Source organism: Dermacentor andersoni, chromosome 9 (assembly GCF_023375885.2).
Source record: "Dermacentor andersoni chromosome 9, qqDerAnde1_hic_scaffold, whole genome shotgun sequence".
Lineage (NCBI taxonomy): Eukaryota > Metazoa > Arthropoda > Arachnida > Ixodida > Ixodidae > Dermacentor > Dermacentor andersoni.
The window spans coordinates 62,104,359-62,213,819 of record NC_092822.1 but is presented as its reverse complement, the minus strand read 5'-3'; the positions used below and the strand labels follow the sequence as shown (position 1 = coordinate 62,213,819).

The 109,461-nt window shown below is 42.9% G+C and overlaps 1 protein-coding gene across 1 annotated transcript; it reads left to right on the top strand.

Annotated features, from left to right (window-relative positions):
- The first annotated feature begins 15,103 nt into the window (after positions 1-15,103).
- On the top strand, positions 15,104-104,916 carry LOC126528565 (uncharacterized). Its single transcript, XM_072284542.1, has 10 exons — positions 15,104-15,642; positions 23,225-23,702; positions 24,327-24,333; positions 36,658-37,034; positions 45,504-45,606; positions 50,060-50,117; positions 51,950-52,348; positions 76,558-76,844; positions 96,089-96,372; positions 103,036-104,916. Exons 1-9 carry the CDS (start codon positions 15,420-15,422, stop codon positions 96,368-96,370), a joined length of 2,214 nt encoding a protein of 737 aa, XP_072140643.1. The 5' UTR covers positions 15,104-15,419; the 3' UTR covers positions 96,371-96,372; positions 103,036-104,916.
- Positions 104,917-109,461: the final 4,545 nt, after the last annotated feature.

Genomic DNA, 109,461 nt, shown 5'->3' with positions numbered 1-109,461 from the left:
CTGTAATGTCATTGCAGATTCCTGAATACGATGGATCAAAAGCAAGCTCGTAAGGCTTGAACTCTTCCCTCTTCCAGCAGAAATCGCACTCGTCGGATTTCTTCTTACGCAGATTTCTTGGTAGTAGGGGCTCTTCATCACTGTCATCGCTCGACGAGTCACTTAGGTGGGCTGGTTCCTCATTGTCACTATCAAAGGAGTCCTATTTCATAAGCAGTTCTTGAATTTCTTCATCTGTCAAAGTGCGGACGCACGAGGCATGCTGCCTCGCCATGGCTGCTGTGCCGAGACTAAAACAAAGAGAAGCGCTGTAGAAACATGTGCTCCATCTGTTGGAAAATTCACCCTACAAGTTCTATAATATTTATGTGGCCGGCCTCTCCATAAATGGCGCGACATGGTTACATTGCTTCCTTTTTTTTTTTTTTTTTTTTTTTTTTACACAAGTATTATCGGGCACGGCAAGGAGTGAGTTAAAAAGCGAAAACGAGTATATCGGGAGAGGCAGGGGTTGTGCATGCGTGGTCGTCCCGAATTATCTCGGGAGTGGCAGTGAAAGGGTTAATGAAGCATTCGAATAGGTTGTACCTGGTGTTGCAGTCCTGTGCATTACAAGTTCACCTTGTTCTTTTGAATTTTCTGATGAATAATGTAATCAGGGAAGTCCTAATTAAAATCACTTTGGACAGTAGTAACCCTTGGTACTTTTGCCCAGACTGCAAAGTCAGCGACAGCAGTTTGTTCTGGTTTGAGGACCATATTTCTGGAGTGTTGAGCAAAGTATTTACTAAAGGTCATATTAGGTTACTGTAAAATGCCTTCAACCGTCCTCACCTGTCACACGTTTAATCCACGTAATGAGAGTTGGCCAGTGTTTTGAGGAGAAGGCATTGTGATGGAGGCTGTTGGCAGACAGAAATTTGTGTTCAAAAAAAAAAAAAATACGTATTCTAACCTTATGAAGTAGGTTTTGCATGATTGACTAAATTTTATTACTAGATATATATGATATACTTTATTGGCATGTGTAGCGTTGTGTGCTTAGCCCGAATATGTTTATGGGTACAAAGGGGAAACGTTTGTGTGAATGTGTTATTGTTTGATCTGGCATTGACAGTGATCTCTGTGCTGTTACAGATGTGTCTATCGGTCGAGTGTTCAAGATGTCTGCTTCGGACTTTGCCAGAAATCCATCTTACTAGCTTCTTAGAAGGCATCCCCTTGCTTGCACTGTTACATGACATAGCGGTTTGATTCATTATGGATTTAATGTTTGGGTCGTGATGTGACTGTGTTTACTGAATGCTGCATCTGCTTCGTTGGTTTCCAACTAGTGAAACTGCAAATTTGCTGACTGGCTTATATGACTGTTTGGAATCATGAAAAAGAAGCACAGGTTTACTGCAATGTCTGAAGTTGTAATCATTGTAGTAAGTACAAAAAGGCAATGCAGTGTATAGTACTAGTAGAGACCATAGTTTCATCAACGTAACACTTCGAATGGAATTGTGCCTGTATTCACAGACCTGTCCAATGAAGTGCACTTCTATGTGAATGTATGACTGAGAGAAACTAAATTCTAGGTAAGTTATCTTCAGCACTCTGTGGTAGCATTTTGCTTTCTCAGAGTAGTACAGTTAAAATTGACATGAAAAAAGTGCACAGTGTTTACAACTAAAACACATATGCACACAGACATAACCCCATTTGTTAGTCTCTCAATGTTGATTTCAAGTACATTTGGCTTTTATGTTCCTTACATTCTTGTACTACTGCAGGCACATTACTTTATTATGTGGTTTATCCTGTAAACCGTTATCTATGTTTGTCTTTGTTATTTATGCTGTAATTTCAAATCAGTGCATTCATAAAATTAACATCAACCAATTAGCTTCATTTATTTCTATGTTTGCAGTGCCAAATACAAAGAAACAATGTTTTCCTTGATGCACAGAAATGTGGCCGCATTCTTTTCCACCATCAAATGAGGTGCCATTCCCACCTCTATGAATGTTTGTTCCTGCCACATCTGTCATATTCTTTCATGTTCATTTCTTTTTATATGTTCCTTCTCTGTATCAGTTGTACCTCTAGCTTGCTATGCAGCATGGTTTAAATACTGTGATGCCTAAAAAGTGGTAGCCTCTTTTGACATTCAAGTCCATGACTAAAGCACAGGTCCTGGTTGGCATAGGCATGTGCAGTGCTCTTGTTGATGTGCACCCAGGCCTACTTTCAAGCTTGGGTTGGGCTTCTTGGATGTCAGTCGGGCCCGCAATAGGCCTGGCATGCTATTTGCAGCTCCGGGAAGCCGGAGACTAAAATTATGCAGACACCACCGACGATGGTTGTCAATGTAAGTGAATAGCCAGAAGCAAAAGGCGTATGAACGACGAAGCGACTGTCGCAGCCCCCCTCGTTTGCCGCACATACCCTATACTTCAGGCCCAGGCCGCATATGGGCCTGGCTATAAATCACTTGGCCCAGCTCGAACCAGAAAAAAAATAAAAATAAACCGTGCAGTGTTCTAAATGATCATCAAATATGTTTACAGTGCACTAATGGAACGAAAGAATCCTTAGCTTTATACACAGAAATGTGCCTGTATTCACTTCCACCTACAAATTTGGTGACATTCTAAACTGTAAAAATGCTGTTTGTTCTTTTTCTTATATTTTCATTTTGTTTCCTATTAATTTCCTTCGTTCGTATTCATATTTTATTTCAAATGTTTCATGTGTTCAAATATCAGTTGATGCTTTTGTTGTGCTGCATTGTATAACTTTGCAATAAGAGTATGTAACACTTAGTTAAGTAGGTGAGGGCATATTGCTGTGATACACATACAAAGTAATTCAATCATTTAAGCATAATATAAAAATTGCATGCCATATCTGACCGCCATGTATTGTGAGCAGAGGTTCATATGCAATAGGGATGGTTATGAATAGGAAGTTGTGTTAGACGTGTACAGAATCGGTACGCTGTTGTCACGACAGTAATACAGTATGTGGGCTGGGTAGTATGTACAAGGTAATCACGAATATTGGCTTAAGTGTGGCAGTCCCTCTTGACTGCTAGATGTACCACTCCAGCTCCATCAAGTATGTGACACATTGTTCATCTTGCCTTCCCTTGCTCCCTGTGACAATGCAGATTCCTTGCCAGCAGGGTACCCGGCGCAGTATCGCTCACTTGGGCAACTGGAGCAGCACCGGTCACTTCTGGATGTGTATGGCTCGATGCTTTCCTGCCGTCTGTGCAGTTACAAGACCGAAAACAAGTCCAGCATGAAACAACACCTGCACATACACACAGGCGAGCGCCCCTTCAAGTGCCACCTCTGCCCAAACTCATTTGCTCAAAACTGGCACTTGAAAGCGCATGCGCGCTGCCACACAGGCAAGCGTCCCTACTAGTGCCACCTGTGCTCAGAAGCATTCACTCAGAGTACCCACATGACACGGCATCCTTGCAATCACATTGGAGAGCGTCACTTTTGCTGCGTGCACTGCAATGCATTCTTCTTGCGGAATAATCACCTCACCAGGCACTTGTCCTGTTACATAGGGAAGAAGACTTAGAGGTCGGCAGCTTTCAGGGTTTTTTTTTTGTTGTTGTTGATCAAGTGATTGATTTTCATGGAATTAAGTGATCAAGTATTTCTGGCTCCCTGAAGTTTCTTGTAAGATTACCTAAAAGGAAGTTTAATGCAAATTTTTAATTAATGTAACTTCACACCTATGCCTGAATATTGAAGGCTTGGTTTACTTTGAAGGTGGATTGCCTAAAATGTACTCAGGACTGTGTAAATAAGTTTCTTGAAACCGCAGATGATGTAAGAGGTAGTGAAAGAAAAAAACAAGTGTACAAGTAAGACCAGGACACAGTACCATGTCCTAAATTTCTTGTCCTCTGTATGTAAATTTATCCATACATCGATGGCACAGTTTGCGCTTGACATAATTGTACATCCTAGTTCAAGTGCCAATGTTCTTATAACAACTATTATTTATTAATACTGGGTTATTCCACACGAAATCAACCATCGTGTTTTTCGACCGTCGCAGATATAGTGGCAAAAATTGACACATTTATGAAGTTAGAAACTCATTCGCCACATTTATATTTCTGATCAAAATTTTTCTAGCATTCTGGTTTACAATTGTTGTTGTCCAGCTGAAGTAGAAGGCACTAATGAACATTATTATTATTTTTTTTCAAAGGCATGTTGTATGATCGAAACATTCAGAAAGTGATCTTGGCTTCTAGCGCGAAGTGAACACGGACACATAAAGGAGCAGACAGGACGAGCGCTCGTCCTGTCTGCTCCTTTCTGTGTCCGTGTTCACTTCGCGCTAGAAGCCAAGATCATGTTACCGTACCCACTCGCCCAACTGTCTATCCTTTTGCATTCAGAAAGTGTTTGCCACGACAATGAAACGGTGTGACTGACAAAATGTCGAACTTTTCAAGTATTTCAAGTTTGCCTGTATTCACACGTGTTGTGCTACCATCGGCCCACTTGTACTGCAAACCACACATGAGCATGCCTAACTGTGTGTGTGTCGATTGTTCTATGCGGACATGCCAGGCAGACTGTTGTGTCGGATTTCGGAACCGACTTCTTTTTCGAAGTAGTCGTCCTCATTTCTCGACCGCTGTCAAAGTGTGCGCATCTGTCGCATGCAGCTGAGCACTCAGACACCTCGTAGCCGGTGCATCCCTTCGTTCTCAGCCCCTTCGGTCCTTGTTGGCAGTGACTGCCAACACTACACACATGCTGCTAGTTTACAAAGTGGCTTTCAGCTTGCAGAACACTAAGAATCCATTTCTAAGTACGTGTAACCATACCAGCATGATTGAAATTGGTTCAACACAGTCCCCTGCATCGTACAGCAACGGGCCTTGCACGCCACTGCTGCAGTGGTCTTTCCATGAAGTGCGAATATGGTTTGTGCCTGTGTGTGTGTGTGTGTGGTACGCCTGTGTACTGAGATTTAGGTGCACGTTAAGGAACCTCTCAGGTGGTCCAGCTTTTTAGTCCCCACTATGGCGTGCCTCATAATCAGATCGTGATTCTGGCATGGACAACCCCACATTTTTTTTTTTTTTTAACTCAAACTGTAATGTAAAGATCCACACAAGTGAAGGTTGGGGTATTTTGGCCACTTGTGGAATCTTAAAAGACCGCTTGCTTGTAGCCCTTGTCTACAAGTAGGCAAACCCAGCGGCGCAGCATCTCCAATTGAGCATCCCACGCCCGGTGCTCCTCGGTGAAAAGATCAAGTGACATACACACTTTCTTGTGGTGCATGTATTGGAATGGGAAGCTGTTCATGTTCTAGAAGCAGTGGTGATCTGCTCTTGCCCATATGCAGTTTGCATGAGCCATCCATATGCGTCACGAGCAAAACTGAGGAGCATCCGGCTCATTTTATTCACTATGGCGTGTACAGCCCTTCAGATTCAATCTCTTGTTTACCAGCATATGCCAAAGCTGTGCCGTTTCAATATCAAATGGGTCAGCATTGAATATTTCCGAAGACTCGAGAAGTGGATTGCTTCTCCGTTAGGAATGAACTCTTGCAGATTCACCATGCGACATTCTACATATTGAATGTGCTGCGGTGGAGGGCAGTTGGATGTACACGTAATACATCGCTATCGTTTTGCATTGGGATATTCAAAAGGGTTTTACAACTGTTACAACTGTATAAATACATGTAATTATTTAATGTATCCGGGATTGACTGTACATACATACTGCAGCCCAGCTGTGGCTATGGCTGAAGTAGGGAAAACATTGTGTATCGGTTGTATTGTGCACTGTGGTTAACCTTACCAAAAGTCATATATCTCCCAAGCATATATAGGCCATCCATTGTAAGGGGTGACACGTGTTATTGGTGCATGTGCTCAGGGTTTAACCTTACAATAAAACCCAGAAGGCTAATTCACCTTACAAGGGCATTAATACTGTCAGTGATACTATCAAGGTCTTTTCCTGAGCGACCCTGTAAGTTTACTTTGTCATCATACAGCTTTATTGTGACATGACCTAATGTATATGATTCCACAAAACACTGCTTCAATTCATACACAACACAGGCCTCACAGCACACATATAATACACATGTATGCATAAAGAATTATGCCTTAAGGGCAAGTATTTATCGCAATAAAAAAAAAAAAATTATGTATATGCGTACTTTCTACATTTGGTCAACGCATGATGGGTTGATGGGCTTGCAGTTGTGAAAAAGGCATATGTGCTCTGCCTGATGGGACCCAAGCATTCGAATACACACACTCAGAGCATGTAGCAACAGAAAGAACATAACGCACTACCGTTACATGCACAACACAGTTTTATGCAAAGTAAACAACCGAAAAAGGTACAAGCTTTTACAAGCTTAAAGGAAAATTTGTACAAATAAGGAACCCTAGGATCATAAAAAATTCTGTATACGCAACATATTGATTATTAGGATAGGAAAAGCGGTAAGCTTTAACATTCTTTTTTAAAGAGTTCAGGGACACACATTTCTGAATAATTTCTATGGCCTGTGTATGTCTGTTAAAAAGACCGGTGGTGGTGGTGGCGTGGTGGTTGGGATATTGTGGTGACTACACAGAATATTAATGTGCCCAAAGTAACACACGTGCAAGAAACACTGAAATATGTTTGTTGTTTTCGCTTGCAATAGTGATACCATGAAGTGCAAAGTTTTTTTTTAACAGAAATACTGGTTATTTAGGATTTTTATGAAGGGAGAGAAGTCAAGATTTATTATGGTAGATATGGCCTGATGTAATTATTCTGTTCAATGTCCTTCAGCATCGTGGTTATTGTTACATGATTGTGCTGGCATGTTAGCAATGCATAGCTTTACACTTATCTTGCATATCATGGTGTTTAGAGAAAGCAATTCAATCAACTTAAGGGGTTGCAGCCACTGCACAAGGATTGGACATTTCTGGATCTATCAAAAATCTGTTATTTGGGTTCGAGCATAATGCCTTCTTGCATTGTATAGTATGTCCCGTTTGTGAACTTCGTTCATAGAATGGCATTTGTTTTTTTCACTGACTCTATAAGTGATGTCCATTATCATTGCTTTAGTAACAATAGCCCTACCTAGAATCATTCTTTCTATTTTTTTAATGTTTGAGAGGTCAGTATTGTTTACATCACTGTATCGAACATGTTTCATACACTTAAAAAAATTTGTTGCTGGGCTAGTTGGTTCATGGTTAACAACTGAATACTGGTAAGCACAATTCCAAGACGGGAGAGAAGGTAGACACAGAAGCACCAGGACAAGCGTTAACTCGCAACTAAATTTTATTCTTTATTCCATTCTTGGAATTGCGCTTACCAGTATTCATTTGTTTCACATACTGTTGTTCTTTGAGGATTAAAAGGACGTCTTGTTGGGCGAGTTGGTCACAACTCAGTTGTAAGTGGCGCTCTGTCCCGTCTCCTTCCTTGTGTCGTGTGTGTTTTCGTGCCTAGTACCCAAGACGGATTCTTTGAGGATGCCATGAATGTATGGTTCTTATGATGAGCTTGTAGCAACACTTAAGTTGCTTCATTCCAGCCTCTACTGTCTTGTAAATACTTAAAGTGGTACCAGAAATGGGCATCTCTAGTTTGGTTCTATGCCATACACTGACTGTACTGCCTTTAAGTGCATTTTAGATTTGGGTTCCTAAAGAATGACAAGCAGCTGTACATTCTGAATAAAAATAATGTTATTATGCTCTATATCTGAGGTCTTAAGAGATCCTTGTTGACATTTGCATAAGCCTCTATATCATCTGTGTAATTCGTTGTGGTCATTTCACTGCATATGAAGAATTTCTTCAACGCTGTTTCTTGTTTCTTGACACTGAATCCAGAAAGAAAAAAAAACACACACACACAGTAAGTACATATTGTACGGACATCTGTATTTTTCCTCTTTTCTTACATGCACATTGCATACTGAAGGAAACCTTCTTTTGATGATTATACTAAAGCAAAAGCTAAAGAATATTGTGCCTTCAGGCAAGCAAAATGTCATTCTGCTGCTGTCACTCACAACTGCATATAAAATGCATGGCTACACAGCTTATTTCGTCTGAAGAAAGTGCTACAAATTTGATCTTGATTGAACAAAAAGTACTATTATTACATTATAAACTCATTTTTATTGACTTTTACAGAGAGGGCTTAAATTGGTTGAAATATGGTTGAAACATTAAGAAAGATGAGCCATAATCTGGTTGTCGGCATTTACTCCTTTTCGGTAACCTATCCAGGCAGTGAAATTTGAGTTTCACCTCTCATTTCTAAATAGTGTTAGTGATCCAGGTGGATGCTCCAGTCCAGGCCATATGAGATATTGCCTTGTGATTTGACTTCTAACTCCACAATTATGTGTGCAATTTATCAGTCCAGATGTCCAGAAGACCAAGCTAAATCTAACCGAAAATTGACTGAACAACCTGGCAAGCTATTCATAGGAAGTGACAAATATGAATCAACCTATATTAGACAATACTGTTCAGTCTGGTCTAGAATTTCTCTTTTTCCTCACATGATTCTACAGACGCTGTTTCCAGATCCATTAATCTGAATAGAATATAGATTCAGCGGTAGCGCACAGTCAACTTTCGGAGCCAAGTGACCGATCAAAGCCTTGTAACATCACTGTCACTGTGTTAGCAAAGATCATCAACTAGACAAACAGTTCGTCGCAACACAACATGTAGCCGCCGTACTAATTACAACGCCGCACCAGTCAACCGTAGAGTAGCAGACGAACAGGTTATAAAAGCGACACTAGCGACACCAACGTCCAATGGTTTAACGAGAGTGGGCGCAAGTGGCTCCCATAGAAACCGGATATCTGTGCAGGTCTGTAGTTCCAGTAGGTCGTGGTCTGCGGCGGCTGCTGTGAATCGCGCGCGTCCCCCACGCGCTGGCTCAGGTCTGGCTCTCGCGATATCCAGCAGAGATTAGCGAGTTGCGCCATACCTGGCCATACTCCATACTTCGCTCTATTTGCATCGTGCCGCACAAGACAGATTGTCCACGCCAGCAGAAATTAGGGTATCTTAATCGTCGGTGAATTTTTTGTACGCCGAGGACATGATCTCCAAAGTTAGCTACGAAGTACAAGTAAGGAAAGAAAAGAAAGAGAAAGACGGAGTTCAACTTCAAGAATTAAGCGCTCAGCACCGCTACTTTTCGACAACATCGAGAACGTTGAGCGACGACGGAGCCCCGAACAGCGGCTGCGTTTCATCGGCGGTTCGGCATGACACTGCTATGCTGCAGCTAGAATATTTGCAGCGCGTTCACAAAGAACCCGAATAAGAACTTCAAGCCCCAGCTTCAACTCCTGCAATTGGGTGAAAGTCGGACCTTTTGATTCGCGCTAACTACGCTGCTGCCTGAACAAACGAGCTTGCTACGAGCTTCATCATTGCGAGTTTGGACTCCGAATACATTGCTGGTATGTGTGAAGTGTACGATGTGTGGTGCTAGCGTCACAGTGCGAAAAGGTGAGCGGGATTATGGACTAGTTGTGAAGTAGTTTGTCGAGTGCGGAAATTGCCGTGATGCTGTGAAGGGGTGGCGTTCACTGCGTGTAAGCGGCGAACCGAAAGCCTCGCCGTTCGTCGCCAACATTCTCGCTGTGCGGGCAATGCAGAGAACTGGCAATCGCCAAACCGCCCTGAACGATATTTTCGTGGTGATGAACGCCTCGCACCGAGGCATGCACAGCAAAACATAGTAGAGGCATCTAAAAAAGAATTCACCGACGACTACGATACTCCCTAATTATCGTTACGGTCCAGCATAGAATAAAGAACCAACTTGGTCCGCTCTGCTGCCAGTGAAGCGGCCGAGAGCGCTAACAGGATGGATGGGTGGATGGATGTTATGAGCGTCCCCTTTGGAACGGGGCGGTGGGTTGTGCCACCAAGCTCTTGCTACTATGCTGCCTAATATCCTACCTAGGTTAACCAATGAAAAAAAAAAAAAAAAACTGAACTACCACGTCCAAACTTTCTGATCTCCACTGGATGGATGGATGGATGGATGGATGGATGTTATGAGCGTCCCCTTTGGAACGGGACGGTGGGTTGCGCCACCAAGCTCTTGCTACTATGCTGCCTAATATCCTACCTAGGTTAACCAATTTACCTAGGTTAACCAACCACTTTGTACGGTTACTACAGCCGCCTCGCGGAGGACGCTTGCAACATGGCCGAGGCTTTGCCGCCGTGCTGCTGTTAAAACTCGAGCAGATGACGACCGCACGTTGTGATCTATGCGTAAGCACACAAAATTAAATTAATGCCATTTCCCCGTTCCCTAAGCTTGCCACAGTACGTTTCGCTCAGTAATGTCACGAATGTATCATTGCTGCATGCCACAGTGCTTGTCTAGTCAGAAAAAAGACCCAGGCGTGCCTGTCCACGAAATACCTTCTACTTTGTCGCCGACTGTCTGGTATTTGTCTATCTTTTAAAGTTTCTTCCACCGTTTTCACAAGGGCTTCCTTACGTTTTGGTCCTAGTTCCTTAATCAGTTTAACGGGAACCTCGTCTAGTGCTGTGGCAGTACGCTTAGGAATTTTCTCTTCAGCTTTCTTCCAGTTGAAATTTGTCAGCACCAGCTCCTTTTCCATTTGGTTCTCTTTCATTCTCTTTTTTTTCAAGTGCAACCTCGTCATTGCCTTGGAAAGATTCGGCTGTTATTTTTCGGCTGTAATTTAATGCTGCGTCCCTTTCCAGTTTGTTTCCATCTTCGTCCAGGATATGTTGTTGTTGCCTAATAAGTTTGTGGTTCCAAAATATTCTAGGTGCGGCTTCCTTTTTCTCGTATTTCTGACAACTAACGTTCACTTTCACCTTTTATCTTTGCTTGAACCGGCATTTGAACCATAGATTTTTTCTCCTAGTATATGTCCCATTATCTGGCTACTTCATCCTGAGGCAACTGCACTTTTTTTTGCCTGCCTGTGCTCTCGGGATGCTTTCTGTTGTTCGGGGATCGCTTCTCATATCTCCCTGTTCCACCAGTTTTTCGTTTTTTTTCCTTTCCAACAAGCATGTTGCTTCTCTTTCTGTATTTCTGTCATTATTACACTTTAAAGCTCACTATATTCTCACTCTTTGCTTGCCCATTTGCCAAGTTTTTCCTCGACTCTTGTGACTACATTTGTTATTTGCTCAGCGTTCAAATTTGGATTGGTCATTTTGTGCTCCTTGCTCTTTCCTAACTAATATCCCATTTTCAGAATGGTGTGTTTATGGTCACTCCCTGTATACCCTTCTTCGTCAATGACCATTTCTCTCAACTTATCATGAATGCCTTCTGTCATCAGACAGTAATCAGTGGTCGATTGCTGGTTTCCCACGTGGTCTGCCCGTCACAGTCAGGCCTTCTATTCATCATAACGAGGTTATATTGCTCACAAAGATCTAGCATTGACTTCCCATTGTCGATATGGCTATCCAGATCCTGTATGTGGGCATTCATGTCACCTAATGGGATAATTTCGGCACCATTTCCGACACCCTTAATATTGGCACTTAGACATTCCACTAACTCGTGATTCTTCTCTCTGCAATTATTTCCGGTTCACAAATACGTTATGCCGAGCCAAATTTTTTTCCACTCATTGTACATGATAACCAAAGATGCTCTTGACATTTTGAATTTATTCTTTTCCATTTGGCTCCCTGATAGATGAGCATTCTGACTCCCCCTCCCTTTCTTTCTGATTTAGTTCTGTTGCACCCTTCCCAAACATAATTCTCCATCACTGGCGGCTCTTCCGAGTCTCTCGTGATGTTCCGGCAAGGAAGAAGAAGGCTGAAGAGACAAGAACAGGAAGGGAAAGAAGAGAAGAAAGTGGTCAAAATGGGTCCCTGTAAATGAGTGTATTCTAACTCGTACTTTATATTTGGCACAGCTGGCCATGTGGCTTGAAGTAACATTGGTAAAAAGAGCTTATGGGCAGGCGACCGTGAAGACCTACCAGCTTGATGGTGAAGACTCAGTGCTTCTTCAGGAATCAGCGACTTCATCGGAAATGCTTCGCATCATTACTGAGAACAGTCAACTGAGTGAAGCGGCCCTCGTAGAGAAAGGTTCAGTACACATTGATGCTTCTGTGTCTGAATTTGAGATTGTTTCCGGGACATTCAGGGATTCAAGAACGAGACTGCGCACACGAATAGTGCCTTGTTGCAAGCACTGTTGCAGCAGCAGACCATGCAGTATGAGCGATGGCGACTGATTCTCGAAGCAGTTTGTGACTCACTAAAAGCACAGAAACCACGTTGAGAGGAGATTGAGCTTGATTGTTTCGATGGGGCATCCAATGCGGCCACGTTGTGGCTCAGATTTTATGAATACGCATGTGAGCAAAAGTACTAGACGTCATTGGACAACAAAGTGTGTAACATGCATTGTTTTTTATCTTGCAATGGCAGAAAATGGTGTGGCATGCGAATCGCAAGCCAATGCCGTGATCCATGGCACAAATGGAAATATAGTTTTCTTTCTGCTTTTGGGCGAAATCCGGTCGACAGATTGGAAGAGGCAATCTCTTTTAGACGCAGAGAAGGGACAGCCATGGTTTACTTTTTTTTTAGAAGAGACAATTACTCTACATTGCCGACCCTAGTCCACAGGACTCTGCAATCCTTCCATTGATAATTCAAAGAGAGGTTCGTGTACACCGTCTAACCTCCATGAATGACTTGCTTGCCTTATGTGTCCAGCCATAGTATGATTGATGGTCCCATCAAAAGGCATAGTACTTTATCGCTTACCATTGGTGCACGTGGCGAAGCGGTATATTTGAGTACCGAGTCCGACCATTGTGAAAACATGAAAAATATACCTTTTGAAATCAAACCTTTTATTGGTAAAATGATGCTAAATGGAAAAAGTGTGGACTTCATGGTAGATACTGGAGCATCCGTAAGCCTTGTAAATCAGGAACTTGTCCAACAGAGCAAGGTACACGAAGGAAGGATAGTTAGTGTTCAAAGCTATGATGGAAAAACTAGAAGGTTGCAGCACTGTACAGAAGTAGAAGTTGGATTTGGTGGACGTCACTTGAAAGTAGATGCCCTCGTCATGCAGAGTGTTGACTTCATGTTTATCTAGACCTGATAGGAAGCGATTGAAGATGAATATTTCTTGGAAAGACGAAGTGACCATTGACGGATCATTTAGCCTAATTTGTGTGGAATTGAAAATTCACATCGAGAGTTAGAAGTGCTGATGAGGTGCTAACAAATTTTCCTGAACATATTTGTGTTGAGACACCTGCGAAAGTTGTGGGATCGTTCCCCACCTGTGGCAAGTTGTTTTTTCATCCACTCTCATTTCCATTAACTTATTGTTTCATTATTTCATTTATTAAGCACAAGTAAGTTCCCCTATGTTGTCCTTGGTGTCAGTGTTTGTTGGCTTCTTATGATATGACTAATAAAAATCGGGTCCCTCGGTTAACCCCTTTCTTCACGTTGACTTCAACAAGCCTTTCGAACTGTGCGTGGATGCTTTACAATATGGTACAGGGGCCGTTCTATATCCATGGGACACAAAGGAACAGCAAGGACGGCAACTCAAAGTGATTGGCTATTATTCTACGTTCTCAAAAGCTCAAGAACCTTATATGACCACAGAAAGAGAGGCTCTGACTGTTGTGATGGCACTCCGGTATTTCAGAAGCTACATAGAGGTCTCCATTTCCGGCTTTTCACTGACAACTGAGCATTAATCTACCTTTTGGGGTTAACACAGCCTAAAGGCAGGGTAGCACATTGGATCAGTGAAATACAACAGTTCATTTTTGATTTAAGCTATCGACCTAGTGATAAGCTCCCTGATGCAGATGCTCTTTCCAGGCTCCACATCACAGAAGTGAACACATCTGCTCATGGACACATTTACAGTTTTTGGAAGGCACCGAAGACTTGCGATATTGGCAAATTCTGTGTGCCAGGAAGTTTGGTGAAAAAGGTTTTGAAGCTGTACCATGACAGCCCAGAATCAGGAGAGCATGATGGATGCTGGAAAACTTAGTGGAAGATAAAAAGTCGATTCACGTGGAAAAATGTGAAGGAAGGTATCAAGAAATACATGCAAACCTGTCACCAGTGCCAGATTAACAAGGCCACATATCTTCTAAGATGGAATCAAATGGCCATCGCTAATGACTCCCAAGTACCATTTGAAGTGATTCGTCTCGATTTTGCCGAAATAAAAAGGGGAGGCGAGGGAGCCAGTAAGACTCAAGCGTTCCTTGTTGCAATAGATGAATGCACATGCATGGCTGCTGCAAAGTCAGGAAAGGAAGACACCTATTCTCTTTTTACTTTACTGGAACGAAGTATGTCCAAGAACACCAAGGTGGTGGTGTCTGACAGCAGGCCAGCTTTCCGCAGTAAGAAGCTTCAAGAATGGGCCAGTGAAAGAGGAATTGCCCTTAGATTTGCTGCACCCTACTGTCGTGAAAGAAACAACCTAGCTGAGAGGCTCCTTTGGGACTTGAAAACATTCATTGAAATTTACCATGATTTCCATGCTGGATGTAAGTGTGCCTTGAAAGGGGCAGTCAGGCACCATAACCATGCTCATACCATGGGATTAGGATGCACGCTTAACTTTGCTGCATCAGGCGAAACAACTTGGCTGCCAGCAGACTACAACCTTGGAATCGGAAAAGTAGATATACAGGAAAAGCGCTAGACGGAATAGGTGCTTATATGCTACAGACCAACTATGGAGACACTATGATCTGCTACATAGCTCCAAGATGCCTGTCATAGAGCCTGGCGATATTTTAGTCTGAAACAGTTTAGATGAACCGAAGTCAAGATTTTCTGCTGCCTACGCAGTGATAAAGACCATCAAGCAAATAGGAATTCTGAAATCCCTACACTATTCAGGACCAGAAGGAAAAACTGAAGTAGCAACAATGGGAAATGTACCTATATAAAACCGAAGTCCAGGAAGACGTGATATTCTGGCAAAGAGGAAGAGAACTGAAGAGACAAGAACAGAAAGGTAAGAAGAGAAGAAAGCGGTCAAGGTGGATCCCTGTAAATAAAGGAGTGTATTTTAACTTGTACTTTATATCTCTAAGGTGTGTCTCTTTAACCGTGTACACCCCTATTTGTTCTCTATTTAACTGCTCCTCAATCTCTACCCACTTTTACTTTCTTCTGCTGCTCTGCATTTATGTTGTTTATTGCATGTTGAGCTCACTCTCGTGCTTTCCTCCTTTCTCGCCTCTGCCATGATGCAGCGGTGTCGAGCACCATCTGGAGGTGTTGCAAGGAACCGTGTGCGCCACTTTATGGCCTTCGAGATTTGCTGCAAATCTGGGAGGCCATGGCCACTATGAATGGTAGAAATGCTAGAAAAGGTGTCTGTGGGTTTTGTTTTTACGTTACAAAATTATGTTTTCTCATATATAAAAAAACTGACCAACCTTCCACTATTGTGAAGAGAAGTGCAGGCGAAGCTTGGGACCTGCGGCGCTTCGTTGTCTTATGCCTTGGCTTCACGCTCCCTCACAGCGAGGTCAGCACGTTGATGACAAGCTCTTTCTTGAGTGAGTTCCCAGCGACGTTCATGAAATGCTGCCTGTTCTTCGACCAAACGCACGGCGCACGACCCGCTCCCACTACAGTTCCTACAACGCAGCCTGCTCTTCAACAGAACAAACCAAATGCGGCCTCCCCATGTGACTACCCAGCCTAAACTGGCAGGAAATGGCAGACGCGTGGTGACCGAGCATGCGATCACGCCCTTTCCCTCTTTTAGAGGAAGGGGACGCCTGTGATTGGCTCGCGCCTTGCGCTGCATCTACTTCATGCATATAAAACCACGCCTTAAGGGGCGCGTATGATGAACCGACAGTGGCTGAATTGGTTAGCGTGGTGGTCTCACACCTCGGAGGTTGATGGTTCGAATCTGCAGCCCAACAAGCAATCTTTGTTTTTGCGCGGCTTGAGTTTTTTTCATACTGCAACACTAACGCTGACAAGAGCGAGGCAATATAAGCTTCACTTGAATTACAATCTGACACTATCATGTCTGTAGGTTGTAAGTCATACTTTATGACTTTTCTACATATTTTACCTTGAGAAATTCAATTAGTTCAGCAATTTTCTTGCGCCATGTGGAGGGCCTGTGTGGTTGGGTATGCATGGTTTGGTATTCTTTTTGTCGAAGTGACGTCCAATGCGGGACAAATTTGGCAGCATGCTACACTCCTGTAACATGCAAAGGGAAAGCCTGCTGCACTTGCAGCAATGCTCTCACATCATCGCATTGCTGCTTTTGTAGTTCAGCTTTGGCACAATTTCAAGGCTTAGCTGCCGCTTTGTGCACTTGTATAGCAAGGCCTTTATATACCTTATTTGTCCACGAAGTAGCTAGACGTGCGCTTGTAATGCGTTACTGGTCCACTTTGTCGAGTGGAAAACAAAGCATTGACTTGGGGAACGCCATGTGATAGCCAGTAAGCTTGCACTCTGCATCCAATCCAATCCTCTCTGATGCCAATATGCTGCACAGCGCACACCAAATTTCGCAGCACGTCCTCCGACTTGCGGGGTTATCAAATCGGTCCGCACTTACATCTTTCAGCAAATTTAACCTTCGCCTATGCGAAATGCTTTCATGGCTTGTGCTGCGCAGATGGACATAAAGGCATGGTTGAAATGAATGGCATGGTCAAGAACATCTCACCTGGAGGCAGCCATCTTAGAAAGTATGAGGCAAGTGAGGTGCCTCAATGCACAAGCGAAAGGGAGCGCCCATCAACCACCCTTGCTAGTGAAAGATGGCAGTGACGCTTCACTTAGGCAGCTCGTAAGCAAACAGTGTTTCTCGCTTCCCTAGCCTGCTTGCAGCTAAGTGGACTGAGCTTGCACATTTGTACTTCTGCTCTGCTCAGCTGCTAAGCAGAGAGTCAGAATAATGCGAAATTTGAGCGCAGCTCTGTATGTGTTTTCATTTTGGTATATATTGGCTGGCGCAGACAATCTGACTCACACGGCATGTTGCAAATGGAGTGAAGTGTGGCGGACGGCCCGGCTAATGGTGAGAGGCAGCGCATGGGTGACATGTGGGCGCGATTCACATCAGCCGCCACAGACAGACCTCCGGTCATGCAGCAATTTTTTTCCAAATATATTATCGGTGATGCACTCACTGCATGCCTTATCGTTAGCATCATCGGTGAACAGACAATGAATGGATTGATAAGGCTGAACTCTTTAAATCGGATGGCCGCTCATGCCGCCTAGCTATTACTAGTAGTATATGTTGTACTTGGTGGGGGATGAACTTTCACTCTTTCTTTGATTTTAGCCACCATTCAGATAACCTCCGTTCAGTTTTTTCTACCCACTTAGTCCACTGTCCCTAAACCTCAATGCTTTGAAAAACTCATCCTAGTTGCTTTGAACTTAGGGCGTAGACATTTACAAAACATTGTAAGGTGTTCAGCCATTTCATCCTCCTCTCCACATGCACTGCATAACAGGTCTATCCCTTGGTATTTGACTCAGTACGTCTTAGTCCGCAAAACTACCGTCCTGGCTTCAAACAACAAAAAGCTTCCTCTGGAATTATTGTAGATGTTTTCTTTCGCTATCTTCTGCTTGAAAGTTCTGTATGTCCCAGTGCTGATTTCATCTGCATCCCTATTTTGTTTGCACTCCTCTGTTTATTTAACCTCTTTTTAACCGATGATTTTTGGTTTGCCCCCCTCTCCACTGCTGTCCATATATTTGTTTGACAATTTTCTGCTTCACTTCCTCCAATTTCCTTCATCCCCAACACACTTCCTCCTGTCAGGGGGGCATGTTACGTTATGGCAGTGTTGCAAATGATGCGAACTGCAATGCATTGCCAACAACTTCCTGTCGTTTAAACACATATACCTCATCACTTGCTAGTCTACGGGTATGTCCAACTGACTTATCCAGCTAATGCGTGCTAGTCTGCCACCATCTCGTAGCCATCATTGACGCAGAGCCTGTTTTGTGCAGGATTACAATTCTCCTGTTTTTGCCATAACCTCCTCCTCCACTTTCCTCCTCATGCTCCCTTGACTATCACTGTCTTTCATCCCCTGCAGTGCTCCTCGTTCGCTCTTTCATTCTTCACTGTGCTGCTTGTTTGCTAAGTTACGCCGAGGGCACCAACGCAGGAACAGGCTCCTAAGAGCCTGCACTCTAAAACAAAGCCCGCACCCGTGGCGACCAAAGCTGCCGAAAAGTTGATCGGGACATGTGCCTGATCAGTATGTGATTTATACGGTCAATGAAAGGTAAAAAATGCAGATAACATTGCCGTGTCATGCAACGGCTCGTGGATGACACACGACAACTCATCCCGTATAGGTGTCGACATGGTGATGGAGCTGTTGACAGGCATCGTCCTCGATATTGTGACGCTCAAAACATCTTGTGCTGGCTGCGAACAGGCACCAAAAGATGATGGCCTGACCTACCAGGCTTGCAAGAAGGATCATGTGGCAGAAGAACACTATTAAGAGAGCCACTGAAATGGAACTTGAAGCTTCAGTGATTCTTTTTCGAAGGGCGCTGTAAAGGCGTAAGATGTGGTACAGGACTTTACTTTCGGATGATGACAGCCGCACCTTCAAAGCAGAAGTGCTCTGGAACTGGCAGCCTTGGAGGCAAGGGTAAGCTGACTGGCAACCTAATTACTGAGCTCAGTAACTATTACCATTGGGCCTTGAAATCGCACAAGGGTGATGCATAGGGTGGCCATGGCCACGTACCACCACATTAGTTCGAATGATGTGGTGTCAAATCACTGTCTCTGTCCAGAAGGCACAGAATATTGGTGTCGACAAAATACCACAAAGCCCAAAGGGAAGCCTGCTCTGAAGCACCACCATAATCTGCCACCCCATGTACATGAGTCGCTTCTTCAGGTGTATAAGTGCTTGTTTGATGAAGCACTTGTTGAGCGATGCCAACGAGGAAAGACTCAAAACAACAGAGTCTCTACTCTATGACAGGGGCGCTTGCACTGAAGGAGCAGCATGCATTACTGTTCACTGTGCAAGCAGCTGTGGCTGAAGATGTAATGAATTTTAATGCCGGGAATGAAAAAGCCTCAGCAGCCATACTCAAAGAACTGTGTCTGAACGCTGGCCACACCAAGCGCATGGTGGAGAAAGACCGGCAAAAACAGATGGCAGTTGAAAACATTTTAATATTGCGTAGTGTTATGTATTAAGAATAAGGTTATTTTATTATTTTTATTTCATGTTCTCTCAAAATCTTGTTTTAGTAAGTGTGTGTGTGAGTTCTTATAATTTGCAGAAGTGATATCTCGGCCTTCAGGACACATGAAGCCATTATTTTTGGAGTGGCATGTACCTACATGCGTTTAACTTGAAAGACTAGGAGCAGAATTTTTATATTTCGGCTTTGAAAATTTTCAATTTGGTCACTAATTGCACCATATGATAGTCATTTCTACGCATTGAACTTCAATGTGCTATAAAATTGCTAACACCTGCCATATAATAAAAGTACTCCAACATTTGTTTTCCTTACAGTTTGTAGTATCCAGCCATACGTCAAAATTAACTTTATGGCTGGTAGTGGCCTTGCTGTGGTACAGATAAACAATACATAAATAATTTTAGTTATCTCTGAAACTATTCGCGATATGCAAAATCTAATCAAATTTTTGAAATAAGCATGAGAACCTCAAGGTGAGGATTTTCATTAAACGTCATTTAAAAATAAAAAAATTCGAAAATTCATGTTCCCCCTTAGGGGCCACGTGTGCCAACTTCCAAGTAAAGTTTAGTGCGCATGGTAAAAAAATGCAGCACAGGCATATGAGTAATAGACTACTATAGTCTGGTCGACTGGAGACGGACAGCAGATGTGACACATGCATTCATGTCGTTGGTGTGGGAATAAAGCATGCTATGGTATTGCTGTAATTGTTGCAGACTGCAGTGCAATGCCAGAAACTTCGTGCCGTTAAAATGTGTACCTCGTCACTTTCTAGCCTACAGGCATGTCCAATAGACTGGTGTTTTCGGCCAAGTGACAGCGACAGCTGTATACATATGGATGTATTGTGGATCGCATTACGTTATTCAGTAACAAAAAAAAAAAAAGCTTCATGCATTACAACTTGCCGAGGTGTCTTTGTTGTTGTGGAGTTTTGTACAATTTAGAACGTCAAAGGAAATCGTAATTGAAATAAATGTGGGCAACAGTGACATTGATGAGCATTTATGACCTGGCTGCAAGCTAGGTAACAGTTGATTCTTGTTCATGAGCCATTTTTCTCTGAAGGTGTGAGAGATGGATTTAGTAGATGTCATGTTCAGTTGCAGCAAAACTGGCTCCACCAGTACTCACCAGTCGCACTTTCGATGCACTGAGTGCTGGCAGAAGCACTGAGACATTGGTTGTTTAAAATAGGAGTCAGTGAGATTAAGACTGAGTGCTTAGTGAACTTGATGTCCAAAACATTGATTCTTTCGTACTGAAAAAAGTTATTTGTTTTATTCAGTAGGTTTGGCATAGTGAATAATTGTTTGTAATAGATATATGAGATTATAATACGTATCTTGTGAAGGAAAGCATCGTGCCCCAACCTAAACACGTCTGTCAATACAAAGAAAAAATACTTTATATGGGTGTAACTGTTAGTGTTTATGCTGGCTCTGACAGTAATCCTCGTGTTTTTACAGATGTTTCCATGCCGCCTGAAAAAAACATCGTACCAGTTGTATTGCTCGGGCTTCGACTGTAAACCAGCTCATCAGATTCTTGAACTGCATCCATTTTTTTTTTCTTTGCTACGTGACAAAGCCGTTTGATCTACAATTGATTACCCTTTTGATGGTGATATGACTCTTTGCTGATTGCCGTCTATGCTTCTCTTGTCTTGAACGAGTCTAATGGCAAATTCACTTGCTGCGCCATCATTTTACTGAAATAATGAAAAAAAAAAGGTTTTATTGCACTGACTGCCGTGTAATCATCCGGGTAAAATAAAGATACACTGCAATGTACAAATAGAGAATGTAATATAGTGTGGAATATTGACTGTTTTCATACATTCATATGTGCATTACTATGTGTGTGTGTTTGTGTGTGTATGTATGTGAGTGAGGGGGGGGGGGCAGGCTAGAGAGGATTTGTCTCATATTGCTATTGCTTAAGCAATGAAACAGAATAATGGAAAGTGTTTACAATGCACTATTAGAGTGAAAGAATCCCTTGTTTAGTGCTCAGAGATGTGACTGTTCTACCACCTGCAAAAATGGTGTCAGTGTAATCACAGTGCTGTGTTTATTCTTTCCTTTTTTTAGTTTCAGCTATTTATCATTTTATTTCATATTTATTTTGTCTATAGTAATATTTCATTTCATATGCTCTATGTTCGAAACCGTACACGGCTGATCTCGTGAAAGAGTGCAGAATAGGGCAGCTAGGTTTATTCTTAATAATTATAGTAGAAAATTAAGTATAACAAAGTAAAATTAAGTTATCTTGGCAAGCACTAAAAGAGCGGCCAAAAAATATCAGATTGAATTTTTTTTTCGCTCTGTTTATTATTCTAAAACAGGGATTGAGAGAGAAAGCTATATTAAGTAGCCTACTTATTTGCGATGAGACGATACCCTGTACTGAAAGTCAGCGAGTTTCCTTTCAGTATTCTTTTTTTGTTCGATTTATAAGAGAATGGTATGCTCTTTTGCCTGACATTGTGAACATTGAAAACAATGATGCATTTTATCGTGCTTTATGTATGTGATCGCTCGTTCCTTCCTTTACAATGTAGCCTGCCTGCGGTAATGCCTGCATGAGTGATGCAGGTGAATAAATAAATAAATAAATAAATACAAACTAAATAAATATATCTGTTCTAACATCAGCCGATGCTTTTGTTGTGCTGCATTGTACAAATCCTTCTCTAATACAGTGCTACATATGAAAGCAGTTTGACTATTTAACCCTTTATTGAGCGTTGCCTACAAGCAACATACCATAAAACTATTTTTCTTGCCGAGTTTTGGTATTAAGTACAAGCTTCCTAGCTAAATGGCCCTGGCCAATACTGAATAACATGCAGCAAGCATCATTTGTTAGTTTAGAGCCAGGAGCACAGGTCGAGAAAGAAGTTTCGGACATGAGTAACTTTCTCTTAAAAGGTATGCTCAGAGAGACACACTGATGCAAGATTTCCAGCTGCAGTGATGTCGCGCACATGGTATGTAGCAAATAAAACGTACATCTATGGTTCACACATAAATAGAACTGTCCATGCAAATTCCAAATGTAGCCATTGGCTTGGGGTGATGCCCACTTTCAGTTTTCTGCCCTATATATAGTTTCCCACTTGCTGCTGAGAAAGCTTCTGCAAATTATTTTTCTTATAATTAGTTATGCTTATTCCTAATGTGTTTAGCACGTATAGATAGAAAATAAAAAAAAATTCTGGTATTTATATGTGCCGTCAATAAAGGGTTAGCCGTAATATCAAAATTGTAGGCCAAATACAGCCTCTATATTGGAAGTAGATGTTTGCATCTACCAAGACTAGTTATTTATTTTTGTAGTGGTTAACGATGCTTTTTTTAATGCTCGGAAGTGGAGCTGTATTCTCCTCTACCAGCAATTGTGGTGTCAGTTTAACCTCTATAAATGCTGTGTTTATTCTTTTATTCTTTTTTTAGTAATAATACTTTAATTCATGTAGATATTTGATCTCATAGGCTTCGTTTGTTCAAATATATGTTGGTGCTCTTGTAGTGCTGTGTTATGATGCGAAAAAAACGTGTAATATCTTGCTTTATAAGTGAGTGCATAAGTGATTGTTGAGGCATCATATCAAAATTGGTTGCCAAACCCCACCTTTGTGTTGCAAGCTATAATCTGTGTATTAAAAATAATTGTGTACAGACATGTATACAGAGATAGGAAATGGTGTGAGATGTATACTGTACCAGTGCACTGTTGCCATGAGAGTAATATATGGGTTGCAAGGCCAAGGTTAGTAAGTCTTTTGCCTTCAAGTGTGGCAACACTTCTTAACGGCCAGATGTACTTTAGTTCCACGAAATATATGACACATTGCTACAGTGACTTCCTGTGCTTCGTGTGACGTTGCAGGTTCCTTGCTATTGGAATCCCGTGAGCAGTACCTTTCACTCGTGTCTGTTTGTGGCCAGCTGCATTCCTGCCTGCAGTGCACTTACAAGACTAAGCACAAGAAGCACATGACCCAGCACCTGCGCATACACACAGGCGAGCGGCCCTTCAAGTGCCATCTTTGCTCGGAGGCATTCACTCAGAAGTGGCATCTGAAAGAGCATGTGCGCACCCACGCGGGCGAGCGTCCCTACCAGTGCCACCTGTGCTCAGAAACATTCACTCAGTGTAACAGCTTGAAACGCCATGTGCGCGCCCACACGGGAGAGCGCCCCTACCAGTGCCACCTGTGCCCAGAAGCATTCACTCAGAATAACAGCCTGACACGCCACATGCGTACCCACACTGGAGAGCGTGCTTTTCCCTGCATCCACTGTGGTGCATCCTTTTCACGGAAAGACAACCTCTTACGCCACATGTCCTGTCATTCAGAGGAGAAGCCCTAAAGGCCAGGGGCTTCAAGTTTTGTTGTTGATCAACCGACTGATCCAATTAATTTTTTTTTGGCAAGAATTGATTTATAAACTGCATTGAGAGCAACGTGGCTGTTTGGGCTTGTTGGTAAAACATCTTGATTTATTGCAGCACAGATATAGACGACGGAAAATGAGGTGCCAGACGTGTTTTAACTTCCAACAAAAAGATTTATTTTCGGCGACCCGTGTTTATAGCCGTCACTCATCACATTGCACATGCATATTTCACACACTTAGGAAAGTTAACTCTTTGACAAATGTACAGATGGTGTGCTGACACACTCAGAGCCAAGTCGTGAGATCATTCCAGCCTCAATTATCTTACATGTTAGTAGATCAGCGCTTATGCTGACAACAGTACATTGAGCAGAAAATGGGTCACAGCCACACAAACTGCAATGACATGCAAGCCAATCGTTACCGATTCTTTTCTTGACATTGTATGAGACATTGTACGAGTGTTCTCTCAGCTGCTCATTGATAAGCATCCCGTTTACCCTATGTACTGTGTACCACAAGAAAGTGGGATACAATAAACCATGTTGCTAACACAGATGACAAACATATTTTTGTGCTTTTTGTTGCAGATGTGGGGCACACTGCAACATTTACTTTGATTACACAACTTAATAAGCCTCTGAGCTGCAGAGACGATAACTTTAACTTTGGAATGATCTGCAGTTTTCTTGATATTGTGAGACAGCGTATGAATGTAGGATGTAACAGCCACTTTTTATGTCTCTCAGATGCAGTGACCACTTGACAACCACTCGGCACACACACTTTACTAAGCAGAGATTCCGCAACTGAACACTGTACATGCAAAGAATAGCCTGCTAGTGTCAACTGCTTGGATTGGTAAAGAAAACTAGCTTACAACTGATGAGGATATGATCTATTGAGTGAAATTAGAAAACTAAGATTAACGATCCCTCTCTTGACAAGTTTTGAACGTGCGGAAGTGTGCAAAAGAACTGGCTTATTGCTACGAAGTTTGTAACACCAACACGTATGCTCTGGGTGAAAACTTAGCTCAACGTCAAGAAACTTAAGAGTGCTATTAGTGGGTATTTCATACGTCAATTCAAGGGGCTTGAAGCAGTCCCTAATGACCCAAGAATATTAAGGACCTGCATCTGCACCGTATCTGAAGCCTTGTCAAGAAAAATAACATAGTCGTCAACGTACCTAAAGATTTCTTGACAAGGTTTCAGATGTGATGCAGACGGGGGGCTTAATGTTCTCGGGTCACTTAAGGACTGCTTCGAACCTTAAAACTACTCATAATATAAGAATTCAGCAAGGAAAATGGAAACATACAATTGAGACAGGACACAGTAGTATGTGCCAAATTTCTTGTCTTTCGCACATGTTTAACAGCACATGGTTGGTGGCATTCTCATGTGACATAATTGTGTTTCCTAGTTCAAATGCTTATGTTTTAGTAACAACCACTTATGTATTAGTACTACCTGGCTGCCATGGCACACACTGTTTTAATACAGACTAAACTACTGTGCCAGCTGAAATGTTCTCAAGCTGTTCACAAGCTGAAGTACATACCTAGGCAGAGTTTGTTCTCAAGCTTTAAGTGTCCAGTGTCATACTTGTCTTTGAGCATCGGCAAACCCCATAACACTGGTCGCCATTCACACACCAAGGGAACAGTAAGAGAAAGTGAGTGCCACAACTTTTGAGAAGCCATCGGTGAGGTTTAGTTATGTCATGTCTGGAAACCGAGTAAAGCTTGTATGCTGTATTGAAATGGTGTAGTGGGTGTTGCCTCTGGCCGGAATCAGCTGCTGAGGTATCCAGACATGCGGACTGGTAAATTGTGCATGTACACTCGTGTCACATGTCTGGCATGGATTGATGACAGTACGATATTTCTCACAGGCCAACTGAAGATTACCCATAGGTTCTCGTGACGTAACATATCACAGCTGTCGGGCTGGAACTGTGAATTGCACAGTACTGTGAGATTAGCACTACACTGTGGCAGTTCTGTTATTGTTCTGAAAGTAAATTACGTAAATATTCTTTTGCTATGCCATATACCATAGAACCTCGTCAAGGAAAGAAATTTAACAAAAGCACCTAGAGCCAATTTCATTCATTTACTGTGAAATTCAGCTAAAATCATGTGCTGGCTGGCTCCTATATGCCTAGGTAACATGCTAGGCTTATCACACAGACCTGCTCCAAAAACAGAAAATTCCTGCATTACCCATCTCTCAATAAATGTCAACACCAATGTGATTAGCATTAAAGTAGTGTAGCGGCAAACTGTATTGCCACTGACAATATGCGTCATGTTTGAGGCATGAATGCAGCCAGGCTCTCTTGCACATCCCTCTATGAAAAAATTCACAATCTAGTGGTGCCGCAGCGAAGTTTGTGCATGACGCATGTCTGAATATATATAATGCGGGTTTGATTCTGCCCAGCATCAGAGAATTTCTAAAGAGAGAGAGGGAGAGAGTGAACTTTAATGAGAACCAGCAGTTTAGTCGGCTGGGCCTAGGCCTTCCACAATGCGACGTTGAGGTTTTGCCTCTTCGCCGCTTCATAGGCCTGCTGGTTAGCCCAGAGTTGGTCGTTGAGATGGAAGCTGTGCAGGGTGGCATGCCATCTGGACGAGAGGGTCACAGGATTAAGGCCTGGGTATTTGTGTTTGCACTCCCATAGCATGTGGGGGGAGTGTTGCTGATTGAGTTTTACAGATCTTGCACGTGTGGCTTGGGTTGATGTCGGGGTATATGATGTGATAACATGTATTGGTCTGTAACAGGGGAAGGGTGGTTGCCTGTGCTCTGTTTAACTTGCGGTGAGGGGTGGGGAAGGTTCTTCTTTTGAGGTAGAAGTACTTCGCAAGGTCGTCGTATCTTGTAAGGCGGTCGCGTCCTGCGGGTGCACCTGCACCACCTCTGGCACGTTTGACTAGTCCTCATGCTACGGAGTGTGTAACCTCATTGAGGTTGGTGAGGTGCAGGTGGACATCGCCAGCGTGTGCTGGGATCCAGACAAGGGTGATTTGATTTTCAGACGAATGCGGGGCTTGTTGTAAAGGTTTTTTTTTTTTGCATTGACGAGTACCACATGTACCCACTCACACATACCCAATACACATACACATACCCAAGTTGGCATCAAAGAAGTTCTTGAGAGAGCAGCAGATACCCAGTGTCACATAACCAAAGACCCAAGTTGTTCTAATGGTTGGTTTTGAGCTCAGATTTTTCAGCACAGCAACACGGTGCTCAGCCCATTAACCCCAATGACTCAAGTTGGCTAGAAAATGGTTAGAGACAATCATAGCCACTGAAAAGAAAGTAACGTATCTTAAGATGCTAATCGAATTTAAAGGTCGAGCAGTAGCTAGGAAAAAGTTGGTGCTTTGTGTGGCACCTAAAGTTTCTGCTGGTGTTAAGGTTTTGGAATGTCTAAAGCATGTGCCAACTGGACTTTACACAGGTGCAGCCAGTGGTGTTGCAGCTTCAGAGTTGTCTGAGCAATCGAGCAATTTCAATGACTGCAAGTGCCTGCCCACCAAGCCTCTAGAGCTGCATGCAGAAATTTAGTGAAGGAGACAGCCAAGACCATAGCCAGAATAGCAACAGCTAGCAGGGCGTGTCCTGACCGACAGCATGCGACCACAGGCATTCTCACCATAGCCTGCCGAGCAGGAGTCTCCACAGTTGCAGCCATCGTCACCACCACAGTCCTTTATTTCCATGTTGCCAGCATTGTGGCAGTTGGATTGTGTTTCGTTAAAAGCTAATGTCAGCGAGTCTGGGCAGCGTGCACTATTTGCTCATTACTACACCACATTCTCAAATCTGTTTCATGCAGCAAGCTTTGTATTTGGAAATTTTTAAAAAGAAGTATGTTGGCTCAAATGCAAGTAAGTGTAGCAAGGGTGAGAACTTGGACAAGTTAATCATTTACACCAGAAGTAAGCACGATGCACATGACAGAGGTGTGATGTTCTGCATTCTATATTGTCTTCCTTTGTTTTACTTTTTATTCATTCATATTGATTTATGCGTGCATTCACTCACATGCACACACACACACTCTCTCTCTCTCTCCAGCCTGCTGGGGATATGGCAGAAGTAAAGAAAACGTTCACATATCAAATTTTTTGTGAACTGTGCTTATTCTTGCCACATGCCCTCATTCTCAACTATACACCAGGTGATTCCGCGAAAAATATTGGAAATTTTTTTAAATTGCTTGTTGCAGATAGTAGCAAAATTCTAGTCCTTGAGCTAGTCTACTCAAAGAGGGGGGACATCACTTGCACGAGCAATCAAAATGCATCAAACTACCCGGTTACAATTAAAACTACTGGTTACAATTTGTAAATTACAATATGTGCTGTAAGATTTCCATTCCTTTATTGTTTATTGTTATTAGGTGCATACAAGAGCGTGAACATAATAAAATATGAATACAGAACAGCATTTCCACAAATATTGCATGCTAGAGTAAATATACAAGGCATGAGTTTGTGTAAGAAAACTAAGAAATAGATGTACTTTATAGATAATTAGTTGAAAACATAGAGAACTTTTGGTAATTAACCAGCTATACATTTCAATTTCTTGTGCAAATAATGTCTGCCTGTTTGAGCTATCCAGCTCAAGGGGTAGAATTGGATAGAAGGGCCACAGGTGATTTCTTAAAATTGGTAATAAAGGTCTTTGCAGAAACACCCAGTGTATGGGCCAGCCACTGTTGGAGGTAACACATGATTTCATTGCAGCATGTGCTCGGAGCTTGCATTTAGAATCCATGCCTGATTAGCTACCCTTCTTTAATGTTCTTTTTCTTTTTGCCTAACGTGTCTTGTCAACCTCTTGTTTTCGGTGGTGTAGAATAAATGTTGTAGTTATGTAGGCTTCATTGCTATGGAGGTGTTTGATTTTTTTATTAAGTTTGATTTGGTGTTTACTTCTTTCAAACGAAAGGGGACACCAAGGCAAAAGGTGGCAGGCCTGACTCAGCCTCGGCTCCCTGTTAGAGACACCAGCACACACGTTAGTGCATATACAACAACAAAATACACGTGTAAATCAAATACACGACTTGATATAAAATAACAGAAAATACATTGGTTTGTTATGATTTGCTGTGCTTAGATTAATGCAGGATTGTTTGCCTGGTAGTGAATTCACACTTGCACAATTCAAATTGTTCTGGCCACCACTGAGACGAGTCCACAGTGGGGAAAAGAAACGATGAAGGCGATTGTTAACGAAACGTATATAATTCAAACAAAGCATAACACAGACAAACCAACTAAGCGAGATGCTGTAACTAACAAAAACACTCATGCAGCTCTAGATGTTCTCACATAACTAAACAATTGGTTATTTAAAACATTAAGGTTGGTGACCGCCCACAATTAGTTGACACGCATTGCAGTGTAGCTGCAGGGCGTCGGTCACGCGAGCATCGGTCGCTGCTTGCTTCTTTAGGATCAGCCACAGCTTGGCCAAGGAGTCACAGGAGGGGAGTGGTAGAAAGTTCTTGCCTTCTGACCCGCCGTGGTTGTTTACTGGCTATGGTGTTGGGCTGCCAAGCGCGAGGTCACGAGATTGAATCCCGGCCACAGTGACCACACTTCAATGGGGGCTATATGCAAAAACACCCGTGTACTTAGATTTATGTGCACGTTCAAAGAACCCCAGGTGGTCCAAATTTCCTGAGTCCCCCACTACAGCGTGCCTCATAATCAGAAAGTGGTTTAGCATGTAGAACCCCATAATTTTGTCTTTTTTTTTGCCTCCCACACTATGTCACAAGAATCTGCGAACACCACAGGCTGGAGGTAGGACCACGTCCTGACCGCCACTGAGGTCTTGAAGCTCGGGCCCGCCGCCTGCCAGCTTCGCTTCTCTGCCCAGTGCTCCTGACGTCTTGAGGTTCGGGCCCACAGCTTGACAGCCTCGCTTCTTCCACGCCACACACCAGGCTTCTTCTTGACAGAAAAAACCTCTCATTTTCTTTCTTCTCTTCTTCTCCTCCCTCTTCTAGAACTTGTGTGCCTTCGTGTTTGACTGTTGACCGAGGTGCCGTGTCCTGCGGGCTCGTGCCGAATCCCACTATTCTTTCTGCACCTTTAGAGTCACTGGCTGGCCGCCGTACCAGACACGCACACATTAGTCTTTACACATGACATGGTTATGTAGATAGAAAACAACTATGACGTTACATCAACACATAACTGAATAATTATGCATAGAGAATATTACAAATCAAGAACTTGTCCTACAGCAACACCCACAGTGAGTACAACTACAGTAGAATCTCATTTATAGGTTCCCGTTACATACGTTTTCCCGGCACCAACACTTGCAATTGAGAACACAAAGAAAGACCCAATGGAGCTGCGCTCATTTTTTACCGGCTCATACGTTCCCGGAACACATGATTTTTTGGCACCAACGTTCAGTACGTTGGGTCGGCAAACTGCGATTATATAATACGTTTTACAGCTGATAGATCCCATGTAAACAAGAAAATGCGCGAGGCGCGCGATCGAGTACTGCCACGGCAGCTTCATCGCAATTCTCACCCGCCCATCTTGCATGAAAACGCTAGCGCGCACCAGCAAATCTCAGGATTTGCCGCACGTGGCATTTAGAGCTATCACCGCCAATCCTATTGCCATAAGCATCTTCACCTATCTGTTTCACAGCACGTGGTGCCGTCGGAAGCATAGCGCATGTCAACAGGTGATGACCAAAATGCACTGTCATTCCCTGCTGCAGACTGCGATCATATATGTTTTCCGGCCACTAGATCCCATGTGAACAAGAAGAGGTGCGAGGCACGCACAATCGAGGACAGTGTATAGCCACCTGTCTTATGATGGCGCACCCAGTTTCTTATTCCGGTAGCAGCAGATCTCCACCCGGGTGGTCACACGCAGCATTCATGGCTGTCGCTGCGAAACCTATTGCGATAAGCATTTTCACCTGTCTGTTTTACAGCGCATGGTGCGTAGTGCCATTGGTAGTGTACTAAATGCTTTTAGTATATATGCGATAATCCAAATGCATTGATGCATTCCCTGCTGCAGGCGGTGCGATGTGGGCATCACGTTTCACTTTGGCAGCACCCGGCATCGCCCATCAGCTCCATTTCATTTTAGTTTCCCATCGCCCTCTTAAATCACCATGCAAAAGGAAGACAACAAAAATGTGTTTTGGGCTGCCGGAGCAACACCTGGTCGACACGCGTTAGCGTCTCGCGCCGCAATGATCCATGCGACGCTTCGCATTACGGAAGATAGTAACAATAGTTGAGCCTGTCAAATTTTTTTGTGACTTCAGATTGTACATTTTCCCGGTTAGTATGCTTTTCCTCGCGTTTTTGTTTTCCAAAACATATTTACGAGGTTCTACTGTATAGAGGATATTCATTCATATATTTCTTTATACAGGGCATCCCAGCTAATTTTAGCCAGAGTTAAAAATATGCAAATGCCACATAGCTGGACAGAGCAAAGGTAGTATTTGCCACCTCTTGGAGATGCTCAAACTATTTTTTTTTTCGTCCTGCGTAATTACATAATTAGTCCTAATTGATCACCTTCTCAAATATTATAATTAGATGAAAAGTGTCAGTAAGAAGTAGAGTGACATGAAAAACTCTAGATACAGCTTTCCAAAAATGGTGAGATAAATCATTGCAGGGTTGCTGGTAGTAGCTGGTAGTAGTGAAACAAGAAAAATATTGAGATCCAACGTACATGTTGGAATATATGTGAAGCAAAGCTTAACTGTTAATTAAATGCTTTACAATTAATGGTGAAGGATACAATTTTGTTACTTTCATCCTATGCAACATGTAATCGCATCAAATGTTTGCTTGAAATGTAGGCTTTCACTACAAAACAGAAAACAAAGCTCGCATTGCCCATTTTTTTCAGCATTGTTTCAAGTACTTGCTGTTTCATTTCTTATAATTTGCGATCCTTTGTTTAGTAGGCAGAGAAGAGCAACCACACTCTAACTGGCACTTGTTTCGAAATAATTAGTTTGGAATATTCAAATATACCGAATAGTTCCTTTTGGAATATGAATGGTTAGTGTGTACTGTTTGATTTGTATTCGGAACTTCAAATATTCACCCACCCTTTGTTTCTGTAAAATTTATTGTAATCTCTACAAATAACAGTTGAAAAAGAATCATATAAGCAGGTGAGGGGCATTAATACACATGCCTCTGCTGTCTTTTGAACATACCTTCTTGTTTCATGAACTGCCCCATCTTGTAGGATACGTTTACACCAGTGAGGTCATGCTGAAAGTTCCCAACTGCCTTCAAAGTTTCCAGGTAGCCTGTTCAAGGTACTTCAGTGCTTTTCAAAGCCACCCCAAAGTGTTTTTGCAGCTCATCTTCAGACACCACTGCTCCAATGCAGTTTGTAGCGAAAACTGGAATTTTTAATCTTTCGATTGAGGTTATAAACAAGCGACCACTTATTGCTTTCACATGGCTTGGCCACTGTAAGAGCTCCGCATACTCTTCCGCATACTCTTTCGCACTGTAAGAGCTCCGCATAAACCTCTTCTGCAAGCTCATTTAATGGCTTCGAGACACATATTTGACTGCCCCAAATGCTACTCCAAAATGTGCCAGTCATTAATATCACTTGATATCGAATTTTAAGGTGTCAGAGAAAGTGATGCTTAAGGTGTCAGAAGAAAGAGAAGGTCAGACAAATTGAAGGCGAACTGCAAATAAATGGCATAGCTTAAAAAATATAGCAATGCACAGAGGATATTTTATTTGAAGAAAGTGTTAAATATTTAGTTTTGGGGGGGGGGGGGGGGCTGAGTAAAAAGCACAATTTATACATTATACACTAACTTTCATACGCCTCTACTGAGTGGGCTTAAGTTGGATGAAATAGTAAGAGAAATGAGCCAGAATCTAGGCGTCAGCAGTGGCTTCATTTTGATAGCCTGTCTGTACAGTGACATTTGAGTTGCGCTTCTGGTTTATGAAAAGCGTTAGGGTCCTGATGCTCCAGTCGAAGCCACATTCTGGGATTTTACGTGCCAAAGGCCCGATTTCATTATGAGGCACGCAACATTAATTACTGCCTAAGGATACGACCTTCAAGTGCACAATTATGTATCCAATTTCTTGATTCAGACATCCTGAAGGCCAACAAGCTAAAAAAACTAAAGCAAAAGGAGGAGCTGCTGGTCAGAAGTGACACACCTGGATGAACTTATATCAAAAAGGACTGTCCAGTCTGGTTTAAACCTTCCTTTACACCCCACGTGATGTTTTAGGCAGTGTTTCCAAATCTACTGATCACTTGTGGCATTTTAACATAATGATGCTTCTGATATTTTAAGATATTTGTCTTAGAAAAAATCTTTTTGTTTCTGGTCACCTTATAATCCCCCCCACCAACGTTGAGCAGCTTGCACATTCGCAACAGCAAGTACAGTCGCACTTAATATGAGCTGCAACACGGTTTCTCTGGTCAAACCTGCTCCAGGACTGCACAATGGTGGCAAAATGCAAAAGGTTGGTTTAATAAATACCAGTAGTTGGCAGGGTGTTCAGTTTTCTCATTTTTCCTTGCGACAGTGCCACAGTGCCCTCTTCGAGCCCCTGCAAACACGAGCACTGTGTTGCAGCTAATATTGAATGCAACAGTACTGCTGGGCTGTTGGGCCAGCTTCGCAATTATAGTTAATGTGTGCTTGAAATGTGGTGAACTCATGATGTCAGGCTGGACACGAGAGGAGCATCCAAACCGGTTCATCTACCCATGCCCTTCCATTGCAGCATATTTGCAGCTTCTATACTCCTGTGAGAAATTAATACGTACAGGGGGGTTTGTTTTTGGGCTTTTTTGTGAAACCACACGAACAGTTTGGAAACTTATGTGTCCCATAGGAAGAGATGGAGTTGGGTTTAAAGGTGTTCTCATCCAGGAACCATCTTGGCTGCAAAGCATAGCCTGTTCTCCCTAGAAAAAAAAAATATTGCAGTTAGCAAAGTGCATTCAGCGAGAAGACATTTGTGTTGCCTCCTAGCAAGGTTTGCCAGAGTTGTCATTCTAAGAGTGGAGCTTGATTTGCTGAAGAATATGCTCACATCTGTTGATGGATGTGTTTTGCCCACACACGCAGAGAAAGCATTATGGAAAAGACTTGTGCAGGATAAAAAAAAAATTAGTAGTAGTAGTAGCAGTAGTAAACTTTTCAAAAAAAGTGTGCTATGCCTTCGGCCACATCAGTCGGCCCATTGATCGCCAACACAGCCAGGTACTTCATCCGTAGAAACTGGGAATGTTGAAATAGTGACATTTTCTAATGGAATCGAGTATGAACACTGAGAAAAACTGCAACTGAATATTAAATTGAGTATAATATGTTTCCTCATTTCTAAGGCAACGTGAAATAAGTTTGTGCCAGGTCTGCTCAATAAAAAAGTTAGGTACACTCTATTGGGGATGCAGATGTGATGGGATACGTGGTGCATCTTGTGCATGCTGCTGAGAGTGTACGGGCCACTAGGGTACAAAAATGACATTATAAATCCAGAATTCATACAGAATTATTCGTGCGTTACAAAGCTTACATGCTTAACATCACATGCAACTATGTAGTGGAGGTTCTTCGATTTAATTTTGCAATCATGCTTGCTCCCTATCCATAGTGGGCTCATCATAGTCAAAGGTGTTAAGTGCGGATTGGCATCCCTGTCTTGCTGCCTGCATCTCTACATTCCATTTCTGGACATGTCCTACGTTCCTACATGTCAAACACAGAGAAGCTAGCTATGCAACCGTCATATTTTGCAACAAATTGCATATTTGTAAGCCTTATTGTTCCTAATGTGCATTGGCTTGAGTTCAGTATATTATACCTACTAAGGCAGAGTGAGCTCTCTCAAACGCAGCCACTCCTGCACGTATCGGCACCTTTCACACCATGGAATGAGAGGCTAAATTTATCTCCAATTGCATCATGCAGGGCTTGATTATCTGTGCACACGTGACTATCCGTGACTATCTGTGTAACTATCTGTGTATAAATTAACGTCACATAAACTTTTAGCAATGGGGATTTAAAAATGGGGACCATTTTTCTATTGAGTGTGACAGCTGGATTTAACAGATGTCATGCTCAGTGACTGTAAAAGAGCCTTCACCAATACTCTCCAATCACACTTTCAATGCACTGAGGAACATGGGGACATTTGTTTGAAAGAAGGGCCAATTTGATCGAGACATAGGGTGTAGAAACATTAGTGCTCAAAACAATGCTGCTTTCTTATAGCAAAAATAGTATTTTAGTCTTATGAAGTTGCTTTGGAATGAGCCAGTGGATAAATGTTTGTAATAGATATATGAGGTCATAATATAAGTGTAGCACCCTGCTCCCAACCTAAATTTGTTTGTCGACTCGGAAAAAGTTTGTGTGGGTGTGTTAGTGTTTGTGCTGGTTTTAACAGTGACCGTTTCATTACAGATGTATCCATGCCTCCTACAAAACACGCAGGAAGTTCTGTTGTTCGGACTTTACAAGTAATCCATCTAACCAGCTTCTTCTCAGAAAGCAACCGTTTGTTGGTTCTGTTACATGAAGCGGTACTTTGATCTAGGATGGATTTACCATTGTGATGTTGATGTGACTGTTTACTGATTGTAATGTATGCTTCTCTAGTCTGGAACAAGGCTAATGCAAGTTCACCTGCTGCTTCATAATTGAATTGAAATCATCAAGAAAATGAAGTTTTATTGCATTGAGTGATAAGTAATTATAATGATAAAAAAGAGACTGCAATATACTATTAGAGAATGTAATTTATAGTACACGGAATGTTGCCTATCTTCAGAGATCTGTTCAAAAATTTGTACATGTGTGGTTGTGTCAGTGACAGAAGCACTGATTGGTGAATAATTTATCTTCATTACTCAGTAGTTTCATTTTGCTTTTCCTGAAGCAATGGAAAAATTATTTGAAAAATTATTACAATGCACAAATAAAGAGACAATCTTTTGTTTAATGCACAGAAATGTGGCTGTATATTTCTCTGCCAGCAAATGTGGTGCCCTCCTAACCTCTGTAAATGCTGTGTTTATTCTTTTCTTCTTTTTCACTATCATACATATTTCAGTTTCTTGCTTATTACTTTTTTTCATATTCGTATTTCATTTCACATATGCTACATGTGTTCTAATATCAATTCATAAATTTGTTGCGCTAATCTTTCTATGTAAAGAAAAAAAAAGTAATAGTTTGATGGGTGAGTACATAAAGAAGTGTTATGCATACAAAGTAATTTAACTATCAATGCCTAATATCAAAATTGCATGGCGATTTCAACCGATGTGTACTGGCAGTGGGAGTTTGTACGTATGAAGGATAGTTAAGTATATAGGGATAGAAACTTGTGTGAGGCATGCAATGGGTCAGTGCATTGTTGCCATAACAGTAATATTTGTTTTCAGTAGTCCAAGGATACCGTGTAGCCTCCTCTAAGGACAGCACGTTTTTTTCTCCAATTTTGGCAAGGTGTGGCCCTTGCATGGGATCGAACCTTTTGGTTAAAATTGTGCCGGCACTGCCTTGACTTGTGCACACCCAGGATCCACGGATGTACTATTGCATCAGAGGTAAACACACAGCTCTCGCCATCTAGAAGCCACACACGGAAGTACGCTGTGCACAAAAATGCGCTTATGCACGTGCATGGCATCAGGACTCGAAACACAATTGCTTCTGGGTTGGACTTTCTTTTATTTTTTTCAAATTTCGGGTTGCCAAGTTGCGGGTGCGGCCTTTACACAGGTGCGGCCTTTACATGGGTCTATACAGTAGATCACATATTTCGTGTACAAATGTGGCAACCCTTTTTAATTGTCGGGTATAGCACTCCGGTTTCATAGAGTGTGACGCATTGTTTGCACCACTTTTCTGTAACCGCTGTGGCTTTGCAGGTTCCTTCACATTGCGGTCTCTGGAGCAATACCAGTCACTTGTGTCTATACGAGGCCAACTGCATTCTTGTCGGCTGTGCACCTACGCGACTGAGCACAAGAAGCACATGAAGTCACACCTGCGCACGCACACAGGCGAGCGCCCCTACCAGTGCCATCTGTGCCCTGACGCGTTCACTGACAGTTCAACATTGAAGCGGCATGTACGCTGCCACACAGGAGAGCGTCCCTTTTCCTGCGTACACTGTGGCACATCCTTTTCACGGAAGGACCACCTTACAAGCCACATGTCCCGCCACACAGGCAAGAAGCCCTAAAGGTTAGGGGTGTGCGGTTCTCTTGTGAATGAACAGATTGATTGATTTTTTCATGGCAGTATGTGATTTCTAAACTGCATCAAGAGGTTTCTGGGTTCCTGAACCTTAGAGTTTCTTGTACTGTTATGTAGAAGGCTGTATGCTGTCTATGAAAATTTATTCGAGCAAACAAGTAGTTTCTTCGCATGCACATTGCTATTCAGAGAGTGTAAATGATCACTGTACAAGCTGTAAAGTATGGCTTCCTAAGTGATGTAGCCTGCTCCACTACACAAGTTATGTTTTATGTCTATACTATCCCTGCGTGGGGGCGTGAAAATTTACCATACTTTTGCTCCAATGTTATGATTAATTTGGCACAGTTGATGTTTTGAAAGTATTTGAAAAAAGATTCGCAGTTACTAATAGTGATTATTTGATTCGAAGAATGAATCGAATGAGCCACTATTTGATTCGCTATTTGAATGTTTTGAATATTCGCACGCCCCTACAAATTTGCAGTCCTTTCTGTGCATTTATCGATACATTTGTGGCATATTTTGCATTTGCCATAATTGTGCTTCCTAGTTAAAGTGTTTATGTTTTAATAAGTTTTTCCTTATTGATACAACAAGACTACAATGTTACACTCTGTGGAGGCGGCGCAAAATAATTGCTGCCACAGCTGCAGTTTATTGATCGATGCTGGCCCATGGTGCTAGCTGATGGTTCCCGGGAGCGGTAGTTGGACGCCACCGCTTCAGACGGGCACGCTTAGCATTATCCTAATCTCACGCAACATATTCAGGAGCCGTCGCCTTCATCACCGGTGCTAGCTGAAGGTTTCAGTCATGTAGCAACAGTTCTTAACATCCATTAGGGAGATTCTAACACGCCCCCAAATTAAACGCGCGCCTGCTTTCTGTTTGACCAGTGTAGACAACTAAAGTAGAAATGACATTAAAGCTCCTAAACGAAGTAGAAATATAGCGCGCACCCGTGTGATTGGTAAAAAAAGTCAGTACCTTTCCACCCTGTGAAGAACGATCACCAGCGAAGAGTATATGTGGGCCCCTTAATGGCAAACTGCACCTCCGCCGTGAGTGCTTAACGCCTGCTTCAGCTCCACCGTGAGTCGTCCCGGTATTACACTATCTTCGGTATCGGCCCGCGTATGGGGAGTGCTTCTCGCCAGCTTCACCTCCGCCGCGGGTTGGCCTGGCATTGCACTATCTTCGGGATCGGCCAACGTGTGGGGAGTTTTGTGTCTACACACGCTCACGATCGTGGAGGAACTTGCCCTTAACAGCTTCGCTGTAATTCGCTGTAAAATTCGTTACGTCCTTGCGTTTCTTAATTAGTTGATGACTAGGACGAACGCGGGAGCAGTGGCACTAACGCGTTCGCACAGCAGCGCCGAGGGGCGCCAACGAGCCAGCTGTGGAAGGCGATGAAGCTGGAGCCAACCTTGATGATGATAGTTTTGTGTTTGTTAACACACTGACACGATTCTGGGGTAAGTAGCCCTTAACAGCTTCGATGTAAAAAAATGGGCCAGCGTGTAATTTGTGTTACACAATGGCGGCCGGTTTGCTAAAGCCATCTTCACCCCAATGCAGTGATGTTGTGTGTTAAAGCGTACAAATGCTGTTGTAGTTTTGAATTTGAGTGCACCATGCAGGGCAATTTTCGACCCAATTTTCTTTATGGGGGGGGGGGGGGGAGAAGGCACGCGACAGAATCAGGTAAATACCATAACTGGAATCTAATGCAATTGCATCCTGCATACTATCTTGACAGAACTACATTTTCTGCTGCTGCATTGCGGTGTACATTTTATCCGTTTATCCCTATGATTACAACTCAGTCACTGCACTAAAACCACCTTTTTTGTTCTTTTGATTGGATTGCCTAACAGGGCAGCTAGAAAACACGCCATTTCACTTATTTCAGACCAGCATTGAAGCAAAGGTAACACTCGGTAAACAGTCACATCACTGTCAAAATGGTAAATCAATGGTAAATCGGCGGTAAACAGGACAAAAGAGCTGTCGTACGTGTAACAAATAAAACAGTTGCGTGCTTTCAGAGAACAGGCTTGTGAGCTCGGTTCCGATTATTGCAAACCCGCGAGGCCCACAACCTTATGGCTGCTCTGTCCCAGATAAGCATTTATGTTCCATAGATAGAACATGATATGCTTTAGACATTGCAAATATCCTATAATATCCCAGTGAACCACCAATATCCTATCAATATCCAGGTATGATTCGTTCACATCTCGTCATAACATCAAGGCCGTCCTGTTAACGTCTATTTTTTAAAGTATCCGACATCTTATTGACGTTCAGACTCTTTATGAACATCACATATGCTGATATCGTAGAGATGTACGTACTACGTCATATCCGTTGGCTGCATTCTAAGTTTTCTTGACGATTTATTTGAGATGCCCTAATTGGTTGGTGGATGCAATTAAAGTATAGTAGTTAAGATTTTGTGGCGATTAGATCTTTTAAAACGCTAAATTCCCCGGGCTTTATTGCGCATATCAAATGTCATTCACATTGAAAGTGATCCTTGAATTTTGGAGAAGTAAAAGGTGGAAGCATAGGCTTGGGTTAGACATCTGTGAAGGCTTGTCGAAAATCTTTGGATAATTACTGTTGCTAAAACGTAATTGTCCATGGCTATGGCGTTGTGCTGCTGATCACATGAGGTGTATGCTGTAATAACATGACAAAATACTTTATTCAGACAACGTAGCTATCTAATAACCATGTAATTACCGATGTCGCGTGAAAGAAAAAAGAATGGCTGTGGCTTAGCTAAGGTTAATCCCAGGATGCGAAGCATACTAGCCTTTATTTTAGTTGTTGAACCACTGTTTAGCCTGGTGAACTGCTGTTGCTTGGCTATATTTGGTTCGGCTAGGCGAAGAAACAACTCATGCGTTACTCTGCTTCGCCTTCAAGAGTCGAACGCGACAGCGTTCCCGTCGACCCGCCAAGGGGTGTAAGACAATGGGCTACGGCGCAGCGACTACGCGCCCCGCATTGGACGCGGTGAGCGTCGAGCAACGCAGCGTTCGGCGCGGCAACGAAGCTCGTTTCTAAGGCAACACCGCATTCACTAGAGGCACTTTTGTACCGCTTTGAAGCATCGTACTCGTGGCTCAGTGGTAGCATCTCCGTGTCACACTCCGGAGACCCTGGTTCGATTCCCACCCAGCCCATTTTGCAAGAGTTGAGCCAAAGCCACCTAGAAACAAGCGCAGATGCATGCTTATATACCGCCGCGACGCCGCGAGCGACGGCGCCAGTTGGAGCCCCGTTTCTCCTCTGTCGTGACGTCACGGTGTCACGTGGTATTGAAGGCGACACCGCCGCGCCTGAGGAGCTGGGTTGCTCTAGTAATATGCTTCGCATAAAATAAACATGAACAGATATCTCACTCGATGACTGCCGACACTCGGTGTCACAAAAACGGTGGCGCGATGAAGAGCAGGAACTGAGGGTAGCAAACTGCTTCTTCTGTCTCTGCCTTCAGCGAGTCTCCGAAACGTGAGATTACGTGCGTGACCTCCAACACTAGGCGCGTGCGGAGACACCATCCATCCTGGCTTGCCCAAAGTTTGAATCCGCCAGAGCTTAGATTACCTCCAACGAGGGCGGTTCACGGCCGTGCTTGGATTACGTCGACTTTGTCTTCTTTAGCATTCACACTTGGTTGACTCGATCTCCCTCACCCCACAAGCTTGTGAGGAGATAGCACAGGCTATCGTGCCATGATATTGGCGCTAATTACCCCCATACCGCTAATTTTACCTGTGGCTTCTTCTGGATACAGCCGAAGTCACTTTCTAGGCATCATTGCCTCGCGCTATCTCTGCGTAATCCAAGCGAATTCTCTCCAGTTCTCAAAAGTGGGCCATACGGTGGCTTCGCCTCAACATGTCTATATATACGGCGGTGCACGCTTTACAGGGAGTATAGTGCAATGTACATTTTCGACAGCCGCACATGTGTACGGGCAGCACTCTCATACTGGCAGCCCAAAAATTGAAAAAAAGAAAGAACTAATTCCAGCCGAGAAACATCGCGTTCGGTGCCGCGCGCGCGCATCAGAGAATTTTCGCGCGCCGCTACACGATGGCGAGGGCGGTGCTTTAACCTGACGTCCGGGCTTAAGGTTGCCGCGGACGCCGAGGAGCGCGAGAAGCGAGCAGCGGGCCGCAGTTTATATGGTCAATAGAAGATAAACAACGCAGATATAATTGCCGTGTCGTACGGAGGCTCGTGGATGACGTGCGGCCACTCGTCCCATATCGGCGTCGGCACTGTGACTGAGTTGTTGGCACTCTTAGTCCTCGATCTTGTGGTGCTCTGCAATTTTTGTGCCGGGTGCGAATGGGCACCTGAAGGTGACGACCCGAACTACGAGGATTGGAAGAAGGATGACGTGTGCCAGTTGCAATTACGCTGGATGGAAGTTGAAGCAGCACTGATCCTTTTTCGAAGGGCACTACAAAAGCATAAGATGAGGTACACAACTCCACTTTCGGAAGGTTACAGCTGAACCTCCCTTGCCCTACGAGAAGCCAGAGTGTATGGATATGTAACTGTAGGAAAAGAAGATTGTGTTAATCATGTTCACGAGAGAATGGGCACTGTGCAGCACACCCCCACTGAATCAAAGCGGAAGTGCTGTGGAACTGGCAGCCTTGGAGGCAAGGGTAAGCTGACTGGTGAGCTAATTAGAAAGCTGAGTAATTATTACTGTTAATTGGCAATAATGAAAGGCCTTGAAATCGCGTGAAAGGAACGCAAAGGCCACGCCTGGGGCAATGATGGCCATGTACCACCATATTACTTTGAATGACGCGATATGTCAAATCACTCTAGAGCAGATGACATAGTTTGTGAATTAGCAAGTAGGAGCTTGCTACATTGTTTCTCTTCTGGTTGTCATGGCTATAATGACTTGAAAAGAAACAAGTTGGCAGTCAACATCTTACTTCTCCCATTGTCATAAATTGCCCTTATATGCAAATAAGCTTGTAGGTAAAATTTCGGCATTGCCGCTCAGTATGATGCAAAACTGTAGACTGCTGCTTTCCTGATGCTCACACCCCTCTATCTGGTAAACATGCAAACATTTCATGGTGAGGCACATAGTTCAAGAGGACCTGTTATCATTATGGTGACCGATGAGCTTCCTATGGCTTGGCATGGGCAGCTTGCAGACCAATAATCTCTCTTTTGTCCATCTTCCTGAAAAGAGAAATGATGAAACTATGACAAACATGCAAGCAAAATGGTGAAACAAAAGTTAGTCAAATAAATGCACTAATCATGGTTATAGGTGAAGTGTTCAGAAACATGCCCTGTGAGGATTCTGGCGCAGTGGTGACACATTCACTGTTGCCTTCTACGTCCAGAGATAATAGAGTCAAAAGGGGTGATCAAATATGAGCAGCATCTTGGAGGCTGGAGGCAAAATAAGAAAGAGCCTCAATTACTATGGTGGAAGCGTGGGTGAGTTTGTGATTCATGTATGACTAAGAACAGTCCACAAAACGCAGGACAGAAAAGCACACAAACACACACAACACTGTTTTGAGTGTGCATTTCTTTCAATGGTGTCCTTGTGTGGGCTGTGCTAGCTGAGTGGAGCCTCGATTAGATGAAATCTTTGCTAGCTACTAGCTTATAAAAACCACGGCATTTTTGTTATCTACTAAAGGCAAGCAGTCCAACTATCACCGGAATCACACTTGCACTAATGTGCAGTGAATTTATCGCAGCGTATAATTTATGTAGAAACATCAAAAACTATTTATTTATGCTGTACTCCGTCTTGGGAATTTTAGCAACGTGGCAGAATAACAAGAGCTTTGTTTGAATTTTCTGTGACAACCTTATAATTATTATTTTCCACTTTTAAGAAATGACTACCGGAATCTGTTTTATCCGCGCCTCGCACGCAAATAAATTCAAAGTTTAAAATGCGAAGCAGTGCTTTTTTACTCAGCGGTGCACACACCCTGCAAGGTTAATCCATTTTCGTGGGTAGTTTTCAGACAGACTGTGCCAGGTTCCAGTGGCAGATTTTCACGCTAGCTAGCAAATTTTTAAAAGCAACACGTCATTACACGACCAGACGTAGCAGATCGCTAACGACGAAAGCCGTGCATGCAGCCGTAGCACTGAAACGCCGCAGCTGATAAAATTCACCGTCTTTAAATACGTTCGCTTGGCGGCGGCTATCGAATGTTGGACGCATAAACTGACCGAGATATTATTGTTATCTAATTAAAACGAATCTGCGTGATACTGCTTAAAAAAAAAACAAAAAGAACGACCACCCCGTTCGCAAAGATTACCGCCCACATGGAGCGCCCATGTTACCGCCGTACAATTTGAATCGATGAACGTCACGTATTGCAATCAATGTCAGTGGGCTGCTGCATATGAAACGTAGGTGAGGTCTCAAAAAACTTTATTCAAGTAATAAAACAATTAACAAAAGTCCACTAGAAACAGTCGCCTACTTTTTTCAAACAAAATGACATGTTAACTATGTTTGTTCGTTATTAAATGTACATTTATAGATAGAATAGGATATGGATGGATGGATGGATGTTATGAGCGTCCCCTTTGGAACGGGGCGGTGGCTTGCGCCACCAAGCTCTTGCTACTATGCTGCTTAATATCCTACCTAGGTTAACCAATGAAAAAACAAAAAACCCCACTATGAACTACCACGTCCAAATTTTCTGATACCCTATTGCGAACTGTGCTTTTGTACGTCTCCGTCTTTTGTCGTTTCCCTACTTTTCTTCCACCAATCCTCCAATCGCCTCTTACTGATGTCTATTGCGGACCTGTTTGCTTTACCACTGCTCCCGCTGAACCCAAGGGCTTCAAGGAGACCAGTGCCTAAATCGACCGCTGGATAGACGTCTTCACATTCTAATAAAATATGCTCCGTCGTTTCCCTAGCTTTACCGCAGCATGCACATGCTTCTTCTTCCTTCTTATATCTCGCTTTATAGGTGCGTGTTCTAAGGCATCCCGATCTCGCTTCGAAAAGTAATGAGCTTCCCTTTGAGTTATCATAAATGGTTTCTTTCCTAATTTCGTTTTTTCTCCTTAAGTAGTTACTCATGGCAGGTTTCTTTTCCATTGCCGCCACCCATGAGATTAATTCAGCCTCTCTGACTTTCCGCTTGACCTTCTTTGTTGCTGTGTTGCCCACCCCACAGGCCGCATACTTGCTGGTAAGCTTCCTAGTTCTTTTCCTCCACTGTGAATCAATGTTTTGCCTGTACAGATACCTGAACACTCTCCCAGCCCATTTACTTTCCTCCATATTCCTCAGCCGTTCTTCATACTCAATTTTACTGCGAGCTTCCCTCACTTCAAAACTAGTCCAGCCCATATCCCCTTGCACAGCTTCATTTGTAGTCTTCCCGTGCGCGCCCAATGCGAGGCGACCCACTGATCTTTGGTTCCCGTCGAGTCCTGATTGTACCCCTGATTTAAAGCAAACAACCGCATTTCCAAAAGTAAGTCCTGGAACCATTACCCCTTTCCACATACCTCGGAGGACCTCGTACCTATTGTATCCCCATAGCGCTCTGTGCTTCATTATGGCTGCATTTCTCTTCCCCTTGACTGTTATGTTTTTTTCCTGTGTTTCCATATATCCGTTGCCTTCGTTTATCCATATACCAAGGTATTTATATTCTGTTACCCGAGGTATTTCTTGGCCCTGTATCTCCACTGTCTGTTCACTGTTTTCATTGAATACAATAACACCTGATTTTCTAACACTAAATTTCAAACCTAAATTATTGCCTTCCTGTCCACAGATATTTAGCCGCGTTGAGCGCCCCTAGCAGAAAAAATACAAATTAATGTATGCGACCATATTACAGTAGCATATAGGTGTTCTGTACAGTAGCTCCACTTGCGCGCTTCATGCTGGAACGCTGGAATGCGCCGCGTGGCGCCGCGGTAGATTTTTCGCGCTCTGTGGCGATAACTTGAACTTTGAACCAACGTTGGTTCTTTATTCATGCACTGGCTCTCGCGTTCTCCAGCCGCGCGTGCCGCGCGAGACAAGCATGAGACGTGAAATGAAAACACGTGTGGAGCTACGCTCGAAATTTGCGTTATCGTAATCGTCGGTGATATTTATGTACGCCGACGACATGACCTCATGACGACATGAAAGAAAAGGAAGAGAAAGACGTGGAGTTTTTTTCTTGAAGAAGCACTCAGCACTGCTAATTTCCAACGACATCGAGAACGTCTCGCTCACAGAGTCGACATGGTCGAGCGGTCGAGCGACGACGAAGCCTCCAACTACGGATTACGCCTAGCGCCCGTTAGCGCTCTCAACCGCGGCCGCGTCAGATTTGGAGCGCATTCACGAAGAACAAACTTAAAGCGCCAGCTTCAACTTCTGTAACTGAGTGGAAATCGTACCTTTTGGATGCGTTTACGTCGCTGCTGCTCGGAACAAACGAGCTTGCTACGAGCTTCATCATTGCGAGTTTGGACTCCGAATACGTTGCTGGTATGTGTGAAGTGTACGATGTGTGGTGCTAGCGTCACAGTGCGAAAAGGTGAGCGGAATTATGGACTTGCTGTGAAGTAGGCTGTCGAGTGCGCAAACTGCGGCGATGTTGTGGAGAGGTGGAGTTCACCGCGAGTAAGCAGTGAAACAAAAGTCAAGCCGTCCGTCGTGAACATTCTCGCTGTGCGGACAATGCAGAGCACTGGCAATCGCCAAGCCACCCTAAACGATATTTTCGCGGCAATGAACGTCTCTCACGAAGGCATGCACAGCAAAACCTGCAGTGTGTGTGTGTGTTTGTGTGTGTGAAAACTTTTATTGTAATGAGGTCCGGAGGCTCGACTTCTTAAGCCAAGGCAGGCCGCTCCCACGTTGGCACTGTCAGGCCAAGCCTTTCAGCGACATCATGGGCCCTCTGGACTGCCCATAGTTGGTCCTGAAACAATGGGCTTTGAATCCTTTTCTCCCACCGTGTCCATTCTTCAACGAGGTTGGGGAGAGTCGCGGGACACCCCGCCAGCATATGTCTGATTCCAATGATGCCATTACATTCGTTGCAGTCCATCTTAATCTCCCTCTCTGGATATATTTTATTAATGGTGTACGGTGTGGGATATGTACCCGTTTGCAATAAGCGCAGTGAGACTGCCTGAGCCCTGTTCAGTTTTGAATGTGGCAATGGGAATTGTCTGCATCCTAAATAGTAATGTTTGGTAACGTCATTGTATGTTATTAAATGATCTCTATTTTCCCTGGCTTGATGGTGAACGGCTCGGTTGTGACCGTCACGGTTAGCAAGTCCTCGTGCCGTCATGAGCAACCTCATTGAGATTTACCCGAGTCTCGTCCACTTTCCCCACATGCGCAGGAAACCATCGGATTTCAGTTCTCATAATCCCACTGTTTTCAAAAAGTTTAGGTGCAACTCCAGCTACGTAGCCTTTAGCAAAACACTTTACAGTGGATTTTGAATCACTGTAAATGCAGGCCCACTTATTACTCCTGATGGCTAGAGCGATTGCCGCTAGTTCCGCCACCATGGTGTCCTTGGTAAAAATAGTGAGAGCGTCTTGCACCTTCCCTCCATAATTTGATACAATGGCTGTATATGCTTCTTTACCTTTCACCCAGGCAACATCAACTATAGCTGCCAGTTGGTTCTGCTGCTCTATTTCCTGCAAGAGTGCTTTAGCTCTTGCCTTTCTCCTTTCGACATTATATTCTGGATGCATGTTTCTGGGGAGAGGGTTGGTTCTGATCTTGTTCCTAACTTCAGTCCTTAATTCTACTTCAGCCTCTGTTGGGCTCCTTGATGTATTCAGTTCTGCACCTATTGTCTGTAATATGTTCCTGCCAGCTCGTGACTTTGTCAATCTTTCGTGTTGCGCTAGCTGTTGGGCCTCCACGATTTCTTCCATCGTGTTGTGCACCCCTAGGCTCATGAGTTTGTCTGTTGCAGTGTTACTGGGTGTCCCTAGGGCTACTTTAACGAGCTTCCTGAGCATCACATTAAGTTTGTTAAGTTCTGCCTGCTTCCATTTCAATAATCCAGCCACATAGGTGAGGTGACAGAGAGCAAAGGCATGTATTAGCCTCAAAGCGCTGTCTTCTCCTAAGCCTCTGTGTCTATTGGTAATTCTCAATAACCTAATGACTTCATCTGTATTATTCGAGATATGTTGTATTGTTCTATAGTTAGCATTGTTTCCGTCTATGTGATACTCAGGAATCTTGATTTTTTCAACTAGCCTGATTGCGGATCCTTCATGAGTGTATAAGCATACTCTTGGCTCATCTTCCGGAATGTAACCTCTTGGTTTGCGACCTTTTCTGTGATGTTTAATGACTAAGAGTTCTGATTTGGCTGCCGAGCATTTCAACACCATGTCTTTCAGTGTGTTCTCTACAACATATAAACTTTCCCGTAATCTGGTCTCTGTCTGTCCTACATTACCCTTGGCACTCCATATGGTTATGTCGTCGGCATATATCACATAATGTATACCCTCAATTTTCTCCAGATTTCTTGCAACCTTGGACATTGCTAAGTTGAATAGCATGGGTGAGAGCACAGCCCCTTGCGGAGTGCCCCTATTTCCCAAATTCTTAGCATGAGTTGTGCAGTTCTATTTCTAAGAAAGTCCTTAATCATCTTCAAAAGTCTCTTACCTAAACCCATCTCCGATAGAACGTAAAGTATTGCCTTATGCTTTATATGATCAAAAGCTTTTTCCACATCCAATCCCAAAAGAGCTTTCATATGCGCTGGGCTGGCCTGTATAAGTTGGTGTTTGATCAGCAGCATAGCATCCTGAGTTGACAGCCCGGGACGAAAGCCGATCAAGTTGTATGGGAGGTTGTTGTTCTGCTCAACGTATTTCGTGAGTCGATTTAAGATGACATGTTCCATAGCTTTGCCTAGACATGACATTAAGGAAATAGGACGGAGGTTGTCCAGAGCGAGTTGTTTGCCTGGCTTTGGTATGAGGATAGTATTGGCCACCCTCCATTCCTCTAAGTATACCCCTTTTCTCCAACATTCATTGAAGTGTTCAGTTAGATAAGAAATTGATTCATCTTCTAGATTTCTTAATATCTTGTTAGTTATTCCGTCAGGTCCAGCCGCTGATCTACCATTAAGACTGTGAAGAGCTGCCCTCGCTTCACTCTCATTGAAGTCCCGGTCAATTTCTTCACATATGCCTCCCGTATTTTCTGGGCTCTCGTTTCCTTCGTTTGGTTGTTTAAGCGGGAGATATTTGGCTGCGAGACTATCCATGATATCCCTCTCTGTTTTATTTTGGCCTTCCTGATGAACCAACTTAGCTGTAGGTGTTCTCTTGCTTGTCCTTGTTTCATTCTCGTTGAGCAAGTGCTTGAGGAGGTTCCAGCTACCTCCATGTTTGAGTCTACCATCAGCCAAATTACAGATCTCATCCCACTGTTGCTTCACGAGGGTCTTCGAATAATCATCAATTTCTCTGTTTAATTGCGCTATTTTTTTCCGTAGCCTTCTGTTAAGTCTCTGCGTTTTCCATCTCTGTAGTATAGCCTGTTTGGCCTCATTCAGATGCGCCATCCTGCTGTCCATAGCTTCAACATTTTCCTCTGTCCTGATTTCTTTAGTGGCCTCTTTGACGTCCTCTCTGAGCTGGATGACCCATGTCTGAAGGAGCTCCTGCTCGGCATCTAGAGGCCCCACTTTCCTTCTGTTCACCCTGATTTTTCTGAACTGATCCCAATCAGTGAATTTGAAGATTCTAGTTTCCTGTCTCGGTATGCATATGGTTATGTGTATGACGTAATAATCACTGCCGAGATCCAAGTTTGAATTTTCCCAATTGGCTCCTCTTGAATTGTTTACAAAAGTAAGAAACGTAAGTACGAAAAGTAATTTATTTCTCTCTGGAACTATTGGCCATATCCAAAATCTCATTACATTTTTGAAACCAGCATGAGAAACTTGGTTCAAAAGAATTTTCATTAAATTTCATCTAAAAATAAGCTGTTTTTAAAAAACCATGCCCCCACATAAGGAAATACGTGAAACAAGCACTGACTCCAAGTGAAATTTATTGCTCAAGGGCAAAATATCTAGCACAGCTGTATGAGTGCTAGACTACTACAATATGGTCGACTGGAGACCAACGGCAAATGCGGCACATGCATTCACTTTGGAGTTGCAGCAATGAAGCACGCTGTGGCAGTGTTGCAATGGACGCAAACTGCATTGCATTGCCAGGAACTTCATGCCATTTAAACATGTGTGCCTCATCACTTGATAGCCTACAGACAATTCCAAAAGACAGGTTTTCATCCAAGTGTCAAAGACAGCTGTAGACATTTGGACGTTTTGTGGATTGCGTTACGTTATTTTAATAACCAGGAAAAGCTTCATTCATTATAACAAGCCAAGGTGTCTTTGTTGTTCTGAAGTTTTGTACAATTTAGAAAGTGAAGGAAATTGTAATTGAAATAGAGTTGGGACAATTGGTACATTGATGAGCATTCATGTCCTGGCTGCAAGCTAGGTAACAGTTTATTCTTGTTCAAAAGCCATTTTTCTCGGAAGGTGTGAAAGATGAATTTCATAGATGTCATGTTCAGTTACAGAAAAAGAGGTGTCACCATTACTTGCCAATCACACTTTTGATGCACTGAGTGAGTGCTGGCAAGACCATTGGGATCAAGACAGTGCTCAGTGAACTTGATGTTCAAAACATTATTTCATACTGAAAAAAGTTTTGTCGAGTAGCTTCGGCATGAGTCAGTGAATCATTGTTTGTAATGTATATACGAAATTGTAATATATTGTGAAGCAATACCTCTACCTAAATACATCTGTCTCATTTTCCCTTTATTAACATCTGTCAGTACAAAGAAAAGAAACTTTATGTGAGCATAACTGTTAGTGTTTATGTTGGCTCTGAAAGTAATCTTCATGCTTTTGCAGATGTTTCCATGCTGCCTGAAAAAAACATCGAACAAGTTGTATTCCTTGGGCTTCGACTGTAAACCAGCTCGCCAGATTCTCAAACAGCTTCATTTTTTTTTTTTTGCTGTGCGACACAGCAGTTTGATCTACAATTGATTTACCATTGTGATGGTGATATGCTTATTTACTGATTGCCACCTATGCTTCTCTTGTCTGGAGCTAGTCTAATGGCAAATTCACTTGCCTGCCTTGTCATTTTACTAAAGTCGTAAAAAAGAAAAAGTTTTATTGCACTGACTGACATGTAATCATCAGGCAAAAAAAAAAAAGAAAAGCGTAACGTACAAGTAAAGAGTTTAATATATAGTGTGGCATATTGGCTGTTTTCATATATGTGTGCAATGCGTGTGTGGGGGGGGGGAGTCATGTCGTTTCATATAGCAGTTGCTGAGGCAATGAAAAAGGATCATGTATGCAATTCACTACTACAGCGACAGAATCTCTTGTTTAATGCTCAAAGATGCAGCTGTTCCACCACCTGCAAATATGGTGTCAATGTGATCAACACTGTTAGCTACAAATATTTATCGTTTTATTTTATATTGCTTTCCTTCATTTATAATGCTATTTCACTTTATATGCTGTATGTGTTATAACATCAGTCAACTCTTGTGATGCGTTGTATAAATCCTTCTGTAGCACAGTGTTTGGTATAAAAGTAATTTACCTATTTAACCGTTTATTTCGTATTGACTACACGCGAAGTGCCAGAAAAACATTGTTTTTCTTGCAGAGTTTTGGTATTAAGTACAAAGTTTCTAGCTAAGTGTCTTCGGCCAACAGTGAATAATGGGCAGCAAGCATCACTTGTTGGTTTAAAGCAGGAGCGCAGGCCGAGAAAGAAGTTTCGCTCGTAACTCACTTTCTCTTGAAAGTATGCTCAGAGACACACTGATGCAAGATCTCCAGCTGCGGTGGTGTTGCACACATGGTGTACAGCAAATAAAATGTGCTCATATGGTTCATATGTAAAGAGAACTGTCTATAAATTCCAAATGCAGCCATAGGTTTGGGGTCAAGCCCGCTTCCAGTTTTCTGATTTCTGTTTCGCCCTGCTTTTGAAAAAAGTTTGTTCGAAATTTTTTTCTTTGAATTGACTATGCTTATTCTCAAAGTGTTTTGCACATTTAGATAGCAAGTAAACATCTTTTTCCGGTATTTATATGTGCTGTCAATAAAGGGTTAGTTGTCATATCAAACTTGCTGGCCAAATCCAGCCTCCATATATTGGGAGTAGAAGTTTGCGTCTGCCAAGGCTAGTTATTTTTGTAGGGAGAACAGTGCTTTCTTTTTTATATGCTCGGAAGTGGAGCTGCATTAACCTCTACCAGCAGTTGTTGTGTCAATTTAACCGTTATAAATGCTGTGTTGAGTCTTTCCTTCTTTTTTTTAGTTTCACATGCTTTTCATTTTATATTTATTTAATTCATGTTAATATTTATCTCATATGCTTCACGTGTTCAAATATGTATTGATGCTCCTATCGTTCTGTATTGTGACGTGAAATAACATGTAATACTTAGTTTTATAGGTGAGTGCATAAGTGACTATTTAGGCATCATATCGAAATTGGTTGCCAAATACCACCTCTGTGTTTGAAGCTGTAATGCATGTATTAAGAATAATTGTGTACAGAGATGTATACAGGAATAGGAAATTGTGTGAGACCTGTTCTGCATCAGTGCACTGTTGCCTTGAGAGTAATGCTTGAGTTGCCAGGCCAACGTTATCAAGTGTTTTGCCTTCAAGTGTGGCAACCTTTTTTGATAACTGGATGTAGCACTTTAGTTCCATGAAGTACATGACACATTGCTACATTGGCTTCCTTTGCTCCCTGTGACTTCGCAGTTTCCTTGCCATCACCATCCCCAGAGCAGTACCTTTCACTCGTGTCCGTGTGCGACCAGCTGCATTCCTGCCGGCAGTGCACTTACAAGACTGAGCAGAAGAAGCACATGATCCAACACCTGCGCACCCACATGCCAGAGCGCCCCTACCAGTGCCATCTGTGCTCGGAAGCGTTCACTCAGCGTAACAGTCTGACATGCCATGTGCGTGCCCACACAGGAGAGCGCCCCTACCAGTGCCACCTGTGCCCAGAAACATTCACTCAGAATCACAGCCTGACACGTCATCTGCGCACCCACACTGGAGAGCGTGCCTTTGCCTGCATCCACTGCGGTGCATCCTTCTCGCGGAGAGACAACCTCTATCGCCACCTATTCTGTCACTCGGAGGTGAAGCCCTAAAGGTCAGGGGCTTTAAGTTTTGTTGTAGGTCAACTGATTGATTTGTATATATATTTTTCTATGCCAGGAAATGATTTATAAACTGTATTGAAAAATTTCTGGCTTTCTCAACCACAGGGTTTTTGTAATATTGCCTAAAGTAATGTTCACCATGCCTTATGTGAGAATTTCTTACAACGTTCTTTAATGTTACTTCACCTGTCCCAACATATCTAAATTTTATTTTCAGTGTGGATTGGCCTAAAATGTGTTTGTGACTGTGTAAATACATTTGTTGAAGTTACTCATAAGGTAAAAATTGAGGAATGAAAGCAGAAACATAACAATTGATACAGGGCACAGTAGTATGTGTCAAATTTCTCGTCTCCCACACAAATTTAACAACGCATCAATGGTGAAGTTCATATTTGACATAATTGTGCTTCCTAGTCCAAATTTTTATGTTTTAGTAACAACTATCTATTTGTTATTACAATCTCACTAACATAGTACGCACTGTTTTATTACAGACTAAACTATTGTGCCAGCTGAAATGTTCCCGAGCTGGTCACAAGCTGAAATGCATGCCTCGGCAGAGTTGGTTCTCAAGCTTTAAACGTCCAGTGTCATACTTGTGGTTCAGCATTAGCAAACCCTGTCACTCTGTTCAGCATTCGCACAGCAAGGCATCGACATGAGAAAGTGAGCGCTGCAATTTTTGAGAAGCCATCGTTGATGTTTAGTGATGTCATGTCTGGAAACCGAGTAAAGCTTGTATGCTGTATTGAAATGTGGTGGGTGGTGCCTCTGGCCGGAATCAGCCGCTGAGATATCTAGACATGCGGACTGGAAAAACGTTGTGCACATACACTCGTCTCACATGTCTTGCATGAATTGATGACAGTATGATATTTCTCGCAGGTTTACTGAAGATTATCCATAGGTTCTCATGATGTAACATATAACAGCTATTGGGCCTGAACTGCTTATTACACAGTACTTTGAAATTAACACTGCACTCTGGCTCCTCTATTATTGTTTTGAAAGTAAATAACATATATTTTTCTCTGTGCCATATACCACAGAACCTCGTGAAAGAAAGAAATTTCACGAATGCACCTAGAGCCAAATTCATTCATATAGTGTGACATTCAGCTAAAATTATGTGCTGGCTAGCTTCTATATGCCTAGGTAACATGTTATGCTTATCACGCAGACCTGCTCAGAAAATAGAAAATTCCAGCATCACCCATCGTGCAGTGAATGTCGGCACTAATGCGATTAGCATTAAAGTAGTGTAGCGAGAAACTGTATTGCCACTGCCATAATGCGTCATGTTTGAGACATGAATGCTGCCAGGTCCTCTTCTCACGCATTCCTCTGTACCCTCTGCACAACCTAGCAGTGCAACTGCGAACTTTATGCATGACATGTGTATGAATATATGTGGTGCAGGTTTCATTCTGCCCAACACCAGATAATTTGCAGAGGATTTTAACGCGATAGTGTTAACCCTTTGAGGGTCGAATTATTTTGAAAAAAACTTTCCCAGGTGGTCAAATTACTTTATTGCGGATCTTGAATGTACAAAATGTATATAGTCGGGAAAAAATAGTAAAAAAGAAATTAGGAACAGTATTTTGGTGTCGGCACCACTCAGAACTGCAAAATGTTCAATAGTATTTCAGAGTGTGGTACTCCTTGAAACACGTGTCTTCGCACAGTGCTTTATTGCAGTCTTCACACCTAAAATGCGTGTCTCTTCTCCTCATGGAGCGATGAGTTGTGTTGGTGCACACATGACATCTTCTCTGTGTGCGGCTGCCTTGGGCAGAGGTCTGAGGCACATCTTGCGTAAGCGCATTGCTGCAGAGTGCGAGAATGCCTCATGAGCGGTAGTGATAAACAAGCTAAGAGCAGCGCCAATCAAGATAGAAATCAACTTCCGCCGCCCCTGCGAGAGCGTGCCGACAAAGAGAAAAAAAAAAAAAAAAAAAAACTTTTCGCACGCCTCCGTTGCGATCGTGCGGCGGAACCGAAACCGCAATAGCGCGTTGCTGCTGAGAGCGAGAATACCTCATGAGCGGCGGTGATAAACGAGCTAAGAGCAACGCCAATCAAGATAGAAATCAACTACCACCGCCCTGCAAGAGAGTGGCGACAAAGAGAAAAATTACGTTTCATTTGCCTACGTTGCGATCACGCGGCAAAACCGAAACCGCCAAAGGGGTGTTCCCGCAGTCTGTGCGATGTGCTGAAGCTAGAAATCAGTTCTGTTTATCTCCCCAAGAAGGTAGCACAAATTTCAAATACTTGTAAGTCCTAAAGGTGGCAGCACCTCCCAGTCAGCGCGCATCGTCATTATGGCGCGAAATTTCAAACGGAGAGTCGAAACCGTACCCGTACGGCAAAGACCTTGCAGGACAGAAAACCGCCGCCGTACATGTACGACAAAAACCTTCAATGGGTTAAGGAGTTTGTGTCGCAGAAAATCTGGTGTCGGCGTCAGGCGTCGTGTCGGCAAAAAAAAAAATATATTCCTACTGCCCATACCCTGGTTCTTCATGTGACACAAGGAATTTACTTAACTAATTGAATTTGTCTAGCTAAAATACGTGGAAAAATCGTAAACTGTCACTTACGCATAACCTACAGACATGATAGCTCTTGTATTGTAATTTGGCTATACGAGAAGACATAGTTCTGTTACACAAAAGCTTAAAGAAACCGCTTTTCCACTGTTTCTACCATTCAAAAATCAGCAGCGGCGTTCGCCATTTCTGTGTGCCAGCGCGCGGGTGTTTTGGGGATCACGGAGTGTCGCACCCAGTTCCTTGCAATACCTCCAACTGGTGCTCGTCGTTGCACAGCATTTGAGGCCAGTGTTTCCCGGTAAACATTATGCTTACATATGTTCCAGTTGCCGGGAAGCGTGAGAAGCTGTCAGGGATCTTTGAATGCTGTCACTTTCCGCTCTTAAATGCGAAGCTTAAGCATCTTCCAATTTTTTTTTACATTGGTGAGTGCTACATTTACCCACTTGCACATACCCATTGACCAAAGTTGGCATCAAGCAGGTTCATGGAAGAGCAGCAGACACCCCGTGTCACATAATCAAAGACCCAAGTTGCTTGAACGGCTGGTTTCAAATCCAGACCCTTCAGCGCAGTAGCACGGTACTCAGCCCGTTATGCCAATGACTTAAGTTGGCTAGAGAATGGTTAGAGACAGTGATAGCTGCCAAAAAAGGCGTAGACTATTCTAATAATGTTAATCAAGTTAAACGATCAGAGCAGTGACTTGAAAAACTTGTTTATGCGTTGTCTGGCGCCTAAAGTTTCTGATGGTGTTGAGGTTTTGAAATGTGTAAAGCACATGCCAACTGGGCTCTTTAACACAGGTGTAGCCAGTGTTATTGCAGCTTTAGAGCCCTATCTGAGCAATCTGGTAACTTCAAAGAGTACAAGTGCCTGCCCACCAAGCCTCCAGAGCTGCATGCAGATATTTAGTGAAGGAGACAGCAACAGCGAAGGAATAGCAACAGCTAGCGGGGTGTGTCCCATCTGACAGCATGCGACCACAGGCATTCTTGCCATAGCCTGCTGAGCAGGAGTCTCCACAGTTGCAATCATGGTCACCGCCACACTCCTTTCTTTCTGTGTTGCCAGCATTGTGGCAGTTGGATAGTGCTTTTTTAAAACTAATGTCAGCGAGTCTGGGCAGCATGCACTATTTGCTCTTTACACCACATTCCCAAATCTGTTTCATGCAGTGAGTTTTATATTCGGAGATATTTAGAGAAGTATGTTGGCCCAAATGCAAATAGATATAGTAAGTGTGGGAACTTGGGCAAGTTTGTCATTTGCAGCAGAAATAAGCACGATGCAGATGACAGGTGTAATGTTCTACATTCTATATTGTCTTCCTTTGTTGTGTATTTTATTTATATTTAGTTATGCATGCAGTCATTCAGTTGCACCCTCTCTCTCTCTCTCTCCAGCCCACTGAGGATATGGCAGAAGTGCAGAAAATGTTTACATATCAAATGTCTTGTTCGCTATGCTTATCCTAGCTGCATACCCTCATTCTCACCCATATACCAGGTTTTCTGTGAAGATCATTAGCAATTTTTTAAAAATCTCCCATCACAGATAGTAGCAAAACTCGTCCTTGAACTCGTCTACTCGACTAAAGAACAAAAATTTGCTCACAAGTTTTTAACCAATTGCTTTATGGCAAATATTGCAGTTTACAAACTGTAGCCGGTGAAACTGCAAAGCTTATCAACTTCTAAAAGAATTCTGTGGATGACACAACATTTAAGATATGCGTCATCAAACTTGCGTTAAAAATGCATTGGCGTTCTGCTAACTCTTTTAACAAAATGCCATTTTATGCCTTGAAGCAGAAGAGTAACTTGACTGTCAATGTATTGCTTCACAATGTTCAGGTGATATCTCGAAATCGGTATCGTGAGAATTCGTTTCAAGTGAATCTGCCCTGTAAGTTACCCGGTTGCAATTTGTAAATTGCAATATCCATCCTTTTATTGTTTATTTCAGTGCCAGCCAGCAGCTTTAAAGCCTTGGTGACAAGTCACTATTACATGCAGGAGGATGAACAAAATAAAATTTGGAGGACGCTTAAGCTTCGCCTTCAAGAGTGGAATGCGATAGCGTTATCGCACCCCATTTGCACCGCCCACTCATTCGCTCGGCATGCTCTTGACTCATACAAAGACGAAACGTGCGCCTGAGCAAGTGGAACGAACCAAAGAACTCGGTGTCTCGGAAGGAGAAATGATCTACGCGAGCCAAACGTCGTGATCGGCACGGACAGCCGGGCCGCGATGCGCCATGAAGGCGGACGCGATCATGGGGCTGACACCTCGATGGGATCGTCCTCTATCTCGCTTGGGAGCACCACGCAGGCGCATTGGACGCTGCACCTAGGAATCGCGCTGCGAGTGGAAAGAGGAGTCGCGTGGGCGAGTGGCGCGCCTCCTGTCGGGGCAGCGCCGTACATTGTGAGGAGGGGGTCTTCTGTGTTTGCTGCAAGATGGCTCTGCATGCACGCCAAGCGCAGAAGAAATGTAGCGGAAACGTACTTCGCTATTTGTTGAATTGCGACTTCTGTAATTTACATGCTCATAATTACCGATATACACCGCAGTATAACTTTCTACGGCACGTTTCTAAGGCAACACCGCATTCACTAAAGGCACTTTTGTCCCTCTTTGAAGCATCGAACTCATGGCTGAGTGGTAGCGTCTCCGTCTCACACTCGAGAGACCCTGGTTCGATTCCCACCCAGCCCATCTTGCAAGTTTTTATTTATAATTTGCCTTCCGCCATTTTTCGCTCACGGCCAACGCCAACGACACCGGGTTTTCTGCGACACGAGCTCCTTAACACTATCGCGTTAAAATATCAACACAGAACAGTATTTCCACCAATATCACATGCCACAGCACATATACAAGGCATCAGTTTGTACGAGAAAGTTAAGAAATAGATGTACTTCAGAGATAATTAGTTCAAAACTTGGAGAATTTTTGTTAATCAGCCGGATATGCATTTCAGTTTCTTGCACAAATAATGTCTGCCTGTTTGAGCTATGCAGCTCAAGGATTAGAACTGTGCTATCTGCCACCATCGATTTCTGAAAATCGATAAGTCTTTGCAGAAACACGCACTATATTGGCCGGCCTTTGTGTTGGGTGTCATGTGGTATCATTGCAGCATGTGCTCAAAGCTTACATTTATAATCAATCCCTAAATAGCTATACTTTTTCAATGGGCATTTTATAATGTGTGTTGTAAACCTTATTTTCAGTGCTCTGCAATAAATGTCATAGTTATATAGACCTTATTGCTATGTTTCTCCTAAGCAAACCTGCAGATTCACTCTGTCATTCTAGACCTATATTCCGCTGTAGTCTCAGGTATATGTGTGCCCTGTATGTTTTGTCAACGTGTAATGGATGTAGCCATGCTTGCAATGTGATCCTAGACTCTGATAGCGCCTTGTATACCGCTGTACCTTTAGTCCTCATGCTATCACATGTTACACATAACACACTTTAATAATGTCCTGCATAGTCTTATTGTTGGCCATCTGACATAATGTGCTTATGTCGATCTACAAGAATCAAATTGGATTTAAAGTATGCTCATGCAAGTTTGCTAGCATAAACATACCATGAGTTGTGAAATTTAATTAAACAGCATTTTTATTAGCGGTGCACACATTTCCACTCTTATAACTACGAATCAAGTACACGTAACAAGTATCGAATATAAAAGCAAATATGAAATATTCAAATGCGAACACATATGTTTACAGCAAGAATACTTATTTCACTGTATTCTGGTATGCATTTATTGTGAAGAGCAGGTAACACAGCTATCAGGTACAAAAGATAGGTTTGAGCTCAAAATCGATGATTGTCGCTAAAAAAGCTACATGAATGACCTTTCAACATCTTTGAGCAAAACGTGAACAAGGTGAATGCAGGAGCCAACGTTTCGACAAGTGGACTTGTAACTGCTGTACGATTAGCTTTCCAAAAATGCAAAATAAATGGGTACCGACTTTCTGTTAGTTGTGAAAAGAAAAATGTGGAGATCCAACACACGTGTTGGAATTCAAGTGAAGCGAAGCCTAATTAAAGGGGTTAAATAAATGCTTTACAACTAATGGCGATGCATACAATTTTGTTGCTTTCATACTATGTGGCATGTAATCTCATGGAATGTTTGTTTGTCATGTAGGCTTCTACTGCAAAACAGAAAACGAAGCTTGCAGTGCCCATTTTGTTTCTGCATTGTTTAAAAAACTTCTTGTTTCACTTCTTCTAATTTGCAATCCTTTGTTTGTTTAGCAGACAGAGAACAGCAGCCTGACTCTAACAGTCATATACTGTTGAAGGATCGACATTTCGGCGAGTTGGTACTGGTTGAACATCTTGAAGGGCCAGTGCAAGATGACGAAGACAGAAGGCAGGAGCACACAGGACGGCGCTGAACTCACAACTAACTTTATTCGAAGGCTTACACAAACTTGTGTACTACAACCCATAGCCACGTGCTCTCCCAGTGGCATTAGATTACAGGATTTTGCATTTTTGCCTGCACACTGATAATGAAGCCATTGATGGGAGAGCACGTGGCTATGGGTTATATTACATAAGTTTGTGTATGCCTTCGAATAAAGTTAGTTGCGAGTTCAGCGCTGTCCTGTGTGTTCTTGCCTTCTGTCTTCGTCATCTTGCACTGCCCCTTCAAGATGGTCTAACAGTCAGTTGTTTCAAAATAATTAATTAGTTTGGTATAGTCAAAAGTACCAAATAGATATTTTGCAAATATGAATAGTTACTGTATTTACTCAAACGTAATGCAACTACGATCGTAACGCAAGGGTCGACTTTCCAGTCAAGCAAAATAAACAAAAAATAAAACCGCCAATGTAATGCGAGATGAAAGTAATAAGAAACTGTGCCTTTATTCAGGAAATCACAATTCAGGAATGAGTTCTGTTCACTTATCGTCATGGTCTGATGTGGGGACAACTTCACTTGAGCGGTATTGATGGGCAATCACTTTCAGAGGTAGTTTCACTTTTGCAAAATTTTGCGTGGCTTGACCCCGAAAGCATCCCTGACAAGTGTCTTAGGGTTGTGCCAAGCTTGCTACCAGTGGCGTGAGTGCTGTCAGCCGTATAATTCGAAGCGTTCGGTACCGACATGAGCCAAGTCTCGCAAAAGCAAAACTATCTCCGAAAGTGATTGCCCCAGAATTGCATCATCTTCGAGCATGTTCAAGGTTAAGTACTGCTTAAGAGGCTGCAAAACCATTTCATTCGGGGATGCTATGAGGGCATTACAAAGTCCACAGAGCCCTTCAGACTGGCCTCAGATTTAAAGAGGGCCTCATGTTGGTCTTGCCATCCACGAGACACGTTGACTTCGAGCCGCTGAGCCATGGTGGAGTTCCCATCCTCTCGGCCATCAAAATTGTTTGTCTCTCAAAGCGGGCATCATATCAAATGCGCTATGTTGCCATAACGTCACAAATAAATGGAGTCAATGTGCGAAAGGCCTCGGGGTACTGCAGCACCGTAACCGCAACACCAGTGACAAGCACAGTGAAAATGGGGTCGATTACAACAAAAACTTTGACTTTAATCGACTTGTTTATGGATTGAATCGAAGCGCACAAGTTGCCAGCGTAATGCTAATAACCGTGAGATTTAGGATATTTGTTTTAAAATGATCAATTTCGCTGTGATTCGAATGTAATGCGAAAGTCGAATTCAAGCAACGAAAATCATGAAAAAAAATCGGGTTACAATTGAGTAAATACGGTAGTGTGTACTGTAGTGTGTACGGTAGTGTGTCTGATTTGTATTCGAAACTTCAAATATTCACCCATCGCTAGTTTTTATGAAACTTAGTGTAAACTTTACACATAAAAATTGAAAAAAGAAATCATAGAAGGAGGTGAGGGGCATTAGCACACATGACTCTGCTGTTTTTTCAACATACCTTTTTGTGTCATGGGCTGCCCCATATTGTAGGATACGTTTATACCGGTGAGATCATGCTGAAATTTCACGACTGCCTTCGAAGTTTCCAGGTAACCTGTCCAAGTGCTTCAGTGCTTTTCAAAGCCACCTGAGTGTTTTTTCGGCTTTTCTTCAGACACCACTGTTTCATTGCAATTCATAGAAAAAACTGGTATGGTTTTTCGATTGAGGTTATAAAAAAATAAACACTTATTGCTATCGCATGGCTTGGCCACTGTGAGAGCTCCGTATACTAATATGTATTGCGATTGCTTTCATAAACCTCCTCTGCAAACCCATATATTGACTTTGAGACACATCTTTGGCTGCTTCAAACGCTACTCCAAAAGGACATGGGCGAGTGATTGATGTCACTTGATATCGAATTTTAGGGTGTTCAGGGAAAATGATGCAGTCTCAATTATGCGTAATATGGCTTCACATATAGTAGCTGTTTGCATTGTATATTATGTCAATATAGGTGAGCTTCGAAGTTTGAACCGTATTTGCTTTCAATTTGTGCCCAAGTGATATCCATTAATTGTCAGTAATGTAGTACCACATGTTGTACCTAGAATCACTCTCTTAATTTTTTTTAGTTTGAGAGGTCAGTAAGTTTGCATTATTTTAGCAAACATGTTTCATACACTATTGTGTAAAGGTGCGATGAATGTATTCTCTTGCTGTGTTTGTAGCAGCCATCGTATGCTTCATTCTAGCCCCTTTTTTATACCTTTGAGCCTTTCTGGATGGTTTTGATACAATACGCCCGGACTGTAATGTCCTTTAATGGGTTTTAGTGTGCTTACAGCTGTAATTTACGAGTGGCTGTGCTATGAGATTCAAATTACAAGCGTTCATGTGCACTAATGGCACCACATTTAATACGTACCATCCTAGTAGCAGCAGATGAAGGACCTACGTGGGAGACATGTGTATTCTCTACTAGTCCTTGTGGAACCTGAGTAAAGGCTATGTTATGGTGCTCCATAAACTGGGGTTAACTTTACGAAAGTCTTGTTGATATTTCATTAAGCCCCCTATAGCCGTTGCACATTTTCTTGACAACATTTTACTGCAAATGAACTGTTTCTTGACTGTTGTTTCATATCACTTTTCGACAATAAATTATTAAAAAAAAACACATAACATACTTATTTTGAGTGCAATTATTTGTGGATTTTATTTTACATGTACATTGCTCCCTTGAACACAACTTTTCTGATGATCGTATTCTAGACACTAGGAACAAAAAAAAGCTTTTGCCTTCATGCAATAAAATGTCACTGTTGCTGTCGCTTGTTTAAGGAGAGAGAAAAAAAAGCTGTAACAGCTATAGTAGGAGCATGACTGGCAATAGCAGTGTATCAGTATGATTTTGGTTTATCAGACAAATAGAAAGCAACTGCAAATAAATGGCATGGCATCATCAAAAATATACTGATGCATGGAGGTTATTTTATCCGAAGAAAGTGTTAAATATCTAGTTTCGGTGGAGTAAAAAACACAATTTTTATATTATTTGATAACTTTCATACACCTCTACTGAGCAGGCTTAAGTTGGTGGAAATATTGAGAGAAATGAGCCAGAATCCAGTCGTCAGTATCGACTTCATTTTGGTGATCTATCTCGACAGTGACATTTGAGCTGCACTTCTGATATCTGAAAAGTGTTAGGATCCTAATGGATTCTAATGCTCCAGTCCAAGCCACATTAATTATTGCCTAATGATGCGACCTTCAACAGCACAATTATGTCTCTAATGTGTGGTTTCAGACATCTTGAAAGCCAAAAAGCTAAAAAAACGAAACATGCAGCAGAACTTGGCAAGCTGCTGATCAGAAGGGACACATCTGAAGGAATTTATATCAAACAGAACTGCTCAGTCTGGTTTAAACGTTCCTTTATGTCCCAAATGCTGTTGCAAACTGTTTTGAAATCTACTAATCACTTACTGTGGCACCTTAACAACTGATGCTAATTCTGAAATTTTAAGCTATTTTTGTTTCTGGTCACTTCCTAATCTGCCCCACTAACGTTGAGCAGCTTGCACATGCGCAGCAGGAAGTACAGTCGTATTCGATATAAGCTGCGACACCGTGGCCGTGGTCGGCAATGCTCCAGGACTGCACACTGGTGGCGAAATGCGAAAAGTTGGTTTAATAAATACCTGTAGTTGGAAGGGTGTTTAGTTTTCTATTTTTCGTGTGTCGGTGCCACATTGCACTCTTCGAGCCATTGCAAACGCAAGCACCGTGTTGCAGCTCATATTGAATGCAACTGTACTGCTGGGCTGTTGGGCCAGCTTTGCAATTATAGTTGATGCGCCCTTGAAATATGGTGAATTCATGATGTTGGGCTGGACATGAGAGGAGCATCAGAACATATTCGATTACTCATGCCCTTCCATTGCAGTGTATTTTCAGCTTCCATACACCTGTGAGAAAATCAGCGCCTAATATATGCGGGTGTGTCTATTTTTAGGCTTCTTTATGAAACCACATGAACTTCTTTGGAAACTTATGTGTCCGATATGAAGAGGTGGAGTTGGATTCAAAGTTGTCATCCATGATCCTTCTATTGTGCAAAGCATAGCCTATTCTCTCTAGAAAAATATATTGCAGTTAGGAAAGTGCATTCAGCGAGAAGACATTTGTGTTACCTTCTAGCAAGGTTTGCCAAAGTTCTCATCCTAAGAGTGGAGCTTGATTTGCTGAAGAATGTGCTCACCTCTGTTGATGGATGTGTTTTGCTCACACGCAGAGAAAGCATTATGGAAAAGACTTGTGCAGGATAACAAAAATTACTAGTAGTAGTAGTAGCAGTAGTAAACTTTTTAAAAATGTGTGTTATGCCTTCGGCCACATCAATCAGTCCATTGATCGCCAAAACAGCCAGATGCTTCATCCGTAGAAAATGGGAATGTTGAAATAGTGAAATTTACTACTGGAATTGAGTATGAACATTGAGAAAAACTGCAACCAAATATTAAATTGAGTATAAAATGTTTTCTCATTTCGAAAGCAACATAATATTCGAAGCATGGTTCAGAACAACATTCATTTGGGCTAGATGGTGCATACCTGAACTAGGAAAGAACAGCACCAACTAAGACAATCAGGAGCAGTCTTGTGTCGTTCTTCTGCTTCTGATTGTCTTAGTTGGTGCTGTTTTTTCCTAGTTCATGAAATTAGAAATTTGTACCCGGTCCGCTTGGTAAAAAATTAGGTACACTGTATTTGGGGATGCAGCTGTGGTGGGATACGTGATGCATTGTGTGCACGCTGCTGACGGTGTACGGGCCACTAGGGTACAAAAATGACATCAAAAATACAGAATTTACATTTATTTATGCATTACAAAACTTACATGCCTTACATGATATCCAGCTATATATATAAGTGGACATCCTATGGTCTAATTTTGCAATCACGTGCACCCCCGATTTGTAGTAGGCCCACCGTGGTCAAAGGTAGCAGGTGGGGATTGGCACCCCTGTGTTGCTGGCCGTATCTCTTCATTCCATTTCTGTACAGGCCCTACATGTCGAACACAGGTGTACCATAGCCGAGCAATCATCAAATTTCTGCAACTGATTGTAAGTTTTAAGCCTTGTTATTCCTAACTAGCGCAGGTTTGAGTTAGATAGCTTATACCTACTATGGCAGAGTGTGCTGTCTCAAACTCAGCCACTCCCCCACATGGTGGTGTGGTCGAGCTCTGCCTCTCTCACCATTGAGGGAGAGGATAAACTTACCTTCGATTGCACCATGCGGACATAACCATAATGATACCATGCTTGGTCACGGCCGGTCTCGAGGGGTGCGCGCGCTTCTCTTCTTACGGCCTTCGCAATGGGGTCTGTTTCCGCCTCCCACCGCACCGCGGTGGGGTCGCCACTGCCCCACTGCTCCGCCGCTGCGACCGCCGTTCACGCGGAAGGAGAATGCGCGCCCGCTCCAAGTCTGTCCCGCATGAGTGGTAACTGTCAGGTCCTGATATTTCACCCCTATGCATTATGCAAAGACCGCGCAATCAGCCTCTTCGATTTGACAGCTAAGAGTTATAAACAACAGAATAACTACCGCGCGCCATCGCGTGCTCTTCTTCAGTATGACTGCATGGTCGCATGAGGCTTTGGTACACTCACGTCAACACTTTCTACCCGTTAAATTTGGAGAGAAACAAAGCTCTCAGCCTCTTCAGTTTGCCTACTGACGGGTTTTAACCAGTGTGTAGAATTATAAGCGACCTGAAGCGTTTATATGACAGATTCCTAAGAATTCCGAAGCGTATAAAATATAGCTCCTGAAATCTCAAGCGCTGCCGTTTTTGTTTTGCGGGCTTCTTGCGAGGCTTTTTCACACTGGGCACCAGGTAGCATGGGTACTCATTGAACACGGTTGGCACAGCACCAGACAAAAGTATTCTGATGCGGCACCCTGAAACGTAGTTACTCGCGAGGAAATGCCGGCTGCAAACCACACTCGATGCCGACTTGTCGTTGAAGACGAAATTTTCTCTGGAGATGTTTTTGAGCCACTTTGCAAACAGTTCTGAATCACTCGGGAATTGATGAAAAGAAACGCCCTGAGTCTTACCCAACTGCGACTTGCAAAGCGGTACGCAGCAGTACACCATCGCTGCGTTGGATGATCAACGGCGGGCAATAAACACCGCCGCACAGCAAATAACTTAATCCGTGGAAGAAACGGGTAGAAACATGCACCAGCGCTCACAACACTAAAGGCCACGCTGCTTGCCGGCATACAGTGCGATGAGAGCACTCCCCGTCCAAGAGAGAAATATGCGAGGCTCGGAAAAAAAAAAGCAAGCGCAGACCAACAGTGACGTTTGCGCTTCGCACATAAGAGGGAAGTCAAGTTGGCAGGCTTTTCTGCGCATTGTTAAGATCGGCGAATTCGGACCTTGGGAGGATTCTTAGAAAACCAACGTAAAGGCGGATGAGTCGGAATTCGAGACATAATTCGACACGCAGCTGCGAGGAATGCCGTTCGCGGAAGCAGCGGCGACAATGGCGTCGTCAGGTAGCCGAGTCAGGAGACGATACCCCCTATTCCTGACAATGTGGCGAGAAAAGGAAGCAATGATAATGGCGGCATTGAAACTTATATGAATCCGCCGCGATGGCTCAGTGGTAGGAGTGCTAAGCTACTGAGCCATTTTTATGAAGGCGAAATTCTAGAGGCACGTGTACTGTGCAGTGTCTGTGCACGTTGAAGAACGCCAGGTGGTCGAAATTTCCTGAGCCCTTCACATTGGCGTCCCTCATAGCCCGAGTCGCTTTGGGACGTCAAACCCCATAAACCATTCCGTTAACCTTCGCATTGACTAAATTCTTTACCAGCACTGAACTTCGGCATGGACTATGAGACATGCAAGAAATTGACCGAAATACGACCTCCGGCATTTCAGACCGCAACATCTGTCATTTCCCTGTCATACCTTTCAGGAACGAGAGTGATTGGACCTTTGATGTTTCTATGGTTCGAATTTTTCTATGAAAACTCCGTTCACGTGTGAACTTATTGGCTGACATGTAGATAAATCATTTGCTTTTTGTTTTCTTTTGTTTCGGTGAGTCGTTGAACAAGAAGCAGCGGAAAAACAGCACGAAACCAGGCGATCACCGCCCGCCACCGCAGAAGCAGGCAGGCAGAGAGCGGTCCCTAGCAGTAGGGTCGTCGCGCCCCTGGCGGCGGCGAAAGGCGTAACTCTTGGAGAAAAACTCCCATTGCTTCCGCGGCGAATGCGAAGGCCATAAGAAGGAAAGCGCGCGCTCCCCTAGAGACCGGCTGTGGCTTGGTATAGTATGGCTGCAAAAATATAACTAGCATTACATGTTTTATTTACATTTCCTTACATAAATGAACGTGACATACACTTTTCGCAAAGGGAATCCTCTACGCTGACCAAAATGAAAGGCATGTAACATCAGTCAGTGTGTGTGTGTGTGTGTGTGTGTGTGTGTGTGTGTGTGTGTGTGTGTGTGTGTGTGTGTGTGTGCGCGTGTGTGTGTGTGTGCGTGTGTGTGTGTGTGTAACAAGAAGAAATGGGGTTAACAGAGGGGCCCAATTTTTATTAATCATATCATAAGAAGCTAACAAACAAGGAAAACATAGGGGATATTACTTTTACTTACTAATGCAATTAAAGAAATTATAAATTAATGGCAATTAAAGTGGATGAAAAAACAACTTGCCACAGGTGGGAAAACATCCCACATCTTCGCATTACGCGAAGAGCATTGCACGCGTAATGAGTGTGATACTACACAGCTACACATTGTTTTAAAGGGATGCAAACATTGTGAGACTGGCTTAAAGTTTGTTTACCAAAAGTTTGGGTACCAGGCCCCATGGCAAATTTTTGTTATATGCTGGAAGTTGCTACGTGTTCTCTAGGGAGCATTCTGTCGCAAGAATTTTTCATATCGGCTCATTGATAGCCAAGATAGAATAATTTCAGTGTTGCGAACCCATGATTTCAGAAGGCGAGCTTCACCGCAGACATAGACTCTCTCTCCACTTACCCGTCTAGCCTCCGCAAGCGAAATTCCTTCCCTGCATTCTCCCATACCAGACCTCAAGGATCACGTCACACATATGTCACGGGCCCCGCCTTCATGTTTTTTTTTTTTTCTGCAGCTTTGTACACTTCCACTGATGGCGTCAAACGAGCTGTTGTGATTGACTCATTTCACGCAGTGCACGATTTTGCTCGCTGCGCACAAGGACACATGACTAGTGGTATAATTCAGTGGTACACGAATACTGAGGCTGACACAAGCAGATTGCAGAGCATGATCACGAGCTAAAACGTGGTAGAAAATGACATAGTTTTGGTACCTGCGCAAGTGACTGCATGAGCGCAGGAACTAGCAGACGAAGCGGAAGTACATCTCTCTTGCTTACTCTAACTAACTCCATGGATTACCAACTTCATCTATATTCTTGGCACAGAGATTTCTGCCAAACATGAAAAATTGAAATTTCCATCACGAGGCTGCCCTGCCGTGTACTTACGTTAAACTTCTATCTGCACAGGTCTGGTTCCTTTCCCATTATATTCATTCTGTGGCGAAGTCGAAACAATAGACCATTTCTTTTTATCTTTTAGGCATTTTTCTAAAGAAAAAAAAAAAAAGGCTACTGGAAATCCCACTTTGCAATATTGGCCTAGATTTAACTGTACCTTTTGGAGCCTCCATTATTGGGTTCAGCCACAGAAGTGTTTCTTGTAAATCCAAAATTACCTGACTGAATCTAATCGCCATGTTAGACTGACTGTTTTCCCTCCCCACCATGGTTTTGTTTCAATAATTTATTTCATTTTTATCTATCTATCTATTATTAGTTCATTTTTATTCATGATATTGTGCTGCTTGCTTTTTTCTTTCTCACAAAAATTTTACGTTCCATGCTCCAACGTTAAAATTGTTCATTCCCTTGTATTTGTACGCCTAATTTAACCACCTGATTCACTGCAAATCCCCACACTGTGGTTGTGCACCACAACTACTCAGGAAAAGATCAACAATAGCTTGGGCTGTTCACTGCTGCATTAAATCTCGTTACATTTGGTGGAGGTTGTTATAATCCCTCAAGTCAGGCTGGAGCTCCACGCTCCTAGGTTGCCCACCAACACTATGACTGATGCGACCAATGCACCAACCCATGGCTGCTCGTGTCACCTGTGCCGGCGTTCTCCATCAGGGCAACCCGGCCATCTTCAGCGGGACCGGAGAACATGACGTTGAAGGCTTGCAGTCCTCCTATGAACAAGCGCTCACAATAAGTGGGAAAACCAGACAAAACTGAATGACGTCATATTTTACGTTGCTGATGTCTCAGACCTGTGGTTTAAGATTCGTGAATCTGACATCTCGAGTTGGCACACATTGAAGACGCATTTCACCAAAGTATTTAGCTGCCCCGCAGTCCACAAGCTAAGTGCCAAACAGTGTCTACGCCAGCAAGCACAGCAGCTGGGCAAGACTTTTCCCAGCTATATGTAGGATCTACTGCATCTCTGAAGCCATGTTAATCCAACGATGATAGAGAATGAGAAGATCAAACATATTCTGAAGGGTATTGAGGATGATACGTTCAAATGCTGCTTGCCAAGAGTCCAACCAGTGTCACCATTCTCTTCAACCTTTGTGAGAGTTTCGACGAATTGTGCCGCCAACGTAACATCGACCACCAAAAATGTTCCACAGGCTGACTCCATCTCAGCCACTGCAGTTACTGCTTGCTTGCCATGTCAGACTTCAGCTGAAGGATTTCATTCGAGGGGGAGTGGCCCACCAACTACCGCTGCTCCCTCTTAGCCAGGAGCCTACCCAAACACTAACTCCAGCAGTGCAGCAAGCCATCCGTGCCCAGATATCTGACACACCTCTCTCTGTTCGCCTGCTGGCTTTTGTGATGGCACCGCTCTCGTATGCTGACTACCCATCCCAGGTCACACCTCCGCTGCTCAGCTATACTTCCAGGATCGCAAGCCAACCCCCACCATCATATTTCACTCCACCACCAACGCACCAGTTTCCTCTTACTCCACATTCCACGGCAGTCATCCCAGTTTCTTTGTCGAGCCGACACATCACACACGCCAGACAACAGGCCTATTTGCTTCGCCTGTGGAATTGCTCACATTGTGCACTTCTGTTGTCGTACCATGTCCGTTAGCCATGGCGCCTGTGAGTTTTGCTAAGCGCAGCAACATGCTGCCGAGATTCCACCGCAACATGCTCCCGAGATTCGTTGCCGAGATGCCGCTGACTTGCCGCCAAGGCCCTATGATCTCGACCTACTGACCTACTGATCTCTCTCCAGAGACGTTGGTGCTTGTTATCCTGTCGTGTGCTGCTGTGTCAGACTCAACTGTGGCATTTACACTATCTGATGTGCTTGCTCACCGCAAGGACTTATTTCTCCCATTCGCCTTCCTCCCTGTTAGGTTTGAATTTGCTTCGACACCCATATGCAATCCGCACTGGTATCCAGTGACCATTCTGCATGGATGAGACCTTAGGATTTGTGCAAGCTGTCACGTGTATTGAAGATTGTGACGTTCACAATGGCCCCACCCGTTTACATCTGGATGCCATAACTTCTGTCTCATCATTCGACTGCACCATTACCGCAGACCTTTCACCATCTCTTCGCACCCAACTTCTTACTCTCCTTAGCAAGTTTGTTTCTTCGTTCGACTGCTACCAACCATCCTTGGGTTGCACAACAAGTGTCTCATATCATCGACACCAGTTCCCATGCCCCTTTGCGACAGCGTGCATATTGCGTTTCTGCAGGAGAGCACCAAGTTATCACAGAACAAGTAGACGACATGCTGCGGCACGCCGTCATTCAGCCTTCTCAAAGCCCTTGGTCATCACCTGTCGTTCTAGTGTGCAAAATAGATGGCTCCATTCGATTTTGCTTCGATTATCATCACCTAAACAGGATTACAAAAAAAGATGTTTACCCACTGCCTCGGATTGACGATGCCGTTGATTGACTGCAAGGTACTTAATACAGTAGAACCTCATTGATACGGTCCTGTCATGTATATCTTCTTGGCCCCAACATGCGTAATCAAGAATACAAAAAATGACCTAATAGAGTTACGCTCATTTTTTACTGGTTCATACGTACCCAAAAAACCAGAAACGTTCAGTACATCGCCAAACTGCAATCTCATGATAAATTTTCTGGCCGCTAAATCCCATGTAAACAAGAAAATACGTGGGGCGCACGAAATCGACAACAGTATATAGCTGCCCCCTGCGGCAGCTTCACCATAATACTCACCCATCTCACATGAAAATGCAGTGGTACTCAGTTTCTCACTTCAGTACCAGCAAATCTTCTCCGGGGTCATTGCACGCGGCATTCACAGCTTTCACCGCCAGTCCTATTATGATAAGCGCTGTCCACAGCGCATGGTGCCTTTATCAGCGATAACTGAAATGTGCTGCCCTTCCCTGCTGCAGACCACTATCGTATACGTTTTCCGACCACTAGATTCCATGTGAACAACAACAATGCGCGAGGTGCGTGATTGAGAACAGTACTGGTGGCGAGGACTTACAGACTCGCCATCTGTCGCAAGCGCCTTCCTTGTGTAGTATGAGGGATAACGCGACGTGCTCCTCAATAGTTTGGATGTCGGTGCTCAATAAAAACACCATGTGGGAGCCCTCCTGGACATTTCTGTAAGTACTCTTGAAGAGACAGAAGTTCTTGACTGTCAAAATAATAATCTTGGGCAAACAGAGCATAGAATTGTTTACAGATGCTATCTCTTTACTGAATACGTACAGTGAATGCCTACTGCGCATGGTCGCCATCGTTGAGTCCCCCGAACTGGTTTCTTGCGTTAAAGGTAGGCAATTGCTGAGAGCAAACTATGTGAAATATACTCTTATAGTGAGCTGTCTGTATAACGAAATGGAGCATAGCAGAATGAAGGCTCAATGCAGTGGTTGCATGGGTTTGCAGCGACCAACTGCGCACCTGCATGCATGTCTGCACACAACGTTTTGCTTTTGCACCATGCCTTGAGCTTTAGGCTGCAGCATATGAGCATCTTACAGTACACTAGCAATCATTGTTACGTGGACGGTATCAGAGCTGTTAAAAAATAATTTCGTTATAACTATGGTCTTCGACGCCTATGGTGACTTATGATGTTCCGTTGCGACGATTCAGTGTTGTTGTTTTTCATTTCGTCTGAAATCTTGGACATTTCACCATCATTATTTTTTAAGTTGCATCGCACTGTATGTTTATCGCTGTTCTCAGCGAGCAATTTCTCGCTGCTTATTTTTCTTAATCCAGTATACCTTGATTCTTTGGTGCTAAGGCAAACATGAGCATATGCCATGCCTTTTTTAATGGGCTTTTTATAGTTCCCTTTCCATACCAGTGACCTTGCCAGTATCTAGCACCAACAAGTTCATAAATCAAAGCTTAGCTTTATGACATTAGCCAGACAGTGAACACAGGCGAGCGTATCAGTGCACGCCCTCTGCTACTCACTGAACATCACAGTCCCGACACCATAGCAGAAATCTTATACACAGAAGTGCTTGCTGCACACCTGAGTTGTAGCCAATGGCTGCTTGCCGGTTCTAAGTTTCGTGATCCAAGTTTCACGCAGCTTCCTGTCCTGTGGGTATAGGTGAAGGCTGATACTGGGCTCCATAGCGTACGTCCGGCACATCGGCACCGAGCAGTAGCGTACCATGTTAGACGCTTTCAAAGGCAGCCACTACACGTTATAATGCTTTCAAGTGCTGTCAAGTAAACACCTGAAGACACCCCACTTAATCAGAAACGCAGCACAGGTGGGACTTTAAGCTTTCGGTTTCAGCTTGCTTCATTGCTTTTGAAGCAGCCGACGTGGTTGTTGTGTCCACATGATCCTTCATGCCACGTCACACCGACTGCAGCACCAGCTTTTCCAGTGGTGGAGCTCCCCCCATCATAGCCGCCCGTCTCATGTGAAAATGACGGCATGTACAGTTTCTTAATTCGGTACTAGCAAATCTGTGGCCGTATCGTTGCATGCTGCATTCACAGCTATCGCTGCCAAACCTATTACAGCAAGCATCTTCACCTGTTTTACAATGCGGGGTGCGTAGTGCCATTGTTAGCGTATTGCAAGCTTTTACTAGGCAATAATACAAATGTGCCACCATGCTTGGAAGAAGTATTCGAGCTATTAAACTGGGAAGGCTTAGGAGTAAGGATCGACGGCGAATATCTCGGCAACCTTCAGTTTGCAGGTGACATTGTTCTATTCAGCAACACTGCAGACGGGTTACAACCAATGATTGAGGACCTTAACACAGAGAGCGTAAGAGTAGGGTTGAAGATTATTATGCAGAAGACAAACATAATCATGAATAGTCGGGCAAGGGAACAAGAGTTCGGGATCACTAGCCAGCCTCTAGAGTCTGTGAAGGAGTATGCTTACCTAGGTCAATTCCTTACAGGAAACCTTATCATAAGAAGGGTAATTCACAGAATAAAAATGGGTTGGAGTGCATATGGCGGACATTGTCAGCTCCTGACTGGAAGCTTACCATTATCATTGAAAAGGAAGGTGTACAATCAGTGCATTTTACCAGTGCTGACATATGGGCAGAAACTTGAAGACCGGCAAAAAGCTTGAGAACAAGTTAAGGACCGCGCAAAGAGCTATGGAACGAAGAGTGCTAGGCATAATGTTAAGAGACAGAAAGAGAATGGTTTGGATCAGAGAAAAAACGGGTATAGCGGATATTCTAATTGACATTAAGAGAAAAAAAAAAGGCTGGGCAGGTCATGTAATGCGCAGGTTAGATAACCAGTGGACCATTAGGGTTACAGAATGGGTGCCAAGAGAAGCGTACTCGAGAATGGCGGAAGACTAGCTGGGGCAATGAAATTAGCAAATGTGGGGGCGCTAGTTGGAATTGGTTGACACAGGACAGGGGTAATTGGAGATCGCAGAGAAAGGCCTTCGTCCTGCAGTGGTCATAAAATAGGATGATGATGATGATGATGATGATGATGATGATGATGATGATGATAATAACCTGTGATAGACTACTACGATGTTGTTGACTGGGACAAACGGCAAATGTGACGCATGCATTCATGTCGGGGTTGCAGCAATGAAACATACTGTTGCAATTAATGCGAACTGCACAGCAATGCCAGGAACTTCGTGTTATTTAAATATATGCACCTCATCACCTGCTAGCCTGCAGGCATGGCTAATAGACTGGTGTTTTCATCCAAGTGATAGCGACAGCAGTAGGCATTTAGACATTGTAGACCACATTAAATTATTGACTAACCAAAAAGAGCTTCATGCATTATAACATGCCAAGGTGTCTTTGTTTGCTCTGAAGTTTTGTACAGTCTAAAAAGTCGGGGGGGGGGGATTGTAATTGAAATAAATTTGGACAGTAGTGACATACATGAGTATTCTTGCTCTGGCTTCAAGCTAGGTAACAGTTTATTCTTGTTAAAGAGCCATTTTTGTGTGAAGGTGGGAAAGATGTACTTAATAGATGTCTCGGTTACAGTAAAAGAGGCTTAACCAGTACTTGCCAATCACACTTTTGATGCAGTGAGTGCTGGCAGGAGCATTTAGACATTGATTGTTTGAATTAGGAGCCAATATGATCAAGACTGATTGTGCAGTCAAGTTACTGTTCAGAACACTGATTCTTTCATACTTAAAAAATTTATTTTGTTTTATCGAGTAGGTTCAGCATGAGTCAGTGAATAATTGTTTGTAATAGATGCATGAGATTGTAATATATCGAAAAGCAAAGCATTGTGAATCAGCCTAAGTATGTCTGTCAATACAAAAAAACATGCTTCGTGTGGGTGCAACTGTTAGTGTTTATGCTAACTCTGACAGTGATCCTTGTGCTGTTACAGATGTGTCCGGCCACCTGGAAAAACATCAAACAAGTTGTATTGCTGGAAAGCCCGCTTGCCTGATTTTCGAACAGCATCAATTCTTTGTTGTTTGTTACATAACACAGCAGTTACGATCTGCGGTTGATTCATCATTGTAACGGTGATATGACAGTTTACTGATTGTTACCTATGCTTTTCTTGTCTAATGCCAGGTTCACTTGCTGCCCCATCATTTTACTGAAATCATGAAAAATAAAGGTTTTGTTGCACTGACTGCTTTCTAATCATCCTGGTAAAATAAAAATACACTGAAATGTATGAACATAGAATGTAATATACAGTGTAGAATATTGACTGTTTTCATATATACATATGTGCAATAGCATAAGGGGAGGGTGGGTGGGAGGGTTTGTTTCATATTGCTGTTGCTTAAGCAATGAAACAGGATCATGGAGAGTGTTTACAATGCACTATTAGAGTGAAAGAATCCCTTGTTTAATGCTGAAAGATGGGACTGTTCCATCACCTGCAAATTTGACTATTTAACCTGCAGGACACAGGGCTAGGGAAAAGTTTCGCGTGTGACTCACTTTCTTTTGAAAGTATGATCCCCCCTACTGCTGAAAAAGATTCTGCAAAATATTTTTCTTATAATTCATTAGGCTTATTCTCAATGCCGTTAACACATTTAGATAAAAATAAACATCTTTTTCTGGTATTTATATGTGCCGTGAATAAACTGTTTTAGCACAATATAAATATTACAGGGCAAATCCGATGTCCATGTGTTGGAAGCCGAAGTTTGTATTTACCAAGGCTTGTTATTTATTTTCTTTAATGATAGCAGTGCCCTTATTTTAATGGTTGTAAGTGTAGCTGTATTCTCCTATACCAGCAAGTGCGGTGTCATTCTGACCTCTTATAAATGCTGTGTTGAGTCTTTCCTTCTTTTGTTTTGATTTCACATACTTTTTATTTTATATTACTTTCATTCATGTTAATATTCATGTCATATGCTTCACGTGTTCAAATATGTATTGATGCTCCTATCGTGCTGTATTGTGATGTGAAATAACATGTAATACTTAGTTTTACAGGTGAGTGCAGAAGTGACTATTTAGGCATGGTATCGAAATTGGGTGCCAAATACCACCTCTGTGTTTGGAGCTGTAATGTATGTATTAAGAATAATTGTAAACAGAGATGTATACAGAGATAGGAAATGGTGCCAGACACGTACTGCACCAGTACACTGTAGATGTCAGAGTAATATTTGGGTTGCCTGGCCGGCCAAGCTTACCAAGTTTTTTGCTTTCAAGTGAGGCAACACTTTTTAATTGGACCCAAATGGACCCAAAGGCTTGAGGTGAAGCCCACATCCTCTTTTCTGTCATGTGTTTCCCTCTACTGCTGAAAAAGATTCTGCAAAATGTTTTTATTTTTGTTGTTGATGCTTATTCTTATTGTGTTTTACCCATCTAGATAGAAAATAAATATCTTTTTCTGGCATTTATATGTGCTGTCAATAAACGGTTTTAGCATAATATAAATATTACAGGCCAAATGCAGCCTCTATGTCTTGGGAACCGAATTTTTTATTTACCGAGGCTAGTTATAAATTTTTTTTTTAGATAACAACGCTTTTATTTTAATGCTCAGATGTTTAGCTGTATTCTCCTCTACCAGCAAGTGTGGTGTCAATTTAACCTCTTGTAAATGCTGTGTATATCCTTTCCTTCTTTTTTTAGTCTCACACATATTTCATTTTATTTTTACTACTTTCAGTTATGTTAATATTTGATCTCATATGCTTTACATGTTCGAATATGTATTGATGCTTTTCTTATGCTGTTTTGTGATGAAAAAAAAAATACGTGTAATACTTTGTTTTATTGGCTAGTGCATAAGTGATTATTGGGGCGTCATATCGAAATTGGGGGCCGAATCCCACCACTGTGTTGCGAGTTATACTTTATGTATTAAGAATAATTGTATACAGAGACGTATACAGAGATAGGGAATGGTGTGAGAAATGTACTGCACCAGCACACTGTAGATATCTGAGTAATAATTTGGGTTGCCAGGCCAAGCTTATCAAGTTTCTTGCCTTCAAGTGTGGCAACACTTATTAATTGCCAGATGTAGTAATTTGGTTCCATGAAATAGATGACACATTGGCTACATTGGCTTCCTGTGCTCCCTCCGACATTGCAGGTTCCTTGCGATTGGCATCGCGTAAGCAGTACCTTTCACTGGTCTCCGTATGTGACCAGGTGCATTGCTGCCGGCAGTGCACTTACAAGACTGGGCACAAGAAGCACATGAACCAACACCTGCGCAGACACACAGGTGAGCGCCCCTTCAAATGCCACCTGTGCCCGGAAGCATTCACTCAGAAGAACAGCCTGACACGTCATCTGCGCATCCACTCTGGAGAGCGTTCCTTCCCTTGCATCCGCTGCAGTGCGTCCTTTTCGCGGAGAGAGCACCTCATGCGACACATGTCCTGTCACTCGGCGGAGAAGCCCTAAAGGTCAGCAGCTTGCAAGTTTTGTTGTAGATCAACAATTTGATCATTTTTTATGGCTAAATATAACTTATAAACTGCATTGAGAGATTTCTATCTCTCTACATCGTAGAGCTTTTCTTTTAATATTACCTAAAGGAAAGGTGATCCTGCCATAGATGAGCATTTTTTATAGAATGCCTTCAAGTCACTTGACCTATCCCAGCATATTGAAATTATATTTTGATTGTCCATTGGCCTAAAATGCGTTTGTGACTGTGTAAATATGTTTCTTGAAATTACTCAAAAGATAAGAATTGAGCAATGAAAACAGAAACATACACTTGATTCAGGGCACAGTAGTATGTGCCACATTTCTTGTCTTATGCACATTTTAACAACGCATCTATGGTGAAGTTCACATTTAGCATAATTGTGCTTCCTAGTTCAAATACTTATGATTTAGTAACAACTATTTATTTATTACAATCTCACTAACATAGTACACACTTTTTTGTGACGGACTAAACTATTGTGCCAGCTGAAATGATCTCAAGCTGGTCACAAGCTGAAATGCATGCCTCAGCTCAGTTTGTTCTCAAGCTTTAAACGTCCAGTGTCATACTTGTGGTTGAGAATTGGCAAACCCCATAACGCTGGTCAGCATTCATACACCAAGGTAACAACATGAGAAAGTGAGTACCACAACTTTTGAGAAGCCATCGGTGATGTTTACTGATGCCATGTCTGGAAACCGAGTAAAACTTGTACGCTGTATTGAAATGGTGTGGTGGGTGTTGCCTTTGGCCGGAATCAGCTGCAGAGATATCACAACTATTGGGTGAGAACTGCAAATTACACATTACTGTGAGATTAACAATGCACTGTGGTTCCTCTGCTATTGTTTTGAAAGTGAATTACGTGTGTATATCTTTTGCTACCCTATAAACCACAGAACCTCTTTAAGGAAAGAAATTGAACAAAAGCACCCAGAGCCAATTTAGTTCTCTTACTATGAAATTCTGCTAAAATTATGTGCTGGTTAGCTCGTATATGACTGTGTAACATACCACGCTTATCTGTGTGTCAGTCAGACCCACTCAGAAAATAGAAAATTCCCGCAGAAGCCATGTCGCAGTGAATGTCTAATGCGAGTACCTATAAAGTAGTGCAGTGATAAACTATATTGTCTCTGTCAAAATGCGTAATGCTTGAAGTGTAAAAATGCATCCAGGCTCCAATCTCGCACATCCCTTTAGGCACACTGTGCAAACTAGCAGTACCACTGTGATGTTTGTGCATGACGCATGTCTGAATATATATGATGTGGGTTTTATTATGCCCTCTACCAGAGAATTTCTAAAGAATTTTTTTTTACATTAACGAGTGCCACGCGTACCCACTGGCATATACCCAATTATCAAAGTTGGCATTAAAGAGGTTCATGGAAGAGCAGAAGATACCCAGTGTCACATAATCAAACAGCCAATTGCTCTAACAGTTGGTTTTGAACTCAGATCCTTCAGCACAGCAGCACTGTGCTAATCCCAGTAAACCAATCACTCAAGTTGGCTAGAAAATGGTTAGAGACAATGATGGCTATTGAAAAAGGCGTAAAGCATCCTAAGAATGCTAAGCGAATTAGAAATTCAGAGCAGTGGCTGGGAATGTTGTTTGTACTTTGTACGGCATATAAAGTTCTTGCTGGTGTTATGGTTTTTGAATGGGTAAAACATGCCAACTGGGCTCTTTACACAGGTGCAGCCAACAGTATTGCAGCTTCAGAGTTGTCTGAGCAATCGAGCTATTTCAAAGACTGCAAGTGCCCGCCCACGAAGCCTGCAGAGCTTCATGCAGAAATTTAGTGAAGGAGACAGCCAAGATCGCAGCCAGAATAGCAACAGCTAGCAGGGCTTATCCTGCTCGACAGCATGCTGCCACTGGCATTCTGTCCATAGCTGGCTGAGCAGGCACAGTGCACATGTCAGAGGCTTAATGTTCTACATTCTGTATTGTCTTCCTTTGTGGTACTTTTTATTTATAACTTTTTATGCATGCAGGCACACACGCATGCATCCACTCACTCTCTCTCTCTCCAACCAGCTGGGGATGTGGCAGAAGTGAAGAAAAAGTTTGCATATTAAATGTCTCGTTCACTGTGCTTATCCTTGCCGTGTTCCCTCAGCCTCACCCATGTATACCAACAGGTGTTTCCGTGAAGAATATTAACGATTTTTAAAGATTGCCTGTCGAGGATAGTAGCACGATTCTAGTCTTTGAGCCGGTCTACTCGGTAGACGCATACATTACTTGCATGAGAAATCAAAATGCATGATCGAATAATTAAAAAAATTTCACTTATTATGCTTATAACCAATAACTTTATGGCACATATTGCAATTTACAATTTTTAGCCAGTGAGGCTGCAAATATATAGCTACTTAAAGAGAATCGCAGGGGTGACACCATATCTGAGATATGCGCCATAAAACTTGCAGTAAAAATGCACTGTCATTCCACTTGCTTTTTTAACAAAGTGCCGTTTTATGCATTAGAGTGCAAGAGTAAGTTCACTGTCAATCTACTTTTTTTTTTTTTTTGCAATGTTCAAGAAATAACATCTCCTAATCGGTTTCATTCTGAGAATTCGTTTCAAGTGAATCCTTCTTGTAAACTACCTTGTTACAATTTGTAAATTTCAATATCTGCTGTAAGATTTCGTACATTTATTGTTTATTTTTATGCCTGCCAACAGGTGTAAACATTGGTGACAGGTCACTAGCACGAACAAGAGAATGAACATAATAAAATGTGAACAAAGAACAGCATTTCCACAAATATTGCATGCTAAAGTAAATATACAAGGCATGTGTTTTTATATATAAGAAAACTAGGAAATAGGTGTGCATTAAAGGTAATTAGTTCAAAACTAAGGGAACCTTTGGTAATTAACCAGTTATAAGTTTCGATTTCTTGCACAAATAATGTCCGCCTGTTTGAGCTATCCACCTCAAGGATTAGAATTGTGCTATCTGCCACAGATCATTTCTGAAAACTGATAAATGTCTTTGCAAGAACACCCACTATATGGGCCGGCCATTGTTGGGTGTGACACATGATATCATTGCAGTACCTGGTCGGAGCTTACATTTGAAATCCATCCCTGAATAGCTATACTTTTTAATAGGTCTTTGTATAACATGTCTCTTAAAGCTCTTGTTTTTGGTGGTGTACAATAAATGTTATTGTTATATAGGCTTCAAACCTGTGGTGGTGCTTTTCTTAAGTGACCCTGTAGATTAGCTCTGTCATTAGCTGTAGAGCATTCGGATATGGTCTGAGGCATATGTGTACCTTTTATGTTTTGTCAACGTGTAATGGTTGTAGCCATGCTTGCAATGTGAACATAGACTCTGATTGCATGTTCTATACCGCTGTACGATCGATCCTCATGCAATTACACGTAGCACATAACACACTTTAATAAAGTCCTGCATAGTCTTGTAGCAGGCCATTTGGCAAAGTGTACTTCAGTTTATTCAGAAAAATAAAGTTGAAATTCAAATATGCTCACACACATTCATTAGCATAAATATACCATGAATTGTGACCCGCCGTGGTTGCTCAATGGCTATGGTGTTGGGCTGCTGAGCACGAGGTCACGGGATCGAATCCCGGCCACGGCGGCCACATTTCGATGGGGGCGAAATGCAAAAACGCCCATGTACTTAGATTTAGGTGCACTGTAAAGAACCCCAGGTGGTCGAAATTTCCGGAGTCCTCCACTACGGCGTGGCTCATAATCAGAAAGTGGTTTTGGCGCGTAAAACCGCATGATTTAATTTTTTTAACCATGAATTGTTATATTTAAGAAGTTAACAGCATGTCTCTTAAAGGTTGGCTAATATCAGCTGTTTAGAATACTTATCGAATACAAAGAGTAAGTATAGGATATCGAAGCAAATATGAAATGTTCAAATGTGGATGCATGTATTTACAGCAAGAATATTTATTTCTCACTAATTAGGTATGATGCATTTACTGACAAGTGCAAGTAAGGCAGCTATGGGACAAAGGATCGGTTTAAACATAGAATCGATGATTATGACTAAAAGAGACGCCTAAATAGCATTTCAACATCTTTCGTGTCTTGTGACAAACAAGCTTTCCAAGAATGCATCGCTGCTGTATCACTAGCTTTTCAAAAATGCAAAATAAATGGTTGGTGAGTTGCTGGTAGTTGTGGAAAACGAAAAATATGGAGAACCAACGCACATGTTGGAATTTATGTGAAGCGAAGATTAGGTAAAGCAGTTAATTAAATGCTTTACATATAATGGTGATGTATGTAATCTCGTGGAATGTTCGTTTGTCATGTGGGCCTCCACTGCAAAACAGAAAGCAAAGCTTGCATTGCTTATTTTGTTTCTGCATCGTTTCAAAAACTTGTTTAACTTTCTTATCGTTTGTGATGCTTTGTTTAGCCGACAGTGAACAGAAACCAGACTCCAACAGTCAGTTGTTTTGAAATATTTAATTAGTTTGGAATAGCGAAAAATACCGGATAATTTCTTTTTCAATAGGAATAGTTTCTGTGTACGGTTTGATTCATATTACTAACTTCAAATATTCACCCACCCTTAGTTGTGATCAAACTTAAGGCTGTCTTTACACATAAAAATTGTTTAAAAAATCATACATATAAGGAGGTGAGAAGTATTACACATGTCTCTGCTGTCTTATCAAGGTACCTGTTTGTTTTATGGACTGCCCCATCTTGCAAGATATGCTTATACCAGTGAGATCATGCTGAAAGTTCTCAACTGTCTTCGACATTTCCAGGTAGCCTGTTCAAGTGCTTCAGTGCTTTTCAAAGCCACCTAACTGTTTATTCAGCTCATCTTAAGACACCATTGTTTCATTGCAATTCATAGAGAAAACTCGAATAAAGCGGCAGTCTGTTTTTTCATGTCTCAATTGAAGTTATAAAGAAGTGGTCACTTATTGCTTTCACATGGCTTGGCCACTGTAAAAGGTTGGCATACTAATATGTATTGCAATTGCTTTCATAAACCTCCTCTGCAAGCCCATTTAACTTCTCTGAGACACATCTTTGGCTACTCCAAACACTACTACAAAAAAAAGGGCATGGGTCAGTCATTGATATCACTTGATCTCTTGAATTTTATGTTGTCAAAGAAAGTGATGCAATTCCAATTATGTGCAATCTGGCTTCATGTATAGTAGCTCTTCGCATTGTATATTATGTCACAGTAGGTGAATTTGGTTCTTTGAAGTGCATTTACTTTTATTTTGTGCATAAGTGATATTCAATAATTGTCATTAATGTAGTGCCGCATTGTGCACCTAGAATCACTCTCCTTTCTCATTTTCTTTTTTCAAATTTTAGAAGTCAGTAATGTTTATGTTATTTTAGCATACATTTCATACACTATTGTTTTGTTAAGATTCCTTGAACGTATTCTCTTGCTGTGTTTCTAGCAACCATCATATGCTTCATTCCAGCCTCTATTGTACACCTTTGAAGCAGTACCTGAAAGAGGACTTTCTGGTTGGTTTTGGTACCATATATCCAAACTATAATGTCCTTTACTGAATTTTAGTGTGGCTATAGCTGTATAAATTACAAGTGGCCATGTGCGCTAATGGTGGCACATTTATTACGTACCATCCGAGTAGCAGCAGATGACACACCTAGGTGGGAGGTATGTGTATTCTCAGCCAGGATGCCAAAGGACAAGTCCCTGTGCATCCTGAATAAAGGATACGTTGTGGTACTCCATAATCTAGGGTCATTATATTAAGAAAGCCTTGTTAACATTTGATTAAGCCCCATATACCTGTTGCACAATCTCTTAGCAACATTTTACTGCAAATAACTATTTCTTGACTTCACTATCATTTTTTGACAATAAATTTATGAAGAAACACATGAAGTGCTTATTTTGAGTGCACTTATTTTTTAAACTTGTTACACGTGCATCGCATACATGAAGACAACTTTTCTGATGATCATATTCTAGACACTAGCTGAAAAAATAGAAACGTTTGTCTTGGTGGCACCAAAATGTCACTGTGTTGCTATCACTCATTTAAGGAGAGAGAAAAAAAAAACATCTGAAGTAGGAGCATGACTGGCAAAAGCAGTGTAACAATATTATATTGGTTTATCGGACAAATTGAAGGCAAACTGCAAATAAATGGCATGGCTTCTTAAAAAATATAGCAGTGCACTGAGGATAATTTATCTGAAGAAAGTGTTAAATATTTAGGTTTGGGGCTGAGTAAAAATGCACAAATTCTACATTATATATGCTACCTTTTATATACCTCTACTGATTCAAATTGGGTTTAAGTTAGTGTAAGTATTAAAAGAAATTAGCCAGAATTCAGTGTTCAGCATTGACTGACTCCTTTTTAATAATCTATCTGGATAGTGACCTTTGAGTTACACTTCTGGTTTCCGAAAAGTCTTAGGGATACTAATGGATCCTAATGCTCCAGTCCAAGCCAAATTAATTATTGCCTAATGAGACAACTTTCAACTCCACAAATATGTGTTTAATTTCTGGATTAGGACATCTTCAAGTCCAATAAGCTAATGACTAGAGCGACTGGAGAACTTGGTGAGCTACGCCTGAATGTACTTATATGAAACTGCACTGTTCAGTCTGGTCCTAACCTTCCTTTATGTTCTACGTGAAGTTGTAGACTGCTTCCAAATCTGCTGGTCACTTGCCGTGGCATTTTAACATCTAATGATGATTCTCAAATGTTCAGGTGTTTGTCTGAGAAAAATCTTCTTGTTTCTGGTCACTTCTTAATCCGCACCACCAACTTTGAGCAGCTTGCACATGTGCAACAGAAAATACAGTCGCATTTAATATGAGCTGTAACACAGTTTTCTTGGTCGAAACTGCTCTAGGACTGCACAATGGTGGCAAAATTCAAAAAGTTAGTTAAAAATTCATTAATCAATCCCAGTACTTGGAAGGGTGTTTAGTTTTCTATTTTTCCTGATGGTGCCACAGTGCACTCTCCAAGCCCTTGCAAACACAAGCACCATGTTGCATCTCGTATTGAATGCAACTGTACTGCTGGGCTGTTAGGCCAGCTTCACATTTATATTTAATGCGCACTTGAAATATGGAACTGAAGTATGAAAAGTCACGTGACGGAGCGCTTGCGCAGGGGTATTCGTTCGATGAACAAGGTCGTCTGCATCGTGACTGGCGACGAAGAAGCTGCAGGGCGTTTTTTATCTCATTGGCAGCACTCGGCCAGCAGCATGCATTTTCGCCGTCACCCGATGGGAGCCGACCTTATTCACTGAGCGCACACTTCAGAGCAGCACGATACCACTGTTCAAACGCTTCGTGACGTGGCTTTTTTCATATTTCGGGGGTTTTCTTTGCAACCCGGGGAGGACTGTGAGATGTACCGTAAGGGAAACAACTCGATCAGTGGTTTTTGAAGGTGCTCTACAAATCTGTGCATCATACTTGGGGTCCTCAGCTAATAATTAACAAGTTGGGTAATTAAACTTAATTATTGAGTTATGGGGAAAACAAAGAAAATTGTCTGAGTTACTATAGGCTATTGCGAATAGCATGCGTTTGGTTCAATTCGCTTCTGACGCACCTTTCATTTTTAAATTCTTGGCTCAAGTTATGTGAGACACTGTATCTATATGCAGATTCAACACACATCTTCTGATCAATGTGAAGCAAAGCTTTTATGAAACAGTTATTCAAATGCTGTAAGTTCGCCCACTTCATTCCTGCATTTTTAGCATAAAGGAAACTCTGTGGTTCTTGCATAAGTGCGCCTGTGCATCATTATATGCCATTATGTGCACCGTGGAGGAAAATGTTACACACCACTACCAAGAACAACACCCGCGCTACGCCACACGTGGTGATCATCTGAAAGAGCTTGTCGGCATTAGCACGAAAAAAGTGTGCTTGCAAATAGAAGTGTCACGCGACAGCAGCTTTATTTTGAATTAATTTCTGCAGGTGGAGCCAACTGTAGCATTATCTTCATTACCGCGAGGCCTCATTCGCCATAATCACCAGTGCTACACATGTGCATGTGACTCAAGCCATTGGACAACACGCTTTGAATCTTGGCTACCATGGTCGCCACAGCTGCTGCTTCACCTTTGCGTTTCCTTTAATAAATGTGAGGTATGACGGCAAGCCACATTGGCTGCTGTTGCATTGTCCCTACAAAATACATTGGGCTTCTTCAATTATATGTCTCCGACAGTCCAGAATTCCCGGAGGCGATGTTTCAGCCAGTATCTCATACAGTCCAGGATGGTCAGGGAAGGACTAGCAAAGAGGCCTATTGAGACGTGTGCATAATACTGTTCACGATCAGAAGTCAGGGTAACTGTGGCGCTTGTAAATTGTAAAATAGAGGCTGCTTAAAAGTGAGCCATATTTGTTGAATGTCTCGAGAGTATAATTTATTTGCATGTATTCAAACGCTTCTCACCTTTGAAATAGTTCTCTTGCACATCAATACATATCTCCCAGCATTTCCGCCATATGCGAACATGTCCTAGAAGTCGTTTTTCTGAAACAAGTTGAGCACCTTTCGGCGGTTTGAGCTTCATTTAGGAAACTGTGACAAAATGGCAACCTCTGAAATGGGTTTCTACTTTTGGGAAGAGATGGAAATAAGCTGCAGGGAAATCTGGTGAATGATCCTCCTTTCTCATTGAGGATCATGAGTAGGGATGAAACAGGTGGACAGGTACTATCCTTAGAAGAAGCAACAATCATTGCTGTGGAAAAGCTCATTGTCTCCACGAAGCAAAAAACAATGCTAAGCATGTCCGCAACTCGACAAAGTGCATGATCATTGTGTTTCTCGGCATTCACATCATTGTGAATGGGGAATGGCCAAGCTTTGAACAGTGAGTTTTACTGCCAAGTTTTAGGGCTATGAGGGAGGCTTTTTGGAGTAAACTGCCCTATCTAGGACACACGAGGAGCTGGATGCTGCACTGTGAGAATGCATCCTCTCGTAGTTCACTCCACAAACACGAGTTGCTCACTCGAAACAACATGCTTTCTACTCTACTCCTCAGATTCGTCTCCGGCTTATCTCATTCTCTTTTCAGAATTTAAAACCCAGCTCGGAAGCCACCAAATTTGCATGATTGCATTAATCAAGCTCGACTCACTGAAGGGTGCTTGGTTCATTCCTGAAGGAAGCTGTCCAAGACATATATGCAAAATGGTGCAGTTACACTGCGAGCACTGTATTGCTATGCAAGGGGACCATTTCAAAGGCGACAGTGTTTGAATGCACATAAAGGAATTACTTTTTTCAAGACAAAGCCAGTATCAAAATTTTTTTATACTGATTTTGAGTCATCTGCTTTGTTTTCGATCAGAAACCAGTGTCTCTGTGCTACAACAGCAGCTCTCCTGCAGCAGAAACATTCTGAAGAATTGTTGCACTCCTCGTTGCATCTGTCTTGAGATTGCAATGAGTGTTTTTGTTTCTTATATATAGTAAAAAGAAATGAATATTCTACAACATTGAATAATTAATTCTCAAATCAGATATGAATTTAATGCAAGGGTGAGGCTGTTCAATTGGTATTCAAAGTTTTATATATCTACACAATCTTAATGTAAACGCTTTCATGTACAGCAAGGGTATTCTTGCCAACCTAGGACCACAGCACGCAGCATGTGCACTAGCCTGTGCCTGAATATAGAAGATTGGAGATGAGTGGCAGATGTGCATGCATTCGGGTCTGGCATCAATGAAATGTGAGGTGCCAGTGTTGGAATCTGTGTGGTCTAGAGTGTCTTGCCAGGAAATTTATGCCATTTAAACAGGCTTACTTCAACACTTGCTAGGACACAGGTATGTCCAAGTGACTAGTGTTTTCATCCTTGTGACAGCAGCAGATGTATTATGTTTAGTGGTTCTGTGGATCGCATTATGTTATTCTTGATTTGTGAAGAAATGCTCTTGTGGTCTTTTAAAGTATGCCAAGCACTTTTCGACAAGCACTGCATGGAAGTTTAAGCCGATGCATGACATCTTTGTACAGTGTCTGACTGGTGCAGTATCTCAGCCAGAAATATTTTGCAGGAAGTGTGAAGTAAGGGGTACATGCACTTCACTTGGAATGGGAAGGGGGGGGGCTGGAATTTTAACATAAAACTTTAAAATGGGGGTTCGGGGAGAGGTACATGCCCAGTGTGCTACCCCCTGGTCACGCCACTGCATGGAGTGGTGACGTAGCCTCCTACATACCAACATTGCCAGCTGAATTTGTTCTTTTTCAGTTTTTAACTAATGACAAAATTGGGGAAGTCAAAACGTAAATAAATTTACGTGACAATCACATTGATGGGCATCCATGTCCTGGCTGCAAGTTAGATGAAAACCCTTTATTCTTGTGCAAGAGCCATTTTTTTCTTTAGTGCAAAAGATGTATTTAACAGATGTCATGTTCAGTGACTCTAAAAAAGCCTTCACCAATACTCACCAATACTCTTTCAATGCACTTAGTGAATGCTAGGGGAAACATTGGGACATTTGTTGTTTGAAAGAAGGGCCAATTTGATCAAGACGAAGAGTCTAGAAACGTTAGTGCTAAAAAAAAATGCTGCTTTCTTATTGCACCAAAGGTATTCTAGTCTTACAAAGTTGGTTTGGCATGAGCCATTGGATAATCGATTGTAATAAATTTATGTAATGTACCTTGAACTGTAGCATCAAGCTCCCAACCCAAATATGTTTTCTGACTCAGAGGAAGTTTGTGTAGGTGTGTTAGTGTTTGTGTTGCCTTTGACAGTGACCTCCATTTCGTTACAGATGTATCCATGCCTCTTGCAAAACACACAAGAAGCTGTGTTGTTCGGGCTTTGCAAGGAATTCATCTAACCAGTTTCTTCTCGGAAAGCATCCGTTTGCTGCCTTTATGGCATGACATGGCTCTATGATCTATGATTGATTTACCATTGTGATGTGACTGTTTACTGATTGCCGCCTATGCTTTTTTTGCCTGGAACAAGTCTAATGGCGAATTCACCTGCAGCCTCATTATTGTATTGAAATCATGAAGAAAGCATTTTGCCTGTCTTCAGAGATTTGTTCAAAAGTTTTTGTATCTGTGGTTGTGTCAGTAACAGAAACACTAACTGGCGAATAAGTTACCTTCACTGCTCTGTAGTTTGATTTGATTTTGCCGAAGCAAATGGAAGATCATCATGGAAAATGATTACAGTGCACAAATAGAGAGACAATCCCATGTTGCATGCATTAATATGTGGCTGCATTTTTATGCACTAGCAACGGTGCTGCGATTCTAATCTCTGTGAATGCTGTTGTAACGAAGCAGACGCATCTCATGTCTTTGGTAGCAGCTCAAAGACAACGATGACTACCCATGCCATGATAGCAAGAGAGCCGAATTCATGGCGATTGTGTTGCCTCCACGCAAATTAGGCCCATCAGTTACGTCATCCGTTATAGTCACTGATTCATTATCATTGTGCTCATTCCTTACTGCTTCTTGTTTCTCACGCATAACGTGGACGTTTCATTCATCAGTACCTGCGTCCTTGAGACGTGTGCATTTAACTTGGGTGCCTGGTCATATAGGACTAATTATAAATGAAATTGCAGATTCTTTAGCCAAGGCATCCATAAGTGGCCCAATTCTCCTGTATTGCCCTCTTGACTGATCATACCACTGCTGCTAGATTTTGCACCAGTATCATTATGCAGGCAGTGTCAGGCTCCGCAATAACTGCATAGACTACGAACTTCTTCTATACCCTTGGCACATACACGAAAAATTGAAGTTTCCATCACGAGGCTGTGCTGCCGTGTACTTATGTTAAACTTCTATCTACACAGGTTTGATCCCTTCACCATCTTGTGGGAATTTTTTCTGTAATAAGAAAAAAACTACTAGAAATCCCACTGCATATTGGCCTAGATTTAACTGTGTCATTGATCCTATCTTTTGGATCTGCCATTATTGGGTTCATCCACAGAAATGTTTGCTTGTAAATCCAAAATTAGCTGATTGAATCTAATAGATTACCATGTTAGACTCACTGTTTCCCCTCCCCACCATAGTTTTCATTTATTAATTTATTTATTTTTTATCTATCTATCTATTATTAGTTCTTTTATTCATAGTTTTGTTCTGGGTGCTTTTCTTATTTTTGACAAAAATTTCACATTCCATGCTCCAACGTTCAAATTGTTAATTCCCTTGTATTTGTACACCTAATTTAACCACCTGATTTATTGCCAATCCTCTGCTGTGGGTGTGCACCACAACTACTCAGGAAAACATCAACAATAGCTCGGGCCGTTCGCTGCTGCTAGACCTTCACCTTTAATATTCACCTTTAATTAAATCTCGTTACATTTGGTGGAGGTTGTTGGAATCCCTTAAGTCACCCTGGAGCTCGACACTCGTAGGTTACCCACCAACACCTTGACTGAAGCAACCAATGCGCCGTCTGAACCCATGGCTGCTCCTGTCACTTGTGCCGGTGTTCTCCATCAAGGCAACCTGGCCATCTTCAGCGGGACCGGAGAACATGACGTCAAAGGCTCGCTGTCATCCTATGAACATGTAAGCGCTCACAATAAGTGGGATGACCAGACAAAACTGATTAACATCATATTTTACCTTGCTGACCTCACAAACCTGTGGTTTAAGATTCGTGAATCTGACATCTCGAGTTGCTCCACATTGAAGACACAATTCACCAAATTATTTAGCTGCCCCGATGTCCACAAGCTACGTGCCAAACAGCATCTACACCAGCGAGCACAGCAGCCGGGCAAGACTTTTCCCAGCTATATTGAGGATGTATTGCACCTCTGCAGCCATGTTAATCCAACGATCACGGAGGATGAGAAGAGCAAACATATTCTAAAAGGTATTGAGGATGATGCGTTTCAAATACTGCTTGCCCAAAGTCCAACCAGTGGCAACATTCTCTTCAACATTTGCCAGAGTTTCGACGAATTGTGCCACCAGTGTAACATCTACTATCGAAATGTTCCACAGGCTGACTCCATCGCGGCCATTGCAGTTACGGCTTGCTTGCCATGTCAGACTTCAGCTGAAGGATTTCATTCGAGAGGAAGTGACCCACAAGCCATCGCTGCTCCCTCTTAGCCAGGAGCCTACCCATACACTAACTTCAGCAGTGCAGCAAGCCGTCCGTGCCCAGATATCTGACACCCCCCCTGCTAGCTTCTGTGACGGCACTTCTCTCTTATGCCAACTTACCCACCTATATTCAAATCCCCTGTGGCACCACTCTCGTATGCCAACTACCCATCCCGGGTCAAAGCTCCGCTACTCAACAATGCTGTCACGATCGCAAGGCAACCCCCACCATCGAATTCCGCCGCACCACCGAAGCACTGGGTTCCTCTTTCAACCCTTTCCATGACAGTTACCCCAGCTTCTTTGTCCAGCTGAATCGGGACTCATGCCAGACGATAGGCCTATTTGCTTTGCCTGTGGAATTTGCTCACATTTTGCACTTCCGTCGTCATACCATGTGCGCTAACCATGGCACCTTCGACCAGTTTTGCTGTGTGCCGCAACATGCCGCCGAGATTCATTGCCGAGATGCCACTTACTTGCCGCCAAAACCCTTCCATCACGACCACCGTTCAGAGAGCTGTCATTCTCCTTCTCCACATCGACAGTTGCTGCCATCTATGCGTCGTCGGCCACCTACTTTTGAGGGAAACTGATTAGTGCAGTTCTGGAGGCAAAAAAGAAACATAGCTCATCAAACTTTTTAAGACCTCAGTTTTCACCGCAGAATGTCATTGACGTCCACGTTGAGCGAGCATGTGCACAAGTGCTTGTCGGTACCGGGCCCCCCATTTTCTTCATCCATGAAAATCTTTGTCACAAGATGAAAAAAGTCACGACTTCGCTATCTGGCACGGCACTCTGCACTGCAAGTTCGCAGTGCATTCATCCTACAACTATGCACCCTCGTGTAGTCATCCAAGACGTTTTGTACACCATCGAGTTTTTTTGTTTTACTATCTTGTTCTCATGATCTCTTCCTCAAATTGGACTTACTATCATGTCATAGTGCCATCAACAATTGTTCTCACGTGCAAGTGGCCCTTTCAGTGATATGTGACTCGCCATTGGTGGGCACCCACCTCAGTGTTCGCAAAGTCTTCATTGATGCTGATACCGATCATTCTCCAGAGATGTTGGTGCTTCTGACCTTGTCGTGCACTGCTGTGCTAGAGTCAACTGTGGCATTTACATTATCTGACGTGCTTGCTCACCACAAGGACTTATTTCTCCTGTTTACAGTCCTCACTGTTAGGTCTGAGTTCACTTCAATACCTATATGCAATAGACCTCTCCTGGGGTATGTCCTGTGGCACTGGCGACATCACAGCATGATGCCACTGGCACCCGTGCAGTGATCCTGGTTGGCAAAACACCGCCTCCATCAGCTCTCAGCAAGGTTCAGTCATGTAGTGCTTGTTGTGGGTGTGCGTCATGTGGACGTTTTTTTTTGTTGTTGTTAAACTCCACTGTTGTCAGTCAGATTAATAGTATTGTATGCTGGAGAGCATCACTGTGTAGTAAAAGGTGCAATGTAAAGCTGTTAACACTGGCTTTTTACTAACAGAGATTAACAACATGGTGGTTATGGCGGACAGGGACATTGGCTTTTTGGATATTTGTTTTGTTGTGAGAAAGTGTGCGGTAAAAAATAGTGACAGCATGGGCTCACCTTTGCATAGGAAAATGGAGCACATTGTTTTGTGGATGTGCGTGTGTTGTAATGCGCGATTAGCAGTGTGTCACGTTAGCAAAAATGTGGACGTGCTGACATGTAATAAGGGCAGTCTTAGTGACTGGGCATCGGCAGAACTTCAGGACCTGCCGTTTTTGTACAGGTGGGAATAAATTAGACACAATGATCACTGGGTCCGTTTATCTTAGTGTCATCCTCGCCATGTGGAGAAAAAAAATTTTTTCAGCATAATCTATTGGACTAAACATATTACTGTAAATGAGCTCCTCACATATCTAGTTCTTCCGGAAGAGCGTATGCCTCACCACCAGAAATGTGCATGCGCTATATAATCGTTTTTACCATTGCTGATGCTGTGTGTGTACATTTCGCCACAGGGATTGCATAAAAGACGACCCACTAACCTTATAGCGCTTTATAGCAGATATCATGTGCTTTAGCTAAGACAGTGAACATTCTTGTTTTGTTTCTTGTTCTTATACTTCTCTTTACGACACAAAATTTATGCTGTGGTCATCCATATAAACATGTAAAACTGGGTCTTCCAAAATTAAAGCCATCAAAGGGAGGCTGAAGGCACAGTGAAGTTAATGTGCAACAAATTCAGTATGATTTATGCACACTTCGTGCATTTGCATTCTGATGACTAAGAGGAAAAATTAATTAAAATATGGTGTTTAAAATTCCTTTTCGGCTGAGTGTCTTATGAAGAATGCTGTAAAAGACAGCTCCTGACTAATTTTGAACACCTGGGTTTTTTCGCCGTCTACCTAGAGCACAGTAACTACAGGTTTTGCCTTCCACCCCCATCGGAATTTAGGTGCCACCACCGGGTATGACTGATGGTTGTAGACCAAGTTAATCTTGTATATCGTTTAAAATTACAGCATAAATGGACGCAAATTAAGTACATTCACATCAATGCAATGCTATTTTTTTTCCAGTGATCATGCATTAAGTGAAGTGTCGTTATGGCACGGGGGAAAACGTTCGTCTTCTGTAGTAATATATTTGCATTGAAGAGTAATGTAATTTTTGTGGTTGTTTGATCTACGAAAAAGGCATTCTTACGAAATAACCATATGCTGACTTAAAGGTGCCGTGCACTTGGCAACAACGCTACATTGTAGGATGGTTATTTTCTCAGCACAGTTCCTTGATGCTGCCACTTCAGAAAATAGCAATATGCAAAATTTTCAATCGTAGCCGTTTAGATACAGGCAGCGCTCCTATGCATAAAATCAGTCGGTTGACGTTTTTTGCCAACCAGCGCCCACGTCGGGGGTTCGGCAAATGAGAGGGGCGCTCCCATTGACGTCATGCTGTTTGCAAATAGGGAGAGGTCTATCCGTATCAGTATGCCGTGACCATATTGCGTGGTGAGACATTAGGATTTGTGCAAGCTGTCATGTGTATTGAAAAGTTTGATATTCACAATGGCGCCACCCGTTTACATCTGGATGTCATACCTTGTCTCATCATTCGACTACACCACTGCCGTAGCCCTTTCACCATCTCATTGCACCCAACTTCTTACTCTCCTTAACGGGTTAATTTCTTTGTTCCGACTGCAACCAACCATCCTTGGGTCGCACAACAAGCGTCTCATACCATCGACACCGGTTCACATGCCCTCTTGCAACAGCATGCATATCGCGTTTCCACAGAAGAGCACAGAGTTATCGCAGAACAAGTAGACGACATGCTGTGGCACAGCATCCTTCATCCTTCTCAAAGCCCTTGGTCATCACCTGTCGTTGTAGTGTGCAAAATAGGTGGCTCCATTCGATTTTGCTTCAATTATCGTCGCCTAAACACGATTAGAAGAAAAGACGTTTACCCACTGCCTCGGATTGATGACGCTCCTAATTGTCTGCAAGGTGCTGAATGAATACAGCAGAACCTCATTGACACGTTCCTGTCACGTCCAATTTCCCAGCGCGAACATTCGCAATCGAGAACACAAAAAATGACCTAATAGAGTTATGCTCATTTTTTTCTGGTTCATAAGCTCCCGGAAAACAAGATTTTTTGCCACCAATGTTCAGCACGTCACCAAACTGCAATCGCATGATAAGTTTCCGGGCTGCTAGATCCCATATAAACAGGAAAATGCATGGGGCATCCACAATTGACAACAGTATACAGCTGCCTGCCATGGCAGCTTCACCACAATACTTGCCTGCCCCTCTCTCATCGAAATGCCAGCGCGCATTCTGTATCTCACTTAGGTAGCGGCAAATCTTTTCTGGGGCCGTCGCACACGGCAGTCACAGTTGATAACCGCCAATCCTGTTGCAATAAGCATCTTCACCTATCTGTTTCACAGCGCATGGTGCTGTTGGAAGTGTAGCGCACGCCTTTAATCGGCGATAATCAAAATGCACCGCCGTTCTCTGCTACAGACTGCGATCGTGTACGTTTTCCGGCCACTAGATGCCGTGTGAACAAGATGCGCGAGGCGCGCGAAATCCAGAACAATATGTAGCCACCCATCTCACGTGAAAACGACGGCGCGCACGGTTTCTTATTTCGGTACGAACAAATTTCCGGCCGAGTCGTTGCACACCGCATTCACAGCTATCGCCGCCAAGCCTATTGCGATAAGCATCTTCACCTATCTGTTTTACAGCGCGTGATGCCTAGTGCCATTGATAGTGTACTTCATGCTTTTAGTTGGCGATAATCCAAACGCACCGCTGTTTCCTGCTGCAGGCATGTAGGCATTACGTTTTGCTTCGGCACCATCCGCCGTCACCTGCAAGCTCGATTTCATTTTGGTTTCCCGTCGCTCTCTTAAAACACCACATAATAGGAAAATAACAAAACGCATGTAAAGCCGCCGGAGCACCACCAGCTCGACGCACATCGGCACCTCGTGCTGTGATGATCCGCCCGACGCTTTGCATCACGTAGATGTCAACAATAGTTGAGTCTGTCAAATTTCTTTAATTTGGATTGTACGTTTTTTCGGTTAGTATGTTTTTCTTGTGGTTTTTTTCCAAAACATATGCACGAGGTACTTTGGTACTTGTCTTTAGATTTCTGCTCTGGCTATTGGCACGTTCCCGTGGCTGAGGCTGACCGCCCAAAGACAGCGTTGATCACTCCTGATCACTTGTACGAGTCTAACGTTATGCAATAAATTGTGTTCCCCCTTTATATTTCCCTCTTAACCCTTCATTGAGTGTTGCCTACAGGCAACTTACCAAAAGTCTGCTTTATTTTTCTGAGTTTTTGGCCAACACTAAAACAGGCAGCAGGCGTCATTTGTTGATTTAGAGCAGGGGCACAGGATGAGAGAGAGTTTTTGCACATGACCCACTTTCTTTTGAAAGTACGATGCAAGATCTTTGGCCGCAGTGCTGTCACACACATGGTGTAAAGCAAATAAAATGTGCAGCTATGGTTCACATATGAAGGCAACTGTCTGTACAAATCCCACCTGGAGGCTTGAGGTGAAGCCACTTTCAATTCTCTACCTTGTTTACCCCCTACTGCTGAAGAAGACTGCAAAATATTTCTGTTACAATTGATTATGCTTATTCTCAATGTGGTTAGTATGTTTATATAGCAAATAAACATCTTTTTCTGGTATTTATATGTGCCGTCAATAAAGAGCTAGCTGTAATATCAAACTTGCAGACCAAATCCAGCCTTATATTTGAGAGTACAGATTTGTATCTACTGAGGCTAGTTATCTATGCAGCCAAAACAACACTTTTTTTTGAAGTGCTCGGAAGTTGATCTCTATTCTCCTCTACCAGCAATTCTGGTGTCAATTTAATCTCCATAATGCTGTGTTGATTTTCTTTATGGCTTCGCACATTTTTCATTTTTATTTTATATTTATTTCATTCATGGTAATATTTTATTTTGTATGTTTCGTGTGTTCAAATATCTATTGATGATCTTTTCATGCTGTATTGTGATGCAAAAAAGACATGTAATACTTTGTTATATAGGTAAGTGCAATAATGTTTATTGAGGCATCGTATAGAAATTGGTTGCCAAATCCCACCTCTGTGTTGTGAGCTATAATGTATGTATTAAGAATAATTGTATACAGAGATGCATGCAGGAATAGGAAATTGCGCGAGACATGTACTGCAGCAGCACACTGTGGATATCAGAGTGATATTTGGGTTCCCAGGCCAAGGTTACCAAGTGTTTTTGATTTATGATTGCCAGTTGACACTTTTTGATTGCCAGATGTAGCACTTTAATTCCATGAAATATATGACATATTGCCGCATTCACATCCTTTGCTCCTTGGGACTTTGCAGATTTCTTGCTATCGGCATCCCTGGAGCAGTACCTTTCACTCGTGTCCGTATGTGGCAAGAGGCATTCCTGCCGGCAGTGCACTTACAAAACTAAGCGCAAGAAGGAGATGACCCAGCACCTGCGCATACACACAGGCGAGCGGCCCTTCAAGTGCCATCTCTGCTCGGGAGCATTCACTCAGCGTAGCATTCTGACACGCCATGTGCGCACCCATACAGGCGAGCGTCCCTATCAGTGCCACCTGTGCCCAGAAGCATTCACTCATAATCAAAGCCTGACACGTCATGTGCGCAACCACACTGGAGAGCGTTCCTTTCCCTGCGTTCACTGTGATGCATCCTTTTCGCGGAAGGACCACCTCATGCGCCACATGTCCTCTCACTCGGTGGAGAAGCCCTAAAGGTCAGCAGCTCGCAAGTTTCGTTGTAGATTAATCGATTGATCAACTTTCTTTGTGGCTAAAAATAATTTATAAGCTGCATTGAGGGGTTTCCAGCTCTCTATATCGTAGAGCTTTTCTTTTAATATTACCTGAAAGAAAGTTGACCCTGCCATAAATGAGAATTTTTATAGAATGCCTTCAAGTCGCTTCACCTATGCCAGCATATCGAAATTATATTTTGATTGTGGAATGGCCTAAAATATGTTTGTGACTGTGTAAGCAAGTTTGTTGAAATTACTCAAAAGATACGAATTGAGCAATGCAAACAGAAACATACGCTTGAGTCAGGGCACAGTAGTATGTGCCAAATTTCTTGTCTCTTGCAAAAGTTTAACAACGCATCAATGGTGAAGTTTGCATTTGACATAATTGTAATTCCTAGTTCAAATACTTATGTTGTAGTAACAACTACTTATTTATTATTATGATCTCACTAACGTAGTACACAGTTTTATTACAGACTAAACTGTTGTGCCAGCTGAAATGTTCTCAAGCTGGTCACAAGCTGAAATGCATGCCTCAGCTGAGTTGGTTCTCAAGCTTTAAATGTCCAGTGTCATACTTGTGGTTGAGCATTAGTAAACCCCATAACACTGGTCGGCATTCACACACCAAGGCAACAACATGAGAAAGTGAGCACCACAACTTTTGAGAAGCCATTGGGGATGTTTGGTGATGTCATGTCTGCAAACCAAGTAAAGCTTGTGCGCTGTATTGAAATGGTGTAGTGGGTGTATGCAACCAAAACATTACAAATGCTTCAAAAGCCCTTCAAGGACGACTGCATTTCAAGGTTACAGTCCGAGAGGTGGAACAAGGCGTTCAAGGAGGGCCGGGAGGAGATTGCCTGCGAACCCCATTCTGGACGCCCAACAATGACCAGAACCGACAAAAACATGGATCGTGTCCAGATAACATGGCGTGATGGAGCGTGAGCAGTGTGGGCGGATAACACAGTGCAATGGAGCCTTTGCTTGAACAGCGATATGCTATTAAGTTTTGCGTGAAGCTTGGAAAGAATGCAACCAAAACATTCCAGATGTTTCAAAAAGGCCTTCAAGGATGACTTTATTTCAAGGTTACGGTCCGGGAGGTGGCACAAGGCATTCAAGGAGGGCCGGGAGGAGGTCGCCTGCGAACCCCTTTTTGGACGCCCAACAACGGCTAGAGCCGACGAAAACATGGATCATGTCCGCGAAGTTTGGCGTTCCGACCGTCGACTGAGCATACAGCAAATTGCTGACACCCTACACATGTCCACATTTGTAGTACATGGGATAGTGACCAAGGATCTGCAAATGCACAAAATCTGCACGAAGCTTGTGCCAAAAGTGTTGACTGAAGGTCAGAAAGAACTTCGAGTTTTGCACTGTCATGAATTGTTGGATTTGATTCAAAATGAGCCGGACTCTTGACTCTGTCGTAACCGGAGATGAATCCTGGATGTTCGAGAACGACCTAGAATCGAAAAGGCAGAGCAGCGAGTGGCATTCAAAATCATCTCCCCGCCCCAAGAAAGTGCAAATGAGCATGTCTCGCATCAAAACGATGCTCATTGTCTTCTTTGATGCCCGAGGAATCGTCCGTTTTGAGTTTGTACCGCAGGGAGAAAGTGTCACCTCAGCCTTTTACCTGGAGCTGCTCAAGAGATTGGCACGCCGGGTCGGCGTGCGTGAAGGCTGACATCAAAGACACAGTCAAGAGCTCCACCATGACAATGCCCTCAGCCACATGCCCCTTCATCATCAATGGGAAAGCAAGCAAACCTGCCATTTTACTTCTTTCAGAGTAGAAATGCAAAGGCGACACTCAGTAAACAGTCACATCACCATCAGAATGGCAAATCAATAGTAAATCAATTGTAAACAGAACAAGAGTGCCTTTTCGTGTAACAAATAAAACAATTGGATGCTTTCAGTGAATGGGCTTGTGAACTCGCTTCCTTATTCCAAAGCTTGAGGCCCACAATTTCTTAGCTGCTCTTTCCCAGATGAGGCATTTATGTTCCATAGATGTGCATAGAACATAATGCTTTAGACATTGCAAACATCCTATAATTATATCCCAGTGAACGACTGATATCATATCAACATCCAGGTATGATCCATACGTCCGTGTCCCGTCGTAACATCTAAATGACGTCTTACTAAGATTTATTTCGTAAATATTAAGTAGGCGATATATTGAAGTTAATTCTACATTAAAATTGGACTCTTTATAGACATTACATACTGAGAATGTAGATGTGTACATGCCACGTCATATCGATTTTGCTGCATTTCAAGTTGAAGATTTACTTAAGATGCCATATTGGTTGGGGGATGTAATAAAAGATTTGTGGTTAAGTTTTTATGGCGACTAGATCTATGAAAGCGCTTATACCCCCGAGCATTATTGAACATGAAATGCAGTTTACATTGAATATGATACTGAAGTTTTGGAAAAGTAAAAGGTGGGGAAGCATAGGCTCAGGTTAGACAGCTGTAGGGCTTGTCGGAAATCTTTAGAGGATTGTTCTGAAACGGCCGGATAGCCCATGGCTATGGCATTGTGCTGCTGAACACACGGCGTCTAATGTATGTTGTAACAACATGACAAAATACATTTTTGGACCACTTATAGATATCTAATAACTATGCGATTACCAATGCCCCTCGTGAAGACAAACAAACATGAACAGGTATCTCACTCGACTGCCAACACTCGCTGTAACAAAATGATGGTGTGGTGAAGAGCGGGAACTGAGGGTAGCAAATTCTTCCCTGCTGTCTCTCCCTTCAACGCATCTCTGAAACGTGAGATTACGTACGTGACCTCTAGTGCTAGGCGCGCGCGTAGACACCATCCATCTGGGCTCGCGCACGCTTTGACTCGTCCGGCGCTAGGGTTACCTCCAAGATAGGAGCGGGCGGCGCACGGCCGTGCTATAATTATGTACGTAGACGTCTTTTTTTAGCATCGACACTTCGTTGACTCCCCCCTCCTGCACAAGACGCCCGGCGGGCCTATATCGGAGGTAGCACCAATATGATGCAGTCATATTGGTGCTAATTACGCCCAGACCGTTAATTTTATCTAGTCTGCGACTAATCATCACATCTTGGAAGCGCAGCCGAAGCCACCTCCCAGGCATCATCGCCTCGCGCGAGCGCTGCTTCGTCCGTGCGAACTCTCGCCAATTCCCTAAAGTGTGCCGTACGGTGCCTTCACCTCAACATGTCTATATATGCGGCGGTGCACGCTTTACAGGGGGTGGTAAATTTTCGACAACCGTATAATCTTGAGTACGAGCCGCACATGTGTATGGGCAGCGTCCACAACTTGGCCGCCCGAATATTGGGAAAAAGTTCCCACTGAGAAGCGATGCGTATGGTGCGCTGATGCCGTGTGCGCATTTTCGCAAGCCGGTATTAGATGGGGAGAGCGGTGCTTTAACCTCATGTCCGTGCTGAAGGTTGTCGCGGGCGCCAAGGAGCACGAGACGCGAGCAGGTGGCCGCAAGTTATGCATTCAATTGAAGATAAACAACGCAGATAAAATTCTCATGTCGTACATCAGCTCGTGGATGACGCGCGGCCACTCATCCCATATCGGCGTAACCACGGTGATTGAGGCTTCGTCCTCGATTTTGTGGTGCTCACCAATTTTTGTGCTGGGTGCGAATGGGCACCAAAAGATGACGACCCGACCTAACAGGCTTGGAATAAGGATCAAGTTTGCCAGAAGAACACCATTAAGAAAGCCGGTGAGATAGAAGTTGAAGGTGCAATGATCCTCTATCAAAGGGCACTGCAAAAACAAAAGATGTGGTACACAGCTCTACTTTCGGATGGTGACAAACCGCACCTTCCTTCCCTAACAAGAAGCCAGTGTATGAATACATAGCTGTAGGAAGAGAAGATAGTGTGAATCATGCTGACAAGAGAGAGATAGCAAAGAGAGGGAAGGCAGGGAGGTCAACCAGACGAGCGTCCGGTTTGCTACCCTACACCGGGGGGAGGGAAAGGGGGAACAGAAAGAGGAAAGCGGGATAGAGGGAACACTGTCTGTGCACGCAGCAAAGTGCGTGGAAATAAGTCACGCCTGCGCACGCCTGTAGAGCGAACAACGCGTGTTCCTGACAAATTGCCCGAAGAAGACGGGCAAGTGGTTATGATGCTCTGGTCTCTGATGAATACGGTTCGAATGCTCTTAAATAACCTCCACACTCCGTCAGCGCGAAGTGCAATGCAAGTGCTGGATGCTCTCAATTCAGTGCTTGCAACACTTGAGTAAGCATCATGGCTCACCTGCATCATTATATTCGCACTGAAGTCAGAACGGCTGGGGTTTAGCTTTAAAAAAAGATATACTGCCATGCACTGCAACGTACCGCTGACGCCCACCGGATCCTTGGTCTTCAGTGGTGACTTCAACGTCCATCACCAGCTATGAGCCACCAAGATTGACGGCAGCCTAACGTATCGACGGAGCACTTGCTTTGACATGCTGACAAGAGAATGCGCCCTGCACTATACACCCTCACAGAATCAAAGCAGAACTGCTCTGGAACTGGCAGCCTTGCATGCAAAGGTAAGCTAACTGGTTACCTAATTACTAAGCTGAATAATTATTGTCATTGGGCCTTGAAAGTGCATATGGGTGATGCAAAGGGCATGTATAAGGCAGTCACGGCCATGTACCACCACATTACTTCGAATGATGCGACGTCAAATCAATCTCTCTCTACAGAAGGCCTATAATCATGGTGTTGACAAAATTTTGCAAATGCCAAAGGAGAGCCTACTCCAAAGCACCGCCACAATCTGCCACCCTATGTGAGGCACTTCCTCCTGTGTATAAGCGCTTGTGTGATGAAGCACTTCTTAGTGACACCAACGAGGAAAGACTCAAAACAACAAAAAATCTCCACTCTATGACATGGGCACCTGCACCAAAGGAACAGCATGCGTCATTCACTGTGCAAGCAGCTGTGGTTGAGGCTGTAATGAAGTGTAATGCTGGGAATGGAGAGTGCCTCGGCAGCCGTACTCAATGAACTGCGGTTGTATCCTGGCCACACCAGGCGTATGGCGGAGAAAGACCGGCACAGAGCAGCATGTGCACACAAGCATGCCTCTGTTGAAAACTTGCATCGGGCGCTCAGAAAGCATCACCGGAATGACTGCAACCAGGCAGACTATATTCCTGGACGCTAGTGATGCAATGGCAGTTGTATACGTTTTAATATTTTGTAGTCTTCTGTATTAAAAATAAGTTTCCTTTATTTTCTGTTTTTCATGTTCGCTCAAAATATCGCTTTTCGTGTTTTCATAAATTTGCAGAAGGGATATCTCGACCTTCAGGGCACATAGAGCCATTACTTTTGCACACGTAGCTACATGTGTGCAGCTCGAAAGGCCAGGAGCAGATTTTTAAATTTTGACTTTTGAAGATTGTAAGTTAGCCAATAGTTGCATCACATGTTAGCCATTTCTAAATATTAAATTTTAATTTGCTATAAGATTGTCAACACCTGCTATATAAAAAAAGTGCTCCAGCATTTCTTTTCCTTACTCTCTCTAGTGTCCAGCCATATGTCAATGTTAACATTCTGGCTGGTAGTGAGCGTTCTTTCATGTACAGATAAACAATACATAATCAATTTTAGATATCTCTGAACTATTGACCATATGCAAAATTTAATTCCATTCTTGAAACCAGCATGACAAAGTCAGGGTGAGGATCTAAAAAAATTTATATTCGAAAATCCATCTTCCCCCTTAAGGGATCACATGCACCGACTTCCAAGTAAATGTTATTGTGCAAAGGCAAAAGATCTAGAAGAGCTGTATGTGTGCACAGGCATTCGTGTCGGGGGTGTAGCAGTGAAACGTGCTGTGGCAGTGTTGCAATTGATGCGAACTGCAGTGCAAAGCCAGGAACTTCGTGCCATTTAAACATGTTTGCCTCATCACTTGATTGCCTACACACATGGCCAATAGGCTGGTGTTTTCATCCAAGTGATAGTGACAGCAGTATGCATTTGGACATATTGTCAATCACATTACGTTATTCAGTAACCCAAAAGAGCTTCATGTATTACAACATGCCAAGGTGTCTTTGTTGCTCTGAAGTTTTGTGCAATCTAGGAAGTCGGAGAAATCATAATTGAATTACATTTTGACAATAATGACGTTGATGAGTATTTTATCCTGGCTGCAAGCTAGGTAAAAGTTTATTCTTGTTCAAGAGCCATTTTTCTGTGAAGGTGTGAATGATGTATTTAATAGATGTCTCGGTTATAGGAAAAGAGGCTTAACCAGTATTTGCCAGTCACGCTTTCGATGCACTGAGTGCTGGCAAGAGCATTGGGACATTTGTTGTTTGAATTAGGAGCGAATGTGATCAAGACTGATTGTGTTGTGAACTTAACGTCCAAACACTGATTCTTTCGTACTTAAAAAAGGTTTTTGTGTTATTGAGTAGGTTCAGCAGGAGTCAGTGAATAAGTGTTCGTAATAGATATATGAGATTATAATATATTGTGAAGCAAAGCATTGTGCCCCAGCCTTGTGTGCTTTGTGTGGGTGGAACTGTTAGTGTTTATGCTGGCTCTGACAGTGATCCTCATGCTGTTTCAGATGTGTCCGTGCCACCTGGAAAAACGTCGAACAAGTTGTATTGCTTGGGCTTCGACTGGAAGCCAGCTTGCCTGATTCTCAAACAACATCCTTTTTTTTCGTTGTTACTTAACACAGCAGCTTGATCTATGGTTGATTTATCATTGTGTTGGTGATACAACCCTTTACTGATTGCTACCCATGCTATTCTTGTCTGGAGCAAGTCTGATGGCAAATTCGCTTGGTGTCCCATCATTTTACTGAAGTTATGAAAAAAAATAAAGGGTTTCATTGCACTGACTTCTATGTAATGACCTGGGTAAAATAGATATACCCTGCAATGTATGAACAGAGAATTTAATACACAATGTGGAATATTGACTGTTTTTATGTATACATATGTGCAATAGCATACGTGGGGTGGGGGGTGAAGGCGAGGAGGGAGGGTTCGTTTCATGTCGCTGTTGCTTAAGAAATGCAACAGGATCATGGAAAGTGTTTACAATGCACTATTGGAGCGAAAGAATCTCTTGTTTAATGCTCAAAGATGGCACTGTCCCACCACCTTCAAATTAAAAGTAATTTGACTATTTAGCCCTTCATTGAATGTTGCCTACAGGCAACTTACCAGAAATTTTTTTTTTCTTGCTGAGTTTTTGGCCAACACTTAAACAGGCAGCAAGCATCATTTGTTGGTTTAGAGCAGGAGCACAGGACGGGAAAGAAGTGTTGCACGTGGCTCACTTTCTTTTCAAAGTACGATGCAAGATCTCTGGCCGCAGTGGTGTCACACACATGGCGTAAAGCAAATAAAAGGTGCAGCTATGGTTCACATATGAAGAGAACTGTCTGTACAAATCCCACATGGAGGCTTGAGGTTAAGCCACTTCCATGTTTCTACCTTGTTTACCCCCCACTGCTGAAAAAGGCTGCAAAATATTTCTTATAATTAATTATGCTTATTCTAAATGTGATTAGCACATTTAGATAGCAAATAAACGTCTTTTTCTGGTATTTATATGTGCCGTCAATAAACGGTTTTAGCATAATATAAAAATTGTAGGCCCAATCTGACTTCTATGTGTTGGGAGCCAAAGTTTGCACTTACCAAGGCTAGTTTTTTTTTTATTATTGATAATGATGCTTTCTTTTTAATGTTCAGAAGTGGAGCTGTATTCTCCTCTACCAACAGGTGTCACATCAATTTAACCTCTTATATATGCTGTGTTGGTTTTTATATTCTTTCTTTAGTTTCCCATATTTTTCATTTTGTCTTATACTACTTTCATTTATGTTAATATTTCATCTCATATGCTCAAATATGTTCAAATACATGTTCAAATATGTATTCATGCTCTTGTGCTGTTTTGTGATGCAAAAGAAAACGTAATACTTTGTTTTATTCGTGAGTGCATAAGTGATTATTTAGGCATCATGTTGAAATTGGTCGCCAAATCCCCCCACTGTGTTGCGAGCTGTAATGTATGTATTAAGAATACTATTGTATACAGAGATCTATACAGAGATAGGAAATGGTGTGAGACATGTACTGCACCAGCTCACTGTAGGCCAACGTTATCAAGTTTCTTGCCTTCAAGTGTGGCAACACTTTTTAATCGCCAGATGTAGTACTTTAGTTCCATCAAATAGATGACACATTGCTATTTCTGTTATGTTATTAGTATTTCTGTTACGTATTTCATGTACTTTTCATTTTTTTGTGTATGTATCCACTTTGTGTACCATGCTTGCCCTGTGTGCTTGAGTGTTTTGTGCACTGAGAACGGGTCGGGGAAGGGAACTGACACTTAGTCAGGCATTCGTGCCTTTTTGTCAGCCTCTTTGACAGAGATTCTCTGTATTTTTTTCTGTCAAATAAACATTCATTCATTCATTCATTCATACACTGACTTCCTGTGCTCCTTCTGACTTTGCAGATTCCTTGCGATTGGCATCCCGTGAGCAGTACCTTTCACTCGTGTCTGTATGTAGCCGGCTGCATTGCTGCCGTCAGTGCACTTACAAGACTAAGCACAAGAAGCACATGACCCAACACCTGCGCATGCACACAGGCGAGCATCCCTTCAAATGCCACCTGTGCCCAGAAGCATTTACTCAGAAGAACAGCCTGACACGCCATCGTGTGCGCACCCACCTGGCAGAGCACCCCTACAAGTGCCACGTGTGCTCGGATGCATTCATTCAGCGCAGCTGCCTGACACGCCATCTGCGCACCCATACAGGCGAGCACCCCTACCAGTGTCACCTGTGCCCAGAAACGTTCACTCAGACCAGCAACCTGACACGCCATTTGCGTACCCACACTGGAGAGCGTTCCTTTTCCTGTGAACACTGCGGTGCATCCTTTTCGAGGAAAGACCACCTCACCAACCACATGTTCTGTCATGCAGGGAAGAAGACTTAGAAGTCAGGAGCTCGCAGTTTCTTTTTTTCTAGATTGACTGATTGATTTTGACACATTGACACATTGATTGACATATGTCCCGTCACTTGGAGGAGAAGCCCTAAAAGCCCTAAAGGCCAGGGTGTCACAAGTTTTGTTGTGGATGAACTAATTGACTTTTTTTTCGGCATAAAATGATTTATAAACTGAATTGAGAGATATCCAGCTCTCTATATTGTACAGCTTTTCTTTTAATATTACTTTAAATATTACCGTTAAAAAAGATGTAATATACCAAAATCAAGATTGTGGGATAAGATTGAACAAAGTTTGTAAAGACACGCTTGTATCTACTAAGAAAAAAAATGTAACAAAAATGATGAGATGTACAAGATATATTGCTATCACTATCTCTGAAAAAAATAAATTTTCATTGAGCAGTTGTTTCACTACAAAATTAAGTGCAAGCTCTTTTTTCATTCATTTAATCATCCTTATTCGCTCGCATCTCATACCCCTGTATGCCGTGAGGTATTTAACCTCGCATTAAAAAAAAAAGTGCAAGCACTACACGTTGGTGTTCTGGGCTGCAGCCGTTGATGTTCTGGGTTGGCTTGCATCGTCGTCGGTCTCAGATTCAAAGTCCGACGAACAGTTAGCATCCTGACTCGCTGCTGCTCGGTCCATCAATAAAATCAGCCACAGACACGGAGAAATCAAGAGATCTGTGATCTTTCGAAGCACGCCCGCCGCTTCCGGAGTGCGTTCAAAAATTAACACCTGGTGGGGAAAAAGCAAACTGCTTAGAAAACAAAAATATAGTTCTCCTCCTTCACATTCTACTGCGCAGTGTCTGTGAGCAGTGCAGAAGGTCTCAAAAGCGGCGTTTCAAATCATTAATGGTGGGCGGCCATTTTTGCTTTCTACTTCGACGAGCGCAAAAACTTCGCAACGCATTCAAAAATTACCGCCTTGTAGAAAAAAGCGAACAACTTAGGAAACGAAAGAACAGTTCTCTTCCTTCACGTCTGATAGTGCAGTGTGTCCATGAGTGGCGCAGAAAGTCTCGAAACCGGCGTTTCAATTAAACCATAGTTAGCAGGCTAACAACGCTGAATGGGCGCGGTATGGGAATAGTTAAATGTCCAGTGTCGGACTTCTGGTTTAGCATTCGCAAACCCCATAACACAGGTCTCCATTCGCACACAAAGGCAACGACTTGAGAAGTGAGCACTGCAACTTTTGAGACGTTATCAGTAATCTTTAGTGATGTCTTGTCTGGAAACCGAGTAAAGCTTGTACGCTGTATTGAAATGGTGTAGTGGGTGTTGCCTCTGGCCGGAATCTGCTGCTGAGATATGCAAACATGCGGACTGGAAAATTGTACATGTGCACTCATGTCACATGTATTGCATGATCCAGGGTTCGGTGGAACGCCGTCTGGCAAGTGCTGTACATTTTCTTCTTGAAAGCAAACAAACACTAACCAAAGTTTAAACAAAAAGCAATTTTTTTCACGTTTCGAGTGTTCTACGGGTTCTTCGTTCACATCTTTTGTGAGATGTGAATGAGAGACCCGTACGGGACTTCAAATTTCATAAAAACTCTTTCTTGTTGAAATTTTGGCATGTGTTTGTTTGCTGTCAAGAAAATGTCTTGCAAGAATTGATGACAGTATGATATTTCTCACAATTAGCATTAAAGTAGTTTAGTGACAAACTGCATTACCACTGCCAAGATGCGTCATGTTTGAGGCGTGAAAATGCATCCAGGTTCTCATCTCGTGCGTCCCTCTAAGACTACACAATCTAGCACTGTCACAGCGAAGTTTGTACATGACACATGCCTGAATATATATAATGCAAGTTTGATTCTGCCCAGCATCAGACAATTTCTAAAGGTTTTTTTTTTTACATTGACGAGTACCACACATACCCACTGGCACATACCCAATTACCAAAGTTGCCATCAAAGAGGTTTGTTGAATAGCAGCAGGTACTCAGTGTCACATAATCAAAGACCAAAGTTGGTCTAACGGGTGGTTTTGAGCCCAGATCCTTCAGCACAGCAACATGGTGCTAATCCCTTAACCCAATCACTCAAGTTGGCTAGAAAATGGTTGGAGACAATGATGGCTATTGAAAAGGGCATTAAGTATCCTGTGAATGCTAAGCAAATTAGAAATTAAGAGCAGTGGCTGGAAATGTTGTTTGTACTTTGTACGGCATATAAAGTTCCCGCTGGTGTCATGGTTTTGGAATGTGTGAAACACATGCCAATTTACACAGGTGCATCCAGCAGTATTGCAGCTTCCGAGTCTGAGCAATCTGGCAACTTCAAAGAGTGAAAGTACCTGCCCACCAAGCCTGCAGAGCTTCATACAGAAATTTAGTGAAGGAGATAGCCAGGACCATAGCCAGAATAGCAACAGCTAGCAGGGCTTGTCCTGCTTGACAGCATGCTGCCACTGGTATTCTCTCCATAGCCGGCTGAGCAGGCACAGTGCACATGTCAGAGGTGTATATAGAATAGAATTTATTGATAGGAAAGACAGAGAGGTCGACCATCAGAGGTGTAATGTTCTGCATCCTATATTGTATTCCTTTGTGGTACTTTCTATTTATTATTATTTATGCACGCAGGCATACACACATGCACACTCACTCACTCTCTTTCTTTCCTTACCATTGGGGATGTGGTGGAAGTGAAGATAAGGTTCACATATTAAATGTCCTGTGCAGTGTGCTTATCCTTGCCACGTGCCCTCAACCTTACCCATATACAGTAGAGCCTTGTTGATACGTTCCCGTTGTGGAGATGGGTTTGCATAAGACATACCCTAGGAGCGATGGTCAGGAAAGGGCACGACACTCCTCCACTGGACGCGACGCTCCTGCCGTAGCGCATAAAGGCACTATGGCAGGGTTCGTCAACTCTCCGACATGGCGCAGAGAAGGCTCCAGAGTCAGATTGGCAACAAATGCGGGTCTATTCGCCCAAGATACAGCATAGTGCGACAGTCATGGTGCTTACAGGCAAAGGCTCACTGCAAGAGCAATCAAGTACGCGTGCCCACTGCGCTAGGGCTAACTGGTAAGCAGCCCGCCAAGCACAAGAACGAGTTGCAGCAGCAAATGTCTGATGTAGCAAACTGTCTTCTTCCTGGGACTGGCCGCTGGGTCCTCCTCGCTTCGGCTCCGCACTGTGACAGCGAAAATTCCCAATCGCTGATATCTCGAGTGCCCACAACTACACCAACGCCTTCAGACAGGTGAGCGCTCTCTAGTGACCCCTCTTGAGGATTGGGCGAGCCCCAGGAGGGACACCAGGCCCGAAAACCCGGCCCCTTTGCACCACTGCCGTGCTAAGCCTCGCGACGCAACCTCCCCTACTGTGGCCAGCATGGAGGTTCAAGTGCAAGGTACGGACATGGACCCGAGCCAGTAGGACCCTCGGGACTGAACCCAAGTCCTGAGAACCCAAGCGAACCACCAGGAAACCAGAAAAGCGACACAAGGTACAAATGCCAGTCCTGTCAATCTGGAGACGCAGGAGACTGCCACAACTCCTGCACTACACAGCTCCTCATCGCAGCTATGCGCGCTCCATACAGCTGCACAAAAGATCAAGCCAACGGCCGGCTCTTCCCCCAGATGAATATAAAGTCATCTTCCGCTCCTAGGGAGGCCTTGACCTGACGACGCTGCAGCCACGCTACTTCCTGAATGCTCTCATGCAGGCCGCTGCACTGACCAACCCATCTAAGCTGAAACTTTGGATTCACCCCGTCAATAACGCTTGCATAGTGTCTCAAGCTCATACATCTCCATCAAATCAAGATGATGCTCTCAAGCTCATACATCTCCAGTACATCATCTGCGACCGACTTGAGTATGCCATGGCGGCATATGTTGCACCTCCTGATGGCTCAGTTCGGCGAGTTATTACGAACGCCTACTGGAAAGAATAGGCACAAGGACTTCTAGCAGACTTGATCGCCCGCAATCCCCACATTACTATACTAGATGCTCGACGGATGGAAC

What these genes read in the sequence shown, in the direction of transcription:
- LOC126528565 (XM_072284542.1), top strand. Translation starts at nt 15,420, where the DNA reads ATGGCCACTATGAATGGTAGAAATGCTAGAAAAGGTGTCTGTGGGTTT. An exon ending in TCCCGCCACACAGGCAAGAA is followed by an intron (nt 37,035 to 45,503) that starts GCCCTAAAGGTT and finishes TCTGTAACTGAG; the next exon opens with TGGAAATCGTACCTTTTGGA. An exon ending in GAGAGCACCTCATGCGACAC is followed by an intron (nt 76,845 to 96,088) that starts ATGTCCTGTCAC and finishes ATGACCCAGCAC; the next exon opens with CTGCGCATACACACAGGCGA.